The 144,179-nt window shown below is 45.3% G+C and overlaps 1 protein-coding gene and 1 long non-coding RNA gene across 5 annotated transcripts; both read right to left on the bottom strand.

Annotated features, from left to right (window-relative positions):
• Positions 1 to 47,706: 47,706 nt before the first annotated feature.
• LOC144132429 (uncharacterized) lies at positions 47,707 to 127,276 on the bottom strand. Of its 4 annotated transcripts, XM_077664835.1 has the most exons (10): positions 109,066 to 109,322; positions 90,043 to 90,089; positions 88,408 to 88,443; positions 88,238 to 88,273; positions 86,306 to 86,402; positions 81,428 to 81,534; positions 80,154 to 80,201; positions 79,953 to 79,988; positions 79,196 to 79,349; positions 75,111 to 75,241 (listed from the first exon to the last, which is right to left on the bottom strand). In XM_077664835.1, exons 1-10 carry the CDS (start codon positions 109,136 to 109,138, stop codon positions 75,237 to 75,239), a joined length of 639 nt encoding a protein of 212 aa, XP_077520961.1. In that variant the 5' UTR covers positions 109,139 to 109,322; the 3' UTR covers positions 75,111 to 75,236. The 4 variants fall into 4 exon arrangements, with proteins under 4 accessions (XP_077520960.1, XP_077520959.1, XP_077520961.1 ...); XM_077664834.1 differs by lacking the exons at positions 75,111 to 75,241; positions 79,196 to 79,349; positions 109,066 to 109,322 and adding exons at positions 47,707 to 50,319; positions 127,165 to 127,276; XM_077664833.1 differs by lacking the exons at positions 75,111 to 75,241; positions 79,196 to 79,349 and adding an exon at positions 49,964 to 50,319 and having other exon boundaries at positions 109,066 to 109,347.
• Positions 127,277 to 133,731: 6,455 nt separating this feature from the next.
• On the bottom strand, positions 133,732 to 140,403 carry LOC144134686 (uncharacterized). The gene is made up of 4 exons (XR_013315214.1): positions 140,351 to 140,403; positions 137,521 to 137,607; positions 135,296 to 135,375; positions 133,732 to 133,936 (listed from the first exon to the last, which is right to left on the bottom strand). It is a non-coding gene; the product is annotated as an uncharacterized LOC144134686 (long non-coding RNA).
• Between the last annotated feature and the right edge of the window lie 3,776 nt (positions 140,404 to 144,179).

Raw genomic sequence — 144,179 nt, 5'->3', positions numbered from 1 at the left:
AGGAGGTTAACGATATTGGCCTAAGGTTCTCAAGTTTGAGTTCTTTTCCAGGTTTGGGGATGAGAACTAGATTTGCTATTTTCCACTCCCCGGGTATCTCCCCCTGTTTCCAACACTTTTTAATGAATGCTGTTAGTTGTCGGAAGGAGTCGTCATCGAGATTTCTAAGCATCTTATTGCTGATCCCATCTGGGCCAGCCGCAGTTTTTCCGCGGAGCTTGTTTAAGGCCGCTTGGACCTCTCTTATGGAGATTGGTTGGTCTAGCTCCTCGTTGTTTTCGCCGCTATAGTCGGGCAATGTGTCGGTGTTTGTTTCCCCTATGTACCTCTCTTTTATCTGGTTGATCATCTCCTCCTCCGATCCCTGGAAATTGTGGGTTAGTCTTTGCATTTTTCTCCTGGTCTCAGCTTTGGTGCTGCCTGGGTCCAGGAGGTGTCGCAATAGTTTCCAGGTGGGGACGGAGCTTAATTGGCCGTCTAGTCTATCGCAGATGTCGTTCCAGTGTTGTCTATTTAGTGTTTGGGCATGGCTCTCAATTTCCTTGTTGAGAGCAGCTATTCTCCTTCTCAGGTTAAGGTTGCCCCTTTTTTGGGCGAGCTCGGTTTCTGCCTCTTTTTTCTTTTGCCACAGCTGTCTCATGTGGCTGTCAACCCAGTTTTGTTCCTCATCTAATTCTACTTCCTCCTCAGCTGCTTTGCACGCCTGCTTGATGCCATTGGACCATTCAGCTATGTCGGTGATCTCCCCGCATCCCCCTCCGTTGGTGCGGAAGGACTGCCAATTGATGGATTTGAGGGTTTTCCTTTCCCGTTTGATGTTGACCCCGTTTTGGATAACGATCTCTATGATTCTGCCCCGCCGCGGTGGCTCAGTGGTTAGGGCGCTCGACTACTGAACCGAAGTTCCCGTGTTCGAACCCGAACGCGGCGGCTGCGTTTTTATGGAGGAAAAACGGTAAGGCGCCCGTGTGCTGTGCGATGTCAGTGCACGTTAAAGATCCCCAGGTGGTCGAAATTATTCTGGAGCCCTCCACTACGGCACCTCTCTCTTCCTTTCATCTTTCACTCCCTCCTTTATCCCATCCCTTACGGCGCGGTTCAGGTGTCCAACGATATATGAGACAGATACTGCGCCATTTCCTTTCCCCCAAAAAACCAATTATTATTATTATTATCTCTATGATTCTGTGATCACTGCCTAGGTTCTCTCTCGTGTTGTGCCATGTAGCCTCAACGTCTACTCCTATCATGGCCAGGTCGGGGGAGGTGTCGTATGAAACGCTGTTCCCTTGCCTCGTCGGTGCGAGCGGATCGTTAAGGAGGGTTAAATTGCACTGTGTCATGGCGTCCCATACTTCCCTCCCTTTTATCTGGGAGTGGTTGTATCCCCATGCTTGGTGTGGCGCATTAAAATCTCCTACTATTACGAGACGCTGCTGACCTTGTGCCAGTGCTTGCGCTTTGGCAAAGACCTCCCTGAAGCCGCAGCCTTTCCTAAATTTAGGAGAGCTGTAGACGTTCAAGACTAGCAGGCTGCGTTCTTTCCGCCTCTGTGGTATAATCTCCGTTAACAGATAGTCAATCTGCGTGCATCCTACCTCATGCTGCATGACAGTGATATTTCTCTTCACCAGGGTAGCAGTCTGCGTGTTTGGCGACTGGCCTGGGTACGTTTTGTATCCGCTCAGTTTAGTGTTTTTCCCACATTCTTGCAGCGCGATGATGTCGGGACCATCGCGTCCCGCAAGGTAGGCTTGGAGAACGTTTCTTTTTTTTTGTAAAGCCCCTACAGTTCCATTGCCATATTGTGTTTGCCCTAGTGTTGAGTCTCTCCATGATTCAACCGCAGAAGGATTTGTTTTTGCTGTTCTGCCAGTTGGTCAATTCTAGTTCCTATTGGAATAACTAGTTGGCTGAGCTGGACGGAAAGTTGATCTATCCTCTCCGCGTTACGCTGGGTAGCTATGGCCGCCTGTTGTACTACTTCTTTTAGTTGCTGCATGTCTGCCTCAAGTTTGTCTGCCCTGCCCTCGGTCTTCGTAAGGCCCGAATCGGTCTTTTTAACTCGTTTTTTTCTTTGGCGGTGCAGGTACCTCTGGCTCGGATTCGGACGACTTATCTTCCATGGCCTCCTGATGCGCTCCCGGTTGTCTGAGTTGAGCTTTGAGCTCAATGTTCTCCCTTTGCAACTCGATAATGTGATTACGGAGCTCCTGCATCTGAGCCTGTGTTTGCTCCTGGTAAAGTTTCCATTGCTCATGTTGCTGTTTTATCATTTCGTGTTGTTTCATTTGCACTTTGAGCTCCCTCACTATGTCGGAGTCATGGGAATTCCCCGCTTCCCAGTCTACCTTTTTGGTGGGTGGTGCCCCTTGCTTCATGGGCGGGGTTGGGGTGGCCTGCTGCGGTAGCCTCGGAAAGGATGTAGACCGGCGTCGCTCCTTGCTCGTGGCCCGCGTCTTGCTCGCGTCCCGCCTGCTGCGATGCTCTGGTAGTTTCTTCTCCTCCTCCTCCTGCTGCTGGAGCTTCTCCCATTGTCGTTTCTTAACGATGTACGGGGTTCTGAAGATCTCCTTGCAGATTCTGTCACCGGTGGGGTGTGGCTGGCCACACAGCTTGCAGGTGGGGTTGCAGTCGTGTCCCTTGGTTGGGTTGGGGATGCCGCAGCATCTGTACTTCTCCTCGTTGCTCTCGCATACGTCGGATCGGTGTCCCAGGTCTCCGCACTTATAACATACGTCGGACTTTTTCTTGTACAAATAACAGTTCAAGATGGCACCTAGACACTTGATTTTCCTCGGTACCTCCTTGGTGGTGAAGGCGAGCATGATAGTCTTGCTCTGTCCTAGTCGTCTGATCTCCAGCACCTGGGGGTTCTCCTCATGTTCTGCTATCCCCTGCTTGATCTTTTGCAGTGAGGTCGTGAGTCCTATTCCGTGGATGACTCCTCTCGAGAAATCGTCGGGTACTGCCAGGTGAACGGTCACCTCGTGCATTTTCCCTTCAATGTCCAGATGTGTGAGGCGTACGAGCTTGTCTCTTGCCTCCGTGCTGGGCGTGAAGAAGACCAAAATGCCTTCCTTCTCGTTCTTGAGCTGGCACGCTTTGTTCCATTCAATCTTCGAACTTACATGTATGGCTTCGGTCAGGGTTGGTTCATCGTACTCTTTGACTATCATGCCTCCCTTGGGGCGCAAAATGATTCTCAACCCATTCTCGGGAAGCTTGACTTGGTTCGAGGCGATCGATTTCTCCGCTTGCTGTTTGACGTTGCGTTTCGCTCATGGTGGTGGGGTGTCTATCAATTTCATTTCTTCTGAGACGAGCTTGGTTTTCCGTGCATTTTTCTCCTCAAGGTTGCATTTGTTGAGTACAGTGATCCAATCGGGGGCGTCGAGCTCGCCCTTTTCGGCGCTGCGACCTTCCACGGCGATATTCGTACCTCCTGTTGGCTGCCGCACAGCTGACGCGGCGGCACCGGGGGCCTCGGTAAGCCTTAGCCCTCGTTAGGCCTAGTGGCCAGCGTTCGGGTTAGCGCGTCGGCACACGGCTGGCAGACGTTTGGTTCTAAAATGGCGAAAAATCCACTTACGGAAAAAACGCTGGTGTCCGCAGAGTCCCTTCAACTTTCGATGGGCGATTTTAACCAGCTCTGGTCGATCCAACAAAATTTGATGCTAGAAATCACTACAGGAAGACAGAGCCGACGTGACATACGTCCGCTCGCCAGGGCACCCTAGCGGCCGATCCTGGAACAACAGAGCACAAGTGTGCAATGTAACGGCTAAAATCGTAGTTTTTCATTTATGAAATAGCCGGTACACAACGCCTTTGTAAATGTCGTATCTCTGCTCGAGCGCCCAGTGCACCAGCTTGTGCCGTATGTTGCCTTTGGAGCGGTGCCCGTATATGAGGGGATGAGGGCGGTGCCGTCGACGGCTTTCTTGCTCTTGGAGTCGCCTGCCGGGGTCTTGGAAAACACTTGAGTCAGGTGCCGTCGCACCGGCTACTGCCGAAACCGCCGCGTAACTTGGAGTAAAGGCGGGAGCGGCTGGATTCAGCGATGCGCACTGAAAATAAAGCCGTTTTTTATAACTCTTCAAGCTATCATCCCAATGCACTGCATAAAAAACACGCACAATGCTACGTCATTTCAACCTCTAGCGTTCTTAATCGTGGACTGACAGTAAACAACACAAGGGACTTTTTTGCATGTCATCTAAATCACAACACTCGACCTCACGAGACGATAGCTCAGACCACTGAGCGTCTTCGGCCGGTGAGTCGTTGTAATGAGCAGCAAAACAGGAATCTATTTTAGAGACGAAGGATGTCTGACGTACGTGGAGCAGAACATAGCCTTCCTGACACAAGCGAAAAAACAACGCAATTTTCACCTAATACTCGACAAGTTCATCTTTAAATTGTCGGCACTTTATATTTTTGCATTCTATCTGCCTGCCGGACTGGGAACATCAGAGACTGCGTAAAGAGTGACGGGTAAGTTAAGCATTAGACAAGAGGTAAGTATGAGGGTGTACTTACGAAATCACCAGGAGCAACATCCCCAGGCACAAAGTAGGCGTGATGCTTTCCGTAGCAGACATAGCACCTCTTGTCCTCCGGGCACGTTCTACACTGGAAACCAGAAACAAGCAAATTTGTTTAGCATATCTCAGGTGTCTATATATCTTCTTTGTTTTATACACATCTGTTACGTCAAGAGCGCGTAGGGTCACTATTTTACTTAAGCGTTACCAAGGCTAAGATGTCCTCAGCCTGCATATTAGATACAGACTAATCACTTTTAGATTCTAAACGCCCCACACCAGCAAACTATAGGCTGAAAAAATGAAATACCTGAACTCACCTTTACAAAAACGCGCATTATGATAGGTATTTTCATCTCCGGAGGCGTTAGGGGTGACTTCTTAGAGAGATGCCTACGACAGTCGACCTCAAACCTTGTATACCTATCACAGCGCTGCCCGCCATGCTTAGCGAGGAGTCTTCCCGAAGGTGACGCATCAAACACGGACGTGTGGATGCGGGTCCCAATAGATAGCAACCAGTTTTCGTTGGTGTTCGGCAATTTGTCAGCTTTTCTGGCCATTATGACAGCCCTTGGGCAGATAAAAAAGTGTCACCCCAGGAGGGATTAGTGGTTTAGCATAGTGTATAACCACTATGGCTATAGGGACTCACTCTATCAGTTCCTGCAAGCATTTGATAAAGGCAGACATCCAGATCATTGCTTAGTGTTCCTTTTTTCAGATTGATTTGTGTTTCTTCCAAAGATCTTATGACCGCTGTAGGCCTGGTGGTGTGGGTGGGGTAGAAAGGAATATTCCAGGACTCGTTTTTGATAACAGAATGTGTGTCACATGGTGACTCACCTACGGTCCCCGCTTGGCCTGGATCATTTTCAGAGTGATGGCCGAGTAGCATGGGGAAAGGCCCTACTTATGAGGGGTTTGGTAGTCAGGGCCTGCTCCCTTCTCGACCTCTGCAGGGGATGCTAATCAGATTAGGCATGGGGGGGGGGGGGGGGTAAGGAAAGGCAAAATTTTCTTTATCTTCACAAGCTGGCTGATGTGAAACATGACACGACATTTAAGTAGATAAGAAAACCAGCTTTGTAGGTTGGTCTTTATGGGGTTCTTGATGCCTGTAAAGCACAACAAGCATATCTCTTTAGCTATGAAATGACTGCCGTATTTTGGACACCCCGGGCAACCTGAACAGTGCACTCTTGAGTCTGCGGTTCTAAGCAGAAGGGCAATTCGTCTTTTCCATCGTTTCCGTGTTTGTTAAAATTTCTGCTGCAACCTGTGGATTCATCCAGCGCGGCTTCCATGATGGTTCATTATATCGCCCTATGCAGCGCAATTCCGCTGGATCACCCGCAATAAAAACCACCCGAAAATGTGTTTGGTCATGCGACGTTCGGCCGGGCCGAGCTGGGACTCGGGTTTTGAGCAGACAGTTCCAATAGCTTCAGTTGGATGCTGGCCTCATGTTGCAAGCGGATGAGAAAATTGTTCGTGCATTTTCTCACCCCCCAACACGCGCAGTCATCGCCGAAGGCAAAGTAAAAATTGTGCCGTTCACATAATACAAGGGTTGTATTAATTTTTGGTTTAGGAATCGCCGGTCTTCAATGTAGCAGTGCCCCAGGTCAACGTTACACTTCTCGTATTCAGCTGGTGTTGTAGTTTTAGAGCTGCTGCTTTTGCGAAGTGGACAGTTTCCGGCGGTGAAAACACATCGTATCAAAACAATTCGCATTTTGCAGCATTTTGATTATCCATCAGTTTCGCTCGATTCATTGCATTTTCATTGCAGGATAAACTATGTTGAGGTGAAACGCAGTCACGCGATGACCGATGTCTTGTTTGTATGAACGTGATAGCAGGGCATCGCATTACCTTTAGTTAGCGCGCCGCCACTACGACACCGCCGACCGAGCCTTGATAACGCCTGTGCCAATGCGTACGCCTTTAGGGGTGTTGCAAAACTGTTCGTGGGAGATACATATGTCCCCGAAAAAAAATTCTCTGAGGAAGCACCCATTCGTAGAAAGGTCCCCTGGTGAAACATTGCCAAAAGAATGAATTCTTGGGGACAGCACGTGAGAAAAATTTACTTCCGTTTATTGTACTCTCCTCGAGTTAGAGAATATATGTAAGCGCATAGTTTTTTGCAGTACCAGATCACACTCGGTTCATTTAGCGCAGGTGATACCAAGAAAAGACACACCGAAAATCACTTCCGCCGGTGATTTCGCTGAAACGCCGAAGGGGCCAGGGACGCACGTGTCATGGGCCGCTGCCATTCCGCCATCATATATTTTTTTTTTTACTGACGCCCCACGGTGGGTGGTAAGTAAAACGCCTGAGCCACTGGTTTAAATGATTCTGGCTTTACAACTGCTCCAGAAGGCCAGTGTCGGCTAAAAACCTTAAGATTTATTATTTATTTTATTTATTTATTACAACCTCAAAGGCCCCATTGATGTGGTATTACGTGAGGGAGTGGAATACAGGGCACATGGTTGATTCGATGGATTTTTTGAATGATAATGGGTCGGAGTGAAGTACGACGGTGTTGGGCAAGTCATTCCAGTCCTTTGCAGTGCGGACAAAAAATGATGACAGGTGAGCACTAGTCCGGGCAGGGGGGGGGGGGGGGGGGGTAAACGGTCTTCTGGTGGTTCGTGCGGCTGGAGATGCGGTGGGCAGGGCTGATAATAGACTTGATCATGGGGTGATAGTAAAATTTATGAAAAAGGCATAGTCTTGCAATAGTATGGCGGTCTGCCAAGTTAGTAAGATGAGAATTACGTTTTAGTTCAGTGACACTTACATGATAGGAATAGGCCGAGTGGATGAATCTTGCTGCGCGGTTTTGTATTGCTTCCAGTAAGTTGGAAAGGTTACTGTGATAGGGGTCCCAAACCGCGCATGCGTATTCAAGTTTGAGACGAAAGAATGTTAAATCAGCTAACAACCTTACTGATGGAGGAGCTAGGCGAAGGGTTCGGCGAAAATAACCGAGAACACGATTAGCATTGTTAATAATCTGCGTTACGTGATGTGACCAATTGAGATCGCGGGTTAAATGAACACCCAAGTATTTATACTCCACTACAGCAGTGATTTCGGAATTGGAGATTGAGTAGCTTGAAGTAGGTTGGGAGCGACGTCGATGAAAGGATAGGAGAGATGTTTTCTTCGCGTTTAAAGACATAAGCCATTCGTTACACCAGGTTATTACACAGTCAATGTCGGATTGTAGGAGTTGGATGTCAGTACTGTTGGTTATTGGGCGGTAATTAACGCAGTCGTCTGCAAACATGCGCACGTTAGAACAAAAGTTAGCTAGTAAGTCATTAATATAAATAAGGAAGAGAAGGGGCCCCAGGACGGTGCCTTGTGGCAACCCAGACAGAACAGAAGCATAACAAGATGTACGCTTATTAGCTAACACAAACTGCTGTCGGTTAGTAAGGAAGTTCCGAATCCATTCCAAAACAAAGCAATTAAGATTTATGAGTGAAAGTTTTAGAAAGAGCCGCTAATGAGGAACTTTGTCGAAGGCCTTTTCAAAATCAAGGAACAGAGCGTCAACTGGAATGTTAAGGTGAAGGTTAGAGCTTAAGTCGTTAACAAACAATCCTAGTTCAGTGTCGCATGATAAACCTTTTAGAAAGCCATGTTAAGCAGGCTGAAAAAAATTAACTGAAACTAGGAATTTCATAATATGCGAGTATATTACATGCTCCATTAACTTTGAAGGAATGCTAGTGATGGATATCGGCCGGTAATTATGACGAGAAGACGATGGGCTCTTTTTTGGGACTGGAATGACTTTGCCCACTTTCTAGTCATGTGGTACGACACTTGATGAAAGACACTGGCGAAAAATATGGGACAGTATGACGCTAGTAGTATGCTTTGTTCTTTTGAGTATTTTTGCGTTAATGCCGTCGATACCTTCAGAGGACGTTAGTTTCAATGAGTTTATAAGTTTTACAATACCATTAGGGTCAAAAGTAATATCAGGCATGGACGGGAAATCAAAGGACGGGAAAACAGGAAGGTCACCATCTGGTTCGCGAGTGAAAACAGAGCTAAAGGTTAAATTTTAGATTTCTGCAACGGCTTGCTCCGCGATTGGGTTATTATCATCGTCGCAAAGGGTTATCGTATCGCACGACTTAGGATTGATGTACTTCCAGAATTGACGAGTGCTGGTGCGTAGCATATTGGGCAGTGTAGATGAAAAAAAAAATGAATGCTTGGCTTTGAGATCTTCTGAGGCATAAGATTTTTTAGCTTCATAATATTTATTCCATGTGTTCGGGTTCTTAGAACGTGTAGCGGATCGAAAAAGCCTTTTTTTTCTTGTTGTTAAGGCGCTTTAGTGAATTATTAAACCAAGGTGATGTAAAACGTTCAGTTACGGTAATTGTAGGAATGTATCTTTTAATGAGGCTGTGCATTTTGCTTTTAAAGAGTGCCCAGTTAGTCACAGGAGTGCCTTGTTCAACGTGGATTAGGAACCAACTACAGAAAGCTTCGAGTTCTTGGTTAATGCTAGTGTAATCGCCTTTATCGTAAAGTGTGATTATTTTGGTTACTTTCTTTGGTTTGGGCAGGTGACTGAAAAATGTGGCATGGATTATTGAATGTTCTCTAAGTCCTGGCAAATAAAAAAGTGAAGACAGGGTTTCTGGGTGCGACGTTAGAATTATATCAAGTATGCTAGATGATTGAACAGTTTCTCTTGCTGGAGAGGATATCAGCTGGGTTAAAGCGAAGGTTTGACATGTGTTGACGAAATCGCACTCAGGGGAATTTGATGACGTCTCAGACGGGTTAGACCAATCTATTGCGGGGAAGTTAGTCACCCAGTACGAAAATAGTAGCATGTGGAAGCTTCGTGGTTACCGTGTGAAGGGCGTTGTGAAATAGAGGGATGAAGGAAACGTCGCTATCGGGGGGACGGTAACAAGCACAGATTACGGAGGGAGGAAATGAGGCGCTAGAGCAGATGAATAATATTTCTAAAGGTGACTCTACTTTTAAGCTGCAGCATTGAAGATTGCGATGAGTGGCTATCAAGACGCCGCCCCCTCGTTTGCCTATGCGGTCACGGCGAAAAACATCGTAGTTAGGAAATATGGCCTGCATTTCGTTGTTATGTACGGATTCATTTAGCCAGGTTTCAGTTAATATGACTGTGTTAGGGGGATACCCCTAAATATTTGACCGCACAGTTCCCACTTCGAGTTATTGATCAATGGGCTGTCGCCCTACCATAACCATGCCATACTGGTCAGCTCTGTTGTTAGAGCGACTGCTCTGATTCAGTGGCTGTCGCAGGTTCGAGCTCCGCACCACGACGAAAGTTTCTTTCTCTATGAAGTTGGTGAGAAAGCTATTAAGCTCGCCTTTGTAGCCGTATGGCTGCGCTTGGGTGGGTGGAAATTGGTATAATTACGCCCTTATTACATTGCCTCACCTTCTTTGCGACACTTGCAAGTACACCATTGCGCAAACAAGGTACGTGCGCTCCATTAATTATTGTAAACATTTTTGGCACGTTATGAAATGCCAGTTTTAACGCATTGAATCGAATGCGTTAAAATGTTTTTCGCTCCCCTGATAGAGTCTGGTGCATCTGTGGCGCACTTTTCGTCCACAAAATTGTTTCAGGGCTGTTATTTTTCAAAAGCATAAATCACCCCTTCCGAACAGCTATGCTTTATTAGCGACCAAGTTCTCATCTGTCTTTTCTGATCATGGTCCTGACAATTTTTTTGCTGCTAGATTTGGTTTCCTGACTCCTTGCTACTCGCTTGAAGATTTGCACAGCCTCTCCAAGGGGATAAGAGAACGATTATGTTTGGCTATAAATTTCTCTGCCCATATACCTGCAGCCCTAGTAGCCATTCTGACAGCTGTTTTTTTTTTAAAGCCGCTGAGTATCTTCTAAGAAGAGGACATAAACTCGATCAATTCCTGCATCCTGTTGTCATGAGCACCAGAGCCAAATAATACGATTCCAAACGCAGCAGAGGACCGAATATTGCGTGCGAAAGTCAGCGAGTCCATTCACTGTTGCGCTGTCCTCCGTTTCACGCTCCTGCGTATCTCTGTTAAGAGACGTCTATTCGCTGGATTCTTTCAACGTCACACGGCAGCTGTGGCCGCGCCAGCCAGCCGCGTCGTTCCAGCGGGTCAAGAAGCTTCTCTCACCGGGCAATCTGCCTTTTTCATTTTACTGTGTTGCCACCTCGCGTGCAACGTTGGAAGCTCACTGATAGGGTACTGCGCGCCCAACCCGGCCGGACTGATAGCCGCTCCGGAGCATGTTTTGTTGGAATCTGTCGACGATGGCGTGTCCTGGGCAGCACCTGGTACCTGGAGGATTTCTAGGATTGACTGATGGCTGGGTGCGAAGTCCGAGGCAGGCTGCAGTGCCCACAGAAGAACAAATTCTTCAGAATCTCCGATCATCGGGCAAGCGATGCGAACACCAGCTGAGCAAGGGCCGCCGCTTCAGAGATGAAGGCTACATTAGGAACATAATGTTCAATGAAATATCCCCGATCAGTGAGGCTGGCGTTTTCCGCTGTATATGCCTGCCATTCATGAAAGGTGCATACCACATCGTGCACGCCGTAGTACAGAAAACGGCTGGGGACAATAGTTTTCAGAAGCAATCGTTGTGCTCAAGCCCTGCAGAATAGCTACACGAGCTATAAAAGCACAGGCGTACTCGCAACAAAGCAGCTCTGCTAGCATTTCACTGTATTTTCCCACAGCACACCGCTGCATAGGTTAAACAAGCTTGCACGTCCATAAAGACGAGCGCGAGAGGCGCACATTGATCCATTCCGGCGATACCACGCTGAGCTGTTGTTTCCCTCACAAAATGGCACATACCCACAAGGGGGATTGGTTATAACCAGGCGGTGACTATTTAAATTACAGATTGCATATGACAAGAGTGGGATGATCTAACAAAAATTGTGTTACTCTGTTTCCATAGCAGCGGAGGTTGTAGGAGGTTGCAGAGCTGTTCATCATGGATAAGATTCGAACACACGCATAACGCACCTTCTTCTTCTTCTGCCTCCTAATACATGGCTCATACCCACACGGGGGGATTGGCCAGGGTGTTGTGGCATAAACAAGGTAATTTGTAAAGGAGATTATGACAAAATTTTAGCACCATGCGTGAATGCTCTCGTAGCTTTTTTTTCGTTGTCCGCTCCATCGCGCGTTGAAAGCGGCTCACAGCACTTGCCCATTTGGCCTTCTTGCTTGAGAAAGCAAAAAGCATCGGAATGAAGTCTGGGTGCCGCGGTGACATTCGAGGCCTTCCTGCCCATGAATAAAGCATTGTGTAATAGATTGCACACGCATTTAACCACAGTACCTCTACCGTACCTGTCAGAAAGTGATTTCCGCACAGTCTTGACGTGCTCGACGGTGCCCAAGGGCGGCCACGATCGTCGAGCCGGCGAACTGCTTTTATCCACGCTTCGCGTCGAAGGCGGTCCCGGGAAGCGTTCGGAAAGCGAAAAAATCCGAGTTTGCATCCCTTTACGTATTGGGGATTTCAGCCGTATGCAACACATGCCGTAGGCATCGCCAAATGCGTCGCGCTGAACGCCCGACGGCTGCAGCAACGCACCCCACGTAGGAAGCCGGTTTGTTTACCTTCCACGGCCGGTCTCGAGTGGAGTGCGCGACACTTCCAATATGTTTCGCGACACCGCCGCCAGGGGATGGGCGCATGACCAGTCGCGTCGTGAAAAGGCGGATTCCCGCTCATATCAGAGCCGGCGGTGGCACGGAGTGGCAAGGGCAAGCGAGACCGGCTCATGAGCGCCGACCTTTCTGCATGAAAGAAATGCCGAGAGGAAACGGAAATACAATCCTCCGTGTTGTACATTGTGTATCTTGCCGCCCTACCCCTATCCTTCCAGCCGGCGCGGTGGGTTCAGTGGCTATGGCGCTCGGCTGCTAACTCGAAATACGCGGGTTCGACCCCGGCCGCAGCTGTCGGATTCCGATGGAGGCGAAATTCTAGAGGCGCGTGTACTGTGCGACGTCAGTGCACGTTAAAGAACCCCAGGTGGTCGAAATTTCCGGAGCCCTTCACTGCGGCGTCCCTCATAGCCTCGGTCGCTTTGGGCGATAAGCGCCCGTAAAACCTAAAAACGAAACCTATCCTTCCGCGGCCCGTGCATTGCGTGTTGACACGTCACAAAAAAAATGTGCTGTGTTGTGTTTTATGGCACAAAGGCAACTCAGGCCATCATGCGCCAAACTCAAGTTAAAAGAAATTATCGATGGTGTAGGCGGCGTAAAATATTCTTTTGCATTACCTAATTAAAAGCAAAAAGAATTTTTGTGAGCTTTAAAGAAGGTCGGATAGTCTCAGCAGGCATCCTTGGCAGGGCCAGGATGTTCAGCCTCCGAACCAGTAAAGCAAGCCCTCAGCATTCCTCTTATGAATGAGAATGTGGCTGAGGTGCATCATTAAATTAAGTGAATCAGTGGGTAAAAATTTAAAGTTTGCTGAGGAAACCTGCTTTCCTTAAAAAGCAAAAAAACACAAATTGTGTCAACAATTTCATCTTCACTAAAAAGCAATACTGGCGTAAAGCGATGTGTTCATTATAAAACTGAGTAAAATATTTTTTTTCTAACTTCATCGAGTTCTGTGAATCAGCATAAAATATGATTAATTGTTAGGTCATCTCCGCTATTTGCACAGACCGGTTTCTCTTCTTTTGTTTTCTCAAGTTGTGTTGCACTAACTTCATGCAGTCCTTGAAGGGTATATTTACTCTTTTAGTTCCTTGCCATGAGCTTGAGCAGCGCACGAATCTGCTCTCTCTCTGCCTTTTATCCCCACATGACTCGGGACCCAGCGCAGTTATATATTTTGTCTTTGAGCTACGGCAGTTACTATGTTGTGTATGGTGCAGCCAAGCAAAGGGGTGCTTGCATTTTTAAAATGGAGAGCTGTAAGTACACTTAAGGAGTCTGTGTAAATAATACCATATTTTAGGTTCTCGCTTGGTACATTTTCTATGGCCACAGATACTGCGTAGCACTAGTTGAGTTTCCCCTTCCGGTGGCGATGAGAGGAAACTACTTGATGATGAAATCGGGGTTTCTTGATGACCCGGTGGTTCTACTCGCAAACATTCACATTACTCAAGGAAAGGAGAAGGTTAACTATTTATTTACAACATAGGTAAAAAAACGAGAAGAAACAAAGCAAGGAGAAAACTATTTACATGACTAAATCGTGGATCAGACGAATTCAGCCCCCGCTCACCCCAGAGCGCTTGGTTTTAAGCCCTCTGTCTCCACCCTTAGCGGAATAGCAACCAATAAGATAACAAACGACCCATCTCGCCAGTCAGTGGTGAGGGAAAGGAAAATAAGGTCCGCCCACTGATCAGAGATTGGGGAAAAAGTTCTGATTAAAACATTTGGGAAGGAGGTTTCAAATAACCACACAAACAACACAAATGCGACTTCCGTTCCCCACGCCACCCACGGCACCCAGATGCTAGAAACATGTGCCGACGAGGCGATGACTCAGGTTGTTGACAGCAACAAAGAGAACACAGTCGTTAAGGGAACAGTCCGTTTCCTGGTCACCCAGCTGTATCTCTCCCGCATCGCCGAAGTCTCTTCACCCCTTGACGACGCACACATGTCGACAGCTGTATCTGGTTAGGCTTTTTCAAAGCGGATTATGCCCGAGGCGACTCGGGTAAACAAGGACGTCCGCTGCTAGACGGAGGAAGTAGGGACCAGACGGCTCCCTTTGATGCGGCACGCGGCGTCGACACTGGCGCGGCCTTTCTCAGTCTTCGTTCGAAGAACGGTGAGCGAATTCCACAGCACTCCTCAGTGAAGATTGGTGAACACTTAGGTAGTCGTGCTATTTCCTCCGAATTATCTCGCACCACTGCGCTTCCTACGTAACTATCTGTTTTTGATCCATCAGTATAAAATTTAAAAAATATATATTTCATTTCAAGGGTAAGGAATTCTTGTATTATATGCTGTTGTGGAGTTTGTTTTTGCAGAACTGTGTAAGAGTGAAGTCACAGATTGTAGGAAAATTGTACCATGGAGGCAGAGTATCTCGTCTTCGAGCAATGCCAGGTAATGTATCTAGTACTCCGAGGTTTTGGCACATCGCTTAAAAACGCAGGAGGACTGGCCTAATATCTAACGGTTTGTTGTTAAACAGAATTCTGGATGTACACTTCGAATGTTAGGCTATACCCAAACATGGAATAACGATTAAACAACGACGACGCTGTTTGTATCGAAAGTTCTCGGAGCCAATGACACGGGACTAGAACAAGCTGGGTTAGTAGTGCATATTTAGTCGTTAGAAATTGCTACCGGGAAATTAACATAGCTATGAGCAGGTACAGGTTGAATAATTAGTTATTCTAACTATCACATAGCAGTCTTTTTGCATGCGTTTAATTGCCTTTATTTTGTAGCTTTATCGTGCATCTATGCACAGTATAGCTTTCATCTATGAATGTTGGTTGTCACAGCGATGTAAACAGGCTTCCTTGCTGTCTCCATATACTGAAGAGTTACTGCAAAATGCTTTTATCTATTCATTGATATAAGAAGTGTGCCTGAATTACGCATTCATTAAAAATTCCACATTTTAGCACACTGCTATCGAATGAGAAACCAAACACACCAGATAAGTTTGACATTTCCAATAATTTGGAATATGCAAGATCAGTTGTAACACCAGCAGTTCTGCATTTCACAAAAGAGTGACCGTGCAACAATACTGACTTTTTCTGTCACGTTTTCCATTCCATCAGAAAAGCCAAAATTGAAATAGCACAGTGTGGTGACATTTAAATGGCCCAAGCCACTTATCACTGTGCTGGAATGCACGGCTTTGTTTTTTTCCCAGTGACAGCGGGCCACCAGTTTTATTTTAGTAGTCGTTCCTGAGCTCATTTTGCAGAGAGATTTGCACAAACCGGAAGGCAGGAGTGCAAACAAGCCTGGGAGTTATTCTGAGAGCCAGTCGATGTTGACACATGCAGAAACAAGCTGACATGTTGACCATGCTACTCCAAAAAGTTCTAAAAGTGTCCATGTGAATGAAAACAAAGCAGTTGGTAAGTTCGGAGTAAAAGGACATACGGGCCACCTTCGCTGTAAACATAACATGATGTGGGAGTAGGTAAACAGGTCAATAAGTCCTGGACGGCTCCTGGTTGAGGTTGAGAAAGAATACATTGTATATTGAGGGAAATAGAATACATTGACCATGTACAGTGGTTATCTCAAGCAGAATTTGTAGGAATATATTTACGACGTGAAAGCTCTTCGACACTAATAAAGCCGAGTTGTAGAGCAGCTGGGCAAGAGCACTGTAGTGACAGCAAAAACAAATATCGGATCGGATCCTGATTCAACACGTACAGTTTCTATCGAGCCTGTCATGGCTCACGAAACACTTCAAAATCGCTGCATTTTACCAATGGCCATGGCAACCACGACAATAAACTTAATATTGCCAACCATTTGTGTAAAATCCAACTTCACTCCATACTCCTCAGGAAAAAATAAATTTCAATCACTGCAATTTACTGAAAATTAGTTTAGATTTAATAACATTTTGCTATTACGGAAAATTCTGTGTAGTGTTGTGATTCGGAATCAAAGTGTTCATATTATTAAGGCACAACTGTGTATGAGCTGCTTGCTTTGAGAAGAGTAAGCACCTGCCGTGGTCTTTTTTTTTTTGCGTCACGCCAGATGATATGCTCATAAAAAAAGACCTGCACTAGTCTGCACATACTAGAGATTTGTGCATTGCGAAACACCTTGGAATGAGTTGCGACTACGGAGTATGTTCGTAATTAATGGTTTCTGATTTGGTGATAACATATCAGAAAGCAAAATTAACACTACTGCTTTGGCTGAGCCTATGCTCACAGGCAGGGGAAGTTGAACTTATTGGAAATACAGGCCCGCATAGCTCAGGCGTTGCACTTACACCCACCGTGGGGCGTCAGTAAAAAAAAAAAAATATATGATGCCGGAATGGGAGCGGCCCAGGACACGTGCGTCCCTGGAAGTGCTTTTTGTTGTGTCTTTTCTTGGTATCACCTGCGCTAAATGAACAGAGTGTGATCTGATACTGCAAAAAACTGGAAACTGGGTGCTTACATATATTCTCTAAGTCGAGGAGAGTGCAATAAAGGAGGTAAATTTTTCACAAGTGCGGTCCTAAGAATTCATTTTTTTTTGGCAATGTTTCACTAGGGGACTTTTTTACGAATGGGTGATTCCTCAGAGAATTTTTTTTTCTGGGGACATATGTATCTCCCATGAACAATTCTGCAACACACCTAAAGACATACGCATTGGCAGAGGCGATATCAAAGCTCGGTCCCCGGTGTCGTAGCGGCGGCGCGCTACCGAAAGGTAATGCAATGCTCTGTTGTCACATTCATACAAACAAGACATCGGTCATCGCGTGAATGCTGCGTTCATCTCAATATAGTTTAGCCCCCGAAAATGCGATGAATCGAGCGAAACAGATGGCTAATAAAAATGCTGCAAAATGCTAATTGTTTTGATACGATGTGTTTGCACCGCCGGAAACTGTCCACTTTGCAAAATAAGCAGCTCTAAAAATACAACACAAGCTGAAACCGAAAAGTGTATCGTTGACTTGGGACACTCTTACATAGAAGACCGGCAATTCCTAAGCCAAATATTAATACAAACCTTGTATTATGTTAACGGTACAATTTTTACCTCGCCTTCGGCGATGACTGCGCGTGCTGGGGGTGAGAAAATGCACGAACAATATTCTCAAGCGCTAACAACATGAGGCCACCATCAAACTGAAGCTATTGGAGCTGCCTGCTCAAAACCTGACTCCCAGCTCCACCCGGCCGCACGTCGCATGACCAAACACACTTTCGGGTGGTTTTTATTGCGGATGATCCGGCGGAATTGCGCTGCGTAGGGCGATATAATTAACCATCATGCAAGCCGCGCTGAATGAATCCCCAGGCTGCAGCAAAAATTTTAATAAACACGGAAACGATTGAAAAGACGAATTGAATTTCTGCTTGCAACCGCGGACTCAAGAGTGCACTGTTCAGGTTGCCCGGGGTGTGCAAAATACGGCAGTCACTTCACAGCTAAAGAGATAAGCTGCTTGTTCTTTACAGCCACCAAGAACCCCATAAAAACCTACCCAGGAAGCTGGTTTTCTTATCTATTAAAATGTCTTGTCATGTGTCACATCAGCCATCTTGTGAAGATGAAGGAATTTTTTCCATTCCCTCCCCCCCTCCCTCATGCCTAATCTGATTAACATTCCCTGCAGAGGTCGAGAAGGGAGCAAGCCCTGACTATGAAACCCCTCATAACAAGCCCCTTTCCCCATGCTACTCGGCCACCACCCTGAAAATGATCCAGGCCAAGCGGGGGCCGTAGGTGAGTCACCATTTGACACAAATTCTGTTAGCAAAAACGAGACCTGGAATATTTCTTTGAACCCCACCCAAACCACCAGGCCCACAGCGGTGATGAGATTTTTCGAAGGAGCACAAACAAATCTGAAAAAAGGAACACTAAGCAATGGTCTGCATGTCTGCCTTTATCAAATGCCGACACGAACTGATAGAGAGAGCACCCATAGCCATAGTGGTTATACACTATGCTAAACCACTAATCCCTCCTGGGGTGACACTTTTTTATCTGCCCAAGGGCCTGTCACAATGGCCAGGAAAACTGACAAATTGCCGAACCAAAGAAAACGGGTTGCTATCTATTGGGACCCGCATCCACAAGTCCGTGTTTGATGCGTCACTTTATGAACACTCCTCGCTAAGCCTTGTGGGCAGCGCTGTGTTAGGTATATAAGGGCTCGCATTTTGAGGTCGGCACTCGCAGGCATCTCTCTAAGAAGTCACCCCTAAACGCCTCTGGAGGTGAAAATACCTATCATAATGCGTGTTTTTATAAAGGTGAGTTCAGGTATTTCATTTTTTCAGCCTATAGTTTGCTGGTGTGGGGCGTTTAGAATCTAAAAGTTATTAGTCCGTATCTAATATGCAGGCTGAGGACATCTTATCCTTGGTAAGGCTTAAGTAAAATAGTGACTCTACGCGCTCTTGACATGAAAGAAGTGTATAAAACAAAGAATAATATATATGGACACCTTAGATATGCTAAACAAATTTGCTTGTTTCTGGTTTCCAGTGTAGAAGGTGCCCGAAGGATAAGAGGTGCTATGTCTGCTACGGAAAGCATCACACCTACTTTGTGCCTGGGGATTTTGCTCCTGGTGATATAGTATGTACACCCTCATACTTACTTCTTGTCCAATGCATAACTTACCCGTCACTATTTACGCAGTCTCTGATGTTTGCAGTCCGGCAGGCCGATAGAATGCAAAAGTTAAAGAAAAAGCAGACAATTTTAAGATGAAGTTCTCAAGTATAACTGAAAATAGCGTTTTGTTTTTGCTTGTGTCAGGAAGGTTATGATCTGCTCCGTGTGCACCGGACATCTTTCGTCTCTAAAAAGATTCCTGTTTGGCTGCTCACCACAACGACTCACAGGCCAAAGACGCTCAGTGGTCTGAGCTATCGTCTCGTGAGGTCAAGGACGCGCAGTCAATTACGAATGTTGTGACTTAGATGACATTCAAACATGTTCCTTGTGTTGTGCAGTGTCAGTCCACGTTTAAGAACGCTAGAGTTTGAAATGACGGACCACTGTGCATGTTTTTCATCCAGTGCTTTTTAATGATAGCTTGCAAAGTTATAAAAACGGGTTTATTTTCAGTGCTCATCGCTGAATCCGGCCGCTCTCGCCTTTACTCCAAGTGTTGCGGCGGTTTCAGCGGTAGCCGGTGCGACGTCGCCTGACTCGAGTGTTTTCCAAGACCCCGGCAGGCGACTCCGGGAGCAAGCAAGCCGTCGACGGCGCCGCCCTCAACCCCACATATACGGGCACCGCTCCAAAGGCAACATACGGCCAACAGCTGATGCACTGGCCGCTCGAGCAGAGATACGACATTTACAAAGGCCTAGTGTACCGGCTTTTTCATAAATAAGAAACTACGTTTTTAGCCGTTACATTGCACACTAGTGCTCTGTTGTTCCATACTTGTTCATACCTTGTTTCTCCTCCTATCTTTCAGTTGGTTGCTTTTGCATATATTAGCGCGCCTTCAATATATCGCGATATGGCAACAAAATGAATAGGGTATTTGCGAAACCATCCACATCGCTCGATGACTGGCATTGTTTCGCGTCGCTAGAGCTTCACTGAAGCGCCACGCATTGGATAAAGCCATGTAAAAGTTCGGCCACACACAGAAAAGCGGGGGATGTACTTCATAAGCTGGATTTGCCAGAACATGGCTATACTGACCTCTTTTCCCCAGGAAGCACCTGCCATCTCGGCCGACTTTCTTTCCCTGAACAGCTTCCTGCTCCCGTCAATAGCACACAATGCACGAAACAAATCTCATTTGTCCTGATATCTGAGGCACAGAAAAACATCATGGATTCATCACACAACCACGGCATGGGTCATTCATATGGATTATAACCGCAGTATTTTAAGCTGAGACTTTTGGTAAAAAGATTTAATTGTACCCTGTTCTGCCGTTCCTGAAGCCACTATATTGGCGCACCATGAGATTGCGACGGGAAGAACCCGCAAATGTTTGGTTTATCTGCTTTAGAATAAACCATGAACGCGCTGCGGGATACACCACACGACACTCACAGGCGTGCGATCTCCTGTCATGCTCAGGTAGAAAGAACGGGGGCATGTAGAACGTGTTGGTTTTTATTTAGGGCATGTGACGTGCGTTAGCATTTTTATGTTTTGCTGCATTTATTCAGTCCATTACTAATAGTTCATCAGTAACAAATTTAATATTGCAGTTCGCAGTAACTTGTTTTGTTAGCTATTAATTTCCGGAGTGCTTCTGTTTTGTCACTGTTTTGCCCATATTCATATATTGTGTTACACAGACCACATTTTTATGATGTGGGAACACGGGTCGGAGTCTTTAAAAGGATTAATTTCGCACCGTAATTCACTCCACTGTAGCATTAAATTTAGCTTCCATTATTCTGCCGCGCCGATGGCTCAGTGGTTATGGCGCTCGGCTGCTGACTCGAAAGACGCGGGTTCGATACCGGCCGCGGCGGCCGAATTTCGATGGAGGTGAAATTCTAGGGGCCCGTGTACGGTTCGATTTCAGTGCGCGGGAAAGAAACCCAGGTGATCGAAATTTCTGAATTCTTTCACTACGGCGTCCCTCGTAGCCTGAGTCGCTTTGGGCCGTTAAATCCCAATAAACCAAAACCAAGCCAAGCTTCCACTACACTAAAACGCAAGTCAATTTTCTCGACACTGCCGTCCGTTCAGAAAAACATCACCGCTATCTGTGCGACTATACCCGCTGCCAAAACACAGACAGAAATACTCTCACTACACATCATCGAATGCACTGTAAGCAAAAAGTATCGGTAGGACACGCAACGCGCCTGAGCAAAATATGTACCGACCACGACGATTATTCGAAACACCTGCACTCACTAAAAGACAGCCGAGTTGATAGGCAGCACCCTAGAACTCCCATAATATTGCTTTGCATCGAGCAACGCCATAAAAACGAGGCCAAGTACTAACAAAATAAACAAAAGCTAACAATGAGCTGCCTCCTCCACTTGTACTGAAATACCCTAACGCCCTTCCGAACAGAAGGCAGTGCTGGAACATTTCAATCAACGCGGTCTCAACGTCGAAGAACTTAAAGTGTTGATTCTTCAGTCAGGCTTCGAATCTGCAAGGGACAGAAAATACACAGAGCCATTCCTGATCCACAAATCCAACAACTTACAACCAGCACGGAACAACATATCCACAGGAAGCTTAGAATCTCTCAGATACATTCTGGCACTGGGCTAACTCTATAAAAAGGTGTTGAACAAGGTCAGAGCATTTCCCAGTACTTCATGACGCCCCGCTATCGTTTCTTTTACCCTACCCTTCCGCCCTGACCTGTTCTTTCCCCCTCAATTATTTTTCCACCACCTCTTTTTCGCTCCCTCTCTCTCTCTGTTCAATCTATACTTCGTTCATCGTTTCTCAGCAACCCTTGGCTTCCGCTTACCTTGCTCGACTCCTGTCTTGCTTTCCCATAAACCGCCCCTATTTTTTCTCTTTCTACTCTACATTTTCGGTATTTCGTTCTCGTATTCTGCCTACTTCTTTTATGAAAGCTTCTATTTTCACAGAGCCAGTCATCCCCACCCACCCATCCCAGTCAGACACAGAGCCTTCGAAGCCCCTGCTCGTATCTCCCCCCAACCTCGGATTCTTTTCCCGTGAGCTGGCCGTTTTCTTCTCACAGTTTTGTTCGCTATCTGTTTAACCATCTTTAGCAGCCAGCTTGCCTGGACAAGTTTCGATCTTCCCATTCTAACACCCCGTCTCTCCACATACTCCTCCCGTCCACGGGGTTTTGATCCTCGGAGTGAAGACCCTATTCCAACCTCGCTAATGATTAACGCTTTTCGAGACTAAGGCAAGTCCCCTTGTCGAAACGTTGGCAAGCACCTTGAGTCTTTCCTCTCCCTTGCTCACCATCTATCCACCTTATCTCCACCATGAACTCCACATTCATTTACCTTCTTAAGCTTCAACGTTTTATTAATGGGAAAACATTGCTAGTCTTTTTAGGCAGCTGACGTGTCGGCAGAAAGTGGAGGCAAAATGATTACCGACAGCCATTTTCCCACCCTCTGTCTACCACGATCTCCATGTTCAACTAGTTTTATTTCATGGCGAAACATCTTATTCCAACTTTGCGGAGTTACACAATCTACTTACTAAGTAACTATTACTTGTAATTAATTATTTGTAAATAACTACATTGTTGTGTAACAGATTAGTTTTTTCAGGCGGTAAAGTTTCGGGTAATTCTGTTATTGTTTTTCTGGAATCGATTACCGGTAATAATTACTTCTTTGCAAAAAAGGCTACTTGGCCGAAGCGTCCATGACGATGTGATTGCGACAAATAGTTCGCCCACGCACGAGGTGCGCGTGGCTGCCTGACGCGTTGCGCTCTCCGCGCTATTCGTTCCTGATGTAGCTGGTGCCATCTAAGTATGCTTCTTGCAGTATGCCGTGCCTTGCTAATTCGTTGTAATAAAAAAAATGGCACTGGCTTAGCTCGGCTATGCCAGGATTTACGTAGCGAGAAGTACGTGCGTTTCCCTGGCTGAAGTTGTTGTAGTCGCTGTATGTTTAGCAATGAGAGACATAGCCTCCATCTCGGAGGCTATGCGCCGTCTGTTACGCTTGACAGTCTAGCATCTCCGTTTGGTAAGCCGTTCTTCTCTCTGTTCGCGCGTCTCTGCTGCTCCCCTCGCCTTCTTACGCTCATTATATCTTTTTTTAGCAGCCAAGTGACAGGCGACAATCTCAGGATCGGAGGATTTAATGTTCTCTTGTCTATACCGCTGCTTAGCAGCGGCTGGACTTTCCTTCTCTGCATCCATGTCAAACGCTGTGATACAGCCGCCCATTACATCTCCGCTTTTTATACGCAATGATGCGCATGCGACGCGCGGTTCGGGTGATAGACCGGCGTGCGGCGAGGCGGCGACGAAGCGCGCTGCGCGTTTCGTTCCGACGGTGGAGCGGGCGCGCGGCCGCAGCGACGGCGAAGCGCACGCCGCGCCTCGTGCTCCTCTCCGGTTGCCATGGCAACGGCGCATGCGCACACTTGGCCTCTCAAATGCACCGCGAAATTCTCGTCTAGTAGCCCAGTGTAGCTCTCGCTGCAAAAATAGCCTTTTCCTCGAACTGCTATGCAGCGAAAGCTACGTGCGCACGCCGCCAGTTTAAACGCCCCTCTCCCTCGGGAGAGCGTGATAAGAGCACGCTTGTGAAAGCCTTGCGCCTAGCCCTCGTAGCTTTCTCTGCATAGCCACAAGAAGCTGTCCGCGAGTATAGCAACAGCGCAGAGACAGTGAGGGCGCTGAGAAGGAATACATACAAGACGGGCGCTGACTACCAAGTGATTCATTCAGCTGCAAATGACATTTTATACGTACAACCGTCGCCCATGCACCTCTATCTCACGATCAAACAAAAATCTAATTTCATAGCTTACTCAGTACACGAAACAGTGCTACGCAACAAAGAAATACAAAACAACAAGAAAATATATGCTCAAGAACTACTTTGGTTTGGGCTAGTAGGATCATAGCTGTAGTTGCTGTCAGGACGGTGCGAAAGGGACAAGGACAAGAGAGGCACCTGTCCTGTTGTATTCGTGCGCCTCTGTTGTCCTTGTCCCTTTCGCGCCGTCCTGACCTCAACTACAACAAAATCGATATAAAAGCAACCTACAATCTGGATATTGTGCCACAGCCAGTAGAAATACGGTGTAACCTGAGTTTCCTTCGTGATTCGCTTTCGGTCTCCAATGTGTTGTTGAGCAGGCCTTCAATAATGCTGGAAATAAATGAACTTGGGGTTGTGTTGAGTGTAATGGCACATAAGCAGCTAAGGCCACCATGCGCCATGCATAAGTTATATAAACGTTTTCTGCATAATTTTATAAAAATCGTAAAAAGTGATCGCAGTTGTATACGGCCCAATATGTGTTTTACAACATAGTAATGCCACAGAAAAAACATTTTCAAAATGGACATAAGCAAAAGCTTTAAAGAAAGTAGGGTAACCACTGCAACCATCCTAGCCTGTGCAAGGATGATTAGACTCCCAACCAATTGCATAAAGATATCGGCCTTCTTCTCGAGAATAAGAAATTGGCTGAGGTGTGGTTGAAAAGTCTCTTGTTAAATTTACTCAATAGCTTCAAATCTACTGTTTGTTTAAGATATTTGATCCCTTTAAAAACTTAAAAACCTGTGAAATGTGAACAAGCGCATCTTCACCCAAGAGTAACGTGGGGTGGAAAGATATGTGTTCATTGTAAAAAACCGCAAATTGCTTTTTCCTCAGCGTTTCAAGTTTTCTATATAAAAACGAAGCATAGCTTATTGATAGCTCATCTTCGCATAGTTCACATCGTGGCTTCTCTTGTTTAGTCAGTAGGAAATTATGTGTAAGGTGCATGTGTCCTGTACGAAGAGGGCAGATAATCAATTCCTTGAAATGTTCTTGGTGTGTGCAGGACTTCCAATATACTAAATCTGGTTTCACAAAGTGTAGTTTGTTCTTTGCTTCCTTGTCCCAAGCGGACTACTATTTTTTTCTTATTTTACAATGTACCAAGGTTATTCCATGCTTAAGGAAAGTTACTTTCTTATTTGGTTGCCACGAGCCTGTGCAGAGCACAGGTCCACTTTCTCGTTGCCTTTAATTCCGACATGACTCGGCTCCCAGCAAAGTTTTACATTTTTTCCTTGAGCTTTGACAGTTGTTATGTCGCGTATGACATCACCGAGCATCGGAGAGATTGCATTTCTAGAGTGGAGAGCTGTAAGTAAACTGAGGGAGTCTGTGTAAATAATAATGCTTCTGAGGTTCTCATTTAGTATTTTTCTTACGGCTAGGCATACAGCGTAACACTTCTCTGTGAAAATAGATGCACGCTGTGGAAGTCTTATTACTTCCCTTTCATGCCCTCGTACTACTGTGCTCCCTACGTAGGCACCCGTTTTTGAACCATCAGTATAAAAGTCCATGAAACCATTGTATTTTTCCTCGACTACTAGAAATTCATTCAGCATATCTTGTTGCGGAGTATGCTTTTTGTGAAACTGTCTAAGAGTAAAATCGCATATCACAGGAAAATTGTAGCATGGAGGCAGTGGCTCTCGTCTGGGCGCAATGCTAGGTAATGTATTGAGTACGCCGAGATTCTGGCAAATCTCTTAGAAACACTGCAGGAGCGGCCTGTGTAAAGAACTGGCGCCACACTGCGGCTGGCGAAGACGCACGAGACGAAAAGAAGAGGAGAAGCGGAAGTGGGAGTTAAACATTGTGTAGAGTGCGTGCGGGACCTGTGTAAGGAACTGGCGCAACACTGCGGCTGGCTAGGACCCTCGAGACGAAAAGAAGAGGAGGAGAAGAAGTGCAAGTTAAAAATGATGTAGGGTGCTTGCGGAGGGAGAACAGGGCGAACGCAGCCGGCGACGGACGTGGACTAGACCTGCTGGCTCCCCGGGATCCCAGGCTTGGGCGTGAGCCGCAGAAGTTCGGGCTATCAGACCTGCACAGGCTGCCGTCGACAGCCTGAGCCACCAGTCCCGGGCGCCGCACCTTCCTGCCTTTCCCGTGGCCGGGCTACCCTGAACGCGGGCTGCCTCCATTGCCGCGCTGCTTATCCGGGGAACCTGACCTGGGGGCCGTGGCCGGGGTCTGCGGGCCGTGCTGCAGGAGCCCGTCACACCTGTTCCACTGGTGTGACGGGTTCCTGCAGCAGTGTTGAGGCCTGCCGTGAAGACTGCCTTCCAACCGACGCTTCTATCAGGTCATCGACCGGAGCCCACGGACTGCGCCGACGCCTCGCCACGCCTCCTCGCCTTACGCACCATCTGTCGACCAAGCTCATACATAGAACGTTGAATCTTTCGCCGAACGTTGGACGCTGAGTGAACCTTTCCTTTTTTTCCTCAAATTCTCCTTTGCCTTCCACGAGTGTTTTATTTGTTTGTTTGTTTTCCTGTTCTTGTGTGCGTGAACCCTTTTCCTCCCAAAGCTTATAGTTTTTTTTCACATGCCACCTGGTCTATTTCTTCTGCCGTTTAACGTGCGGTAATCTGAACATGACGCGTTTACCCTCAAAGCGTGATGATTCGCGGTTTGTTTTTAAAGAGTGTCTTAAAAGGGCACTTTGGAACTATTTCGTAACAGAAATGTTTCGGTAGGGAACGGATTTTCAGAATGTATGAGCATGTGAGCATGCTTCTTCTGTCTGTGAGTGATGGTTCGTTAGTTCCAACACAAAAGACTGTTTATGGGCGACGTCCTGTAAGCACCAGTTGAAAGACGTAAACCTAAATTATGCACTGGGTCGAGCCGTTTTTAGTGCCATAGCTTTGCTGAACCATACACTATGCACCCTTAGTCTAAAATGGAAAGTACTACACGGCGATCAATCTGGAAAAGGCATACCCGATCAGAACCCCAGTGTTTGCTTTAAAGGAATTTTAGCACGTTCAAAGGCTGCGACCTTTCTTTGTCGGCGCGTTTATGTGAGGCAGGAAATTAGTTTCTTTGTCGAATGTCATTCCTAGGAATTTGAGCTGATTTTTTACAGGTTGTTCAGTTTCGTTTGGGTCCAACGTGGGATCCATATGTGAGCTACTTTTTAGTGAGAAAATAAAGCCACTGATTTATGTGGAGAAAAACGGAAGTCATTTGTGTCTGCCCATGTTGCCAGTTCATTTATTGTAAGCTGTATTTGTCTTTCGCGTGCATATATATTCGAAGATGTGCATGCTATCTGAAGATCATCAACATAGACAGAATACATAAAGGACTTTGCAATTTTTTCCCGAATAAAATTCATTTTTACAACGAACAGTGTTTTACTTAAAGTACACCCTTGAGGAACTCCATTCTCCTGAATAAAATTTTTTGAAACGGTTGTGCCTAGGCGTATTTAACAAGCGGTTAGACAGGAAGTCTTTTACGCAGCTCAACATCCTACCGCGGATGCCAGGCTCGGAAAAGTCTTGAAGAATCTCGAACTTCCAGGTTGTGTCATATGACTTTTCTAAATCAAAAAAGAATACAAGACAGTGTTGTTTGTGTATGAAAGCTTCGCTAACAGTATTTTCCAGACGAATCAAATGATCTGTATTGGGGCACCCCTTTTTAAAACCACACTGATTGATATAAATAAGTTCACAAGATTGCAGGACAAAGGTTAATCTGAACTTGAGGACACCTTTAAAAGGTTTGGCTAGGCAACTGGTAAGAGCTATGGATCTATAATTGCTGGGAGAGGTTGGTTCTTTCCCGGGTTTAAGAAACGGTGCAATATGAGCTTTTTTCCAGACTGCGGGTAGTTCCTCTGATATCGAAATTTTGTTAATCTTAGAGTGCCTCAACGGCAGACTCGGAAAGGTGGGCCAGCATTTCATATTAAATTTGGTCGGGTCCTGCAGCAGTTTTTTTGCGGCCAGAGAGTCCAGTATTCATTCCTGGAGGGTAAATAATGAATTGTAATCTTCATTAGCACCTCCACTTGTTGGGAGTCTGTTTTTCGACCATGTTTTTGTATTTTATAAAAGATTGGGTGTCATGTGACGAGCTATAAACTGCCGCGAAGTGCTCCCCTAAGATATCTGCCTGTTCCCTTATATTTGTTTGCGTACCAGGTGCTGTCAAAAGCGTAGTTGTGTACGGTGAGAAGCTGCCATTTATTTTCTACCTGTTCCCACATTTTTTTTGTGATTTCACTGTTTATAGATGACAAGTAGCTCTGCTACTATGGCGCACGCTTGGAACAAGTAATTCAGTGCCTCCGCTAAATATGACGCCAGAATAGATAAAGCTAAGGCTAACTTCTTTTCTTAAACCTTGCCTAATAAGCTGCATAAAAACCCAAAGCGCTTCTGGAAAACTATTACTACCTCTAAGTCTAGCGCAATTTCACTAACTGATCATTCTGGACTTACATATCCTGACTTAGATGTTCCAAATATTCTAAATGATCAGTTTTGCTCCATAATCACTGATGAGCCTCTCGATAACCTCCCTGAAGTCAATTCTATTAATGATTGTCCTATGGAAAACATTATCTTTGAGCAGAGAGGAAAATTAAAAATCATAGAAACATTACCAAATTCATCATCTGCCGGTGTTGACGGAATCAACCCGTAAATCATAAAAAATACTAAATTTCTGTATAGTGTCAAATTATCTCTAATTTTTCAGCAGTCGCCTTCTTCGTCCTCACTACCACGCGATTGGCGGATCGGGAAGGTCATTGCAGTCTACAAAAAAGGAAACAGATAATCACCACTTAATTACAGACCTATCTCTTTAAAAAAGTTTTGCTGTAAAATCATGGAACATGTATTATATTCCCGTACTGCCAAGTTTCTATCATCGCATAATTTTTTTCATCCTAATCAGCATAGATCCCGCAAAGGTCCTTCCTGTGATACACAACTGGCTGTCTTCTTTAATGACACGCATGCATGCCTTGATCATAGAAGGTCCGGACAGGCCGCCATTGGAATCTGAACCTGGCAACGTTTAACGCTAGAACTTTAGCTAGTGAGGCTAGCCTAGCAGTACTGTTCGAGGAACTAGCGGGAATTAAATGGGATGCGATAGGGCTTAGCGAAGTTAGGAGGACAGGTGAGGCGTATACAGCACTAAAGGACGGACACATACTGTGCTATCGCGGGTTAGAGGGTAGACGAGAACTAGGTGTGGGCTTCCTCATTAATAAGGATATAGCTGGCAACGTAGAGGAGTTCTACAGTATTAACGAGAGGGTAGCAGCTATAGTAATTAGGCTGAATAGGAGGTACAAGCTGAAAGTGGTGCAGGCCTACGCACCCACATCCAGCCATGATGACCAGACCGTTGAAAGCTTCTATGAGGACGTAGAATCAGCAATGAATAGAGTAAAATCGCAGTACACTGTACTGATGGGCGACTTCAATGCGAAGGTGGGCAAGAAGCAGGCTGACGACCACGCGGTAGGTGACTATGGGATAGGCTCTAGAAATAGCAGGGGAGAGTTATTAGTCGAATTCGCGGATAGAAATAATTTACGGATCATGAATACCTTCTTCCGCAAACGAGAAAACAGGAAGTGGACCTGGAAGAGCCCCAATGGTGAGATTAAAAATGAAATAGACCTCATACTATGCGCTAAACCTGGCATAATTCAGGATGTAACCGTCCTCGGAAGGGTGCGTTGCAGCGACCATAGAATGGTAAGGTCTAGAATTAGCCTACACTTGAAGAGGGAACGGAAGAGGCTAGCGAAGAAGAAGACCATTAACGAGTTAGCCGTAAGAGGGAAAGCACAGGAGGTTAGGATAGCGCTGCAAAACAGATACTCGGATTTAACTGAGGAAGATGATCTTGATGTTCATTCAATGCATGATAACCTGACATCAATAATTACGGAGTGCGCAGTAGAAGTAGGCGGTAGGACAGTTCGAAAAGATACCGGGAAGCTATCTCAGGTGACGAAAGATCTGATTAAGAAGCGCCAAAACATGAAGGCATCTAACACTACCGATAGAATAGAACTAACGGAGCTATCAAAGTTAATAAATAAGCACAAGGTAGCCGACATACGGAAGTTTAATATGGAGAGAATCGAGCATGCTCTAAAGAACGGAGGTAGCCTAAAAACAGTGAAGAGGAAACTAGGCATAGATAAAAACCAGATGTATGCATTAAGAGACAAGCAGGGCAATGTCATTAGCAATATGGATAAGATAGTCAACGTAGCCGAAGAGTTCTACACAGACCTGTACAGTAGCCAATGTAATCAGAACGCTAATGAGAAAGACAGCAGTGCACAGCAATGCGTCATCCCGCCAGTAACGAAAGATGAAGTAAAGAAAGCCTTAGAAGCAATGAAAAGGGGAAAAGCAGCTGGGGAGGATCAGGTAACAGCAGATCTGTTGAAGGATGGAGGGGACATCGTGCTAGAAAAACTAGCCACCCTGTATACGCAATGCCTTATGACCTCGACTGTACCAGAAGCTTGGAAGAATGCAAACATTATCTTAATTCATTAGAAGGGAGACGCCAAGGACTTGAAAAATTACAGGCCGATCAGCTTACTATCCGTTGCCTACAAAGTATTTACTAAGGTAATCGCTAATAGAGTCAGGGCAACGTTAGACTTTAATCAACCAAATGATCAGGCAGGCTTTCGTAAAGGATATTCTACAATAGATCATATTCACACCATCAATCAGGTGATAGAGAAATGCGCAGAATATAACCAACCTCTATATATAGCTTTCATTGATTACGAGAAAGCATTCGACTCAGTGGAAACCTCAGCAGTCATACAGGCATTGCGTAATCAGGGGGTAGAAGAGCCTTATGTCAAAATACTGGAAGATATATATAGCAACTGCACAGCTACTATAGTCCTCCATAAAGTCAGCAATAAAATTCCAATAAGGAAGGGCGTCAGGCAAGGAGACACGATCTCGCCAATGCTGTTCACCGCATGTTTGCAGGAGGTATTTCGAGGCCTGAATTGGGAACAGTTGGGAATAAGAATAAATGGAGAATACCTAAATAATCTGAGATTTGCTGATGACATTTCCTTGCTGAGTCACTCAGGAGGTGAACTGCAAATCATGATCAACGAGTTAGACAGGCAGAGCGGATCGATGGGTCTAAAAATTAACATGCAGAAAACCAAGGTAATGTTCAACAGCCTAGCAAGGGAACAACAGTTCACAATTGGCAGCGAGAGCCTAGAAATTGTGCCGGAATACGTCTACTTAGGGCAGGTAGTGACCGCTGATCCGGATCATGAGAGGGAGATAACTAGAAGGATAAGAATGGGGTGGAGCGCATATGGCAAATTCTCGCGGATCATGAGTGGCAGTTTACCAATTTCCCTCAAGAGGAAAGTGTACAACAGCATAATCTTACCGGTACTCACCTACGGGGCAGAAACGTGGAGGCTAACGAAAAGAGTTCAGCTTAAGTTAAGGACAACGCAGCGAGCCATGGAAAGAAAAATGATAGGTGTAACGTTATGAGATCGGAAGCGGGCAGAATGGGTGAGGGAACAAACACGGGTTAATGACATCCTAGTAGAAATCAAGAGAAAGAAATGGGCTTGGGCAGGGCATGTAATGCGAAGGCAAGATAACCGCTGGTCTTTAAGGGTAACGGAGTGGGTTCCAAGAGAAAGTAAGCGTAGCAGGGGGCGGCAGAAGGTTAGATGGGCGGATGAGATTAAGAAGTTTGCAGGCAAAGGGTGGATGCAGCTGGCAAAGGATAGGGTTAATTGGAGAGACATGGGAGAGGCCTTTGCCCTGCAGTGGGTGTAGTAGGGCTGATGATGATGATGATGATGATGCATGCCTTGATCATAGTGTTCCTACGGATGCCATATTCATAGATATTGAAAAAGCCGGTGATAAAGTCCCTCATGCACATCTCATTATTAAACTTTCACGCCTAAACCTTCATCCTTTGGTTGTGGAATAGATCCGTGTTTTCGTAATGAATTAATGGAGCGTTATCAATTCGTTCACGCTAATTCTAATTCGTCATCACTTTCCCCTGTTCTGTCTGGCGTTCCGCAAAGACCTGTCTTAGGCTCCTTCAATTTCTTGTTTATATAAATGATTTGCGCGCTAACATCACTTCTAACATACGGCACTTGCTGGCGATTCTGTCAACTATCTCACAATAGTCAAACAGCCCGACATTACGATCCTCCAAGAAGACCTGCTACGCGTCCAAGAGTGGTGTAAAACATGGCTAATGTCATTAAATTCTGCTAAAGCTTCCCTTCTTTCATTCCACCGGCGGCGCAACCACAAGAATGCAATTCAAAATATTGACAACCTTCCCAATAAATAGGTAGATTCCTATAAATATCTTGGCATCCATTTAAGTAAATATTTAACCTGGGCACAACACGTTCATCATGTAACTAACTATATATTATTATAATTGGTTTTTGGGGAAAGGAAATGGCGCAGTATCCGTCTGATATATCGTAGGACACCTGAACCGCGCCGTAGGGGAAGGGATAAAGGAGGGAGTGAAAGGAGAAAGAGGTGCCGTAGTGGAGGGCTCCGGAATAATTTCGACCACCTGGGGATCTTTAACGTGCACTGCCATCGCACAGCACACGGGCGCCTTAGCATTTTTCCTCCATAAAAACGCAGCCGCCGCGGTCGGGTTCGCACCAGGGAACTAATTCATCTAATCAAGTTTTAGATTACCTGCGCCGTAACCTTGCCTTAGCACCGCGTTCCATAAAATTTCTTGCTTACATAACATTTGTATGGTGGAAATTAGAGTTTGTATGCGCCGCCTATGATCCTAACTTTGCTAACCTCATTGACACGCTCAAATCTGTCCAGAATCGCGCTGCAAGATTCATTTGTTCTAATTTTTCATATCACACTAGCGTTCCCGCAATAAAGATTTAGCTTAATCTTCCCACATTGCGTGTCGTCGCAAGATCGCTCGTCTTTCCTTATATCATAAATTTTATCATACCTTTAATCTCGAAGTTATTCCTATCACACGCGCTCATCGTATTTCCCGTAATTGTCACCCTAACGCCGTCTACCCTGTGAAAGCGCGCACCAAACCGTGTCACCTGTCTTTTTTCCTGAAAACAGCCCGAGACTGGAATGACCTTCCATCCGAAGTGGCAGCCATCATCGAGTTCAGCAAATTGAAAACCGCCATCGAAGATCATCTGTAATCATGTTAATTGCCTTTTCAGCCCACACCTCAAATAATATCCTTTTTGGACCTTTTAGGAAAAAATAAATAAATAACCCGCAAGAGACACTCAAGTTTATGTGTTTTACAAGTGAAGAAAACGTTTAAAACTCCTTTTTTGGCCGAATTTACCAGCTTCCGACAGATTCTATACTGAGATTCTCTAATAATGCTAAAGCAACCTGTTTCTGCTTCTTAGGACGACATTTGATTCGTTAAATTTTTTTTTCAATACCTTGCTCTGATTTTGTTAGCATAAGGCTGTTCGGGATAACAAAGCCTCCTTCTTTTATCAGCTTCAATAACAGACAGATCGGCTTCTCTTAAAGTATGTACAACGCGCTTCAACGGCGGATTACTACAAGGACTTTTAGTCACACGGCGGATAAGGGCGTCCACTCCGTTACCTAATGCTCTCTCGATGTTGTACACTGGCTCGTGTGGCGGCATTCCGTAGCATAACAAGGAGTTGAGGTCTGGAGGCTGCTGGCTGAAAGCAGTACTTTGAACCGGTTGTGGACCGGCGCTTGAAGAGGCAAAGTTTATCGGCAAAGGCAGAGAGCGAGTTGAAAGATAAGTTATCGAAGCATTTCATATACAGAAAGGTGGGCCTACGTGCGTAAACACTTCCTCGGACAAACTCAGTGGCCGGCAAATGCATTTTTTACATGGTCATATAGAGATCTTATCATTCAATTTTGTTATCGTGTCCGTAAATTTTTCATGCCTTGTTCTGTGAGTGGCAATTCTCTGGCTTTTATAAATAAATGTAATCTTTTTCTGTACATATATTTTTTCTTGTTAGCTTGTCCTGGCTATGATAACGCACTGATGCTGATAATGTACCGGGGTATAAAGGTGGTGTTTTCCGCAATAAACTAAGTTGGCAGTAGGCGCTCTTTCTGTGCTTGTGTCTTCGTGTGTTTGTCCATTTGCGCCATTAAACTTTATGATGAACCATCTAGCCCCAAAGCAAGTACTTCAGCAACGCATTTCTTCTACTATGGGCTCTTTTCTCTGTTAACCTCTTTTACATACGCCTGTGATCTCTTGCATGAACCTTATCGCAGCTTCCACTTGTCATGCTAGGATCTTTACCTACTGCATAAAGCATCGGATCATTTTACCTGAGCTTCAAGGCATTTTGGGTGGTGTGCAACCTTCATGGGGCCCCGCCCAACGGATCTACAAGATCTCCAAGTCAGAAAAGTGGAGACAAGTCCGTATTTTACAATACTGGTTGCTTGTCCTAGTGCATGACGCCCGTAACCGTCAAAGCACCGAGGAAAAGATACAGGTTTTGAAGAAACAAGCGGCCATCATAACGGAGTTCATCTGGCAGCAGGCAAGACTTCACCTTCCCAAGAGACCAAAGAAAAATACTGCACCCTGTCTGGTCACCAAGCTGGGCAACGTTGCACTTCCCTCCAATGTACTGGACACTTTGCAGCTAGGCCCAAAGTACACCTTTCAGCCAGCAGCCTCCAGACCTCAACTCCTTGGGATGGTACGGAATGCAACAGCACGAGCCAGTGTACAAAACCGAGAGAGAGCATTACGTGACATAGTGGACGCCGTTATCCGCTGTGTGAGTGAAAGTCCTTCTAGTAATCCGCCGTTGAAGCGCGTTGTAAAAACTTTAAGAGAAGCCGATCTTTCTGTTATTGAAACTGGTAAAGAAGGAGGCTTTGTTGTTATTCCCAACAGCCTTATGCGAACGAAATCAAAGCAAGGTATTGAAAAGATCTTTAAACTGATCAAATCTCGTCCTAGCAAGCAGAAACAGGTTGCTTTAAAATTATTAGATGATTTTAATATAGAATCTGTGCGGAAGCTGGTAAACTCGGCCAAAAAAGGAGTTTTGAACGTTTTATTCACTTGTAAAACCCATAAACCTGAGTATCCCTTGCGGGCTATTGTATCCGAAAAGTTAGCTCACGTGGTGTGTACTTAGTATTGTCCGTGTTACCGAACGATGCAATCTTCATAATGAACAATCAACTTGCACCGTCAGGTCTCCCTCATGAAAACATCTTGTATAAAGAAGTTTTGCGTTTTTTTTATATATCGATGTCACAGAGAGAGGTAAACAGCAAAGCAAGGTTAATAAAACGCACCTATGTTCACATATTTTCTTGGTCGTGGACCGGTCTGAACCAATTTTAAACGGTTTTATCCGGTGCGAGCCGATGCTGTCCGGAACGCGAAGCCGCTCCGGAGCCGAATTCAGAACTGAACCTGAAAGGCATGAACCCCAACCAGAACTCATCCAAAAGAGTCCATAAATAACAGTTAAATAACAGTTAACACTGCAATAACTAAATATATTGTATTATGTGCCACGACAGCTACGTTCCTTCTCCGACACTAACCTTAAGGAAATCGAAAGAAAGTCAAACTCTTGGTCAAACAACTTAGTACTTGACGCGGTGTATACATATTTTAGCTAAATGCGATGAAAACAACATTTATTCTTTTCCGCGCGAAAAATGAGCTTCCTGACGTTTGTGTTACTCCCTTCCACGCTTGGAAAATGCTGAAAGAGTTGAAATACTTCCATTTCTAGGTGTTACGTTTTAAAACTTTTGCAGGTCTGTCCACATAACAAATCCCCGTATCAGAGCAGCACGTTCTGTACGCACCGTACCTATAGACATCGTTACCTTCTACACATCTGGTTCAAGAAACAAAAAAAATTTACAGCAGCCTCAGAAGACTAGCACTTGCTAGCACGAATGCTCCACTTTCCTATCAGTATATCCATGATTTTATTTATTTATTTATTTATTTATTTATTTATTTATTTATTTATTTATTTATTTATTTATTTATTTATTTATTTATTTATTCAGATACCTAAGCGCCCTGCGACGGGCATTATTGTAGGGGGGGGGGGGGAGATAGAAAAATGGTACAGGTAGCACATTTCAACATCAAAAAATATGACGATATGTTCAAAAGATAACGAAAGATACACAACGTATTGAAACAAGAAAGGGGATACAAATTCTATGTTGAAATATTGCACCGCGGTTCACTGAAGACCGTTTGTCGTGGAGATGACTCATCGATATTATATATTTTGTTACTTTCTTGCTTTTACCACCTGTGCTTAGCTGTTTTATGTTTTTGTCACATGTAAATTTTCTTGCAATGGTCTTCCCTGCAATAATGCCCTTGTGGTGCTGCAGGTACTTGTATCAATAAATAAATAAATGAACAAAATAAACAAATAAATAAATGACCAAAGTAAACAAATAAATAAAAAATATAATGCTCAAAACAACGTATATACAAGAACTGGATACAAAAACTACAGTTGTATATACAAAGCGCAAGAGGAAAATGTTACACGACATATTAACAAAAATTCAGCAAGAGCACCGTCAAATCTAGAGGACGACGCTGACACAATATATGCTCCGGCACATCATTCCAATCGTGAACTGTTTTTAGGAAAAACACATATTTGTGCATGTTGATTCGAGACTTGTATTCACGAAGCTTTATTCATTGATCTATTCTGGCGGATAGGATAGGTAGGTAGGATGAAGTATATGTGTTTCTTTCCTTAAACCTGTTGCACCTGAAAAAAATTTTATGGAATAGCTTTTTGTGGATGTATTTCCTTCTTTCTTGCAGCAGGGGCCAGCTCAGATTGATTCTTGTGTTTCAGATGAGCTTTGGGTGAAATTATAATTTGAGATGACAAATCGTGCTGCACGCTTTTGTATGAGCTCTAATTCGGCAATACATATTTTTGTGGCAGGGTCCTATTCCAGTGCTGTGCGCACGTTTTAAAAGTAGTGTTTGTTTTATTCTAGCAGGGGCTTGCTTGAAATTTCATTTTGAGAAGTTAAGGACACAGCCAGCCTTAGCTGCAATGTAGTCAGTACGTTCGGTCTAGGATAAGTCATTTTTTAACAAAACACCTAAATACTTGTATTTTGATTCGATCAACAGATTTTCGCGCTCGAGAGAGTATGCACTATGCAGAACCTGACGTTTGTTAGTAAACTGAAGAACTTTGCATTTGGAAAAATTTGGTGTCATATTCTACGTTCTGCACCACAGTAATTTTGAGCCACGGTCACTTTCTAATTGTTCACTATCATGTGGGCCATTAATTTCACGGTAAAGACAACAATCATCAGCATTCACTCTGACACGACACGATACCTGTTCACATATATAATTAATAAATATAAAAAAGGCGCCCCTGGACAGATCACTGAGAGACACCTGAAAGGACTGTTTATGCGATGAACACGTTCCGTTAAGCACTACACACTCTTTTCGGTAAGCTAGATAGACCTCAATTCAACCTAAAAGAGGAACAGGAATATTCAGCGCGGACAGTTTTACCATTAAGAAATTATGTGCTACAGAGTCGAATGCCTTTTGGAAATCGAAAATGAAAAATCATAGGTTTACCATTATTAATTGATAGAACTATATCAAGAAAAAACTCAATCAATTGGGTGTCGCATTGAAAGTGCCCTTCTGAAACCATGCTGTGTTTAGCAGAAAAAATTATTTTCTTGAAATAGAGCCATCAAATTCGAAAGAGTAATGTGTTCTAGTGCTTTGCATGAAAAACTGGTGAGGGATATTGGTCTATAAAATTTGGATTTTGTTTTGTCCCCAGTTTTGAAAACAGGAACCACAATTGCAGTTTTCCAATCATTTTAATACTCCGCGGCGTTGCGGTCTTTACGCCCTGTACCCCTCAGTAGTAGTTTCTTCACTGACTGCTCCGGTCAAAGTTCTTTATGCAACTCCTAAGCCTTACGAGAAAACGGACGTCATGTCATTATTTGGTTAGATGTATCTAATAACAACTTCTTTAATGCTTCGAAATATTTGCACAAGAACTTTGTTTACGGTGTGGTCTGTCTCGAAGCACTCTTCTCGGTGAAGGCCTCGCTTCTGGTTCGTCTTGCATTAAAATACTGTCTCCCTTCTGATGCCTTTTTGTGTTTTTATGTCACTGAAGAGGGCACGTAGTTTTCTTCGTCGCCCATGTCGTCTTAACTTTCTAGGAAATTATTTGACAGCTTTTTGTAAAAATTGGAGGGGGACACTTAAGATCCGCCTCAAGGATATAACGCGATAGCGTGATGGGCTAATGCCCATATATGTAAAAAGCCATTTTATATTTTGCATTCACAGATCACTGGGAGTCTTCATACCCCTCCTGGAGCAGTGATGCTGGGGTTAAGCTATGCGTCACTGCCCTGCGATGCTCCCAGAGGTCAGCCTTGTGCGGCCGAGGTTGCTCTTCCCGAGCGACCAATCATAACTGCCGCCTTCCACGGTGGGTAGCTTGTTATGACGCCGCAAAGTCACGTGACCTCGGTGGAACATCTGGCTCCTAGCTTGCTCTCTGGGCACCACCTGCCAGAAAGCTCGTGATTTTTAACTCACAACGCCGACAACAAATTTTTGTACAACGAGGCCTTTAACGATATCGCGTTAAAGCACGGCTGAGGGAATAAAGCCATGCTGCGAAGTATTCGCACCGTTTCAGGGCTTCCAAGAGCCAGTGGTCAAACAATATATCGTCACCGATAAACGGTCGAAGCACACAGACCAGGTTTAATGAGACGTGCTGGGCGTGCGAGAAGGTAGGGAGCTCGAGCGAGGAAGATGACAGTTCTGTAGCCGCTCAAATGCGCAAGGCATGGCAGGTCCCAGCTAAAACAGTTCGGCCGCGTTAAGGCGCCACTGGATGGATTGGTACTTTGGAAATATCTACACCACTATGATGTTGCCATACCTCGGGAAATGACGTCAACATTGAGACTAAAATAATTGCAATCAGATGGCACGACTTCTGAACGGCCGGCAAAATGTAGTGTGGGGAAATGCCCGGCAGGTGAACCGGTGCGCACTTTTCTGCTGGCACGAAATCCCCGGCAGCGGTTTTCTGTCGGGCACTGCCCGACAGTTGACCGCTGTCGACAGATGAAAGATTGCCCGACAGATCACCGGAAGGGTGTAAGGATTGATGTCGTCTTTAACATAGCACTGCGCTTTCTGTTGACCGTTTTATTTCTGTTTTTGACAGCCTTGTTGCAGTAATCATTTCAAATTACGAGTATATAAAGTGAGATACATCATTATGTTGCTTTATGCACATCTGGTTAAATAGAAACATTATTTATATATGCGGCCCTTGCACCTCGGTCAGAAAATAGAACTTTGAATGTTTTGAAGAGGAAATTTGTTTCTGTTGGCAACCGTAAGTATTCCATATTTTTAGTCATAAAAAGCTACCTTAGGGCATACGCAGGATACCTTGCTCCTTAATGAAAGTGTTGTTGAGGACAACTTCATCCATTTTGCCGCCTTTTGTGTTGAGTGTGTGCCAGCAGTCAATCATCCAATAAAGTAGCCTTATAGCGCGCACTCTTAGCGAGGAGGAGGTTGATCTAGGTGTGCTTGGTGCTGTCACCCTCTCCATACTCTTACTGGTAACAAGGCGGAAATTGTCCACACGTTTTGAAGCGAAAGCTCCACTTGTAGCGTACAAGGCTTCAAAGTCTTGTGTCGGCGCGCATATGAACTTCATGCGGATTCAATAAAAAAAAAAAACAGAAGAAAATTGTTGTGTATGAGGGAATCGAACCTGGACATCCGGCACTCGACACCTGGACGCTTCCACTCCGCCACGACTGTTCTTTTGTTTGTTCATTGCATAAAAATAGTGCCAAAAAGAAAAGCTTAATAATGCTTGCGCCGCAAAACACCAGGCCCCCATACCCCTGCACCTCTCCACCTTCCCAAACATCAAACGTTTGGGAGGTGCACACATGCATCTGGATAGGGGAGCTAGCTAGGAGGCACTTCCAGGGCAGCATATACTCCCGGCACCTAAGCACATTGCTGACGAAACAAACATTTCGACGACCATGGTGATTCGGCGTGGCGGTCCATCATGCGGCTCTTCCACAGATTAAATTGTCCCAGCAACATAAATAGATCATATGGCACAACACAATTTTTCTCCACAGGCAAAATACGGATACTCTAGGGTATGATATCAATGTCCTTCTTAATTGCTCGTTGTAATATATCTCAGAACATAGCATCATTGCACTGACTAAAATAATGGTCAATGGTATACGGTGTATATCATAGGCGACAATTTAACGTCCATGGCACAAAGGTTTCCTTAACATAAAGCCATGCTTTCAGAGGCAGCGTCGATGTCCGCAGTTTAAAGAAAGTTTTTGGCAGCGAAAGAAATGCACATTTACTTAACACGTCTTAACAGGCTTGTGTCAAGGAACTCGAGGAAAGGTTGCCGATACAACGGTACTGGAAAGAAATAATGTGTAAGTGCCTTAATCATCTGCCTTCTGACGAGACTATACAGGTACTCTAAAGAAAAGCGCACAATTAGTACACTGAAGGGCACAGCAACTTCCTTCATGAATCCCCATAAAGGCCCCTTACCAGTGTCTGCAGTCGGGGCGAATAGGAGAGGCAAATGACCACTAAGACGCCTAATAAGCGAAGCTGAAAAAAAGATGGTTTGCCGATTTGGAAAAGAAAACACGCGAAACAATCTGATGCACTTATAAGTGAACAAGGCCAATTCCGTCTGACTTTAGAAAAATAAATAGGTTATCTCGACGCATCGGTTTCTATTGGGAGCACAATAGGAAGGTAGCTCATATTCTGTGCATTGCCTGTACTTTTTTCCTCGCGCAGTGGAGAACCTGAAGCACATAGGCAAGTTTTGTAAATAAAAAAAAATGTTGCAGACTTGAGCGCTAGCGAACACTGACAGGTCCCTACCAATTCAAGCCTGGGTTTGTCGCCTCATGCAGATTACCTGTGAATGCCAGTTGGATCCACTGTTGCAATTTTCGTGTAGAGGAACCCCTACGTACTGAAAGGTCCCGCAGGGCCCAGCTTATGCCATGAAAATGACTTGACCTTGCACTCGAATGTCCTCACCGAAACCCCTTAATTTTATCTAAATTAAGAGCCGCACCAGATACCTCACAATACTGGTACGTCAAATATAATTTCTCAAGCACACTTTTTTTGTCACAACAAATGAGAACATCATCAGCATAGACTAAAATCTTACTTTTACATTGCGCCGTGGCAAACAAATAATTTCAATGCAATAGGTTTGGTTAGCTCTTGGTTAACAGTTAATCTTGTATAGGACTCATTAATGCAGTTTTATGTCCATAAGCAAAACATCCTCAATATTTGCATGTTCCAAGACCGCAAAGAAGAAATCGTGACGATCTTTATGAAATGCCTTGGCAAGGTCAGTTTGAATAAGAGCTACTTGTTCGGTCTCATCTGACACTGTATCAAATACTGAACGTGCAATATGAATATGGGTTTGGATGCTGCAGCCTATGATACCGTAGACCCGATGCGTGCCTATTAAGTTAGCGACAACTTGCTGCAGACGATTGCAAAGAACATTTGGAAAACATTCGTAATCTACAATAGACGATACCCCTCAACTGTTTGCAGCCAATTTGTATGTGTGCTTTTTGAAATTAACATACTACGCCCAGAATAGAAAGTGGTGTCCAAAAAAACAACATAAGAGGAAGCCTTTAAAACCTGCATCAAAACAGGCGTTAGGCAAGTGGAAAATGTTTTATAGAGCTTGCTAGTCTCTGGCCCAGGAGATTTTTGAGGTGTTAGGTCAAAAATGGCGGATTTATTTTCGTCCAAAGTCATAGGCCCCTCCACGACAGCACTCTGCTCATCGTCAAGTCGAGGAAAAGTCTTGAACAAGCGACTGTAATCGTATCTCATATTGATGCCCACACAACACCCAAAGAGCTTCCGATAATAGTAAAGGCATCAATAATACAAAGACCACCGCTGTGTACGACCACAATACTGAATTTTCGATATTTCTTAAGCAAGAGCACACTGCCTGTCATCACTCAGGGCCCGACGAGGTAGTTGCTCCTCTAGAAACCAACGGGACCTCGACCTTATCTAATAATCTTTATTTTGCCATCGTACATTTGGATGGGAGGACGGCGGGAAAAAAGCTGCTCGCAGGCAGCTTGACCAGCCCACAGCCCCTGTTTTTTTTGTTTTCCTTTTTGGCAGAAGAAGCACAACAATACATCAAATCTGTACACAATTTGGCACAGTAAATTAGCATTCGCTACAGTAATCGCGTCTTGATCAAAAAAAAATTCCAGTCACAGTAGAAACAACAGAATAACATGAAATCAAAGAAAATGAAAGTATCCGAAATCATGAACTATACATAAGGCGGAGATTTCTGCAAGGACATGAAAATAAATCAAACCCATCTAATTTGTAGGTGTTCAAAAGAGAGGGTAACGTGAAAGATAGGCGCTGTTTCCCGGTGTTCAGACGAGGAGTAGGAACTAACCACCGTTCTGCATATCTAGTGGGGTATCGTGGCAAATTGGTTTGCAAGTTTGCAAGACCCTGTAAGCTATTCAGATTGTGTCTTAATTCTGTTTTGATCTTCACGCTGAGTCGGTATTTATATAAGTTGTATATACTAATTACCTTGGCATTGTGAAAAAGGTCTGCAGTGTGGGATCGGTGTGATGTATTATAAACATGACGTATGTATTTTTTCTGTAAAAGATGTATGCGCTGTAAAATAGACGGTGCTGAGGTTCCCCATACGAGTTGACAATAGTTAAGGTGCGAGTAAAAAAGTGAGTTATATAAGAGCAATTTGGTTCTCGTTGATAGCTGATATTTTAAACTGCCTACCAAGCCGGTGATTTGAGCTAACTTTGTTATGAGATAGTTTATGTGATCATTCCAAGACATATGGGAGGAGAAAATTACTCCAAGACACTTGAAACTCTCCACAATTTCTGCGTTACGGAAGTTTAGTACTATGGCATGATGTGGCGGGATGATTTTGTTTATTGGCCGAAAAAAGATTGCTTTGGTTTTCTGTTCATTTATACGCATGGAATTATTTGTTGCCCATTTTCCCAACGCTATCATTGTGTCGTTACATGCGGATATTATTTCTGAGATATTTTTTCCGGAGAAGAAGATGCTCGCATCATCCGCGTACATAATAAATGTTACTTCAGGGTTTATGTTTTTAATATCATTAATTTATAGATTAAACAGCAGTGGTCCTAGTATACTACCTTGAGGTACACCAGCGTGGATAAATTTAATTGCAGAACGGGCATTATTTAGCTGAACCACTTGCTTTCTCTGAGATAAGTACGACCTTATTAGTTGTAAGGCAGTTCCGCGGATGCCATATCGCTCTAGTTTTAGCAACAGAATATTGTAATCCACCAAATCGAAGGCCTTTGAAAAATCGACAAATACACCAAGTGCCAGAAAGTTTTGTTCAAACTGTTCAAGAATAAATTCTTTTTGTGCAAGAAGTGCCCGTTCGGTTGATTTGTTTTTAGTAAAGCCATACTGATGTGAAGTAAGAAGATTGTATTTGTCAATGAATTTGGATAAGCGTATGTGCAAAAGTTTTTCAAAGACCTTCGAAAACACAGGTAATATGGACACCGGTCTATAGTTGCTCAGATCATTTCGGTCACCTTTTTTATATATTACAGTTAGTTTCCCTATCGACATTTTGGCCGGAAAGACTGCTGTTGTTAAACATGTATTAAATATGTTGGCAAGACCTGGAGCAATGATGTCGGCTACGTGTTTCACAGGCCGCACCTGAAGGTCATCGATATCTCGGGATGTACTATTTTTTAGGTTCTGGATTACAGATATTATTTCCTGGTCAGTTGCAGGTTGCATAAATATAGAGTCACTGTTCGGAGTACTCATGTACTCTAAAGCGTCGGACGAGCCGCTGCTCGTGGCAGTCCTACAAAAGAAAGTATTAAATGCATCGGCTAAATCGTTTCCAGGTAACTCTTGACCATTGACTTGTAGTTCCGAGGGTGCGGCATGAATCTTGCGACGGTGTAGAAGCGTGTTTAGCCGAGACCAAAGTAAATCATGTCTGTCACGATCAACGTTCAGATAAGAAAGGAGGTAGTCCTTTCTTGCGAACCTCAGTTTTTTGGTCAATTTATTTCTGTGTTGTTTAAAAGTGACCAAGTCAACTTGGGCTCGTGTACTTAGAAACCGTTGATACAGTTGGTCCCTAATTTTCATTTCATGTTTTAATTCTTGTGTTATCCATGGCTTCCGTATTTTACGACTTCTTCGACGAGACTTCAACGGAAAATGAGCTGAATACAAGTTCTTAAATTGATCAAGAAATAAATTGTACGCTTCATTTGCATCACTTAATTGGCATTCATTTGTCCAGTCAAATTTTTGCACCTCCTCGCGGAACCCCTCAAGCGTAGCGTCTGTTATTATTTGGTGGTATATTTCCTCATTTATTTTCCTCTCTAGTCGACTACCGTTGAGACCGAGGAAAACAGGCAGGTGGTCGCTGATGTCATACGATATTACACCAGCTTTCGCAGCGTGTACTTGCGCGTTTGTAATAAAAAGATCCAAAACAGAACTTGATTCAGTAGTGACTCTAGTCGGTTCAGTGATTACATTTACGAAACCATTTGAAGTGATAACTGTACTAAAATCTCTTGCATGTTGGGTATTAGAGCCCATATCAATATTGAAGTCTCCACCAGCAATTAGAACAAAATTATTTTCAATGGCAAAAGCTAGAAAAGAGTCATAGAATTCTAAGAACTTAGAAAAGCTGCCGTTCGGTGGGCGGTACCAGAAAGAAAGTAATGTTTTGTCCGTATACAGTGTAAGCACTTCAAAGTCTACAGTCATCACACAATAACGATCAACAAGCTGGAATTCACACCTATCCTGAACCAGTATAGAAACACCGCCCCGTCGGGCATCAATTCTATTCAGGTAAAATGTGTTGTACTGTTGCAGCCTGAAAACATCTTGATCATCTGTGCACCAGGTTTCGGTCAGCATGATTGTCGAAAATAAGAAATTAAACTCAGCAAACATCTGTTCTAAGGAAAACACCTTGTTCTTAACCGACCTGGCATTCAGATGTATGCATTTTACAGAAGTAGGTAATAACCGTGACACAACCGTGCTTAGCTCATGTGGCAAGTAAAATTGCATGGTCATTTCAGCCGATCAAACTCCTCGGTACTCTTGACATGTATGGCTCCGGCACCATCAGTTTTTCGCACCAGAATCTTGCCATTCACATGCCAGACATAGCGATAGTCCTTTTCTTTGGCCGCAGCCTTTATCGATCGAAGTAGTTCCCTATCGTGTCGAGTCATGTTTTCTTGAATGTACACACGTGGTGTACTGTCCTTCAGCTTACTTTTATTTGCCAACCACGCGTTCCTCGTCGTCTGCCTTGCAAATCGAGCTATTATACCGGGAACACTATCTGGTTTAGAAGGCAGCCGGTGGACGGAAACAACATCACATGGCGTGATGTGTGGGACCTCAAGTTTATCTGCAACGGTATTTAATGAAGCAATTAGATCCTCATTCGGTACCGCTGCAATTCCATGCACTTCCAGGTTTTGACGTCGACTTCTGAACTCGAGCTCACGCAGTTCTTGCTGGAGTTGCGCTTGTACGACTCCATTACTATCATCCACCTGTTCTAGCTCTGCGACTCTCGATTTCAGTGCCTTTATCTCGGTGTCTTGCTGGTCTATTTTCTTTTCAAATTCATCGAACTTACCAGACATAAAAGTGATGGCTTGTTCCATTTTCTGAACCGTTTCTTTCAGGGCAGGTAGGCATTCAAGACTTTGTTTGATGGACATAAGAATAACCCTCATATCAGTGTCAGAAGCACCTTCTTCACCAGAACCAGAACCAGAACGCTGCTCAGCGCGGCATGCCTGACAACGCCAAGCTTTTCTAGCAGCATCATTTTTGCCTTTGTAGGATTTTTCTGTTAATCCGGCGCATTTACCGAAGTGGTATCTGTGTTCACATTCAGCGCACTTCACATTCGTTTCTTTAGCGGCAATGTCCTTTTCACACGAAGGGCATTTGTCAGACATTGCACTAGCAGCGTCCTGGTTTCACATTACAGGTTCGCAAAGCACATATGGAACTAGTATGAACAATTGCATCTGGGGCAGCAGCAGCAGCGGAAACCGTGTAAATCAAGAATAATTAAGGAAAATGAATTAGAGCATTTACCTGCAAATACGTAGCGGTACGGTTACGATGTGTACACGGCGCTGCCGCTGCTGCCAAATGGCTTCCTGGACAAGCGACGGGGTTTATCTGCTGTTCGTTCTGCTGTGGCGCCTGCGCAGTCACAGTCCACCGCTGGGTCGGGCGAAGAAGGACGATGAATCTTGGAGGCGCTTGACAGCTGCACGGCTGTAGTTCGGCAGTTGCAGACGTTCGCCACGAGCAGGAAAGGGAATCCGAGTGGGAGGGCAGCCGTGCGGCTGAGTAGCAACTGCAAATACGTAGCGGTACGGTTACGATGTGTGCACGGCGCTGCCGCTGCTGCCAAATGGCTTCCTGGACAAGCGACGGGGTTTATCTGCTGTTCGTTCTGCTGTGGCGCCTGCGCAGTCACAGTCCACCGCTGGGTCGGGCGAAGAAGGACGATGAATCTTGGAGGCGCTTGACAGCTGCACGGCTGTAGTTCGGCAGTTGCAGACGTTCGCCACGAGCAGGAAAGGGAATCCGAGTGGGAGGGCAGCCGTGCGGCTGAGTAGCAACTGCAAATACGTAGCGGTACGGTTACGATGTGTGCACGGCGCTGCCGCTGCTGCCAAATGGCTTCCTGGACAAGCGATGGGGTTTATCTGCTGTTCGTTCTGCTGTGGCTCCTGCGCCGTCACAGTCCACCGCTGGGTCGGGCGAAGAAGGACGATGAATCTTGGAGGCGCTTGACAGCAGCACGGCTGTAGTTCGGCAGTTGCAGACGTTCGCCACGAGCAGGAACGGGAATCCGAGCGGGAGGGCAGCCGTGCGGCTGAGTAGCAACTGCAAATACGTAGCGGTACGGTTACGATGTGTACACGGCGCTGCCAAATCAATACCCCCTTGCGTCTTTCGGTTTAAAACTGTTGAAGTTCTGCTTTTACAATATGATATCTTCTTCATAGGCACCTGGGCTAATCCTATATAACTCATGTAGTTTAACAAGAATACGGACGAGCTCTCGAAGGAGATGTCTCTTGGAAAACGCGATTCTTGCAGAGGCTTCAATAGGCAAGTTTTTTGTATAAATAAGTTCCATTCTTCCAAAACTAAGATATCACCGCGTGATCATGTGTCCTTCAAGGAAGTAGATACAGCATGTTTGAAGATTTCATCTGAGATCAGGCAGCTATTCAACTTACACAGCGCCCATCAAGGATGAAATATGCGCCGACTGTACCTCAATATCTGATGATGCACCATGCAGTGATCACTGAAGAATATAAGCCGCAAACAGTAACCAAAGACGCTAGCCAACATGTCTGCTAAACCGCAAAATCCTGACAAGCCCAGCATAGACGAGCACTGAAAATGAGTAAAATGAATGTTTTGTCCTTTATCTTGTCCAATATCAAGCAGGTTGTATTCGCATGTAAAATCAGTAAGTAAAGCAGCACTAGGGTAGAAAAAAGGTTATTACTCCGCGAATTAGAGACGACAGGAGAACAGGAACAAACACGACGACACAGGCGCAGACTTTCAACTGTTTATTCGAGACCGAAAAGCAAACGCTATATAAGGAGTGAACCTTGGCGTATAACCATCATTGTCATTCACACAAGTCCTGATTAAAATCTAGACCACATTGATCAAATTGTTAAGTTGCATAAGGGCCGATAAGTCACAGAGCACTCAGCATGTCCCAAGACGATCCATGTCAAGAAAATTAAAAAAGTAAAAACCTAACCATCAGCCTGAGCAAAGAGGGTGAAAAATACGCGAAATGAAAATGCATGTGATCCAAGAGACAACAAGAGTAAAAAACTATGAAAACGAGACAAAATCATGGTGTGACATTTGTAAAAGCCGGCATGAGAGCATGGCAACAACAAAAAACACGAGTAAAGGTGAAAATTAAAACCGGGTAAAAGAGTGGAATGAGGAACGGAAAACAAGCATGACATGGACGGCAACAAAAAACAATTGTAAAGGTGAGCATAAAACCTAATAAATATAAATTTCCAGCCTTGAGGTACATACATCCATAAACAAATTTAGGACAGAAATGAAACAATTATATGTGGCCTTATAAAAACGCAATTTCAATCAGTCAAAGCAAAATACACGGCGTGCTGACACATTTTTAACCATTTTTTACGATGTGATAGGCTTAAACCACCTCCCTTTGTGTCTTATCTCTCGATTTAAACAAAACTTAGTGTTGCGCTTAACTGGCTTGCAAGGTACTTTATTCTTGCCTTTACCCTTCCCTTTACAGTTCTTACAATGATGTGCCAGATGACCTCCCATATTGTTCTTCACTGCCAAGTTATGTTCTCGTGCCCGTTCATTGAAACACCTACCAGTCCGCCACATGTAATCTCTACCGCATGTAAGGGAAATTTTGTAAACCACCCGAATCGCACTTTGTGAACTTCTTTCAGTGATTGATAGAGCATTGCGGCCTGGTTCTCTTTTCTGTCGACAGCAAAGGGCAGACGCTGCTCAGCTTGATCGGTGCCGAAAAAACCATCCTGAGACCATATCGATCCGCCACTTTTTGATGCTGTGGGATTCCCTGTGTATGTAAGGCATCACCTGCCGGGCCGTTAAGCTTCTATAACAGGCTTTCACACGCTGCGGTGATGAGGTGGGGCGGAGGTGGTGGGGAGGTGAGGAGCTGCGCGAAAACGTTGAACTTGCTGGCTGAAGCTTTCTTCTAATTTGTGGTTGCATGATTTTTCTAGCGCAGACTGGCAGGCTAAGATTACGTTGCCACGTTTTACGTGTTTAGAAAGTGCGCTTCCAAAAGGTAGTGCGTTCGTTTTGGTTCTCGGAATGTAACACCAGCATATGTGTTGAGAGGCAAATTCGAGAGTAAGATCAGGGTATTTCATTCTGTTGTCGTTAGCTAACTCGTGGTTGAAGATTAAGCCCTGGGAGGAGCTCTCAAATATTCCTAAAATGTCTGTCACCATCTCATGAACGTTATCTTTTTGGGACAAGTTAAGTATAACTAGGTAATCATCAACATACTGGAAAACACGTAAAACTTTGTCATTGGACAATCCTTCTTGAATGCGATGGTCAACCGCTGACAAGTAAATATCACATAGGACAGAGGCTACAGACGACCCTATGCAAATTCCGGCTTTCTGCAGAAAATGTTTGCCTTTAAATTCAATGATAGTGGAGCTAAAGTAAAATTTTAACAGCTAAAGAAAATGTTCTGTGCTGGCCCCTGCCTTATTCTGAAAGCCTATTTCCCCACTTTCTTGTACTTTTTGGCGGATTGCATCAAACAGGCCATCAAGTGGTAAAGAATAAAAAAGGTCTTGAATGTCAACAGAGAAACCAGTAGAGGCTTTCAGCAAGCTTTGGTCCAAGTACGCCACTACTTCACTTGAGCTTCGAACGAGAAACGGGTCTTTTCCAACTATCACTTCCAGACTACGCTGTAGATAGTCCCCTGTCGTCCTTTGCCAAATTTTTTTTTCGGAAACGATGGCTCGTAGAGGACTCTCCAGTTTCTGGTTTTCCCTCTGAAGAATACATGCAGACTACCAGTTTCTTTCTTCTTTACTTTCTTGGCTAAAGTTTCAAGGTTCATGCTCTGCAGAAGCTTGAGTGCAAACCCTTTCTGTTTCTTTGGAATGAATTTTGCTGGCTTCGAGCTTTTTGTTATTGCTTCCATGGCCTCTTTGTCAAACGCACCGATAGGTGAGACGACAAAACCGCCTTCTTTGTCAGACTGGATGATGGTCAGGTCATTTTCGTTCCAATAGTTGAATGCTTTTTTGATAGGTGTTTTTTTTAGCAGGTAGGTGACTTACATAGCGCTGAAGGCAGTCCGTTCCGTCGCCGATGGCTCGTTCCCGATGACTTTCAGGAAGACGCTGCCAGACTTGTCGCACGACAGCAACCAGGTGACAGCGCTTGATGGGAGGCTAGTAGAAATTGGGGCCTTTTTGTAGGATCTTCTGTACATCTCTAGGTAGCACAACACCATCAAGGGCGGTGACCGTGTTAGCAGCCTGAGAGCCGCTAGGCCTTTGTGGAAGGACCAGTCTCGCTTGCTGCCAGAGGAATTCTGTGGCATACGCTACCAGCCTTCTGTAGTCCGCATACCTGGTAGCTGCGACGATAGCTTCAAACTCCTGTTGAAGTGAAGCCTGCAGCTAGTCAGAATAGAGCCTCGCATGTTTCCAGTACTCTGATTTCCGCACCTTGCACATTCCCTTTAGGTGGCCCTATGATGGTTCTAGTTGTCCGAAGAAGACTCGTATTTGCTGCGGCACTATCTTGCGTTTCAAGCAGTACGCCAGGACACGGGACTGACTGGTGGTCACAGCGATGAGGTTCACGCATGTCAACACAGCATCGCACTTCGTCTGCGCACACAGAACAGAGCCGAGGGTAGAAGAAATATGACGAATTAGAACGTTCTTGCGGGCTAGTTGGTTCATTGCATAAAAAAGGTTAGTAATGCAGGAATTAGACACGAAAGGAGAACAGGAACAAACACGACAACACAGGCAACACATTGTTAACTTGTAAAACATGAAAACGTAATCTTAGTCTGGCAGTGTGCCCTAGAAAAAGCATGCAACTACAAATTAGAAGAAAGCTTTAGTGAGCAAGTTCAACGTTTTCGCGCAGCTCGTTATCCACCCCACCTCATCACAGCAGCGTGTGAAAGCCTATTACAGAAGGTTAAAGGCCGTAAAAAGAATGAAAAAGACAAGGAAAAGCCACTGCAGGCGATGCCTTACATACACCGGGTATCCCACAACATCAAACAAGCGGCGAACCGATATGATGTCAGTGTAGTTTTCTCGACACCTATCAAGCTGAGCAGCGTCTGCCCTTTGCTATCGACAGAAAAGAGAACCAGGGCAAAATGCTACATCAATCACGAAAAGAAGTTCACAATGTGCGATTCAGGCCTATTTACAAAATTCTCCTCACATGTGGTAGAGTTTACATTGGGCAGACTGGTAGGTGTTTTAATGAACGGGCACACGAACATAACTTGGCAGTGAAGAACAATATGGGAGGTCATCTGGCACTTCATTGTAACAATTTAAAGGGAAGGGTAACGGCAAGAATAAAGTACCTTGCAAGCCAGTTTTGCGCAACACTAACGTTTATTTTAAATCGAGATATAAGACAAAAAGAGAGGTGGTGGAAGCCTATAACATCGTAAGAAATGGTGCAAAATGTGTCCGCTCTCCGTCTATATGGCTTTCACTGAGTGAAATTACGTTTTTAGAAGGCCACATATAATTGATGCATTTCTGTCCTAATTTTGTTCTTGGATATATGTACCTCAAGGCCGGAAATTTGTTTTCTCAGGTTTTTTGCTGAGCTTTACACATGTTCTTTGTTGCCGTCCATGTTAGGCTTGTTTTCCGTACCTCATTCCACTCTTTTACCTGGTTTTAATTTTCACGTTCACTCGTGTTCTTTGCTGTTTCAAAAATCTCATGCAAGGTTTTTATTCCATATGTAACACAATGATTTTGTCTCGTTTAAATACTTTTTTTTTACTCTTGTCTCTTGGATCACCTGCATTGTCATTTCGCGTTATTTTTCACCCCCTTTACTCAGGTTGTTTGTTAGGTTCCTTACTTTTTGTCATTTTCATGACATGGAGCGTCTGGGGGCATGCGGACTGAGTGCTCTGTGGTTTATCGGCCCTTCTGCAACGTAGCAATGTGATCATTGTGGTCTAGATTTTAATCAGGACATGTGTGAATGACAATGATGGTTATGCGCTGAGGTTAATCCTTTATATAGCGTTTGCCTTTCGATCTCAAATAAACATTTGGAAGTCTGCGCCTGTGCTGTCGTGTTTGTTCCTGTTCTCCTGTCGTGTCTAATCCGCGCAGTACGAACCTTTTTCTGCAATGAACCAACTTGCCCGCAAAAACGTTCTACTTGATCACCAGGGTCATAATGCTTAACTAGCACTGCTTGACATTCATTCGTAGAAACACAGTTGCAATCGCCACAACACATAAATTTACGATTCGTGCACAAATGGTCGACTAGAAACCGGAAAAATAGCCTTCTGTCACGCTGCTTTACAGGAGCATAAACACAAATAATTCGCCACTGTTCAGTCCAGTTGTTCAAACTAGGCAACCTAGACAAATAAAGGCAAGGTGGAACAAAGGTTGTCCCCAAAGTTCGAGAAAATATTCATAGGGGGCACTTTGTTGACTTAAAGTACGCTGAGGCGAAAGCCTTAGGCACGGTGTTGCTGCTTGTGTCACTGATGTGTGGTTAAGATGTTAATTAAGTACACAATTGTTTTGTGAATCTTAAATGCTGGAGACACTGGAGGACGTTTGGGAGGCATCCGTCTTATTCGACGTCTTTCCACATAGACTCTCAAGCGTCCTAGACAAGGAGAAATACATATGCGTTGGCAGTAAGTAGCTTAGTCGTTAGCCCCTTCGGCTGCTGAACGGAAGGATTGTGGTTTGAGTCCAATCGTGCAGAAAGATTTTTTTTCCTACCGAGTTGAAGAGCGTAACGGACGGTTGGGCATTATTTAGTCATCGATTTGGGCCAAAATCGGCTAAAGACAAATTTCGAGGGTTGCCCGTGAAAATTTTTCGGAAATGACACTGGCCACATTTGGAGGTTGTCATCGTGTCAGAAACGCTGAATTATGGCTGGACATCAGTTTTAGTCCAAATCAGCGAAAATTAGATTTGGGAGCTGGCCCGGGTCAAATTTTCGATATTGCCAAGGTCAAAGTCACATGTCATGCCACTATGGTGGAAAGGCCACTATGGTGAACCGTCGCGGCCATCCATGGTATACCCCCTGTTATGCGTAGTTTTAAGGGATGCTGTTGCTACGCCGGTTTATCAAGGTTAGTCAAGGACAAGGATCGCACCGACACGGAGATTGACGTCTGCATATGGTAGAGCTTTCGTTTTAAAGGTAGTTCTCAAAAGCCATAGCAAGCAAACGAAAGAGAACCACGCACTGTAGCAGACGGCGGCGCTGACGGTATCCTCGGCCCGCCTCCGGTGATAGCGTCCGCCAACGCCGCCTATGTGGGCGATCAGGGTGCTAGTCGTCTGCTACTGTAAGCAATTCGTTTAAGGTGCTGTTTGAGGATGGTCCTAAATGGAAACCTTGCTATCGTTTGAAGGGAAGCATTCGCGAGGGAATGTAGCCTGCGCGGCAAGAGAACACACATTTACAGGGGCGTTTTCAAAACATAGCTTCTACATGATGTGGCATACTTTCTTACTCTTCTTCAAAAAAATCGCCAACTGTTAGCAATCAGCCGGCTCTATGGGTACTCTGCAAAACGAAAAATAATATTTCTGAATGTTTTATTTACAGGTGTTCCTATAGCCGCCCCGTACCCCTCGCAAGGAATCAGCCTCAAGTGCGCTCAACGCGGTGTTTTATGAAGATGCATTGCTTTCGATATTATGTTTCGCACTTTCACAACCTGTTCTAGGATTAACTTGGTTATTCTTCATGACGGAACAGCATCATAGTTGTACTGCGAAATCAGAAAACTGCTGTGAAAGCTATTTCTTCCACCTATTCCTATGGGTGCTAAGCCTACTTTTCACCTCCAGTCGGATCCGCCTGCCGCGAATCCCCGCTTTGTTTCTAAACACGTTGTTGGTATATACCCTAGTTACTCAATGCTTGAATGACTGCTGAGGTATCCAGGGAGTAAAGGCTCTTCCAATTATCTATCAAGGCTATACAGAACAGACACAAAGTAAACAAGGGAAGGAAAAGCATACAAGAGGAATTATTTTCATCAAGGCAAAGCATTCATTTTTGACAGGGTTTAAACATGGCCTTAACTCTGTGGTGGAAGGCCCGGTGAAGGGGAGCAGGCATGAAGTTGGGAGGGCGTTGGGATGGCGAGAGTGAGTCGTGTCCAGGCATAATGGCAGTCAAAAATAACCATTTGACCTTGAAAAAACAGAACAGTGAAAGAGATATGCAGCTCACTAGAAAGGAATACACACATGGGGAGCTGCGACAGGTGACATGGTAAGACTGGGTGGGCGGACCTAGTTAAACTCCCTTGTTCGTTAGGCAAAGGCACAGCGTGACTGAGGCCGGGGGAAGAAAGCAGACAGACACAGCGCTATTCCCTTCGTCCCGTCTCAGTCACGCTGGGCTTTTACCTGATGAACGTGTACCGACTAGCTCAACAAAGCACCATTCTTCAATACATCCCTTGTTCATTCTGTCTGTTTTAAGATATCATCTGGCCTTGCGTCTTCAAGAAATGAAAACTCTCCCAGACGAAGACAAGTCCTCTTGTCTTAACGTTTACGAGGACCCTGGGGCTTTCAGGTCACCTGCTCACTTTTGGAGTGTCAAGAAGAATAACAAAACCAGTTGTTGGGCGAGTTGGTGCTGACGATGATCCATAACAGCGCGACAGACGGGACAAAGAAGAGGAGACAACACACAGCGCTGACTCACAACTAAAACGTTTATTGGCTGCCAGCCAGTATAAATACTGGCCTGGTGGCTGGGAAAAAAATACAAGCACGCTTGACTTGCGTGATATCAAAACATCGCCAGTTCATCAGGCACGTGTCAACATACAAGAGTCATCAATGCAAAATATCATCCCTACAGCAGGCACGAGTTTTCATTCACAATCAAGGTAGCGGTTTTCCTTATCCTACAAGTAGGAAGGGAACACGCAGCTGCTTTATAAGGCACGCGAAACAATTCGTGCCTTGCCGGGAAGGGGTCATCTACTCTCTACCTCTGTCATGTGGCAAATGTTACATCGGCCAAACTGGCCGATGTGTTAACGAAAGATTAAAGGAGCACCAATATAATGTCTCTCGTGTCGCTATCACAGGCCACGTGGCAAAACATTGCAGAGACTGCAAAGACAACGAAGATGACGATGACGAGGAAGACAACGACGACTCAAAAACTTGTTTTCCCCTTTACAAGGAATGCTCTGTATTAGGTAAGAACCGCGACTCGCTAACTAGGGAAATAATAGAAGCCCACCTGATAGCTAGGACTTCAGATCAGTGTATCAGCACTCCTAGGACTTCAGATCAGTGTATCAGCACTCCCTCTGTAGCCTTGTCGGATAAGGAAAACCGCTACTTTGATTGTGAATGAAAACTCGTGCCTGCTGTAGGGGTGATATTTTGCACTGATGAATCTTGTATGTTGACACGTGCCTGATGAACTGGCGATGTTTTGATATCACGCAAGTCAAGCGTGCTTGTATTTTTTTCCCGGCCACCAGGCCAGTATTTATACTGGCTGGCAGCCAATAAACGTTTTAGTTGTGAGTCAGCGCTGTGTGTTGTGTCTCCTCTTCTTTGTCCCGTCTGTCGCGGTGTTATGGATCATCGTCAAGAAGAAATCTGCCTACCCTCTCTCCGCCAGAGTAAGTACATAGTGTTTTATCTAAGACAGCATTTTTTTAAATTGTGGCTTTTGAGGTAGATGAGCGCTTTCTCCGGCATAGCATTGTGACTAGAAGTGTACATCACAAAACAGCTAAGCCTTGTTAACTAGCTGGGTAACTTACCAATATTAAATATTTGCCCATTTACCTGTTACATTTGGGTCCCACATTTACTGAAAGGTTTGCAGCTCAACGTAAGCATTATCTTATCAGCTTTTAGAATATCTAAAATTCCATTGTTGTCGCCGGCGCATCCCAAAAACATTTAGAGCCGTACATCGGCGAAACGAAAACCAGGGCGCCGGAGTGCCTGGCGATCGTTTCACGTGCTCTCCACCCGCTCTGGCTTGCGCACTGTTAAGAGAGCCAGTGACCAGGCGCCGGTATGTGACCCGCATTGGTAGGCACTGCTAGCACTCTTTCCCGCCGCGCAGTTTTGGTTTTGCTCGTGTGCAGCCCACATTTGCTAGTGCTGCACCTGCGATGACAAAATAGTTTTAAGGGGCTTAACAGTCGAAAGCGACTCAGGCTTCGCGACGCCGCAGTGGAGTGCTCCGTATAATTCGACCCCCTGGGATGCTTCAATGTACACCGACATTGAACAGTACGCAGGCCTCTTGTATTTTGCCTGCATAGAAAATGCAACCGTCACGGCCGGGATTGAAACCACGTCTTTCGGGGCAGCAGCCGAGCGCCATAACCACTGGTGTACCACGGTGGCTTGATAGCAATATTAATAGAGACATGAAGCCTACTTTTCACCCCCCCCCCCCCCCGTCGCATCCGCCTGCCGCGAAACACACCGCGTTGTTTTAAACACGATTTCGGCCTGTACACTGGTTACGTAATGCTTGCATGACTGCTGAGTTTTTTTTTCCTTTTTTTACGACGAAGCGCGTCCATGTGGAACGCAACAGGACTCTTTTTTTTCGGTGCTTTTGAGTGTGTACTGCAGGGACGCCGCTTTCCGTCATACTGTGATAGATCTGGATATTCCTTGGGAATTTGACGAGCTTTGAAAGTTTCCTCTTCGACCTCGTTGACGAACCGGTACAGCCTTCCCAGCGGACCGGCAGCGAAGACACCGTTCAGTACTTCAGCGTAGCCACTAGTGAAGATAGCTTTGAGACTTACCTCGGCCGGAAGACCAGGGGAAGACTATTAAGAGCAGGGCCGTCTTAAATTGAGTGCACTGTGAAAAGAAGTGGCCACACACCGGCACGCATCATCCTCGTTTATCCTGTGCACACAGCCGACATCATGAGGCGGCTTAGCAGGCAAGCAGTCTTTTTTTTTTATTCGAGAAGTGTGCCATGAGGCATAAGTTGAAAAAGGAAAGGGGGAAGGAATGCACGGGATTGAAAGTTAAAAGAAGGAGTGAAGAACCGTTGCGCTGAGGTAGTCGCAGAGGTTGTTAATGAAACGGTTGTCCATTGTCCACTTCACGAAGTCACTTTCGCGGTTCCACCGCAGGCCCACCTCCCTGAGGAGCCGTTTTCTGATAGCAGCCGTCGCTGGGCACGTCCACAACAAGTGCCGCACATCACATATGTCCGGTGCAGCGCCACAGTGAGGGCACCTGTCAGGTAGTGGCAGATCTTTGGCATGCCCCCGATGGCGGACAGATGGTGTCAGAGCCTCCCCTGCCCGAATCCGGCGCACGGATACCTCCTCCTGCCGAGTAAGACTACGGGGGAGAGGGTGCGAACACGGAGGAATTAGAGCGCGTGTTCGCTGGCGCAGAACTTCGGAATCGGAAACGTGGGACAGGAACGGATCTGGGGGAAGAGGGGAAGGTGACGGATCATCTAATGTATGATGATGAGTCATAGCATCCGCTTGAATGTTATGTGGATCCTGGGCATGGCCGCGAATCCAGTGTATGCGCACAGGACACGGATACTTTGCGCAGAGCACATGAATAGATTGTGAAATCTGGAAAGTTCGTCTAACAGCCTTCAGCTGTTTAAGGGCGGCGCGGGAGTCGGTGTAAATGTGAACTGTATTGAATGTTGGAACGAGCGGAAGGGAAGCATTGGCATTGTAAATGGCTTGAAGTTCCAATGCCAGGGGAGTGCACGTATCCGCAGTATACGTCGCGCGAGAGTTGAGATGCGGATGAGATGGACTATACACAGCAGTAACTCCCCTCTCTGAAGAATGAGATGCATCCGTGTATAATATGCACCCTTCAGGCAGATACGCTGCTGATACCGACGGGGAAACAGTGGGGTGATTGTCAGTGAGCTGGCAATAGGACCACGGTGGAAGTGTCTTTAAACGATGAAGTTTGAGAGACTGTTTTCGAGCTCTATTTGCCACCCGTTGGTCGATGATTTCACTGAGTGTATTAAGTTGGGCGAACTCCTGTAGCACAGGTATGGGTGTTAAACGAGGCAGATATGTTATGACGCGCATAGCCGCACGATTGATAGCTTCAAGGGAGTCCCACTGTCTGCGGGTGAGACGTTGAAATTGAGCCTGATATACTATCCGTGGCTGAAGGATAGAGCGCACAAGCTGGCGGGCCGTATGAGCACGTGCGCCACCAGAGCGCATAGCTATACAACGAATCAGACCTAGAGTAGCGTGAGCCGATTCACGGGTGGCTGTCAGCCTCGGGGTGCCAGTCCCAGATGTATGGAGGAGAAGACCAAGATTACGAACAGTTTCTACGTGATGAATCAGACAATTATGTAGCGTAAAATTTAAAGGGGGAGCTTTCCGTAAGACGGCTTTATTTCCAATTCGAATGAAACATGATTTAGTAGGAGAGAGTGTTAGACCCAGAGGTGGGAGGCGAGATGTCAATACATCCAACGCGTGTTGAAGGACCGACTGATGAATAGACGCATCTGGATGACAGCACCACAAGGTGATATCATCGGCATATGCAAGCACGCGGATAGAAGGGATGGTCTCTAGGGCTCGAACAAGAGGAATTAAAGCCACATTAAATAATGTGGGGGCGAGAACGGAGCCCTGCGGCACTCCTCTATTGGAAGTGAAATTACCAAAGGGCTTTCCGTGGACACGCACGCTGAAGGTTCGATTTGAGGCGTGAATGGAGAGGAGGAACCGGTGAGGGAGACCAAGAGTTTGAAGGGAGGCAAGAATGGCAGAGTGAAGGATGTTATCATATGCCTTTGTTATGTCTGTAGCGATTACGGTTCGTACAAGGTGACTCTGTGGAGAGTGGTCAAGCACGTCAGCAGCCAAAGTAGCAAGGCCGTCCTCCGTTCTAATTTGTGCGCGGAAACCAATTTGGGAATCTGGGTAACAATCATGGGATTCCAGCCACCATGATAAGCGTGCGGCTAGAATGTTTTCATAAAGCTTGCAGATGTTAGGGGTAAGGGAAATCGGACGAAGGGCCGAGAGAGGTACTGGAGGCTGACCTGACTTGGGTATTGGTACCACAATAGAATGCTTCCAGTCTCCCGGCATGACGCCAGAAAGCCACACTTCGTTAAAAGTATCAAGTAGCGTTTCCAAAGCCCTCCCTTCCAAGTTACGGAATAAGGAGTTAGGTATGCCGTCGTGCCCGGGAGTAGTAGAAGTTTTTAAACGGTCAATGGAGGCCAGCAGCTCTGCCATGCTGAGGTCAGAAGTAATCCCATCGGGGGGCTCTGTTACCGATAAGTCAGGTGGAGACGTAGCGGTGCAGTCATGGTTTGGAAAAAATTGACGGGCCGCTTGTTGTGCAAATGTGTCCTCATCCACATTTAGTGCGAGGCGAATGCTCTCTGTGTAATTTGCAACCTGAGAAGGGCGCTCCATGGCGTGAAACACTCTCCAAAGATGTCGATTGCCCTGCGTAGAGGACAGGCGGGCACACCATGCAGCCCAGCGTTGCCTGCCTAGCCGCTTTGCATAGCGCCGCGCCCGTGCGGTAGCGCGGTGAAGAGTAGGAAGAGCCGAAGGGTCATCGGGGTAGGCAAGCAGTCTCTGTGGCGCTTGGTGCCTCGTGCCTAACTTTGAAGAGACTTTAAAGACTGGCAGTACCGACGCCACGCTCAAAATACGGGAAACAGCGCCTTAAGTACACAATGCCAACATATTTAAATTATTGTAGTTAGATCCGACTTGGTCCTTTAGCATCAGAGTAAAAGGAAGTCCAGTTGATGTATGCCATTTGAATGTAATAGTCTTTGCGTGCGTTATATCTGTTTTTACATTTGTTTGATATATGCTCTAAGGAATATGGGAGTTATCAACATGTGAATAACGTGTAAGGATAGCCCTATACATATATGTAAAATGTGCTTATGCATGCATGTATGCATATGTGAGGCTGTCACGGCGCCGACATAAGGGATCATGGACCCGTCAAACTGTCCACGGACACGTTTAGAAGCGAAAGCTTCACTACGTTAGGCAAAGCCGATGCCGCCGTGAGTGATCCTGAGGTCAAATATGGCTATAGGCCTTACCATATGTGGTCCACCATGGTGTCGCACTACTTGACCTTTGACCTTTCGATCCTCCGGTAGTGGGCGGTATAACAGGCCGCAGCGTTCTTTGGGTGACCAACAGCTCGCGATGAACCATTAATTTAACTGCCGCCTTCCAGGATGGGCGCACTGCCTATCCGGTGCGCGGAACGCGTTCAAAGTTACAGACGTCAAGCCGCGTCTACTTGCCAGATAAGCCACAGCTTTCGTTGTCCACCTAGGTTCAGGAGTAGTTAAATCGCAGCGAATTTTTTTTCTACGGTCCACCTATCTGTAACATTTTCCCAACAAGGTCAGAAATAAACAATTCAATTTTTTAAAATTCCACCACCCACCACATATACTTTGGGGTGTCCTAGAATCAAAGCCAGAGGAAGGAACCCGGCATTGTTTGCATCAGATAACGAACTTGAAGGTAGCCGTATGATTGAAGGTAGCCGAGTAACCTCCGAGGCTGGTCCTACAGCAGTTGCATAGACCTTTCACGGTCTCTTGTCCGGTGTGTTCGGTAGTTTTCAGATGTGGAGACCGATGCAAGTGACCATATACCCACTGACCTCAAAATTCAAGGACTTGGGTCGACAGGTGCACAAGGAGTGGACGGCACTGAAAACACATATTCAAGACGCATGCAATGAAGCCCCCATTTCTAGTTTAGAGGACACTACAGCAACAGCAGCCAAGGCTGCTAGAGGCCAAGGCTGCTAGAGACGTCACCTAGAATGCTGACTGAAAATGGTACGCAATTAGACCGCCTGAGCATTGTTCAGCGGTGTGCAGAAATACGGTACAGACAGACCAAATGCTTAACAGATCTCAGAGACGTGCGACGTATGCAGAGGTAAATCAAGCGACGAATGGACATGCTGGCAGACCAGCGCTGGAAGTCCCTCTGTCAGTTTCTGGATTATCGAAACCCTATGCCCTGCATCTGGCGTAAGGTACGGGGGCTTTGTACGCTTCTACGGCAAAGAGAGCCTTCGTATGCGTAAGCTGTACGCCAAGATCATCAGCAGCTTTAAGTAGCAACTGACTTCTGCGGAACATTTGAGGGCGAAATGACTGTCTCAAGTTCCTAGCGTGTTAATTCTGGAACAGGGAAATCGGTGATTGATGCTCTCGTTCCTTGTGAGGAACTCGACGCTTCCCTTGCGGAGTGTAAGCGTTCTTCTTTACTTGGGCCAAATGGCCTCACATATACTTGGCTGCGTGAGAGGTACTGCGCCATTGGTTTTCCTAAAAAAAAGAAACTTGTGAAGACTGAAAACTGCTTTTCCGGGAAAAAATGGCGCCGTAATTGTGTGACACCTAGGTGTGCACCGGAATCACGCCGTAACGGAAGATATGAAGGTGGCAGTGAAAGAAAGAAGGAAAGAGGTGCCGTAGTGGAGGGCTTTGTAAAAGTTATAGGATTGCACTTAAGTCTGCTTAAGAGCGGACATGCGAAAGCCTTTCCCTTCCCTCTCTTTCTCTCTCCACTGTTCATTTTTTATTATTTTGAAATTTTGTTGCTTTAATTTATGTATTTTTGATTATCTTTATTCTTCCATTTTCATCATATTTAATTCTATTTTCCTTTATTTTTTATTTCATCTTCTATAATAAGTAAACCTTCTCGTGCATTTACACCGTTTTTCAAAGAATCAGTTATAAAAACCTGCTTCAAAGACAGCATTTATTTTCATTAATTCAGTTTTTAATGAACTAATTACAATTAGTCCACCAAGCTTTTCCTATTTAAAGATCTACTCATTAATTCAGTTTTGAATGAACTAATTACAATTAGTCCATCAAGCTTTTCCTATTTAAAGATCTACTCACGCGCTACCTTACACAATCAAACTTTCGCACATTTATCTCCACAGAACGACATAATCGTGCTGAGACTTTTTGCTGACGCGACATAACCATATATTGCTTTCGCATTAATAATTTCGACCAGCTGGGGATCTTTAACATCCACTGATATAACACAGCACAGGGGCACCTGCGCGCTTCGCCTCCATCTGAATGCGGCCGCCGCGATCGGGTTCGAACTCGGGAACTATCTTTTTTTTTGTTTTTTGAGGTTGGTGTTACTCTGTTAGCGAATAGTTTAGTAAACGCCTTGTTGGCCACGGACAGTAAGCTGGTCTGACTGTAGCTTCTCCTGTCCTTGGCGTCCCCTTTTTTATGCATTAGAATAACACGATCATTCATCCAAGTTTCTGGTGCCCTCGACGTCGTGAGGCATTGCGTAAAGAGGGTGGCCAATTTTTGCAAACGCAGTGTGCCCCCGTCGTTCAGCAGATCTGCATCATCCTCACCGGCTGCTTCTATCTTTGCACTGCTTGTAAAGCATCCTTTACTCTCTCATTGTTTGCCCAGAGAATGTAAAATTGCTATCGCCCTAATTTTGTCGGCTGCTTTACAGGTGTGGGTATAAAACTCCCAACAGCCGTACCTTATCGACATTTGTGAAGGCACTGCCCTCCTTGTGTCTTAGGGCGCGCTTGTGAGTTTTGTCAAAGTTCCTCCTGACAGCCTTTAGGCTACCGCTGCTCTTTAGAGCATGCTTAAAGCGTTGCATTTTATGCATATCGTTCTTTCGTCGATTACTTGACGCCTATTGCTTTATGGTTTATCCAGGTTCGAAGTCCCAAAGCGACTCAGGCTATGAGAGACGCTACAGTGAAGGGCTCCGAAAATTTCGGCCTGCTGGGGTTCTTCAACGTGCACTGACATCGCACAGTACACGGATGTTTGGAATTTCGCCTCCATCGAAATTCGACCCCCGCGGCCGGGACCGAACTAGCGTTTTTCGGGCCAGCAGCCGAGCGCCATAACCACTGAGCCACCGCGGCGGCCCTTACGCCTATTAATGCAAACAGCATTAGAGGGGCCATGGCGAGAAAACATGGTGAAAGCTTGGTGTATGACGCATAGGCATGCTGCATGGAAAACAGGAAAGCACAAGAACGACAGAAGGAGGGAAGACAAACAGCCTAAATGTAGAAGGTGAGCACGGGTGCGTGCTCTCCGTAAGCAGCCGATACGAGGACGTGCATCGTAGAACTGGAGCGGACAAAGAGGAGACGAGAGGGAAAATGAAAATAACCAGCCACAAAAGACAAAGGGCAGGAGAAGGAGTGTTCACGCCGGAACGACTGGACTATCAACTGAGATTTATTAGCGGTCCCTGGGGTCCGGTGACGGTGCAACTTTGTCACGCCATTGCAATGAATGTTGGTGTTATCCATTGTTTAGCAATGTAACGATTCTTGGTAGAGGCAAGGGAAAAAAAGAGCGAGAAAATTTGGAAGCGCAGCATATCATTTTGTCATGCCATGATTTCATTAGCGCAACCTCGGTGCGCTTAATCGAGAAAGAATTAAGTTTCGTAGCGATAGCTACATTACAGTAGCATTTCAAGCCTTCAACGTGATGCCACCTTGTGGCTGCGCAGCCACCACCATCTGATCACGTGGTGCGCAGCAGCTGCCGGCGGCGCAGCGCCGTGGCCGGTCATGTGGATCGTCACGTTGTTGGGCACGTGACCAGCCACGTGGCTGGTGGCTGGTGGCTGGTCACTTGGTGCTGAGCAGTTGCTGCTGCCGGCGGCGCGGCGCGCCGGCGAAACCGAGCTGCAACACCTGTGCGCATGCGCCGTGTCAAATGGGACGAAGATGAAGAAGGAACGCCAGAGAGGCTCAGCCTGAGGACGACATCATCATCAACGGAGCGGCGAAAGACTGACTGCAAGTCAACTGAGCAAGTTCCACTCAGCCAGCTGTGCTATCGCGTCACTCCAGGTTTAACTAGAGCTAAAAAACCGCCAATGTTTTTTAAGTCGGCCACTGTAGAACGTTGTGTCGTGAACACTCCTTCCCTTCTCCCTTGTCTTTTGTGGCTGGTTATTTTGAATTTCACAATGTACCAACTGGCTCGCAATTCAAACTTTCTGCGTACGAGATGGAAGCGGAAACTAGGAGAAGGCGAGCGCCGGGATTTAAAGTTTATTTCGGGCGGGGAGTGAAATAGAGAAAAGCGTAGCTGTGGCCTATCTCGTCCAAGATGGAACGAATTCGTCGAGGCTGAGGTTGGAAACGAGAGCCGTGAGCGGAACTCGTCCGTGGAGCCCGCATTTGAATAGCTCCTTAAACACGTTGTGCGATGTTCTGTAAGACTGTGCAGTGCGATATAAGCGATTTCACCGCAGAGTAGGGTAAGGGGTGGACGTACGCATGCTACCGACAACGTGATGGCTGTCGTTCCTTCAAGGGCCAGAACTAGACTCGGTGAAAAAAACGACGCCGGAGAAAACGGACAGCGGCGTCCAGAAAAGAAAGCAAGGAGAAGAAGCAAGCAGCAACAGCAACGATCTGAAGTTGAATGAAATACGAAAAAGTGTAGGCAAGGTTGCCTCTGAATTGCAAAGCTAAATCAAAAAAGCTTAACATTGCTACCACAGCGTCGCATTGCCGTCGTATCCACAATCGATTGCGGTGTCATTTTTGTTAGCTTGACAGTTCAGGCAGTTTTGTTTTAACGGTTGGGCTAGAGGCTTTCATGCTTTTCCATTTGTTGTATCTAAGTGTCGCATTGCCATCGGATCGACAATCCATTGCCGTGTCACTTTCTAGCGATAGCAACATTACGGTAGCATTTCGAGCCTTTAGCGTGGCGGTGTCGTGGCGGCACCGCCACCCTGTGGCTGCGCCACCACGCTGTCAGGTGGTTGTTCACGTGGTGCGGACCAGCTGCCGGCTGCGCGGCGCCGTGGCTGATCACGACATTCGTCACGTGGTTGGTCACGTGACCAGCCAAGTGGTTCGGAGCAGCTGCTGCTGCCGGCGGCGCGGCGCGCCGGCGAAACCGAGCTGCAACAGCTGTGCGCATGCGCCGTGTCAAGCGGTACGAAGATGAAGGAACGCCTAGCGAAATGAAGCAGTGAAACACTGGCTTTGCAATTCAGCTGAGCAAGTTCCACTCGGCCAGCTGTAGCTATCGGGTCACTCCAGGTTTAACCGGAGCTAAGCCACCGCCAATTTATTACCTTGACAGTTCAGCCAGTTTTGTTTTGACTGTTGTGCCAGAGGCTTTCATGTTTTGTTGTTTCTTATTTATTTTCCCTTCAGATAGAGCTTAGCAGCATCTTGTCTATCTTCCTCAGTCCTTGCTTCTACTGTGCACCCTATAATTATTTTTATCAGATAATCATACATTTCTTCAATACTAACGTTGTCTTCCTCGTTTATGGCGCCATTTAATTTCTGAAACAATATCTTCAATTCCGCTGCTCTGCCTCGTTCAGCTAACTTGTTTATCGGCTTCAAATTCATTAATAGTTTGCTTCTTTGGCAGTTTAAAGGTCGACTAATTGCCGACCCTAGCACCCAATTATCACTACATGTCACCCTGCCGAGCCCCCACACATCCCCACAATGCCAGAATGCGCGAGTACATAAAGTCTATTTCAATTTGAGTCTCGCCATTCGGGTTCTTCCAGGCCCACTTCTGGTTTGGCCGCCGCGGTTGCTGAGTGGTTATAGCCCTCGGCTGCTGGCACGAAAGACGCGGCTTCGATGCCGGCTGTGGGGGTCGAATTTCGATGGAGGTGAAACTAGACGCCCGCGTACTGTGCTATGTCAGTGCACGTTAAAGAACCCCAGGCTGTTGAAATTTCCTGAGCCCTTCACTACGGCGTCCCTTATAGCCTGAGATGCTTTGGGACGTCAAACACCCATAAACCAAACCAAACTTCAGCTTTGCTCGTTTCTGGGAAAAATATTATTGATTCCTAAACTCTGTCATTGTGCGCAATGTGCTCGTAATTGCCCCCCCCCCCCCCTCTATTTTAGAACCTGTGCCATTTCTACCACTCTCTGTCTTCTGCCTGTCTCTTGCCTACATTGGGAATAAAATCGCTCACCAGTACAAAGTTTTGCACGTTCGCTTTAGTGCTGATTCTTTACAGAAACTCTGGACCATTTCGGCAAAATGATTCCATGTAGGTGAGTAAATCTGTACCTCCTACAATTTGAAATTCTTGTGAAGCATATTTACAAGTGCCAGCCTCTTAATTATAGTTTAGTTTTCCTTTATATTTCCACCTATATACTTATTGCCAGGAATGCCAAACCTACCTGTTGTCTGTCCGCTAAACCAGTAACAGGTTACGTTCGTACCATTTACCTTTGGGTAAGGTTCATCAGTTCTAACCTCTCAAGGTAACTGCGACATCGCATTTATACACGCTTGTTGCTTAAACACCACTGCTATGGAAGACTAACAAGAAAATGTTCTAGAGAAAAACGTTTCCACGTGCAGTTTCCCACATCGACCTGTCCGGAGCCAGACATGATTAGCACCTGTGCTGCGTCGCTGGTCTCACCGCCTCTTTGGCTAAGTGCTTCCTAGCAGGTGATGACTGCAAGTCGGGGTTAATTGGAGTATCCTTATAAGAGATGTCAAACATCACATGTGGGAGCCCAAATTCTGTTTTGGTGAGAGGATGCGCTGTCAGGCCTCGTTGCTGGGATCAGGCCGCATCCCAGGCCTGGTTATTCAATTTCACCAACCTTTGGATTGTTTTTTTTATGACCTGTGGAGAATTTCGACAGTCTCTGTGAATCCACTCGCGGTCCAATTGCACATGAGGCATATGCTCTCCGTCTACGCCGTCGCTGCACCCAAGGTAGAATCTGATTCCTCCGATAGCTTTCCTGACATGAAGGCTCCGCAAAACGCCATAGTATGAGAGAACTTTGTGAGCTGGCAGGAGTGGGTGCGCCACCTCTATAGAGGTGGCTTGGTAACCAGCGGGGAAGGCGCCCGCATTGGGAGTGATGTGACGCGTTGCCATCGTGAACAACTGTCCTCATAATTTCTCCGGTTCATTCTTTGTATCGCATCTCATTTGCGATGTCTTCGCCCATATTGTCAATCTGGTCTTGAAATCGGGCACTTTCCCTACTGCATCGAAAAAGGCTAAGCTAATTCCAGTCTTCAAAAAGGAAGATAAACAATTCATTTCTAATTACCGCCCAATCGCTATTTTATCGTTTTTCAGTAAAATTATTGAAAAAGCCATTGTTATCCGAATAAACAATTACTTAACAAAATTTGACATTCTCTCACCTAACCAGTCTGGTTCCAGAATGGGATTTTCCACCGAATTAGCTGTGATCGCTCTCACCGATAAAATTAAATCCTACATCGACGCAGGTAACTTTGCAGGTGCATTATTTATTGACCTTTCCAAAGCTTTTGATTCTCTCAACCATGCTATTTTATTCAATAAGCTTGACGCTGTCGGCATAACTGGGCCTGCACTTTCGCTAATCAGAAGCTATATATTCAATAGAAAACAAGCCGTGTTCATCTCGGGAACATACTCAAAATTCAAGACTACTAACGTTGGAGTTCCGCAAGGTTCCCTTCTTTGCCCTCTTCTATTTTTATTATATATCAATGACCTCCCTCTGTGTCTTTATAATTCCAACTGTTTTCTTTATGCTGACGACACAACAATCTTAACCTCAGATTCACATATAAATAAAGTGGTCGATAAACTTAACATTGATGCACATAATGTATTCGATTGGTGCCGAAATAATTTGCAGTTCATTAATGCATCAAAATCCAGCTTTATAATTTTTAGGTCACCTCAAAAAGTTCTTTTCGAAAACCCGTCTGTTAGCATAAGCTCAAACTCAATCCTTTCAGCTGATCACGTATCCTTTTTAGGCGCAGTACTGGACAAACATCTTAAATTTCACACCCGCGTCTCATCTATTTCCCAAAAATGGCGTATGGTATTACATTATTAATCAATGTTCGCCCGTATTTTCATGTTCCTTTTCTCATTTCCCTTTATTACTCATTCATCCACTCCTATATTCAGTATTGCATTTCATCTTGGGGAGACACGTATCATTCGCATTTATCTTCTCTACAAACTATTCAAAATCAAGCAATTCGAATTATCACTTATAGTCACAACTCTGCTAATGCCCCTCGTCTGCTCCTATCATACAATATTTTATTAATGCCCAAAATAATCGACTACAAACTATGTACCCTTATGTACAAATCTGTTAGAAATCTACTTCCTTTTTCGTTAACTAGCAGTGATCAAAGTCCGAGTCGCAACGACATGCGTTTTGCTAAAAAAATTAACTTTTTACTCCCTAAACCTAACACTAATTATGGAAAGCAAACAGTTCGTTTCACTGCCACTGCAATATGGGGCTCATTACCAGTTAGCATTAAGCAATCACTTAATATCTGTGCCTTTAAATCCGCTCGTAGTCAGTTTTTACAATCCCCCTAATTGTATTTTACTTGGTATATGGTACTAGTTTTGTCATTTATATTATTCAATGAGTTGCCTTTTGTATTGGTCTGTATGATATTAGGTGTGTAATGATTTTTCATTCAAATAAGGGTTTGCATTATTTGTCGTATTTCACTCACTGCTCATTTATGATGCCAACAACTTTAATTTTTTTTGCGTCTGCTGTCTGTAATTCATTTTTACAACTGTTCTTACAGGAGGTCCCGTCCACAGTATCTGACTTTGGGACATCCTTCTGTATTCCAATGTTTTTCTCTAACCTTGTACCATAAACATGTAATAAACGAACCTTGAGTGCGCAACGCTGCGCGAAATCAATACGACGAATGTCGAAAATGTGCTGTGCGTCGCCGCACTACCGGTTCGATTGCAGCGGAACGCACTAAGATGCGTCGTCGTCTGCCTCGGCGTGTAGCTGCGAACGACGGTCATTTCTTTAGATTCTACAACCTCTTCACAAACTATTTTGACGTCAGTGATGCCACTCGTGAAAGGCAGGCTGCCGTCTGTCGCAGATAGAGAGCAGGTGAAACTGACTGCTCCCGCTAAGAAAACAGACCGGACGGAAGCTGTCCTGACTGCTATTAAGGAGGCGCCTCCCGGTGCACGTGCTTGTCGAAGTCGGGACTGATATCTCGACTATTGCAATTCCCGCGAAGAATGCGTCTAGATGCGTCACCTGATGGGGACATAGCGTAAAGTGGTTGCCTATCCCTTGCTGGAACCTATCCAGCGCAGCTAACATGAAACACGACTAGTAGGTAATAAGGCAGTACCAACTGGGCGATGCGTTTCCTGCTTGATTATTAATTACTAGGTACGCGCTTTGCAGAGAAGAGCTGAATTTGCTGGACCTTTGCTTTTTATTGCTGCAAAAAGTACACGTTAGTACAAACGGGCGCGATGTCCCTCGGCACTGTATAAACGAGGAATGCTGCTCTACTACGTAAGCAGAATTTTTTCCTCTCTGAAGTGTAGTGCTGTTCTCAATAAATATGCACGGCGGGTACACGGGAAAATGGCACACGTATAGCTGTCATTTCCTCCCAATGGTGGAAGAAGGACCCTTGTGGAAATTTTTATAGACATTATGAGTGCTGGTGACAATAAATGGTCCACTGGCATTTGGAGCATGGGTGCTTCTTGGTTTCACCCCTTCTCAGTGTATTTTGACCGCTTGTGTGCTTCACGGATAGTTAAACATTTGTAGTTTCATATAAACTCGCTTGCCCCACGTATGCTCTGAATATTCGCCTTCGAACGGTTTTATTTATTTATTTATTTATTTATTTATTTATTTATTTATTTATTTATTTATTTATTTATTTATTTATTTTTAGCATACTGTAAGCCTAGTTAGGCTCTTACAGGAGTGGGCAAAATAATGGGACAATTATACAAACAATAACATATCCAGTATAACATACACGAGATACAAAACATGCGCCTGCAGTAGAAAAGATCATAGCAAGTAGGCTGAGACCATCAACGGTCAAAGGTCAACACGATAGTCAACGGTCAACACGATAGTCAAAAAGGCACAACTAAGAGAAAGAAGAAATGATATTAAACGGAACACTCGCTTTGAGTACCCCAAGACATAGTAGGAGGTTTCTTTTTTTTCCCCTCCTTTTGCTCTTTTTATTGTAAATTCTGTTTTTCAAAAACTACTCTACGTTTTTCAAAAAGATATCAAGAGAGACGTCGTCCATGAATTCGTGAGGCAGATTATTCCATTCTTCAATGGCTAACGGAAAAAATGAGAATTTATATGTGGTACATCGCGTTGGGATGGGTCTGATGCACTTTTCATGGTTTAATCGCTTCGAACGATGATAAGGTGCCTTGATGTACTAATTTTTACCAAGTCTTATGCGATCATTGTAAAGAATAAAAAGAAACTTCATCGAAGCAACGCGTCGCCGACAAGCAAGGGTAGGAATACGCGCTTTAGCTCGCAGGGAAGATACGCTGTCATGACGTGAGTAGCAGGAATAAATAAACAGGAAGGCCTTATTTTGAATTTTTTTTAGTTGATCGCTGAGGTAAGATTGATGGGGGCTCTAAATGATGGAGCCGTAATCAAGGGTGGGGCTTATGAGGGTATTATAGGCTGTTAGCTTTACATGAGGAGGAGCTGCTGACAGTTTTCTACGGAGGAACCCGAGCTGTTTGAATGCTTTTGCACACGTGTTAGATATATGCGTGTTCCAGCTTAGCTTATGGGTAAATGTAACGCCTAAATATTTCACCGTATCCACCCTCATTATGCTAGATCCTGATAAATTGTAAGAATATACAAGAGGCTCTTTTTTACGGGTAAATGAGATGCAAGACGTTTTGTTGATATTAATTTCCATTCCCCATGTTTCGCACCAACTGGCAATGTTATTTACAGAAGAATTTAATTTTAACTGGTCGTCCGGTCTACGTACCGTAGTGTACAGAACGCAGTCGTCAGCGAAAAGCCTTATTGTTATTCCAGGTTCAGCGCAGGCATAGATATCGTTGATATATATTAGGAAAAGGATCGGTCCCAAGACGGATCTCTGTGGGACCCCGGAGAAAACGTTCAGTGGTTCGGATTGTGAATTATTCATTTCAACATATTGCGTGCGACCTGTGAGGTAAGATTTTATCCAGGTTATTACTTTTGAGTTAATGCCAATATTACGGAGCTTGTCGATTAATTTAGAATGTAGAACACGATCAAATGCCTTCCTAAAGTCGACTAGAATGGCATCTGCTTGAAGCTGGGAATCGATCACTTGTACAAAATCATTTCTTATTTCTTATAGCTCAGTGATTGTTGACAGTCCTTTTCTAAAGCCGTGTTGTCTGCTGTGAATTAAGTTATTTTCTTCCAAAAACGTTGTTATGGATTTGTTGATTATATGCTATAATAGGTTGCAGCTGCAGCTAGTTAATGAAATTGGTCTATACATATCTACAGATAGTCTGCTGCCGCTTTTGTGAATTGGAATAACCTTTGCACATAGCCAGTCGGACGGAAGGGCGCCCGTTTCTAGGGGAAATGTGAAAATGTTGTGCGAGAACGGGGCCAGTTGTTCCGCGTATCGCTTCAAAAATGCATTTGATATGTTGTCTGCACCAGGACACTTTTTGACATCAATCTGCAAAAGCAAGTTCACTATACCTGTCTCGGTAATCACAATATCCGGCATCAGTGATTGTGGCTCACTTATGGTAGCGCTTGTAGCAAACTCACGAGTAAATACAGACTGGAAATGTTGATTGCAATAAGCTTCTATAATATGAGGGTCTGTAACTACTCTACCGTCTATTTCCATTTGTGATACACGGGGCTCAGGGCTCAATAAATACCGCCAGAACTTTCCTGGATCTCGAGTAATAAAATTAGATAAAGTTGTTGAGAAGAACAGTTCCCGCGCGTTCTTAATTTCCAGTTTTAGTTTGCTCGCAAGTTCACTTATCTGAAAACTATTTCCTTTTCTTCTGCGCATACGCTGTAGTCTTCGGTTCAGATGAATGATGTTACGTGTAGTCCACGGGGTTTTCCTTTTTGTTCGTTTTATCCTTGTAGGTACAAATTTTGCCTCACACTGTGTTATCGCTGCTTTTACTTGTAGCCATAGGTTATTTACACAGCGGGAATCTGCGCAAGAAAAACTGTCGAGGATTGATTCTAGATAACCTATATTGCCTACATCATCTGCCCTGCTGTAGTATTTAATAGTGACGAAAGAGTTACTGTGATTACGATCAGCGTGGTGGCGCAGGTGAGTAAAAGTGAGAAAGAGCAATTTATGGAACGAAATCTTGTTTTCCACACTAATTTCAGGACAGAGAAAACTAGACCCAAAGGCTAGATCTAGTACGGAAATTGTGGTTCCTTGGACACGCGTTGGCTCATTTACCACTTGAGATAGCGAAAAACAACATTATATCCAAAAGCTTTCCGCAGTTATATATTTCGTTTTTTTCCGATTGCTAAGTTCGTCCAGTCGATACCTGGCAAATTGAAATCGCCCGTGACGATGAATTTTGCGCAAGCGTTGAATTTGCTATGAAGGAAGTCGTGCATTTGAAGAAGGTAATCAATTGGTGGGCATTCGGTCATCTGTGTATACCACCCACTAGTACCAAGGTGTCTTTAATGTTGACAGTGCACCAGACACTTTCATGTTTTGGTATGCCACATTCTTTGTGGAAAACGAGGTTCTCTTTTATTGCAATGGCTACGCCGTCTCCTCGCCCATCGCGGTCTGAGCGGATCAAGGCGTAGGAGCTGGGAACTATTTCTGAGTCGTGTATATCGGAATGTAGCCAGGTTTCTGTTATTAAAGCTACATCCGGCGAGTACACCTGAAGCAGTTCTTCAAATTTATCGGTTTTGTTAACGATACTTCTGGCATTAAAACATAGTAGTGTAAATGGTGCTGAAGCCTGTGGTCAGTCGCTGCTACCTGCGGCACTTTTGGCTGGTGCACACTCGGCATGCTTTAGCAGCACTCGCTTGTTTCCGCTTTTGTCCCACATGTACAGGTCATCGTTTACCTTTAGTTTATTCAATCTCAGAGCCACCTTATCACCGTTGTCTCGATTTATCTTGGATGATTGCCATAGCCTCTTGCGTACTTCACGAACCGGTACGGAATAGTCCTCGGTGATTGACCAGTCGCTACCTTTCAGTTTGAGGCAGTTTTGAAGGATTTTTAGTTTTTCGGAGACGTCGTGTAATCTGTGTATGACAGGCCATGCCCGATCTGCGTTACTTTTTCCTAGCCGGTGGATACGTTCGATAGATCTAACATCAATGCCTAGAGTGCCTTTGAATATGTCATTCTTGACTCGTTTTCCAAGTTCCTCAGTATTTTCCCCTTCGTGTACTTCTATGCCAAAAATGATTATATCGTTCTTGTGACTTCTGTTTTCAAAATAATGAAGTTTGCTGTTCATTTGTTCTGTTTGCCCATTACACTCAAGGCTTCCTCGCATTTTTGTACCTTTTCATTGTACAGCTGAAGGGAGGCAAGACTAGTTTCTATTTCGGAAAGCCGGCTTTGCACACTTTGAAGACCTGTTTCTAAGAGATTCTGGGAAGCCTTTATGGATGTGACAGTAAGAAGAATTTGTTCTATTTTATCGGCATTTGGACCAGGGTTTTCCTCAACCTCACCACTGAGTTTTAACAGGAAACAAATAACGCGCAACGATTCTGTCACGCATTGACTAACAAGGCCAGGGCTCGGCAGCACCACCAGAAAAACAATTGCTTCTGAGAGAATCATGAGAAGGTCGTTTTTCACCAACCTGTAGGAAGCAAAGGACGAAGTTTAGCATTGTGCTCCGGGTGATGCTGCCAAGCCCACTGGAAGGCGCCGAGGGTCGGACCGGGATTTTATAGGGCTCAGATGATGTCACTGTGGTCGCTGTAGTGCCGAACGGACGCTCCACTGTGCACGTCACAGCGCAGTTCTCCACGTACAGTAGTCTTGTCAGATGCAGCGCGTCTGTCGAAAAATCAGTCAGGTGCTGCAGCGGTATTGCTGATGTCACCCTGCAGGCATAACCGTCGATGGGTGAAGGATTGCCGCCGGTGTTTCCGAGCATTCCCAGCAAAACCTGTACGAAGCAAAGCCAGAAATTTAGCATCGTGCTCCGGGCGATGCTGCCAAGCCCACTGGAAGGCGCCGAGGGACGGACCGGGATTTTATAAGGCTCAGATGATGTCGCTGGGGTCGCTGTAGTGCCGAACGGACGCTCCAATGTGCACGTCACAGCGCAGTTCTCCACGTGCGGTAGTCTTGTAAGATGCAGCGCGTCTGTCGAGCAATCAGGCAGGTGCTGCAGCGGTATTGCTGATGTCACCCTGCAGGCATAACCGTCGATGGGTGAAGGATTGCCGCCGGTGTTTCCGAGCAGTCGCAGCAAAACCTGTACGAAGCAAAGCGCGAAGTTTAGCATCGTTCTCCGGGTGATGCTGCCAAGCCCTGAATATTTTGTTTGCCTGGAGTATTTTGATGATGTGACAGAGAAATTCAAACCTATGTGGGAAGGTTTCCGACTTCTTGCTGGGGTTCAGACAGATTCTGCGCAACTTTTTCTTCCTTCGAAACACTGCTTAAAGATTAAAGGTTGGCCAAGTAGTGACCGCGTCACTTCGGAGCAGCACTGAATATGAAAAGCGGCTATACTTTTCTGGAGGGGGTATTCGTCTCCTGTATTTATTTTCTGTGCAAAGCAGAATGAAATCTTTGTTCTGAAGACGTGGTTTACCTCTATTTACAAGATATAAGCCTAAGAAAAAGTTTAAAATAAATACAAGCACGTTTTATAGCAGTAGCTTGCGGCATAGCCCTGCCGCAGCGACGCTGATCCTTACTTCTTTAATAGCTGCAGCACACCTAGCAGCAGCTACTGTCCCTATATCAAACTCCCTCAGAAGCTTCATGGCCAGTAAGAAAGTTCTTGAACTATTCTGGTAGAATACTTCAAATTATACTTCTATGTCGTCGCTGCATCCTATGAAGATTTATACACATTTGTCGCAAAGTGTCTCGACATGGAAGCAGAGCGCAGAGCACATCTGTAACTTGAAACTCTCTCACCTCCATGCCCAGCGTCCTTATAGGCAGCAGCTAAGGCCAGAAAAATGCAGCTAATGCAGAATCGGTAACAAGTAAATATAAATTGTTATAGTGTTGCAAGAAAATACCTTGATATCAAACGGTAGTTGATGCATGGATACGCAAGGTGGTGAGCAAAAACCAATGGTTTATTTCACAACATATGCTTGTGCATGCGTCCGATCCGAAGATGCTCCACACCATTTAGCCGGTCATTCGACTCCAAGAATGGACATTCCTTCTAACCTGAATGATTTTGAGGGAGAAATATAGGAGAATAAACGTCCAGAGTACCTCGGATGTATTGTTCAAAATATCGGTTAGAAAAAAAAAACATGTAAACTTACAGACGATATTTGAAAAAAATATCGAGGGCGCTTAAGCTTCACATTTAGGACTAGAACGCGATAGGTGTATCGGACCGCCGGCGCTCATCGGCAGCCTGTATCTGCAGCGGCGCGGAGGGGTGTTCCTCTTTCTCTGGAGAAGAATACGACGAAATAGGGTACTGTTTAGTACCTAGAGTTGCGCTTTTGTTTTCGCGGCGCAGCTCGAGCGTCTATTGGCTAAACGTGATCACATGGTTGAGAAGCATTCATGCATTACGGAGAGGCCAACTCGTTTGCATCTTTTAACACTAGACCTTTGCTGACAGTGCATTCTCACACCCAATGTTCTCGTGCTTTGCGGCATTTTATTTTCCCCGAATGCGCATGTTCTCTCAAAACAACCTTTTCTTGTGAAAAACACGCAGTTTAATCACAAACGTTCGCAATTTTTTAAAAAGAGGACGTTTGTGATTTGTGGCGTTCACAAGAGATGGCGCCACCCATCCACAACAAGACCATTTTTTTCGTAACTCATTGAGATAGGCTATGTGCATGCAACGCATTACTAGGAAGATATGTCATTCAATGCAAAAGTAATCTGCTTAGAATAAAGCATGTTCGGCAGCCAGAATCAAGCAGATAGAGCCTGCACTCGCTCTAACCACCGCACCAGTCCGCTTCCTGCGTGCAAGAGTTGCTTTTGATGCTTGGCGGAGCAATATGGCGGACCGACGCGCAACTATACATACTATAAAGTAACCTAAGGTAGCGCGAACTGCTACTCTCTTCGCTGTTTTCTCCTCGCCCCTCCCTCTCGGCCGCAATTACTGAGCGAAGCGCGCGGCGTTATTCGTCACGTGTGAAGCTTCGTCCAATGGGAGAGCAGAAAACGACGAAGAAGTCGGGAGAGGGGTAGAGGGCGGGAGGAAATTCTCCTTTCCTATTTGAACAATGGTGAACCTACAGTGGCCTTAGGACGAACGGGATCGGAGCGCCCCTCGCCGGACTCCGCGACGGATGGAAACTTTCCGCCAAACAGGCAAAGCCTAATGTCAAAGTAGTACCGCGACACCACGTGGCGCACACTCGGTGGCCCCGTGGCCGATGTGTACCTCTCTCTTTCACCGATTAGTAATGCCCGTATCAAACCTTGCAAATCGATACATCACACATACACACATATGAAACCATTTAAGTACAATAAGCATCTCAAAAACAGAATTCATCTGGTTAAATCACCTAATCACGAATTAGCATTGTCATAATTACCTATGAATACATCAGTACATGTCCTTAAGACAGCACACCAAAGCAAAGACGACAACGCATTCACCATGTGCACCTCTATTTCGCTCAAAGCGAAGAGCGTTTGTGGTTAAAAGGTAGCGTGCCTGTGTCGCGATCCAAGGGCAGTGTTCAATATCCACCTAATTCACCTAATTTACTTTAGACCGCAATTACTTCATTTTGAATATATACGTAGACGTCCTTAAGACATTTGCGAACAATCCGAGCGGGCTAGCACCAGTTTATAGAGAGTCACAGCATAGCGCGATCCGCGATCTGCTACCGTAATCAGTTTCCGCGAGGCACCACTGCGCGTGCGCAGAATGCCCTTAGGGCGCCAGATGGCGGCACGTGCCTGTCAGCAGGTCAGCAGCAGTAAGCTGCGTGCGTGAGCGCCGCTTCGTGACCAATCAGCTCGCACGCAGTGGTGTACCGCGTAAGCGGATCATGGTAGCAGATATCGGATCGCGCTATGCTGTATTACTCATGCCTTTCACCGTGCCGTTTCCGCACGTTGACGGAGCAGCATATAGATACGGGAACCAAAAGTGCCATCGCACTGGGGTGTTCGAATTACACGCACTAGGTTATGTTGTTTTCACGTGACGACTCTCTGGATTAGGCCTATTTCGGCTACGTCACTGGCAATGCCGAAACTGTTTTTCTTATGACAGGGGCCTTCAAAACTGGCGCGCTAGAACCACTTATATTGGCTTATGAATGAATATTTTCGCACAGGTCGGCATCCGTGGCGCACTCTTGTCCTAAACGTATGCATTTTCGTGTTATCTTTTGAAATGGGGAAAAAGTGGCAGTGAAACATGCATTTTCATGGCTCCGTATTCTGCATAGCGTTCTAACGTGCACGCTGTCAAAAATTTACAATTTAAAGACTATTTAGGCTTATTCCTGGAGTGATATTTTACGGCCAATCGGAAGCATTTAAGTTAGTGACGTCATGCCATACGTGATTCACCTGGGAATCAATTACAGTATCAGAGAAACAGCAGATTCATTTCTTCGCAGGTACGCCTTTTGCAGTTCTAAACGAGCTGAAATGACCTGAATGAGCCGCGGGCAGAAAATACACCGATAGGTACCGTCTGTGCCTAAAGTAACCAGGCTGCCCGGTTTGCTCCTCAGTTGTTTAGCGAAACTCTTCCCGCACCCATGAAGATACAAATAACTGTGAGGTATGGAGAACCCTTTTCATCACCCTCCAATACCTTTTGTCTTTTAGGGAAGCAGTAGGGGCTGACTATATGAGGGAGACGCAAACCATGCAGCCTGGTTGCTTTTCGAAAAGACTACGCTGGTGAGAGAGGGAACATTAGCGTGATAAAGTCAGCATAATATACAAAACACATCACACCAACTGAAAATGGCTGAAAGGAAAATTCATGAACATTATAGTCAGCTTAAGTTCACTGCTGGACAATGGCCTGCCAGATATGTCTTGATTAGGTACACTGCGGCCACATTATTGGCGCAACCCATCCAATCTAAAACGCCCACCTTATTTGTTAGCCACCCATTGTGGCTGTCGCCTTCTCCTGGAATACACTGCCTTGTCCTTAACGACCATCGGATGTCTTTTCTTTGCCTTATATGACCTGACCACGCACAATGCTTCTTAAGTTCGGCCAGTATGTAACTAGACGACCTTTGTGCCCTGATGCCAACTGTTCTCTTCCTGCCGTTTAATGTTAAATTTATCACTTTTCTTTCCGTACCTCGCTTTGTTGCCCTCAATTTAAGTGCAACCCTTTTCTTCAGCCTCGAGGATTTCGCCCTGCAGTCCAGTACGGTTAAGTTAAAGCTGTTATATACTATGCTCTTTAGAAATATTGGCAAAATAATATTCATTACTTTATACTGCCTGCCAAGTAAACTTTACCTCATTCTCATTCTCCTAGTTACCTCACTATCGTCGGTGGGGATGTGGTCGGCGCAGAACTACCCACCTTTCAGCGTGCAAAAAATGGCGAAAGAAAGGTGCGAAAACGATTAAAATGAGATTTTGTCAACAGATAACTCAGCTTCTTACAAATTCATTGAACAAATAAAATTTTTGCTGGAGGATATTGGTGAAGCGACGTCCTTTGACATCTCAAGCATACCACAAATTTGTGGGAAGCCCCTTTCAGAGCCCCTTTTAATTTTTAGTCAAGGCCGCCCTTCAATGATCGCATTTTAAGGGGGATGCCGATAACGCCCTTTTATTCTTGCTTGCTGCTGCCGCTGGTTCGGGTTGCGTCCCTGTCTCTCCGGGTTCTCCGTTCGTGAAGCTGGGTGGGTGGCGGCGCGATCGCTAAGGCTGCTGCGTTCGCGGTTTGACTTTCGCAAAGAACGCTCTCAAGAGCCTACTTAAAACAGATGTGGTCGTAAAAGTGATTACAACAGTTGTAATCATATGGCATTGAAGAACACAGAAAAAAATCACGTGAGATAACATGGTGCCTGAGATTTATAAAGCTTGAGGACCCATGAGGCACAGCCACTGCTTACAGTTCTATTTTCTCTGTTTCAGACACTATATAGAAAGTATGAGTGAAAAAAAAAAGATGACAAGCTGTGAACTTACAAGTGATGCCTGCTACCACACTTGATAAAAAACGATCCAGAAAGGTCAAGATGTCTATGCCAACGTTGACCTTTTGAAACAGTTGTGCAAGACTGCAAATTTGTCCCAAGGCGATAGTGACCAGGTCTTGCTTCGAAAGCGCAAGCAAAAAGCACTGCAAGAGTTGTTACTTGTCAACAGTGTTATTTTAGCACTTCTTTTTTTCCCAACAGTTTCTTATCTGGACATCACGACGTGGCGCTTTCTTAGCGTTTTCCGCATAGCTAATATTGTTCTGACGATGCAATTGGGTATTTATATTTAAGATGATCCAGGAAAAAGTATAAGGACAGAAGCTTTCACTGATTGGCACATTCGGGGCTAGCCAACGTCACGAGCGTATTTATTGAACAGTCATGCGAAATGAGCCCCCGGAATTACATCCCGCCCAGGCTAAACAAAATGCTTTTTCTGGCAATCATTCCCATTTGTACCGAAAATTCATAAACTGTATCCATAGCGAGATATATACTCAGATTTAACGGAGTGCAGTAAATATTGTTTTCAAAGATTTTTGCTAGGCGTTCAAAACTATTCTGCCGGTTGGGTGTTACGCGCTGTAGAACGTTTAATGTGTGACAGATTACATTTTATTCCTGGTTTTACGACCCGCGAGCAACTAAGGGGGTAAAATATCACTGCGCTCACAGTACATCATCTGTCATCAAGCCCGTCCAGGGGCGCTTTAAAATGGGGCAGAAGTTGCTAGATCACTCACCTTCAGTGTGTCAAACAGTTTCTCGAAAACTGTGTCCTGCAGAGTAAGGGTTGAAAACAAAAGAAAGCATGATTACTTTTGACTGGATTCAACAGTGCAAAGAAATCGAGGAAAATAATGTGCAGGGTTTTTTTCTTGATCAACATAAAGCACAGGCAAAACATAATTCCATTATTAGGAAAGTAACAGTGAAAATTTTACCTGGGCAACGGTACCAGCTGGACAGAGGTCAGCGAAGTTGGCAACGCACTGGAAGGAAGCAATGATTGGACGAATTGTATAGCTTCTCAAAAATTTATGGGTAAGCTTGCTGCAAAAGTGCAGCAAGCTTATTTGTTTTCGCATTGGTCCTAGCGCGTTGGCTCTACAATACGTGAACATGTCGCCAGTTGCCGCATAGCAATCGTCAAAGTTATTGCAGGAATTGTAAAATTCGTTTATAACCAGTACAATTTAGAACAGAGCACACTGCGATCCAGTCTTAGGAAGCCTCGGGTCCCTTCTTGTGGCCGCAAGGTACATTTAAGTTAACGCCCAAGAATGCCTAAACACGTGCAGATGCACAACCCTGCCCTCGTCGTACCTGAATTCTAGTGCACGTCGGTGAAGAAGCTGAAGACTTTGGGCGGATTCCTCCCATACGCGTCGTCAAGGTTATTTCGCTGCGACGTTGCGTTGCGCAAAAACTGTTTACTTATGCATTATGCATGAACGAGAATATGGCGCCTAAGCTTAATATGTGCAGTCAGATTATGTCAGCGGCAGGACAAGTGCATTTCTCTAATGTGTTTGAAAGTACGATTACGCTTGCTTTGATGTCGGTAGCGTTAATAGAATTTCGCACAGTGGAAGCCAATATAGAATTTTGCTGTTATTTCGTGCCGCAAGTGTTACCAAGGATCTGCTGCCACGGATGGTGATGTCCAGTAAGCAGTTTACAGATATCCCCGGAGTCGCTTCGAAGACATTTAATTTAATGATTTGATGCAGTGCGACATGAAAAGTAGGCCCTACAGGCAGAAGGCTAGGGCAGTTGAATGTCGCTTTTATGAGTTTTCCTGTCATCTACGTGGCTTGGCTGAACATGGCCTGCTCCATATGCACCAGCCTAAATATGTTCAGCGCAAGACGACGAACTCTACCGCTGACTTGCAGTTAATCGCATTCTTGAACAAACTCCTATAACGTATCGACCCACCTGATTTCTGGAGTTTCTTGCCAATTTTTCCGTCTCAGAATACGCTTCTTTAGCGTCAAGAGCCATCGATGTTAATGATTTCGCATTCCATGCATTGCCCATGGCCAATATTCCTGATTTTAGCCAGAATATCGCGCACTAGCATCTCTTCTCTTATGTCCTCTGCTGTATCCCCATCTCTGAGAGCTATATTAATTACTCTCCTGCACAATGCCAGATAATAATGAGTAATGGCTATCGGTTTGGTCAGTTTTTCCGAAGTGTTCTTTTCTCCTACCTTGCCAAGCAGTCCGATGTCGGCAGTGGTAAGGCGAATAGGATCCTTACACGTTTGGCTGGTGGCAACCCAGTGGCCACTCGCTGGCACATTCGTAACGACATTTCCTGGATTTAAATGTAGTGAATTAGTTAAACGGCATAATGAAACCGCATAAACTCATCGAAATTGCAAAAAAATGCTTGAAAGTGATGTTGACATTTTTAGAGAGACGTTTTATCCAGTTTGCTGCTAATAAGAACCGCATTCATTTAACTAAATATGACCGCATCATTTGCTCTGAAGGCATTTTTATGCTCATCGAGCAATGAATTTTTACACAACTTTTTTTTGGCCAACCTAAGACCTAAAACTGCTTCACAAATGGTACAGGATCTAGTGCGACTGGCAGATACATGCTTGGCATGGATTGACAAAAAGATATCGACCATCAAATACGCTGCTCGGTTCTGTTAAATAGGGCGCAACTTAGTGCCGGGGCTCCACCGTGGTTGAAGGTGAAAACAACTGATACCCTCGCCACCTAAAAATTCAGGTTGTTCTTTTGTGATTACCCAGGTTTGAAGTACGAGATCTGCCAGAAAGACATATTATCTTTGAATATATAATGAGCGTTGCGTACAGAAAAGTTACTGACCAGAGGATTTGCACTTCTTTTTAAGCGAAAATTGACTTAAAAATAGAAAGAAAAGGAGAAAAGTGTAACCATGTTCTGCGGTATGAAAGTGCGGGAGGTATAAACAATGCATAAACTTCTTGCTTATCGTGCGGTATTCTCTTGAGCGCAGTTTTGAGCATGACGACCTGTTGAGTGGAAGTTTTGAACTAAAATACAACTTTTGTCCGTAAAGTTTCGAGACTGAGTCCATTAAAAAAAAAATGCATTTTACATTGATGTCATTTGTGCAGCACCGCTTTGAAACAGTCTCCCTTGCAATCTATACGCAGCTTCCAACGCTTCTTGAAGTCTTTGAAACAGTTGGAAAACGTTTCTTTTGGCAGGGCTGTGAGCTCCTTTGTCGTGGCGTCTTCAATGGCCTCCACGCTCCGCATCGAGCAACCTCTTAGAGCTCTCTTCAGGCGAGGAAACGGAAAGAAATCGCATGGGGAGAGGTCAGGCGAGTATGGCGGATGTGGAAGTACAGTAAAGCTGTGCTTGGCTAGAAATTTTGTCACGCTGAAAGTAGTGTGCGGCCTTGCGTTATCATGAAGAAGGCTCCATTGTCCAGATGCCCATAAGTCAGGGTGACGGCGTTGCAGTGCATCGCGAATTTGTTGGAGAACGTGGATATAAAACTCACGATTCACCGTCTGCCGTTGTGGGACGAACTCGTGGTGTATGACACCTTTGGCATCGAAAAAAACTACCAGCAGCGTCTTTGTTTTGGTCTTCGGTCACCGCTCCTTCCTCGACGCCGGAGAGCTTGTTAACCGCCATTCGGCGCTCTGCCACTTTGTTTGAGGATCGTATTGAAAACACCATGCTTCGTCTTCAGGAATGATGCTGTCGACGAATGCAGCATTCTTCACTGCCTCGGAGAGCATATCAGCGCTCACTGATGTCTGCGTGTCCTTCTGGTCCTCTGTGAGGGAGTGCGGCACAAGTCTGGCATTCAGCTTTCGTTTCCCCAAGTTCTCACGCAAAATTTGGTGGCATGTTGTCTTACTAAATTCGAGAGCATCTGATAGCATGCGGACTGTATTGTTGCGGTGTTGCTGTACAATTTTCCTGATCCTAGCCGCGTTGTTTTCATTCCGTGAGGTTGAAGGACGCCCTTTCCTAGTGTTGTCTTCCATAGACGTTCTCCCCGAAATGAACCTCTTGTGCACTCCAAAACTCGCGTCCACGATAATGTCTCGTTGCCGTAAGCGTCACGAAGGAGCTCATACGCCTGTGTGGCTGTCTTGCCAAGCTTCACATATAACTTTATTTTTACACGCTGTTCGAGGTGGACGTCCATCTAGCTCATATGCCTGTGTGGCTGTCTTGCCAAGCTTCACATATAATTTTATTTTTACACGCTGTTCGAGGTGGACGTCCATCTCTTCACATTCACTTACAGTACAATGCTCACACGACAGGTGAAAACGTATTTTTGTACATGTAGTGCCATCTAGCGGTTGCCACAGCAATTAACATAAATAACTCTGGTTAGTCCGAAAAAATGGCGCTACACATACACACCAACCTTTGTTTTGGAAAATCATTTCTAGAGAATAAAATAAATCAGTCTCTAAACTTTGCGGACAAAGGTTGTAGTTCGTCACGTTTCCAAAACACGCTCTGCAAAGCGCTGCTTCCGACTTCACAGGCTGAAAAAAGATAAAGCTGGCTGCTGCCACCTCCCCTAGCGAGGCTTGAACTGCTTCCTTTAAAAAGCATTCATACACTGAAGAAATTGGGTTCATTTAGAATTCATACTAGGTACTGTGCGCTCTGACGTTATAAATTCGGTGATGTTTGCAAGTCCGAAGGAAAACAGGTTGGGAGGTTCCGTCGCTGAGATAACCTGAGTTGGACCTGAGCCCTTTCCTGATTTCACGAAATGAAAAACATGAATATTCACAATAGGGCGCTTGTACTTTCTCTGTACTTCCTCGCTTGCTTTGATGAGAATCTCACCATAATTGTTGTAAAAATATTTCATTGTTTTCTTGAATTGTTTTGCTTTGATATGCATATTTTAGGTATCTAAATTAGTCGATGAAAATTGCGTAAAATATCAGCTTCTTACCGTTCGCTCTCTTTGTTTTATGTCTAAGATTTTTCTATCTATTGTATACATGCATGAAAGCATTATCTCTTTGCGTCAAGCTGTAAGAGAAACTTCCCGTTTCTCAAAATGAGTTTTTTAAGGGGCCCCTCCACATTCTTGTCGATTTCTCGCATTTTTTTAGCCTTACGTTTATGTTGAAGGTATGCAATTTGAACTTGAATTAAATAATGGTTTGGTTTATGTGTTTAACGTCCCAAAGTGACTAAGGCTATGAGGGACGCCGTAGTGAAGGGCTCCGGAAATTTCGACCACCTGGGGTTCTTTAACGTACACTGACATCGCACCGTACACGGGCTGCTAGGATTTCGCCTCTATCGGACTGTGACCGTGGCGGCCGGGATGGAATCCGCGCCTTTCGGTACAGCAGCCGAGCGCCGTAACCACTCAGCCACCGCGGCGGCTTTGAATTAAATAATCTCCCGTAAGTTGCTTGTCCACGTCACGAACGCGCTGAGCGAGGAGTCTTGCGGTATCAAAAATTGCATTTAATTTCGCTTCAAACGTTTCCTATCTGTGCTTACATGCGAGAACCTAATATTCGATGCATACTGATTACAAGTATAGAATATAAGTGCACTAAAGAGGCTGTCATTGGGCCACGATCTTTAGAATGAATAAAATGACATTCAGTATTCATTACAGTGTAGTTTGAACTAAAAACCATGTCAGTTAGTTCAAATTATTTGGGTGCTGGTTCACTTGGAGGTGTCGTATGAAGATTACTAGGTGCTGGTTGTCCTCACTGCACCTGCCATTGTGCCCAATGACGCATGCCGCAATGCCGCAATGGCGATACTGCAGAGATACCCTCTGAGGGGCGAGGTACACTACTGCTTGTAATCTTTGCGAGAATCAGTCACTTTAGAACATTTTTGAGCGTCCGGTTACAATGAAGCAGCTGCAAATAATGAGCAGAATCTTAAACCGGAAACAACATACAGAGTTTGAGGAACAATAATAACACGCTGCATCAAATCGCGACATTCACAGCCGTTTATTTCTTGATTTCACGCCGTATTATCAAAAGAAAGCGAGATAAAATTAACCACGACCGTGAGCGGTCCCCCGCTTCAGCTGCACGTAGTATTTAAGCTAGAGGAGACATGATTTTAAATGATTCACCAATGAATAGCTTGCGGGAATTTTACTATGTGCGATTTATATATTTCCGTGTCTCTAACGCTTTGTTTTCTTTTCTGAAAATGAGCTACCAGCACGCACACTAAGACGCTATTCTGGCGGTTCCGGCCAATATACTCAAGAGAGTGCGTCACAATCAGCAATTTGCAACTCAGATATATGATGCGGATTCAACTTTCGCGTTGCTTGTTTTTACGTTCAGCCCTTCGACCCATCACATCGAGAACCTTCCAAAAGCGTGCTGTAGGAGTGACATGAGAGGACAAATGAAATTATGTAGACTTCAGAAATTAAAGGCACATAATAGGAGCGCTTTGCGATAAATGTAAGCAAAATCTAAGTTGAAGTTCTAGGTCCCTATCGCATGAATTTGGAACCTTGTCTTTGCGGCCGGTTTCTAGTATAGACATTTTCGTGCATTACACGCAGTGGTAGTAATATTGTATTATAAAACAAGCAGCGGTAGTAATATTGTATTATAAAATAAATTAGCGATATATGCTACAGAGGGCAAAATTAAAAGACCCCGTCCAAGTATTGAACCCTGTCTCACTGCATGCTGTCGCCATTTGACAACGCACTTGTGACGTCGGGAGCAGCACATGACGCCAGAACAACTAAGCTTTTATACGTGCCTTTCATTTTCAGTGTCTGTGCAAATGGCTGATGACGACCAAATACCCGTTAACATTTTCGGCGCAAAGAAATTTAAGGTAAAGACGTGGGCACATTCGAAGAATGGACCTCAGAAAAAGAAAAAAAAAGCGAAGAAGGCTGTAGTTGCTCCAGGCGAACGGCACCAGATCGTGCACTCGTTAGAAAAGACGCTTTTCTGGATGGTCTAATTCAACGAAATCAGCACATAAAAAAATTATCTATGCATTTATGCGGCACGAATTTTTTGAACAGAAAGTCAAAAACCAAAACAATTCAGAGAGAGAATAAACACTATGACACTTACCAATACCGAGGCTGTTGAGGAGAATTTGGCCGAGTCCTGAGAGTGCCCAAAGAATGCCTTCTGTTGATCCGTACTTAAGGATACCTTGCAATGTGCACTGGAGCAAAATGACATCAAATCAGGGTACAAAATGTTTACTTTGATTCTGCAAAGGTTGTACTTTCCAGCCATAGTTTTACCCTCATGCTTTTTTTTGGCAACTTAGAAGACTAAGAATTAAGCCTCATTAGGCATTATAGTGTAGCAAAGGGAATAACTCAAATTCGGTCGTTTTTTACATTTTAGTCGCAAGGAAAACACGCTCGTGTCTTCCCTAGTGTTATCTAAACATAGATATTCCTAGTAGTATCTATACATAGATATTACTAACAGCTCATCATTAGATGCGTTTAGTGCCCTGGTTAGAGATCACCTGTTCGTTTCCTAGTAGTTATTCTCATTTTCCACACTTTCCTATTCTGCCCTGTTTATTTTTACCGTTTTTTCGTGCCTAGACTGAAATTACAGCGCTAACTACATTCTATTTTTCCTTTTTTTGCTTGTCACAATGTTTGCAGCCTATTATTTGTACCTCAACTTGAATTCTAACCGATTTTGTAACAGTTGGCGCCATATGTTATTGTTCAAGTTGCTTTACTTACCATATGTGCACTACACCTGGTTGTATTATTCACCGCCCTTCCTGTTACAGTCCCTGATGGGACTTACAGTATCAATAAATAAACAAACAGATAAATAAATAAATAAATAAATAAATAAATAAATAAATAAATAAATAAATAAATAAATAAAAGCATCGAAGCAAGAAATACAACCTAATATGTTGGCGCTAACATGCAGGCATAATCAGGGTATAAAAAAAGTTTAATTTGCTTCTGCAAAGGTTGTACTTTCCAGCCATAGTTTTACCAACTTGCTTTTTCTGGCAACTTAGCAGACTAAGAATAAAGCCTGAATACGCATTTTAGTGTAGCAAAGCGAATATCTCGAATTGGGCAGTTTTTAACATTTTAGTCACAAGGAAAACACGCTCGTGTCTTTCCTAGTGTTAAAAGCATCGAAGCAAGAAATACAACGTAATATGTTTGCACTAACATGCAGGCATCATGAGTCACCAGCTAGCAGATCACAAGTTTGGCCTGACCCCACTTTGAATTGTCGCGGGCGACGCTGAACCAGGTGATTATGACAAATTGGGCAAAATTGTAATATTTATTTATAAGAAACTTACACACAGCTGGAAATCCGCCCTATATATTGACTAAGCAGGAAAATACAACCCAAACTTGAAAAATTGCTTGCATAATTTTAGATCTTCGGGAGAAAAGAAGTTTGGATGCCGTTGGAGACGTCTTATAACGGATGGCACATAGTTTATAGTGATGATTTGTATCAAAGCAATACAAGGTTAGTTGAAAGACGAGTTTGTTACGAACTTGGACATATCGCTTTCTAATTGTTACCTTTATTATCTTTCATATGAACACCAAACATTGATTATTTCGATACGGCACTTGGTGAATTTGAAGTTCTGCAATCCCGAGAAAGCTCTCCATGCCAGAAGTACTAGAATTACTGTTGACAGCATATTGAAATAGTAAGCAGATGATCGATGTCATCAAAGGTGCATTGAAAAAACAGAAAATCTTTTTTTAAATCTAAGGAAAAGAAAAATTGAAAAATTGAACATATTTTGTCTAATAAACCGCAGGAAAACAGTCTGAGATAATCAAAGGAAATAAGGATGTTCGCTTTCCCAGGTTCAAGCCTAGTATTTATTAATCACGATAATACTGAATAAATACAAAATTGAAATTTTACATCTCAGGATAGAGTTTATAAGTATAACGACTCCACTTACTATTTACTGCGGAATGTATTCCAGGGAAACGAGGCTTTTACAAGAAAACTGCAAAATGTTTGTGCACTTACGGTAATTAACTTCGTAAGAAACTTGGTTACTGGTGTCTGCAACATGAAAAAACATATAATTCGTGTGGTGTGCTTATGAGATCGAGAACACAAAAATAGGTTTGAGGGGTTACCTCTATATTCCCAATACATCAAAGCTAGGTATTGCCAGCACAGGACAGAAAACTTACCGTTGTGGTGCAGTAATCTGTGTTTGTGCCCAGACACTGAAAGTTTAACAAAGTTTTTATTAGAGTAGAATACTCCAGGAGACCAACTGCAACGTATATTCGAAGGGAAACGTTTCTCTAACGGTCCGTCTGGTATATATATATATATATATATATACATTACATATGTTACTTCTGATTCTATATGTGGCCTCTGATGTAAAGAGACAATTTTGTGCATTTCTCTAATATTTTGATTATTTCATACAATTTGATGCGTGTATTCTGCTTTTCATGTGTGTATATAGGTTCAAAATGTTTATAAGTGAACATTAAGTGCGTCTTTGAGATTCTATTACATGTGCATTTCTTAATTACGTATTATTTTTGCACTAGATGAGCCTAGAAGTTGCAGTTTTAACCATACAATTGCATGTAAAAGTGTATTCATTGTTTGTATTTGATGGTGTGTATATTTGTTCTCCTTTGTTGTATCTTTCTTATGTTCATTTCCATCAGCTGGTATGTCGAATCCACTGCTATGTAAATGTTTTCCGGGCCCAGTCAAGTTGAAAAAGCAGCTTTTTGCCCGGAAATCCTTCCAGTTGTTCTGGAGAAATAAATTCAATTCAATTCAATTCCTGAAATTCGTTTCGCGCAATTATGAAGTTCACTTTGCAGTGGTTTATTATAAAAGAGATTCACCACAGTAAAGTATATGCCAAGTTTGCTTGCGGTTCGGTCGGCCGTAAGCTCAGACCCAATTTGTACCCACTTGTGGTGCTATATTTACCAACTTAGAGCCACTAATGAAAGCATGTGCCACTCTGTTCAGAATTTCTCCAACTAGAATAACAAGAAATTTTTGCTGAAATTAGTGTTTTTTGATATAGCATCTGAAACAGTCGATCAACGGAGAACAAGTAGTTAAGTGAAAGGCTGGTATGGTTTTCCTACAAGAATTTAGGGGTTGTGCACGAGACAACCAGAAGCATTTGAACGGTAACTTTTCTGAATCACGAATGGAATGAATGGTTCCTACAAAAGACATTATATAATCTGTGCTTTTCATTCACTGTAGTTAATAGCATAACTCAGCCGAAGCTAAAACACGAACAGAGAGGCAAAATTAAGGAATACAATGAATAAAAATTAACAACGGGATATTGATACTTCATCTGAAACAAAATGACAATCTATGGAAATGCACATACTAAGAAAACACAGTTTACTAAAATCGAAGCGTTGACTTTGCGGTACAGCATCCACCTCGCATTCAGGAGGTGCTGGGTTCGACCCCAGTGCCGAAGGGTGCCCACGCGTTTTGTAATTGGTACAAGAGTTCCCCCGGCCTGGTGCTCAGCTTTTCTTCCTTGGGAAAAGTGTCGTGGATCAAACTGTTGTGTTGACTGGCCAGCGATTCATTTCGCCGTCAAACAAATTAAATCCGCCTCGTGTGATAACCCCTTTAATAGCCCTTTTTATTGTTTTAGACAAGGTAGGGCCAAATGCCCATTTTCAAAGCATTTCATTCGAAACAAGCCGAGCAACAGGCCAAGGTATATCTTCTACCCATCGCATATCCTGTGATATATCTCCACCCCAATTATTTTATTGTCTTTATGAAAGAAATACGAAGCACAAAGTTGTACTCACATCTCCTATGTCAAGTACGTTGTTCAAGGTTATGTTGATGCATTTGGCTGCGGAAGAAATTTTTGATTAGCATTCTTTTATGTGATTTCATATATATGAAATAGTATTTTACTTAAGATCAAACACCAAACCAAGCGAAACACAAAACTTCCTAGTATGTGCTTAACCAAAGCGAGACAATTTTTTCTATGTAGACCTCAGTATCCATACAGGTTTCTCATTCGGCGCCCAAAGAGATCTCTTGTTTTTGTTTTAAGTTAGCTCCTGCACCGATGACAAGCTGTTTTTTCGTTGTCTCCGTTTCTTGTCCCCCAGTGTGCTTCTTGTTGTTCTTGTAGTGGACCCGTTGGGGCGCGCATTTTGAGCATCATCATCACCATCAGCCTGACTGCGTCCACTGCAGAGATGATGTCTTTCCTATGTCACTCTAATTAACCCTGCCCTTTCCCGGCTGCACCCACCATATGCCTGCAAATTTTTTAATCTCATCCGCCCACCTAACTTTCTGCCGCCCCCTCCCCTGCTATGCTTGCATTCTCTTGGAATCCACTCCGTTACCCTGAAGGACCAGCGGTTATCTTGCCTTCACGTTACAATGCCCTGCCCAAGCCAATTTCTTCCTCTTGACTTCGACTAGGATGTCATTGACACGCGTTTGTTCCCTCACCCGCTTCGCGCCCTTCCGGCCTCTTAACGTTACACCTGTCATTTTTCTTACTATATCTCGCTGCGTTGTCCTTAATTTAAGCGTAATCCTTTTCGTTAGCCGCCATGTTTCTGCCACATAGGTTAGTACTGGCAAGACACAAACGTTGTGGAACCAACTTTCTGATTGCTGTTTTCTTTGTATTTTTTGCTTGGTGTTTGCTGTCGTACAAACATTAATGAGGATGTGTTAGCATCAGCCTAAAGGACGGAAGTATGACAGGAGGAGTTGCCTTGCGTGATTTTTTTAGCATTCGTCCTTCACACTGGAGCTAAGCTTTAAAGACGTTGCCTCCCTTTACTCCTTTTACTCTCTGCCTTTCTCGTGCAGTGCATGTTTTCATTGTCAGTCGTTATGCCCACTGGATGATAGAGAACCTAGTGTATCTTTCAATGGTGGCTTTGCCGCTCGTTAGCATTAAAGTTCCTTCGTCCTCCTACTTCTCTACAATAGAACTGAAGTGCCTGAAAGGTTCTGCAATTCGTATTGAAAGGCATGTTTTTCTACTTGATGATATAAACATGCACACAATTCTTATTCTAAAAGGAATGCAGCTGGATGCACCATGAAAGATTTTTTAAATAATTTTTTTAGCAATACGTTTGTAATCCGCTATTTTCTTTGTTTCACTAGCAAGATGTCTTCTTCTGATAAGTAGGAGGAAGGGTCATACTTTTTATTCTCATTTTTTTGAGCAAACGTTCACAACACGAAAATATTTATAATTTCCATCTCTGGATCAGTTTTCTTTTATTTACCATTTTAAGGTGCTTTTGAGACGAAATTCTGTTGAAATCAATCCCTATGAATGTATTTTCAACCCATCTTTTTTTTTTTTTTGCGCGCAATCCAAGTAATCCGCTGCGGATGTGAGCCACCTTTTAGGTTACATTTTTGAATATTTTGAATCAAATTTTTTAGTTTAAAAAGCTTTCACACCGGTCGGAAGGCGAAAACGAAAATTGCTGCACAGCACAGTTGCGCATGCGCAGAACACAAGGCCTTGCTTCGACGAATGTCAGGTTGCACGGAGTCTACCTTACGTTTAAAAGGAGGCGGAATTTGGAGTGAATAATGATTGCTCCAGCACAGTCAAGAAAAAAGTTTGTAATGTTTCCTTTCTAAAGAACACAGAAACCAAGCGTGACGTTGCATTAGCAGGAGCATACTTTAAAAAAAAGAAATTGTTGAGTAAATGCTCGATTCAAGACAGGGCAAATTCAGTCAAACTACGGAATGCTTTATATATGGAGACCGTCTGAAAATATTCTCAATGTCTTAATCCTATTTGTCGGCCCAAATGACGCCGCAAACCAATCTGAGTGAGACTTTGAAACAATTTTTAGTCTGTCTTCAGACTCAGAGCGTTCCATAATTTGACACCTGGATGAACACTTCTAGTTTGCCCTGCTGTGACCACGTGGGTGATGTGTTGAACACTCAAATCCATCGCAGGAGTTTCGAATGATCGGTAGAGCTCGTTGATTTTTTTTAAGATCTCCAATGGGTTGTTTGAATGCAGGAAGTATTTTGTTTTATAGGTGACATTTTGCTGCGAAGCCCATAGTAAGCCATTAGTAATCGTCATGTTCGCGCGGAGCCCTCCGGAATTCTCTAGTTTTTCTTAAAACGACAAGTTTAAAATGCTCCCTTCTTTTACGGTGTATTTACTACTGCAGAGCAACAGATGGAGCTATCTGCAAAATGTCCGGGGAACAAGGTCAGTGGGGCTCTAAATGGTTTATTAGGCGACCCAATGAAGAACATCTGTCCAGCGATGCCAAGACGAGCGAAATGCGACTGATGACTAGGTAGCTCTTTATTTAACCACTTACTTTTAAAGCCACTCTTCCAAGAGTGATTTTAACGCGCTACATCAGCGACATCATTCATTAGTTTTTCAAATGCCGCTACGTCACACTGAGAGGCTACATTGCCCTGATAGGCTGACAACTGTGATGAAAGAATTTTCTATATTCAGTTTGTGTCTTCAGATTAGAATGCGTGTTCAAGAGTAGGTATGCCTTTCTTTCACCTGGTCTGTTTCTGAATATTCTTTGCAAATGGATATGTAATGGGACCGACAGGCGCAGCACAGCGAAGAAGCGGACGAGTTCAAGCGGGACAACGAAGAAGCAGACGAAGTGCAGCTGGGTTTTTTCGAACGACGCCTGTGAGTGTGCCCGTCGTGTCGCCGGTCAACCAAGACCAACCGACCTGTACTTCAAATAAACGCCTTGACACTTGGTGGAGGTGCCTCGGTTCCCGTCCCGGTCCTCATCCTGGAACTTCGAAGTGGAACGCTCCTCGTCTCCGCCACCATGCCGGAAGGTCCGAGTGAACCATCGCAGCCCATCCCTGCCACCGTACTCTGTCACGGGGTGCAGCGCCAGCGTGACCCTTCTCCTTTTAGTGGCACCGATGACCAAGACGTCGACGATTGGCTGGCCTCCTATGAGCGCATCAGCACTTACAATCGGTGGGACGATTCCGTGAAACTCAGCAACGTCCTGTTCTACCTGACGGACGTTGCCAACCTATGGTTTCGCAACCATGAGGCCGACCTTCCCACCTGGTCGTCCTTTAAAACGAGCTTCGCCGACGTTTTCGGCCGCCCCGCCGTCCGGAAGCTTCGCGCCGAGCAACGTCTTCGTGCTCGATCTCAGCTCCCTTCCGAGACTTTCACAAGCTACATCGAGGACATCGTTGACCTGTGCAAGCGTGTCAACCCCTCCATGTCCGAAGGGGATAAAGTCAACCACATACTTAAAGGCATAGCCGATGACGCTTTCCAGATGCTACTGGCGAAGAACCCCACCTCCGTCGCTACCGTCATCCAGCTGTGCCAAAGCTTCGACGAACTCCGCAAGCAACGCGCATCTACGCGGCAGTCCGGCGCGCCTGCGGGGGGTCTTGCTGGCTTGGCCCTTGGTGGCTCGTCTGCTGAGCAGTCCCTGTTCATGCAGCAGGTTAAAGACTTCATCCGCGAAGAGATCGCTCGCCAGCTTTCTCTGCTGCATCACATTCCCGACCCCGTCTGCCCTCCGCACGACCTGCCGCCATCTCTCACGCCCACTATCCGTCGTGCTATTCAGGAGCAGGTCGCTGCAGTTCTGCCATCCAGTCCCCCACCTCCTCCTGTGGCAGCGCCACTCACCTATGCTGAAGCAGTCACCGGTACACGGCGCTCGCCCCCCTCTGCCGCCTACCCTAGCAGCCCGGCCTTTTATGCTCCACCGCCATCTATACCCCCGCCGCAGGTCCCGGTTCGTCGACCCCACCGAAACCCTACGAACCCCTGGCGTACGGAGGCCACTGCGCCATCTATGTCACCAACCCATCTTCTTGCCCGTCGTTTGTTCTTCGCGGCGAATGCCTCGGCTCTATTGAAGAACTGGACCCTGCTCTTGCTTCCGAGTTCTCCGATGCCCGTGCCTGTTCCCCAGTTACTGCCTTAGCCTGTTGTGCGACAGCGCCCGATCCGATTTCCATCGACGTCTTTCGTCGTAACATCGCTCCCGACCTTCCGTCTGCTTACCGTGACCAAATCTTGGAACTTCTCTGCCGCTTCCGCAACTCTTTCGACCTTTCCCAGCCCTCCTTGGGGCGCGCATTGGCCGTCTCTCACACAATTGACACTGGTACCCACGCTCCCTTGCGTCAGCGACCGTACCGAGTCTCGCCGAGCGAGCGCCGCGTCATCCGTGACAATGTTGACGACATGCTTCGGCGCGGCATAATACAGCCTTCTCACAGCCCTTGGGCCTCTCCTGTTGTCTTGGTGACGAAAAAAGATGGCTCCATCAGGTTCTGTGTGGACTACCGCCGTCTCAACAAGATCACACGCAAGGATGTTTATCCTCTACCCCGAATCGACGACGCACTGGATTGCTTGCAGGGAGCGGAGTATTTTTCATCCCTCGACTTACGCTCCGGCTACTGGCAGGTCCCGATGGCAGCGAACGACAGGCCGAAAACCGCTTTCGTCACCCCAGACGGCTTGTATGAGTTCAATGTGATGCCATTCGGCCTCTGCAATGCTCCAGCCACATTCGAAAGGATGATGGACACTATTCTCAGTGGCCTCAAATGGGAAACTTGTCTGTGTTACCTAGATGACATCGTCGTTTTTTCCAAAGATTTTCCTTCCCATCTGCACCGCCTTCAGCGCGTACTCACTAGCCTTACTGACGCCGGCCTCCAACTAAACTTGAAAAAATGTTACTTCGGTGCAACGCAGCTCACAATATTAGGCCATGTCATCTCCAAAGACGGCGTTCTTCCTGACCCTGCCAAACTTCGCGCCGTCGCTGACTTCCCCAAACCAACCACCTTAAAAGAACTTCGCAGTTTTATAGGCTTATGCTCATATTTTCGCCGCTTCATCCGAAATTTCGCCAGTATCATCGCCCCTTTAACGCAGCTTCTTGCCGGCAGCCCGAACCTTTCGTCTTGGTCCCCCGCCTGCGATACCGCGTTCAGCACTTTACGCCGCCTGCTGGTCTCTCCCCCCATCCTTCGCCATTTTGATCCCGCCTATCCGACAGAAATTCACACTGACGCGAGCGGTGTGGGCTTGGGCGCAGTTCTTGCCCAGCAAAGGCCTGGGTATCCGGAATACGTCGTCGCTTACGCCAGCCGCGCCCTCACCAAGGCGGAATCAAACTATTCTGTCACAGAAAAAGAATGTCTCGCCATCATTTGGGCAATTACCAAGTTCCGCCCTTACATTTACGGCCGGCCCTTCTATGTCGTCACAGACCACCACGCCCTATGCTGGCTATCCTCCCTCAAAGATCCTTCTGGCCGACTCGCCCGCTGGGCTTTACGTCTCCAGGAGTTTGATATACACGTCATTTATCGCTCCGGCCGCAAGCACTCGGACGCCGACGCCCTTTCTCGTTCACCACTCCCATGCGAGTCAACCTCTGCCCTCGTCTGTGCCTACGAATTCTCTTCGTTCAACATCCCTGATATGCTCTCCGAACAACTGAAGGATCCTTGGATCACCTCGCTGCTAAACTTCCTGAACACTCCTTCGCCGCATCATTCGACCCGGACCCTTCGCCGCCAAGCCCACCACTTCGCCGTTCGTGATGGCCTCTTATACCGCCGTAATTACCTCCCCGACGGCCGGAAGTGGCTGTTGGTCATCCCTCGACACCTCCGTGCTACAATCTGTGCCTCTTTTCACGCCGCTCCACAATGCGGCCACTTTGGTGTACTGAAAACATATGCTCGCCTTCGTCAGCGATTCTACTGGCGAGGTATGTACCGCTACATACGTCAGCACATTCGGTCATGCACCGCCTGCCAACGTCGCAAGAAACCTCCCCACTCCGCCGCCGCTCCTTTGCAGCCGTTACCTTGCCCTGGCCGTCCCTTTGACCGCGTCGGCATTGATCTTTATGGCCCGCTTCCAACTACTTCGGCTAATAATCGGTGGATCATCGTTGCCGTTGACCATCTCACCCGTTACGTCGAAACGTCGGCTCTCAAATCTGCTACCGCAAACGATGTCGCTCACTTCATTCTACAAAGTCTTGTTCTTCGTCACGGCGCCCCCAAAGAACTTCTAAGTGACCGCGGCCGTGTTTTTCTCTCGGACGCCGTCGAGGCCCTGCTCAAGCAATGCCAAGTCGTCCATCGCTACACCAGCGCCTATCACCCCCAGACCAACGGCATGACTGAGCGGTTCAACCGCACTCTGAGTGACATGCTCGCCATGTACGTTGACACCGCCCACTCCAACTGGGATCAAGTGCTCCCGTTCGTCACGTACGCGTATAACACAGCTACTCAGACAACAACGGGGTTTTCTCCTTTCTTCCTCTTATATGGCCGGGAGCCTACATCCACCATGGACACCATCCTTCCTTATCACCCTGACCCTTCCGAGACCACCTTACTCTCCGAAGCTCACCTGTACGCCGAAGAATGCCGGCAACTTGCCCGCTCTTTCACCACACAGCAACAATGGGATCAGAAGCACCGTCGGGATTCCCCGGACCCTCCAGCGTCATACCCATCTGGCGCCCTCGTTTGGCTCTGGGTGCCTTCCTCCACTCCCGGCCTCGCCACGAAACTACTGTCTCGCTTTCACGGACCTTACCGGGTTGTCCACCAAACTTCTCCGGTGACTTATATCGTTGAGCCGCTCGTTCCTTCTTCGGACCACCGTCGCCGGGGGCGCGAAACTGTGCACGTTGATCGCCTCAAGCCTTACTATGACCCACCCATCCTCTCCTCTCCGTAAGTCGCCAGGATGGCTCCTTTTTCGGAGGGAGAGTAATTGTAATGGGACCGACAGGCGCAGCACAGCGAAGAAGCGGACGAGTTCAAGCGGGACAACGAAGAAGCAGACGAAGTGCAGCTGGGTTTTTTCGAACGACGCCTGTGAGTGTGCCCGTCGTGTCGCCGGTCAACCAAGACCAACCGACCTGTACTTCAAATAAACGCCTTGACAGATAATTTATTCCGAATGATACGCTTTACCATACGGCACAATACATAGAGAACAGTAGCAAACGTTCTTGAAAACATTCTTGCCATAATAATGCACTTGTTTCTATAAGAAGGTTTTCAAAAGAGAGAAGACGCCGACCATAAAAAAAAAATCGGTGTTGACGTTCCGGCTTTCAGCATGGAAGACTTGTTCAGGATGAACACACCACCGGAATTGGTTCGTTTGAATAGTCTTGAATAATCGCCGCAAGGAGCGTGCTATTATCGGGTTTAGACTTCTGTCGTTTCGGTTCACTGTGCATGATGTGATCTGTATGATGTAACAGACGTAAGGGATTCAAGATCGAGCCGTGATCCTGTCAATTTTTCAATTGCGACGATTCTTGACTTGTCTATGTCAATCTTGTGGTCATTCACGATGGCGTGCTCTGCTAAAGCGTTATTACGAATGCTTTTGTTCTTTACGTCCCGAGGGTGCTGCTGTAATCGCTTCGTTGAACTTGCTGATTCCGTGACGTAAACACTGCTGCAGTCTGCTCAGGAGACCTCGTAAACTACTCCGGTAGAGTCTTTCCTTTGGCAACTTGCCCTCGACGCTTACACGCTGATGGCGCATCTTGTTCAACCTTGAAATGTGCCACCTATACGTCCGACTCTCGTTAGAGATGCGCGAATCTCTCACTTGTTCCTGGAATATACAAAACTGAAGTCCGCTCATTGAGGGGAAAGGGGTGCGTCCGTCTGTTGCGTATGAAGTGCTGAGGGTATCCGCAGTGTGGGAGGCCGTCCCGTACCTTTGCCGCATCCAAAGCTGAAATCTCGGGTTTCCAGCAGAATCTTTTGGCACGCTGCTATAACGTGCTAACAGCAGCCATCTCGTGCGTGGCGGGCTGCACCCAGCTGGAATCCAGGTAGCGAACTATGTGCTTCTCATTTCGGTATACGTTGAAGATAGCATCTGGCCTTGCTGTGAAACAAAGACATCAAGGAAAGATAGTTTGCCATCGAACTGTTCTTCTAGAGTAAATTCAAAGGCACTTTCCAAGCTGCCCAGGCAGGTCAGATACTTGCTCACTGCGTAATTTCAGATGACGCAGAAGCAGTCATTTATATATCGAATAAGCACTTTCAGGGGAGGAACAAGGTATTATAACGCCCACTGTTCCAGCACTTCCATTGTGAGATTTAAGGCCGTAGCCGAAACAGATGCATCCATGGGGCTCCCATGTACATGTTTTTTTTTTTAAAATAGTCCATGAATACGACGTACGTGTTGCTTAGAACACTTCTGTATGCCAATGTGTGCTTGCTTCCATACGGCCCTGTCAATTTGACCTGTAGGAGAAGCGAGACTGGCCGCTGTGAAACGACCACGGCCACAGGCGACAGCTTCTGTGAGGCCTAAAATTGCTAAAGATGCGCTGGGTATCTTATCTGGAAAGCTCCCCGTCCTCGCTACCCACAGACACGCTAGAGCCATGGACTTTCAGGTATCGAGGACTACTGACCCCATTCCACTATCGCAGCGGCCGAGATATGATTGCGAGCACTTGTAGGCTTTGTGCGCCCAATCGGGCATAACCAGTTCCAATTCAATGCCGACCTGTTGATTTGTTTCTGTGACTACGCCCGTGCTTCAGCACAATCACACATCATTAGTACGGATGGACTAAAACAGCAGCACGAAAAGCAAGAAGACAGGCGCAGGAAATGAGAGACTGACAAGAGCGCTGGTTTATCACTGGTAATATCTAAACCGCAGTAGCAATAAATATAGAGTGCTTAAAATGAAAAGGAAACACCAGTTCTGCTGGAATAACTCTTATCTGTATGTGCGCATGTAAAAACAATATGTACTTATCGGAAGTGCACAGCGCACAGGTGTACTAGGCTTCTAAATTTGTTGTTAATCATGAAGACTGCAGTACTGTCACCCTTGCGCTGATCGCTATATGTACAAAGACGGATACGTTCGCTGTATGTGATGGCTCTGAGTTCTTGATATAAAGGTGTTTCACCTGACTTGAAACAATCTTTAAAAAGAGGATTTTTGAGCTAGAAGAGAGCTTTTTCGGCATAGCATCGTCATTGGGGTAGTATATCAGAATACTGCTAAGACGTGCTAACTAGCAGGCTGCGGAGTTGCCCTCACTCCTGCCGTAATTCGGACGTGGCCTCAGTTTCGCCACATATATCCCTGCCTACGATGTCCAGTCTGCAACTGAAAAGACACTGAGGCTGACATTCACCACTTGTTGTGGGATTGCCCGGCACTGAAGCCAACTAGAATTCGCTGCAATCCGGCACTGAAGCCAACTAGAATTCGCTACCTGGCAGCAGTGGGTCTCCACCCAGACAACCCGTCCTCATATATTGATTGGACGCAGGGGCCACATCACCGCTCCCTCCTCGCCTTCATTAGATCGGCACATCTTTCCTGCTTTATTTAACACCCACCCCCTCTTTCCTTTTCTCTTTTCTTCCTAACTCCCCTTATGCCCTGAGGCAATAAACAATGGTATCAAAAAAAAAAGAAACTAGCAGGCTGGTTAACCAATATTGAATAGTTTTTTTTTAACTACTACTATCAAGTATCCTAATTTTTGAGAGGCTTGTAGCCCACCGTAAGTAATATCTATATCTGTCTATACCCAACAATTTTTGGCTATTTCGACGAGGTAGTGCACTGGAGAAGTTGCTTTGCCTGCAAGCTTCTCGAAAGGGCGTGTTTGGGCCCGATGTAGCAAAAATTCGGTGGGCAACAGCGCCGAGGACAACCACGTTTTCGCAATTCTAAAAGCTGGTATGGATATTACTCGACGCCTCTCAATAATCATGGAGCCTAACAGTACTTCTTAAAGAGTTAAATGTTGAATATCAGTTAACCAGTCTACTACTTAGCTGTATTCTGATGTACTACACAACTGACCACGCTAAGCCGAGAAAAGCGCTGCTCTAATAAAGCCTATACTTAAATAGTGTGTAAAAGTTTACGTGAAACATCCTGTATACTACGATCACCGTAGTGACTAACTTTAGGAGCCATGTTTATTCAGCAAAAAAAATAGTCCCGTGCGTCAGCTCTCCGTTAACTGGCACAATCAAAAAGAAAAGCGTTTTATGCATGCACGACAAGAAGCTTTCACTTTGAAGGGGTTACATTTTTTTAGCTGCTGTTACATTAAATACAAAAACTACAAGTACTTGTAAATCAATGCTGCTATCTGCCGTTTTCGTTTTGTTTTGTGTTGCTGCTCGTGCTTCTTTTGTAGTATGCGATATGGTATGGTATACGGGGTTTAACGTCAAGAAGCGACACATGAGGTATGAGGGTGGCTGAACTGGCAGACTCCGGATATTTCGCCCAACTGGAGATACTTAGCGTGCACTGACCTCGGTTTGAACATGGGCGCGTTTAGAATTTCGCCTACGTTAAAATGCGGCCGTCTGGGCCTGGATTGAACCAGGGTATGCCGGTTGAATAGCCAAACGTGCCAACCATTGAGCCTCATTCCACAGGAGAGCATTTCTCTACCAGTATTCATGAAAAGATTGCCCAGGTGCTTGCTTATTGAAGTCGTATAAGTGATGGTGCTACGCTTTTTTGGCGCAAGGGCATCTAAAGCCAAAGATCGCAAAAAAAGGTTTTTTTTAGGCTCAGGTTAAAATATGGCAATGTTAATATCATCACCGGGCGTATAGGGCCTAAGAGTAATGAGTAGGTGCTTGATTAAAGTGTGTCAAGAGGGTGTACAAATTGGGTGAAATAGCCTAAAGTGGTGCATAACGCCTAAAAATTGTGTAAGAGTCGTTGCATATAAAAGACAAAGCCAGGCAGCCTAAACCAAAGTCCTTGCTTCAAACAAGAATGGTGAGGCATCTATCCGGTAGCCACGGCTAAGCTCAGCCTTCTCCTCAGAAAAAAGGGTCTGTTACATGGAATAAGAGATTTCTTGTAAAAACTTACACCAGTTAAAAATAAAAGAGACCCTATCTGACGAAAAAATGCGGTCATCGCTTAAAAATGAAGAGTGCACTGGTAATTATTTGTGTAGAGTTCTGGGAAGTGCCGTCGTCTCTCTGTCTCTAATCTCGGGCACATGATTAATATGTGAAACTGAGGTGTGGGCTCCACATCTCGTGCATTGCGGGACTGGTGTATCCTTTAAAAGATGTGAATGTGTGATGTATGCATGTCCTATCCTCAGTCTGCAGAAATGCAACTTCTTTAAATCTGTTTTGTTTTTCTGTGGCATACCCTCCAATCCTTGACTTCATTGTGTGCAGCTCCCTATTCGTCCCAATCCTACTGCCATTCATTGCGGAATGCAGTCCTAATAAGTGACTTGAGGCCCTAGTTTAGAAGCTGTTTTGCATCGATACGAAACAGTTCGGCCGCCGACGCAGCAAGACTATCAGCTTCCTCATTTCCACCTATGCCACAGTGACCTGGTACCCAGCATATAGTATTGTTAAGGTTCAATGTGCGTGCACACATCAGAGGGAATTTATTAGAAGGTTTTTTAGGGTTTCCCAGAGGACAGGGCCATAATGCCAATTAAAGAATCTGAGAAAATAGCACACGTAAGGATTTTTTTTTTGCAGGATAGATCTAACAGCCAACAGGATGCCATGACATTCTGCAGTAAATATACCTGGATGGCTATTGGTTGTTTTTGTTTCGTATAATTGACAGTTATGAAATGCACATGAAACCAAGGAAGTTTTGGAGGTATCAGTGTAAAGCTCTGTGCACTGATACTTTCATGTAAGGACATGAAGTGCTGTTTTATGCCAATTGGCGACCCATACTTGCCAACGTCAAGAAAAGGCGTGCCACAGTCGACTGGATGTACTTCTCGGGGAGCAATTATGTCTTTAGAAGTCACCACAATATTGGAGACGGGTATGTTCATGTCTTGGACAAGTGTGGCGACTATGATGATTAAAGGTGGGGTTTCAGAGTTGGTTTGAAAACATCATGGGTGATCAGCATGATGTAGTACGTTCCTAGCGTATGTTGTACTTGTAAACTTCCGCCTTCGTTCAAGTGACTATCGGTCCGCCTCAGCGTAAAAAACTGACAATTAGGCCTGTACGGAAAGCACCAGTAGCCAACTGCAGACCCTGACGATACACTGCGTCGAGCATTTTTATGGTGCTTTTTCGTGCTGACTCGTACACTACTGAGCCGTAGTCTATAGGGGAGTGATAAAACTACAATATTTAGAAGACTCAGCAGGCAGTCTTGATTTGTACGCTAAGACTGGTGTGAGAGGATCTTTAGAAGGTTCAATGATTTCATGCATTTAAGTCTTAACTGTTTAACGTGTGTGTGATGAATGTAAGCTTTTCGTCGACTATGGCGGCAAGAAATTTGTGGGCTTTTTGGACCGTTAAGTGTGATGTTGGGTTTCGGCCTAATACCACGTTGTTTTGTGAAGAGTACACTGACTGTTTTTTCTGTGTTTAGTTCAAATCCATTTTCGCCTGACCAAATTGATACTATTTTTTCTCCTAGCTGAATTTTCCGCTTACAGATGGACAGATTACATCACTTGTAGCTAATATTTATATCGTCAACAAAAACGGAGTAGGATATACACTAGGTAGGCCGCTCTTCAATGAAATCATTTTCACTGTGAAAAACGTGCAGCTAAGAATGCCGCCTTGAGGGACACCATTCTCTTGTGTAAACTGCTTAGATAAGGAATTTCCTACGCGGACCTTGAATATCCGTTCATACAGATAACTATTAATGGTTGTCAGCATATTCCCTGAGATTCCAAAGACCAACAGGTCACGGACGGTACCTTAGCGCCATGTGGCAACGTATGCTTTCTCTACATCAAAGACAACAGATTAACAGTGCTCTTTATGCACAAAAGCTTCCGTTATATAAGATTCGAAGGGAACGAGCTGGTCAGTGGTAGACCGTTTAGCCCAAAATCCAGCTTGATGCTGGTCTACAAGGACCTAGTCGAGTAATTCAAGGAAATGCAGAAGGCGACGATTTATCATTTTTTTTCAAACAGCTTAGATAAGCAGCTCCTTAGGGCAGTTGGCCCATAATGGGCTGGACGTGTGTAGTTTGTACCTTGCTTTCGTACAGGAATAAAAATAGCTTCTTTCCTAGCTTTGTGAAAACATCCAGCGGGCCATATCTTATTCAACAGGCACAGGACAGTTTCAAGGGCTTCTTCATGCAGGTGGCTCAGCATTCCGTATTGGACCCTGTCAGGGCATGCTGCTTATGAGTAACCACATGTGCCTAAGGCAACTCTCCACTCTTGTAATCTAAATGGGCTATCGTATCCTCCTACAGATTGCCTTTTATTCTTGATAGGCTTAAACTCCTCAGCTAGCTTGTATCCCAAGAAGCAATCTGTATAATGCGCTGTGATAAAAGTTTATTCGAAGCGTTTGCCTAGTCTATCTGCTTGGTGCTCTAATGCATTGCCAGCAGTGCTAGCAATAGAAATTGGATGTGCACTATGCGCCTTAAGTGGTTTTAGTCTACTGGACACTTAAAGCATGTCTGTGCAAGAATTTACGCACAAGATAAAGGACTGCTAACTTTTCCGTTTGAATAACGCCGATCAGGAGAAAAAAATCAGCGACAAAAAGACGCAGGACGAAGAGAAGACACACACAGACTGTCGCCGGACTTTCAACTGATTTAATATTGGTTCCACCACGTATTTAATGCCACTGCTTGCGCAAGCGCGCATGCATTCCAGATCCATCAAAGTCCGGACGTCATTACAAACCAGATAAAAAATGCCGCTCTTTGTCAGTGAGAATAACAGACGGGTAGCTGATGCAAACACGTGCGTCCTTTTTGATTAGAAACGCTTCTAACAGCTGGCGCTCATGGCTGGACTTCCCACGGCCGATAATGGTACTGCTGTTCAGCAAAGCTGATCAGTTTTGGCACTCCTTCACATGTATGGCCTGGTTGCTGCCTGTACCAAAACGCAGCGTTCTGCCGTGTTCCGAGTCGCTCGTTCAAGCACTCACCGTCTGCCCTATGTAAATTTTTTCCCACGAAGTAGGGATAGAATATACCACCCCCACACCACACTTCGTTAACTTTGGTGCTTTGTTTCGCAGGAATGTTCTCACTGACATCCGTAGATGCAGACGCAATGATTGGAATGCTTTGGGGGGCCGAAAACACCAAATTCAATCCAAATTTTGGAAAACTTTTTTCAGTTCATGCGAAATTCCATGGTAGTAGGGAATCACCTAAAAGTTTCTGTCCTATATGTTGGGTGCTCGGTATTGGCCCAACAAGCTTCATTTTTTTTTCGCCAAAGTTCCAGCGACCGTCAACGGCCACGAGGAAGGAAAACCAGAGGCCTCTAGCCGAACCACCTTTTCTTCGTCTTTTTTTTTTTTCGCTGGTTTTTTTTCTCTTGAACATGAACGAACTCGCCCAGCAATTCACGCTTCTGGATATATGTCGAGTGCGCCTGCCAAGTGCTTTAGCACGCTTAAAGTTTATTCAATTGTCAACCATAGGATAACGGTGGAATTTGAACCATGCATTATTTTGGTTCTCACGAGCTTTCTTGCAATGTGCTCTCCACCATGGTCTTCATTTGTTTTCTATTTTACTTGATATCTGTGGGATGAATTTCTGGCTGACTGTGTAATATGAAACGTGATCAAGAATTGACAATCATCTACAGCTATGTCTATGATTGATGAACAGGGAAATGCTGAGAGCTATCGGAAAAACCTCTAGTCTGCAGTCTGTTCTTTAAACTTCCTTGGATTATTTATCCTAGGATTTATATTTCTGTGTATTTTGAAGAAATGAGAAACTGATGATATCTATAGAGGTTAACTATAGCAGCCCACTCAGTAGCTGCCAGGACCAATGGAGAGCCAGTACCAAGGTCTATCGCTGTGCATTAGTTGTGTGCTTCATTAAAGCATGTCGGTTCTATTCTATTGAATATGCATGACTCAGACGACACTAAGAATTTTTCGACTAGCGCACCTCCAGAATCGGTTATATTACATCCCCATAATAGGTGGTGTGCGTTAAAATCGCCACACAACAGGAACGGCTCCGGAAGCTGGGCAACTAGTTTTTCAAGTTTGTCGATGAATAATTACAATCTGGTGGCATATATAGGGAGCATATGTTTATTACTCTGTCAATACTTAGAGCTTGTGCATTACTTTCATTGCCTCTAAATCAGTTGCTAGTGTAAAACACTCAGAGGGAATTTAATACTGGACCACAATAAAAACGCCACCTCATGAGTGGGCACTGCCTCGCCTATCCTTCCGGTATCCGACATATCTTTTAGAAAGTTTCGGTGTTGGATTTAAGTGCGTTTCTTGCACGCAAAGTATGTTTGGTTGATATTGCGAGAATATTTCATATATGTCATCGAGGTTCTTAAGTAGCCCTCGGCAGTTCCAGTGGATAATGCTCTCGACAGCCGTGGTTGTAGGGAGGAAACGAAGACTAGCGGGAGTTATTCAGATATAGCCGCCTTTATCAGACGGCTTGACTGGAAGATGTCTTTTCGCTTTAAGCCGGTCTAGAAAACTCCGCCTCTCTTTGCGGGACTCCCTCAGCGCCTCAGACGATGAAAATCCCGGTGTCACCTCGATTGCTTCCGCTGGAGACGCGGAAGCAGATGCGGACACTCCCTCTCACTTTATTGTGTCGTCCCAGAGATCTGTGAGAAGTAGACCCTTGGGACATGGAAGTTCGGTGCAGCCGGCAGCTGCCTGCTGGATGGCCAAGAAGGGCGCGCATCAGCGATGCTGTATTACGTACCCACCGTGACGAAACGCCGCCCCCCCCCCCCCCCCCCGGCGCACTGCGTTGTCGTAGGAGTTCTTCCGGGCTTCAGAGAATGTTATGGGTTCTATTATCTTTATCTGAATTACTTTCTTCTTGTTCTTGAATGCCTGATATATTCGTGAGTACGCGGCGCGTGGCTTGTGAGAATTGAGACATTTTGCTTGAACAGCGCTGCAGTTATCAGTCGGGTGCTCATGGGCACCGCACTTTGCGCAGGGGAGTATTCCACTCAACGCTCTATCACGTTACATGGGTCTCTCATAAAACGCAGGCACTGCCAAAAAACAACCCACCAACACCGGAGCAGTGGGAGGCTGTGCTGCCCTGCTCCAAACATGAAGGAAAGCTGAAGCTGATCGACAGGGCTCGCAAGACTGAAAAGGCCACTGGGGTCCTGGACTGAGGGACCCACCTATGCCAAGAGAATCCTCCTTGACAAGAAAGTTTTTCATTCATTCATTCATTCATTCATTCATTCATTCATTCATTCATTCATTCATTCATTCATTCATTCATTCATTCATTCATTCATTCATTCATTCCACGGCATGTAGCAGATCCAAGTCTGTAGTTGTTGTTGTTGTTAGCCTATCAAAAGATGGCACATACCACTTTTGGCAGTTGAAGCAGCTTCTCGAGTTTTGAATATAGGGACGGACTTTACAGTGGATGAATTCTGGTTTCACAGCATCTGGTAGACTGGACCCAAAAATGTTAGGACGATATCGGCTGTCACCACCTCTTCATCTTTTCACTTTATGGGGATGCGGCTAAGGGCAATGACACCTTGATCTTGGAAGCCTTCCAGGAGACCAGACTCAGTTTCGCGGATCAGATCGCTGCTTTTTCTTGAGAAGGGTGTCAGAGTGGTCTTTCTGCGAAACTTCAACATTAAGGTCACCGAAAGAAAGTTTCTTGCTTTGCAATTTTTTTCCAATAAATTTCTCAAGGGTCCTAGAAATCACAAAAATTAACATTGCAGCAAGTGGGTTGCTATGTTCTAGAGAGTGAATAACCGGGAAATTAGGAAAGTGCTCACAGTCAGGTCGGGTTCTGGTGAACTTCTCTTCGGTGCGGTTCCTTTTCGAGGACCGATCAGGTTTTTAGGAGGAAAAAGCAGTCATGCAATATGGGTATGCTGACGGTTCCTAAAATGTCCCCTGTGTTTCACCGTCTTATTCACAGGATGGTCTAAGGAGCCCCTTGACTGGTAAACAGACGGGAAGCTCGTCGGCCGGAGCTTGACAATGGTCGCGACCGCTACCGTTCATGCTTTCTACCCTTCACCTTAAAATTTATCGCCAAGGTGCGGACAACAGCTTCCGTATGGGGGGTAGGGGTCCAGGGTCACGCCAACCACCATCCCCTCGATGCTCAAGGTGTCCTTGGGGGCCCGTGAAAAATTAGCCAGGAGATTAAAGCTATGGCTCAGTCCTACTTATGACGTGAAACTGTTAAAAGCCCGGTTAACCTGGAAAATTTGGTGTCGGCGTTGTGAGCAAAAAATCACGGTCACAGCTCTGGCAGGTGGTTCACAGAGAGCAACCTGGGATGCTGGTGGGCCACCCAGGTCACGTGACTTTGCGTCGCGGTCACAACCTGCACACCAGATAGTGAGCAACCCGCCCGCCCAGCAGTTTGCTTTTGTATTTTCAGTGAGATTAATGCACAGAATCTTTATATACATTACTGTACTTTCATCTTTATCCAAAACTAGGAACAATACAACGAACATCCAGAATTTAAGTACAAAAAATTTGCTCTCTATCAGCACGAAAGCAAGTAATGGACAGTCCCGACACGTCGACTGAAGTTTGGAAAACAATGCCTCCATTACTATACCTTTTTAAGATGTATATTATTTATTGGGATAGTTTTTCTGTTCTTGTGCAGAAATTCCCAGAGTGTATTTAATGACCTGGATGCCGTTTACGTATGTGTAGCTATTCCGCTTTAATTTATCATCGGATATAATTTGTCCAGCACGTAAAACGGCAGAGGTTTTACGTGCTGCCTCTCTGCTGAACATTAAGTTTGTACACTCGTTAAGGTGCCCATGGACACATTTTTTGTAACAATATTTGTATTGCAAGATGGGAAATAAATAAATTCAGATTTAAACGCAGAATCAGAAAGGCCTAGGGCGGGAGCTGGATTAAATCACTGGAAAAACACTCTGTATATGTCTTGAAAATGAAAAGGCAGAAAAAGTAGTATCCCTTCTGTTTGAATCTACTCCGGGCGTTTGAAGCAGAACACACGAAAATATAGCTAAATAGGACGATGAGATATGGACAGTGTGCGGTAAATATGTGGACTCAATTAAGCAGATTTTTCTTCATTGTGGCAGTATCCCACCAGATGGCGACCCAGGTGCAGTCACTATCACCGAAGCCCTATAGGGCTCAGAAATGACGAAGGTAATTTGAATGCATCTGCAGAAACAGTTGGTAAAAGAAAACGATTGGAAGACGGTGGGAATAGATAGGAGCAGTGGGCTAAAGATGCAGTTCCAAGATTCATTATTGATAGGAAGTAGACGCAAATAAAATTTCCATTTAAACGAGGATAATTCATTGATACCACCCTTTACTTTAACAGAATGAGCAGAGGAATATAAAGCAAACAAAATATGCGTACGGGGCTACCACCGCCAAGCTATTTGAAACACAGCGGTTCTAACTCGCATTCAGCAACCATCAATCAATTACAAGGACGCAAAGATGGGCGACTTGGAGTTGTTGCATGTCGGAAAAATTTCACAAAGGAGAGGACGATTAAAGTGTGCGTCGTGAGTATCCCCCTCTTTTTCGTTGCCGTCTGGTATTCGCATTTTTGCAACATGCACGGTGCCTGTCATAGTATAGGAATACCCCGCTTTATTCGGCTTTTTTGTTAAAGTGAAACCTGTCGTAGTTCAATCAAAATCAAAAGAATCAAATAGGGCTTATGTGCAACCAGAAGAAGCATCTTAGAATTTCTGAGGAGCCAAAGGAGCGGCATAATTTCTTTATCGTCTTACTTGACGTTGAAGAGACGATCGGAGCAAATGCCAGGCAAAGTAGAGTGGCAGCGGAGGTCACAGGAAGCGCCATCACCGATATTAGGGCACGTATGGTGTTTTCGGCTCCTGAAGAAAATGGCTGTGGTGCGTGAAGTACGCGATTCGGCAAAACATCGTTGTGGTCGCCCTTTTTACGATGGGCTTTTTCTGCGCTGAACGCGTTGACGAGGCGAACTGCAGCTGGTGGCACGAGCAGCACGTGTCAAGGTTTCCTGGGTCGTTGAGCCAAAGCAGGCCCTTCTGTACGCAGAGGAAAATGTATTTAACAGACATTTTTTTTATCTCTCTTTATTTTTAACAGACATTTTTTTATCTCTCTTTATTTTAAATCCGACTTCAAAAATAGGCAGCACAGAATCACGAGCTTTGCCTCCTCTGGACGATAACATGTTTTTATGTCCTTTCACAAGGCCAACGCTTTTTGTTCCATACCGAAGCTGCGTTGGCTTTGTGCGTAGTAACGGCAAAAAGGCGGCTTTGCCGCCATGGTGGCTGTGTGGTTATGGTGCTCGGCTGCTGGCCCGAAAGGCTCGGGTTCGATCCCGGCCGCGGCGGTAGAATTTCGATGGAGGCGAAATTCTAGAGGCCCGTGTGCTGTGCAATGTCAGTGCACGTTAAAGAACCCCAGGTGGTCGAAGTTTCCGGAGCCCTTCACTACGGCGTCCTTCATAGCCTGAGTCGCTTTGGGACGTTAAACCCCCATAAACCAACCAAAAGGCGGCTTTCTATTCGGCAGAGACACCCTTACACTTAATTTTTAACCGCCTAATGGCGGAGTATGTTCGGCCACGTGTCAGGCTAAATCAAGTCGGCAGCGCGCCCTCTATAAGCTTGCCGACTGAGCTGGTGTCAGAGGGTATGTAGAAAATTGTGTCATCCTCAGAGGCAAACTCAGTTCCACTAATAGCTATGCACAAGTTCAGCACCTTTATACACCTTCGGCACAACGTTTCAGGCTTGAGCGGCGTCACGGCAGGCGTCGTAACCGAAAGAAAGTGTTGTATCCCGTACCGTTGGGGAACTGCCCGGTCCGACTGCCCGGAGCAGCCGGAGCACCACCACGTCAAGCACCCGCCACGTACATACTTCGACCAACCCCTTTTATTCCAGTTCAATGATGAATATATATACAGATGTGCGAGTCAGCTGACCAGATAGGGCGCATGCCTAGCGCCACCTAGTTTATACAAACATAACTACAGAATACAATACCACATTATTCCCCCTCAAAAGAGTTAGCAACTAACACTGGAAAAACACAATAAACACTCAATGTCTTTCATAGTCTTTAAACCACACTGGTGGTCTTCTTTGTCTCGTCGAATGCCTCAGTCCTGGAACGTCCCTTTCAACTGGCGTCTGAACAGATGGCTGCTGGGGTGGGTCGTGGTTCTCCTGCTGTGGTTCGCCAAGTGGTTTTGCTGATTCAGGCGAACAACTTTTCGGAACTGTAGGTGGTGGAACTGGTTGGGGGCAAGGTACCAGCCGACTCCGATTCCATGTGCGGCCATCATTGAGCTTGTAGGTATCTTGACCACATTGGTCCACAATGGTGAATGGACTCGAGTAGCTCAGAGCGGCCTTAGGCACGTGACCAGGCAACTTGACTCTCACCGGTTGACCTGTTGTTAATGGAGAGTACTTTGCAGCTCGTCGACGGTCAGTGTAAGTCTTACTTGCTTGTTGCCTTTGTGCTACTCTGCTGTGGATGGACTTCATCGCTGCCTGCGGATCTTGAAAAAACTCTTTACCTGGCGCTCCTACAAGATCAAGTTTTGTTCTGGGATGACGGCCGTGAAGAAGGACGGAAGGCTTCACTCCTGTGGTCGCATGCGGTGTGAAACGGTAGACTCCCAGGTATTCGGTGATAGCTTCCTTCAAAGGCCGATGTTCTTGTGCGCAGACTTGAACGTACTCTTTGAGTACTCGATTAAACCTCTCTACCTGCCCGTTAGCTTGCGGATGATAGACTGCCGAATACGTATGAGCGATGCCACGTTCTTTGAGGAAACTGTCAAACTCCAAGGCTGTAAACTGAGCACCATGATCACTCACAATCTCGTCTGGATATCCTTCCCTGCTGAAGATGCTTCGCAGAAAGGAGATGACTGTTGCAGTTGTCACCCTTGCTGAGAAACAAACCTCAGGCCACTTGCTGTAGTAATCGATGGCTGTAATGGCAAAACGGCAATCTGCCGGCACTTCGGAAAAAGGGCCCACAATATCGATGCCTAGCTTCTGCCATGGTGCAGATGGGAATGCAACTGGCTGCAGAGGTGGTGTCACGGGTTTTGCAGACTTGTCAACAGATTGGCATACCGCGCAGGATGCAATGAATTGTTCTACTTGCTTGCACATAGCAGGCCACCAGTATTGCTCACGTAGTCGCTGCTTTGTCCTCGTTATTCCCGGATGAGACTCGTGGGCTGCGTCAAGAAGCCGTGCTACGAGGGACGAAGGTACTACAAATTTGTCACCACGAAGCAGGAGGTCTCCAACGACTGAGAGCTCAGTTTGCACCCGGTAGAACGGAACTGCTTCGGCAGGCAACATCTTCACTGCGGGCCATGCCGATGTCACCCACTTTATAACCTGCTGCAGCAACGGGTCCTGCATCGTTTCAATGACAAACTCTTCATGAGTAATGCATGTTGAGACAACACAAACAGTCTCTTCTTCCTCTTCCTCCACACGACCTGGAAGGGGCATCCTTGAAAGAGCATCAGCAACAGTATTCTTGTCACCCTTGTGAAATTCAATCGTGAAGTTGTATGCCAACAGCCTGGCGTGCCACCTCGCAATCCGGAACGGTCGGCGACCTACTCCCTTTGTACTAAGGAGTGTGACCAGAGCCTGGTGATCGGTGCGTAATATGAATGAACGACCCCAAAGGTACACTTTCCAATATTCGCATGCCCACAAGCAAGCAAGGGCTTCCAATTCCCCTACAGAATACTTCTGTTCCTGTGAAGTAAGCCTGCGAGAAGCAAAAGCAATCGTCACCAGTTCATCATTCCTTGTCTGTTGCAACACTGCTCCCAAGCCAATGGATGAGGCATCCGTAGTGACAATAATGTCACCCGCAGGATCAAATAGCTGTAAACATCTTGTGGCCAGGGAACATTTCAGTTGCTCGAAACAAGCTTGTCTTGCAGGGTTCCATGTGAATGTGGCATTCTTACGTAGCAACTCTCGAAGAGGCTCGACAACCACCGCATAGTCAGGTATAAATTTGGCGTAGTAGCCTACCATGCCCAAGAATGAGCGCAGAGTACCGACATTTGTTGGGGCTGGCACAGCCTTGATGGCATAAATGTTACTTTGTAAAGGGCGTATTCCCTTGTGACTGATCCTGTGACCAAGGAAGTCGACTTCTTGCACATTAAAAATGCATTTGTCATTCAACTTCAATCCAGCCTTTGCAATCAAGTGCAAAACTTGTTTCAAATTCTTGAAGTGCTCTTCACGTGTGCTTCCGTACACAATGACATCATCTATGTAGCACAAAGTGTTTTTGCAGTTCTGCAAAATAGTGGCCATCATTTTCTGAAACGCAGACGGTGCTGATGCAAGACCGAAACAGACGCGCTTGAATCTGTACAGTCCACTATCGGTTATGAAGGTAGTCAGTTCCCTGCTTTCAGGGCTTAGCAGAACTTGGTGATATGCAGCTGCTAAATCAATCTTTGAAAAGTAATTTGCGCCATGAAGTTTGTGCAATATTTCTTCCGTGTGCGGCAGTGGAAATTTGTCAACGACAATCGCTTTGTTTGGTTCGCGCAGATCGACACAAATTCTTATCTTGCCGTTTTTCTTTGCTACTACTACGATTGGAGACACCCATTCAGACGTGTCAATCTTTTCTATGACATCTTCTTGCTCAAGGCGCTGCAGCTCTTCGCGTACTCGGTCTCGCATTGAAAATGGCAAACGCCGCAACTTAGCAACAACAGGCGTGATTCCTTCTCTTATCTTGACCTTATGGACAAAATTTGTTGCAAGCCCTAACTTGCCATCAAACAAGTGCGGAAACTGGCAAAACAGTTCACGGTCAAGGCCTTCTGGCGCTTGCGTAATATGGGTGCATTGCAATGACGTACCGTTGATTTGCAGACGCAGCGTTTCGACAGCGTCGATGCCGAGAATGTCAGTACCGTCCTTGACGACGTAGAAGAGAATGTCGGCCTGCCGATCCTGGAAGATGACTGGCGCCGTGAAACACCCCTCGATGGTTATTCTGCGGCGAGAGAAATCGTAGAGTGACGCTGATGTTGGCTGCAAAGGGAAGCGTTTCAACCTTGAATACGTGGCGTTCGACAGAATGGAGACAGCAGAACCCGTGTCTACGAGGAAACGTATAGGAACATCTTGTACGAAGACTTCTGTGTGTATCCCTCCTTTGCACTGCCGGTCGAGAAGCAACACGTTGAGATCGCCGGATGCACTGCAGGTGTCGACTTCTCGGACAGCAAGGGCCCTTTCGTCAGGCATGCCGCTTCTACAGACACGCTGAAAATGTCCTCGTTTGCCACATTTGCTGCAAGTTTTACCCCGCGCCTTGCATGTCTTGGAATCTGCAAGATGCCCTGAAGACCCGCAACGGAAACAGGACTTCGGCTGCTGCGAACGCGGTAACTGCGTTTCTGAGCGGCATGGCATCCGATGTTTTTCGACCTTTTGAACGCTCGCAGCCGATGACTGCAGCTCAAGTGAGTATTTCGTGGCTTCTTCGATACTGTTTGCAATAGCCAGTGCGCGTTCAAGAGTGAGCGAAGTGCCTTCAAGCAGTAAGCGTTCCCGAAGAACAGGGTTGCACGTTTTCGCTACAAGTTGGTCACGAATAAAATCGTCAGCCTGCTTACCGAAGTCGCAACTTAATGCCAGCTCACGCAACGCCGTGACGAACGCTGTTGCAGTCTCCCCGGGCAGTTGGGTGCGTTGTCCGAACCGATGCCGCTCCACGACGACGTTCGTTTTAGAAGTGAAGTAAGCGTCCAACGTAGCCACCGCTGCATCGTACTCGTCGCTCGTACCGCTTCCTTCCTTTCCTTCTGTAGGCGGCGTCGACGATTTCTCCTCCGGCAACGCGTAGTACAAGCGTTGGCCTTCCACACCCAAACAGTGTAGCAGCAAAGCTTTACGGCGCGCAGGTGGGTGAGCGTCGCTCCCGGACGCCAGGAGATAGTTCTTGAAAAGGCGGTGCCACTGCGTCCAAGGAATGGCGGGCTTCCCGGGCGTCGGCAGGAACTCGGGCGGTTGATGCAGGCTCATTGTTTCCGCGTTCGGTTACTTCACCACTCGTCGCCAACTGTTGTATCCCGTACCGTTGGGGAACTGCCCGGTCCGACTGCCCGGAGCAGCCGGAGCACCACCACGTCAAGCACCCGCCACGTACATACTTCGACCAACCCCTTTTATTCCAGTTCAATGATGAATATATATACAGATGTGCGAGTCAGCTGACCAGATAGGGCGCATGCCTAGCGCCACCTAGTTTATACAAACATAACTACAGAATACAATACCACAGAAAGAACGAGCGCAGCGGAAAATGAGACAGCGAACCAGGAGCAATGCCGAGGATGAAAGTGTACAGAGATAGTAAAGAGCGCGCGAGGAGGAAAACGAAGGAGGAGTGCACAGGCGGCTGCACGAGAAGAAGAAAAGGGATGGTGCGGCAGGCCGACAGGTGAAGTACCGCGCGCCTTCTGCGCATAAAGAGCGCGACTGCCCAGTTCGGCATCAGTTCGGCGGCGGCTGCAACAGACATCGTGTTAAGCATACTTTTGCTATTGCAGGTGAGGCTTTTGCTCCTTATTATGCAATTCAGAAAACTGTCTGTGCGCCGCTGCCGAACACAGCATTGAGTGTCGAACTGCTTCATCTGCTTTGTGTACGTACATTGTCTGAATTTGGTGTTAATCTCTGTCACGCACTACACTGTTCGCCATGAGCAAAGACGTCAAAGAAATCAGTAAGGCGTTAGAAGATCTGAAGCGGGAACTGCGGGCTGATCTTAGAACATTGAAAGACAGCGTGAAAAACTGCAATGACACGTGTGATGGCGTAAATGAAATCAAGAATGAGTTAAAAGAGCTGCGAAAAGAAGTTCAGGTACTGACGAAGAAGAACGATGAGCTGACAGCAGAAAATAAACGGCTGAGTGAAAGGATAGAAGAGTTGGAACAGTACCAGAGAGCTAATAGTCTTGAGATCAAAGGAGTACCAGATGCCGGCGACCCATGCGACGCTGTCAAGAGAATTGGAGCCTTTCTAGATGAACCAATAGTTGACTCCGACATTGATGTATGCCACCGCGTCCCAACATTCAAGCAAACAGAAAAAAACATTGTTGTCCGTTTTGTACAGCGCACTAAACGCGACAAGGTTCTGCAGAAATTCCGCAAAAAGGGGCTAACAACTAAAGATCTTGACTTCGGCGGGGAAAGCTGTTCTGTGTACGTAAATGAGCACTTAACTGCCTCGAACAAAAAGCTCTTGGGTGCTGCGGTTGCCCGCAAGAAAGTGGTGGGATGGAAGTTCGTGTGGACCTCCCATGGAAAAATTTATGCGCGCAGGGATGAAACTGCAGATGTCATTAGAATTGCCAGTGCATCTGATCTGGAAAAAATAGGAACCTAAGCGAATCCTACAGGAATGTTTCAAACGCTCACTGAACGCTTGCAATGGAGATGGCCGAGTGTTGCAATTATGACCCTGAAGCTTTCAACAAAGCATATAAAACAAGAGAACGAGAGCTTACAAGTAATAGTTTTAACTGAAACCTGGTTAACAAAGGACGACATTCCGCCCTACTTGCCAGGTTATACGTGCGAAAGCGTATGCAGGGAGGAAAAAAGGGGAGGTGGAGTAGCTGTTTATATCGAGGAAAGTATGCGGTATGAAGTTCTAGATAACTTGACCAGGAGTGACCAAAACACAGAAAGCTTGTTTGTTAAAATATCTGATACGGCCATTGGAGCCATATACAGACCGCCATCTGGTATCATGTCCGATTTTTGTGACTATTTAGAAAGTGCACTGAGTTATGTTGGAGCCATTACAAAGTCGTTTGTTATTCTCGGAGATGTGAATATTGATACAATATCGGACAGCACGAATGCAAACGAATTCCGCGACATTATGCACCTGTACGCTTGTACTAATGTTGTGACAATACCTACAAGGGTGACTATTGATACCGCAACGTCCCTGGATATCTGTGTTACCAACATGAGTTGTGAGGATATTTCTGCTGGTGTCATGATATGCGACCTCAGTGATCACCTTCCAGTATTCTGCTTGGGACCCCCTGTGACTGGTAAATATAAAAGTAGCAAAGAAGGTACCTGGTATCGCACAATTAATGACCAAAGCCTGCGACATTTTTGCAGCCTAATCGAGAAAGAAAGCTGGGACGACGTTTACAAGGAAACTAATGCTACAGTCACCTACAAAATGTTCCTGAGTAGGCTGCTACAGTGCTACGATGCAGCTTTTCCCTTGCGCGAGCATAAAACAAAACGAAAAAGAATGCGGAAACCCTGGCTGACTGTTGACTTGTTTAAACGAATAAGAGAAAAAAACAAGAAGTTTCATGCTTTTCTTAAATGTCGTGATCTGCAGTTACTGAAAGAATTTAAATCCTACAGAAACAAATTGATCTCAGACCTGAAAAAAGCAAAGATCGAGTACTTTCAGGCTCAAATTCTTCGTGCTCGCAACGACTATAAAAGGTTATGGGAGATGGTTAACGACCTAATGAACAAAAGGTGCTCAAGCCATTGTGTAACAGATATCACAGTCGATGGCGAACGTCTGTCTGATGATCAGCTTGCTGAAGAAATGAATCTTAGGTTCATTAGCACAGGGAAATATACAGGCCAACTTGCTAGCATGTCCTACTATACACATGCAAACAGTCCAATGAGCTCTATCTCGCTTTTTCCGTGCAATCCAACTGAAATTTGCAAAATATTCGGAAGCTTGAAAAGTGACGTAGCGCCTGGAGATGACGGTATAAAGGCTTTGCCAATTAAACATGTTGCAAATCATATTAGTCATGTGTTGTCCTATATAATCAACTTAATGCTTCTTACTGGGGAGTTTCCGGATGACCTGAAGATAGCTAAAGTAGTACCCGTGTATAAAGGCGGCGGTGCAACAAATATGAATAACTACCGGCCAATCTCTGTTCTAACTGTATTCTCAAAAATATTTGAGCGCGTCATTAAAGATAGACTTAACAGCTTTTTTCAGAAACATAAAATAATAGCTGATGCACAGTATGGTTTTCAAGCAAATAAGTCTACGGAACAAGCTCTTATACATATAAAAGACAAAATTATTGAAAACATAGAGAAGAAACTCTTAACCCTTGGTCTATTTATAGATCTTCGGAAAGCGTTCGATACTGTGCAACATGACATATTGATAAAAAAGCTAGAGATCTGCGGGATTCGGGGCGTTGCGCTGAGGCTGTTGCAAACGTACCTGAAAGACAGATTACAGTATGTAGTCATAAACGATCGCACTTCGAGTAAAATGAAGATAGAACACGGCGTCCCTCAAGGATCAATTTTGGGGCCTTTACTCTTTCTTATATATGTGAATGATATAACTATGATACCAGGATCCCCCCAGTTAATCATGTATGCTGACGACACGAATATATTTTTTACAGGAACAACAAAAACATGCCTTGAAAAATCTGTCAATGATTACTTATTAAAACTTTCCAGGTGGCTACAAGCCAATCGCATTACTCTAAACACAACAAAATCTAAATACGTAATTTTTAAACCAACAAGCGTTAGGGATCAGAACCCTATTAGCATCAGATATGAAGGTAGCCTATTGGAGGAGGTCACTGAGCAAAAATTCTTGGGTGTATGGTTCAGCAGTGATCTGTCCTGGAACGCCCATGTTAGTTGCCTTAAGTCTGATTTATCACGGATCATTGGTTGTCTTTACAGAATCCAGCACTTGATTCCATCTTGGATGAAGCAGACATTATATTATTCTCTATTCTATTCTAGAATTAGTTATGGTATTTTAGTCTGGGGTACGACAACTGAAACTAATTACAAAAAATTAATTACTTTACAGAAGAAAGTGTTACGCATATGCGAAAATTATCATGGCGAAAATAGGGAACTAAGAACGCATCCACTTTTTTTAAAGTACAATATGCTGAGGGCAGACAAGGTATACTACTTTAAGTTGCTACAATGGATACATAAAAATCGCTTGTATGTCACATCCACAGACAGAATAAACTTGTACGCTATCAGAGACCCGAAAATAGAGATGCCGAGGTTAAGGACAAATTATGGTCGTCAAGCACTTTCTTTTCAAGTTATCAGAATTCTCAATAGAAGAGATATAAATATTAATTACAGTAAACCCTTCTCCACTTTCAAAAACGAATGTAAGGGAGCTCTTCTCTGCAGCGATGTCACCTATAGCAATCGCTAAAATTTCTTATGCGAGCAAGTTGTGGTCTATTTTTTCTTTTTTTTTTACTGATTCTGTGTTCGCCTCTCTGTACTCTTTTTTTGTGTTTATATGTACATAATGTCTTGTTTTTCAGTAGGCTAGAACAAGCCTTAAGTAGAACTTTGTTATTTGATGTAGTGTTTCATGTATGTCTTGGTCCTTGTTTCTTATTTATATACTCATCGTACATTTATTATGCAAATTTTTTGTTACGCGCTTCTGTCTTTTTTTTTTCCGTATGTATTTTCCTCTGTATAACGCTTACATCTGGCCTACTTTTTTTTACCGGCCCGCCGGACTGTTATAATTTGTAATTTGTATGTTTTTTTGTCATGTAGTAGGGGGCTGAGGCCCTGTCAGGCAACATTGTGCCTTTAGCCTCAGCCCCTTCTTAGGCAAACGTCTAAGCAACAAATAAAAAAAAAAACGCCCCAGCTGAGGAGCAGCAAGGGCGCCCTGCAGAAGCCGAGGAAATGCGCCGCAGTAGTTCGTTGTTTTTCGTGAGTGGTAGGCAATGGTTCAAACTCCTCAACCATCAACATCACCTCCTCCGATAATCATCAACTGATCATCTAATTGATCATCTAATAGAACTAATTGAAAAGAGAGAGGCAATTACAAGAACTCTGAATTGAAAATGCCTTATGCCCATAGCATCCTGTGTTTTATTTACATGAACAATAAAGGAAAGGTTGGTTCCGCATAGCGCGGCTCCGTCTTCTCCTTTTTACCAATTCATAGAAACCACTTGGTCCGACGATATAAAGTTAAACATAACACAAACACCAACACTGCAGTACATATAAAACAAAATTACAAGCCTCAGGAGACGTAACATTGTTCAGCAAACATAAACGCTGTGAATGTTAACAGAACAGTACACAACCGCAGACAATACAATATACGTAAGAGATATGAATAAACAATACAAAAGAACAAAAATAAGCCTATTCGATGTAAGCACAGCGATAGTAAGCAACAACGCTAATAATGCACTCACAAAAAACGCTTGTTTGCAGGCAAACACAACAAAAGCAAATAAGAAAGATATTGCAGTACTCACTCACAGAGATCTATAAGCTGTAACATTGACTAAACCAATTTTTCTAAACTAGTAGTTCCCAAGGATGCCGCTGTCCTCAAGGAATGATTTCAACTCCGCAAGTGCTCGCTTTTTTCAGTGCACAGTTCGGCCACGGGTCTAATTGCTTTTATAAACTTAAGGGTCTCTTGTACAGAGCGCTCAAGTCTCTTTTCAACGGCAACCTGGAGTTGTCATGCACTCGGAAATCTAATAACAGGTGAGTCACAACCTCACTTTCTTGGCCACACGCGCACTGTGGGCTATCTGCGCGGCCAATTCTATGAAGACAGTTCTTCGTGTAGGTCGTTCCTAAACGCAAGCGGTGAAGGAGCGTTTCTAAAGTTCTGGTAGATAATTGAGTATTAGACCACAGCAACGGATCGATCAAATGTTGATGTGAGCTTTTATGGTCTGGCTGAAACCGCATCTTTTCGTTCATTTTATTACGCATGGTCTTCAAGAAACGGCGCAATGCGCCTTGCGGTAACGGAAGGCCAGAAGCGAGGTCATTGGAGTGTGCCTGCCTTGCCGCTGCATCCGCGTCGGTATTTCCAGGATTAAAGCTATGCCCGGGTAGCCATTAGAAGACTAACTTGTTGCTTTCTGGTAGCCCTGGAAAGTTCTTTACTTAATTCGTATACCCGTCTAGCTGAACATGGTATGGATCAGGGCCAGTATTCTGGCTCATGCGCATCTAGTTCACAGATTTCCTACCACGCGCCGCATAAAGTTTAGCTCTTCTTTCTCCCCTTACATTCCTCCTTCGCGGTTTGGGAGGGAGACGCCAGTAATTTTCGCCCATTGTCCCCTCCGCTCACACTCAGCATCTCTGGCCCCCGCTGCTGTTCTCCCTTTCCTTCTTTCCTCATCCAGTGTGTACAAGGCGTGATGACTGTGCGACTCCCCTACTCGCTTCCTTCTTTGCGGGGGTGAAAGAAAAGAAGCCGGACGGCGGCTAGCTCTGTGTACACGCGTCGTCTTCGCCGGAAAAATGGGTGGTGTTTTTAGCACGACATATTGTGCGAAAGCGGGTTTCTGCAGGTGGATACCAACGCCACGCACCTGTAAGCTCGATGGAACGCGCGTTTCCTTTCTTTTCGTGATTTGCGCAGAGATGGAAGCTGACGAAGACGACGCCGTGCAATGCACGGCGCGAGAGTGCGTTGCAGTTTAACGCGAGGCGTAATCGGCGGCGGCGATAGCATACTGCTCTCGTGTCCTGGCTAGCGAAGCTAGCCTTTTCGTGCCACCGCTGGTTGCAAACATAATCACGGCAATATTTATTTTATTTATTTGTTTGTTAGTTCTTATAATTATGTTACAGCGTTGCTATGTCGCCGCTGGTATGTCGCTGTTGCTATGCGTTTGGCACAAACATACATAGCAAGACTTTAATCTGGAAGCAGACCCACATAAAATGCATGATCTTGCTCGGGGCTCACCCATCAGAACAGTGCTCTCGCATTAATATTGCAGGTCTGCATACCAGCTAAGAAATGGCTAAACATTCGAAACGCCACTCAAAACTTCCAGACAATGAGAATGCCGAAGCGGCTAAAAGAGACAAGCTTGTTGCTACGATAACCAGACAGTGGCGCCGTAGGAGCCTTGAAGTTGCTGTCATTAACATAATCGGTGACTTCTCTAAAATGTGTGAAGAACAAGGTAAATGCGCATACACACGACGAAAGAAGCTGTATCACGAACAATTAAGAGCCTGGAGAGCCGTTTGGTGGAGAGTGAGTCGAACGGAAAATAGACATTAAGCAAATTGACAGCCATGCAAGCACATTACTTAAAGTCGTAGGAAACTGAGATAGCCTAAACGACCAGTTGAAGCGTCCCCATTTGCGTTCAGCACACGTTCTTAGTATTACGAATTAGTTTTTGTATTTACATACATTTTTTCCTGATAAGAATTTTTTCTTTCTGGAAATAAGTTCTGCAGATCATAAATGGTTTCATAAGCAGCTGGAGCATTGTCATATTGAATGATCAGAAACAAATGTAAGCTTAAAGCTCAGCTACCGCATTAAAACCTCAAGATACATATATTATTGTGGGAAGCAGGCACCTAGCCAGGGATTTTTTTCTGGAGGGGCCCGCGGTAATTTTTGAAATGCGGAGGATACATGCCTGGTGGTAAGTTAAGAAAAAATTAAAAATAATGCTGCCCAGGCGGCACCGCCTAAAACACAACGGGCTTACCTCAACATGCAGAGAAAAGTCTGATTAGAGCAGGTCAGATGTTACATGTTATCCCCGCCATTCAAAGGGTGACTAACATAAATAGCGGCCGTATAAGCATTAGATACAACATTGCGTTGCAGATTTGTTTTCACGTTGTTTTTATTTTTGCTCAAAGGCGCTGCAGTCACATGGGTCCGTAAAGTATTGGCTGATGTCGAATGCTGGCTTGATACATACAACAGTACATGCGGAAAATTTACGGTATTTCACATCTACGTAAAACCTCAGTTGCCACGTTCGTCCGATTTTTCCACAACTGGTAAAAAAGAAAACATGCATCGCGCCATTACGAGCGGCAGTTTAATGCTCTTCCTGTTACCTGGACTGCTGGCACACAGCAGTTGTTTCCTGCATCGATACAGTATTATAAGGATAGCTTGCTCGGCGTATAAATAATAGAATGATACTATTAAACGTCCATCCATTTTCATTGCACTTTCTGTCGCATATAGCTAGTCCGATGCGATTACATAGAAATTGGGCTGGCACTGGTGTGACTTTCCGTTGACACTCTTCGCTCTATTTGTGTGTGTGTGTGCGTGCGTGCGTGTGTGTTTGGTTTGGTTTGGTTTATGGGGGTTTAACGTCCCAAAGCGACTCAGGCTATGAGAGACGCCGTAGTGAAGGGCTCCGGAGATTTCGACCACCTGGCGTTCTTTAACGTGCACTGACATCGCACAGTACACGGACCTCTAGAGTTTCGCCTCTGTCGAAATTCGAACGCCGCGGCCGGGATCGAACCCGCGTCTTTCGGGCCTGCAGCCGAGCGCCGTGACCACTCAGCCACCGCGGTGACTCCGCGCGCGCGCGCGTGTGTGTGTGTGTGTGTGTGTGTGTGTGTGTGTGTGTGTGTGTGTGTGTGTGTGTGTGTGTGTGTGTGTGTGTGTGTGTGTGTGTGTGTGTGTGTGCGTGCGTGCGTGTGCGTGCGTGCGTGCGTGTGCGTGCGTGCGTGCGTGCGTGCGTGCGTGTGTGCGTGCGTGCGTGCGTGCGTGCGTGCGTGCGTGCGTGCGTGTGTGTGTGTGTGTGTGTGTGTGTGTGTGTGTGTGTGTGTGTGTGTGTGTGTGTGTGTGTGTGTGTGTGTGTGTGTGTGTGTGTGTGTGTGTGTGTGTGTGTGTGTGTGTGTGTGTGTGTGTGTGTGTGTGTGTGTGTGTGTGTGTGTGTGTGTGTGTGTGTGTGTGTGTGTGTGTGTGTGTGTTTATAAATATCTTGAAATCCTAATACCTCCCTGGCCTATTAATGCAGCGGTTAAGCAATGCGCGGCTACACTGCCACGGCAGGTGCTCACAGTGGTGGGTGTTGTATTGCCGAGGTGGCTCTTCCCGAGCGACCAATCATTAACTGCCACCCGCCACAATGGGCAGCTTGCTCGTTATCCGGTGGGCAGGCTGTAATGACGCCGCAAGGTCACGTGGTCTAGATGGCTCTCCCGCCTGCTTCGTTGCTTCCTGGGCACCACCTGGTAGAGCCATTTAGTAAAACGAGCTTTTGGGCAAGTTGGTTACTTTGCTTCCACATAACTGCAGCGTAAAAAATTACGAGCACAAGAAAGGGGAGAAACACATACGACACGGACAAAAGCTGCACTCAGCTGATTTTATTTCGCCAGGAATGGGAAATATAAAGGTTCCGACGCGGATGCGCGCGCAGCAAGTACACGTACCTCGATCACAAAAACCAAAAAACCAAAAAATAAAAAAAACAAAAAACCAAATTCAAAAAACTAAAAACAAAACTTTATCACACCTTGAAACCCATCTTATCGCCTGGCAGAGAAAAGGTCACATTCCGCTTTATACAGATGAACAGAAGTATCGCTTACGCAAAAAACGCCCTTTTTCTTTATATGGGAAGCTTCCAGTAGTTCACGTGCAGTTTGATCTTTGCTTTTGCCTAGAATCCTTGCACCTTCAAAATGCGGCGAGCAATCCTGACAAGACCTGCAATGTTCAACTAAATTAACATCTTCATCTCTCTCTAAATTTCTTTCATGCTCCCTCAATCGATCGTTGACACATCTGCCAGGCTGGCCGACATAGGCTTTTCCGCATGAGAGCGGAATTTCATAGTCCACTCCTGCCTGGCACTCTACATGGGGCTCAGTATGCTTTTTCCCGCCGCCAGTTTTTGTTGCCTCCTTACCGGAGATGCGAGGGCAGAGTTGGCCGATCTTTTTCGGAGCTGAAAAAACCAGCGGCACCCCAAACCTGTTCGCTACTTTCTTCAAGTTATGCGAGACTGTGTGCAGGTAGGGGGCTACTTCCGGACGCACAGTGCGCTCAACTTCCCTTGTCTTCGAGGACGTCGCCTTCTTCTTCACCTTTTTCAGGAGGGTTTCCGCAACAGCCGTCACGATCGACTGAGGGTAGCCCGAGTCCAATACTCTTGCCAATTGGCCGTCAAAGCTGGTCTGCATTTCATGTTCGCACGATTTATCTAGTGCAGATTCTAGGCATAAGTTTACAATGCTTCTTTTAATTATTTTAGAGTGTGCACAATCATATGGCAAAAGACGTTTCTGCACACGTGGAGAGTACCGCCAACGCACGTGATCCCCCCCGAACTTTAAACGAATATCCAAACACTGTAGAAAATTATCGTTTCGCACTTCGCAAGTGAAGGTCAGTCCCTTTCCATGGTGTTTAAAAACGTCTAAAATCTTATCAACAATAGCGCAGTAGTGTAAAGGGCTCTGCTTGTCCAATAAGATAAAAAAATCGTCAACATATCGGTACACCTTTGTGACCTCGTCTGGTTTAAAAACAGTTGCTAACAACTGGTCAATACTAGCTAAAAAAATATCACTTAACACGGGTGCTACGCTGGACCCAATGCATATTCCTTTCGTTTGTAAGTAGTGCTGGTTGTTAAAAGCGATAAAAGTTCCTTGAAGGTAAAATTGTAAAAGTGTTAGAAAATTGTCAACAGACATACCAGCTGAATTCTGGAAGGGGATGACGCCACTCTTGTCTATGCACTGTTTCAGTGAAGCGAACAATTCCTGGTGGGGTATCATGCTCATGATTTTTCACTGACAATGCTGACGCCGGATTTTCTGGAGAACGGGGCCTTCAACGCTACCGCGTTTTGTTTATTTATTTATTTGCGAATACTGCAGGCCCTTCTCGGGCTCATGCAGGAGTGGATACAAGGTACAAAAAATTACAATGGCCGATTCAACAAGGGAGACAGGTATATGCACAAATAAATACACAATACAGTTTCATCATTACAGAAGCATCACGGTGAGAATGTTGGATCAAGGTGACTAACATGTTGTAAGAAAGATTCTACAGTGCTGCAGTTCACAACAGTAGATGGTAGTTTATTCCAGTAATGGATAGCTGAAGGAAACAAGGAATATTTGTTAACATTATTGTGGCTTATGGGTTGACGAAGTGCTGTCGTATTGTTAGTCCTTGAGGAGTGGTAGAATGGTTCCTGAAGATATGTTTCTTTTTTTATGTTGAAGTGTCCGTGATAAAGTAGGTACAAGAACTTCAGTCTTGATACCACTCTACGCTAAGCTAGGCTGTGTAGATTTGCTTTCTTTAGTAGGTTAGAGATGCTGGAGTGCCTGGAATAGTTCGAGTATACAAAGCGTACTGCAAGGTTCTGAATTCGTTCTAATCTGCCTATGAAATATTTCTGGTGGCGACTCTAAATAATATCAGCGTACTCTAAGGAAGGTCTCACGAGGGTTTTGTATGCTTTAAGTTTTACAGAACTATCGTTATTTATGGAAAATTGGTTTCAGGAAGATGCGGAATGCCTACTCAACCCTGTGTGGTTTAGGTTAGAGGACGAAACTGCCGTATCAACATCAGCACAAAACTCTGAAGCCGTCTAAGAACAACTTTACAAAAGACCTGAACTGGCTTATGCACGGCCATTTTATGTGTACGCCCAAGAATGTATAGGAGAGCTCGTAAATTGTAATAAAATGCACCAAAAACTTTTTAATCGATTATAGGACATCTGTTGGAACGTTAATAAGCAGGAGTGTTAGGAGTAAGGAGGAATATCAACTAGAAACGCCAATGACATCCATTTGGCGGCAGCGCAGTGCTTCTAGCAGGAAGTTACGCCCCTAAAATAACACTTCTGTTGGGCCTAGTTGTTGCATGGTGATACAGATGAACGATGTGCGCAAACTACTCGATAAACCACATACACGGGAGAAACACAAGGACTGGCGCAACACTAACAACTATTTTATTCTTCTCACACCAACGCATAGATATACATTTTTACACACTTGCGGAAGCTAACAAAAATTCCAGTCATGCAAGATTACTAGCAATGATGCGAGCACAAAAACTTCAAATCGGCGGAGTAAAGTGATAAGGAAGTATCGCTAACACAACCTTCAGCCCTTTTCTTAATATGGAATGCTTGGAGAGCCAGCCGCGCGTGTTGTTTCTGCTGCTGCCAAGAATCGCCGTCTCTTCGAATCGCGGTGCCAAATTGCTGCAGTTAATATTGCGTGACACAAGATGTGCACCTTTGTCACTTTTGTTCCTCATATTTACCGCATGCTCCCTGAGTCGCTCATGTACGCAGCGCCCTGTTTGCCCTGTGTACATCTTTACACACGAGAGTGGGAAAGCATACACGACTCCGGTGGAGCAAGGGACAAAGGCTGTCCCATGCCTGATTTGGCAGCCATGCCTTCCATCGCCGCACGTGCGGGAGCACAGCTTAGAAAGCTTGTTCGGCGCAGAAAACGCCAGAGGGATTCCATGCCTGCTAGCCATTCTCTTGAGTTGCTGGGAGACTTTATGTATGTAAGGCATCACCACAGGCCTGTAAGTTTCATATTCGGCCACCATCTTTTTTGGCGCTCTGATTTTGTTTCCGGATCAGGGCCTCAGCCACCGCTGTCAAAAGCGAAACAGGGTAACCTGCTGCCAAAAGCCGGCGCACCTCCGTTTATGTGGTTCGTCGAATAGTTTGCACACATCGTTAATCTGTATTACGCCCCTAGGCAGCTGGCGATCTGATTACACTGAAACCTACAACTTTCAGAGTTTAGTTCGTTTTCTCACGTTTTGTAGCAGCCTGGTAGGAGAAAGGAATGATTGGACGGATAAAAGTTGCATGAAATTGCAGCCGTTAGTGATTGCTCCAGTAATACTTAAATTTCCCGCCAATTGCTCGAGTGCAAAAACCTGAGACCAGCAGCGCGATGCAAGATCACCCGCGTTTGACGAAACTCGGGATCTCACCGAGCTCTGCCGACGCCCTCAGAAGAATAAAGTTGTGGTTTGAAGGCATAAAATCAAGCGCTTGGCACACCTGAAATTTCACTCAGCTATCCAGGGTCACGCTCACTCCTCTTCTGTTGGTCGTTACTATAGAGGCAGCGGGATGAAACTTCGTGTACCTCCCAGCGACCACGAATTGCAGACGGTAGCGCCAATTCCTCCTTCAGTAAGGTTCATAGCGTTTGCTGTAGGAGTTATCTCCATGACAACGGACGACCGAAACACACGGGCGCGGGGGTGCTCGCACGGCATCTGCTTCTCGCCCGGACTGGTCCACAATAGGGCTCGCGGGGGGGAGGTGGGTGGATGTATCGTCGTCCGCCTGCTGCGCGCGGCCGCGCGCCGCGCTTCACTTAAGTTTTCGTACGCCCTTTCTTTTCTGTTGTGGCATATTAAAATTAGTCGCGCTGCTCAACAATGTTAAGAGCACCGCTGGGCCAATCTATGAAGAAGAGAGAACATTTTTCATGGCTTTATTGACACATATATCCTCCACATTACTTTCGGTCAAAATAAATATTTCTCAAAATACACTCATGTCAACGTTACAGCACTGCGTACAGTACAGATGATGTGTGCCGACACATCAGAGGAGTCAAGTTTATCTCAAACGGCGCAACTGACTTTTCAGTACCTCCTTTCGTGCGTCATCCGCTCAACGGATATGCATCATTCATTCAATATTTTCACGCAATACTGAAGATCAGTGTGTGCACAGTGAATTACGCAATCTAATGCATGCGTGGTGTTGCTTACAGTCATAGACAATTGAACAATTTTGTAACATTTACATAAACGCGTAAAAGCCAACCCCTATCAAATAATAGCCTTCACTCTCAGTGCTGATATATGCGACATAAACAATATTCAGTTAACATACATTTGCATAATCGGTTCCCACGATGTGCCGACTCTTGCGGACGAAACACGATGACTGATTTGTCAACAGCAGTGACTAAATCATTGTTCATAATGCACGGTGCCGAAATGAGCGGTGGATCCCGAGAAAGCAACCGCAGGTAAACGTGCGGGTTTCGCTTCACTCTTCGGAGTTTCGAAGGTCACGAGCACAAAACGAAACACCATCTTAGTTATTGCAGAACCGATATCACTAACACACAAAGGAACACGCTGCCAAAGTGTCTGTTACCGGCGCCGCAATGCGGGCGGCAGCGCCCGAGATAACGTGCGACTGACGGAGTTCGCGAAACATGCCAAGGATACGTGGCGGTTGCAGCGGCTGCGCGGTTCAGGAATTCAAAATGTATACAGAGTGAGAGTAAGCGAGAGAGCTTTTCTCTTTTCGGAACCTTCTTGCGGTTAAATCTTGTCCTCTAGTAGATACGCTAGCGCCAATTCATACGCCAGTTACTGTCACAACGGATGGTGCACGGAGCTACGGCTTCAGCGGAGGTTTTTCAATTAGCCGAGACGGAAGTGCCTCGAGCTGTTCTCCCCCTGATAGAGGGGTCATGAGCGGTCGATAAAGTCAGACTGATCTGATCACACCGACGGAGCTTTTTTCATTTCTTTATAGTTCGAGCTATAAGGCATTACCTGAGGAAATAAGCTGTAGAAAAATGAAAAAGTTTTTATTGAATTTTACTTGCGAGTGTTTTGTAATGCGGAAGATTGCACTGAATGCGCTTTATAATAATTTGTAATTTATGACATTTTGCGTTGTACAGCGAGGAAACGCTACGGTGCCATCACCAGCTGCACAGGCTTCGGCTGCAAGAAAAACATTCCACGGGAGGCGAAGCTTCCTCGTGCCATGTGACCCGGCAGATACCGCGCGTAATTTGAATGGTGCGGTGGTTCTGCAAGTTAGCTTTGCGCAGTCATGTGTGAAAACCTTTGAAGCAGCGTCTACAGCTGCGGTGAAGGAGCGGTGAAAACTTTCCTGCTCCTGTGCAGATTGTTCCAGCTACTTTCTTTTTAGGTGTAGCTGCACTCAAGTTCAGTGGTTTACGACAACGGTCACTTAGCACCTAGCATCGTGCGAATGAAGCATTGCGAGAAAGATTGGAGATCCAGCATAGTGTAGCAGGCATCAAGTTATTAATTTCTCCATTCCGATTCCAGACGTCATAATACGTCCGTTAGCCTATGAACTACTGTCTCGCTCATTTGATTAGCTTTTGGACTCCCTCACGGGGTAGCGAAGTGGTGGCCTAGTGGTTCGAGCACGCACCTCGCATGCGGAAAGTGCGGGGTTCGATTCCCTATGCCACTGGGTACTCACTGGTGATACATAAGGTACAATCATTACCCTAGCCTGGTTCTCAGCTTATTTGGAGTGACATGATGGGAAATGAGTCTCACCCAACCTTATGTAATGAAAGATACCTTGAGCTATGACCCTCTTTTGCCACAGCTGCTCTTGCACCATCAATATACGTTTTCATTACCACTACGTGTGGAGGAATATGGGTACTTAAAAATAATGAAAGCCTTTGCAAAGCCCATTTTGCAATGTGGTTTTGGTAGTCATTATGGTTAAGGGCGAACTCGCTTCCGAACACATTTTGACACATTTCTGCTGTGACGCTGACCTAAGTTTTAGCATTACGCATAAGAGCGACACGCATAATGACATTCGTTAGGTTGGGACAACCTGAAAAGAATGAAAAATATTAAGCCCCTGCTTGCACCAATAACATACAACAGGTTTAATCCAATGTGAAGATAAATGAGAAGGCGAAAAGGCAATGATATAATTTTACGGCGTGTAGGCGGGGAATATGAAAAAAAAATGAGGGGGGTAAAAAGCTACATATCGACCGACAGCCGGTGGAGCGCGCCCGGGGAGACTCCCCTCCCTGATCTCCCCTGGGACGAAGCGGAACGGCTTGGATGAACGGGTTTTGGGAATTGGGACGGGAATGGGGACAGCGAGTTGTTGCTCTGATCCTTCGTTATCTCTACTCCATTACTGGCCTGCCTGGCCTGTACAGGGAGAGCGTCAAGATTTCCCAATGGTGCGGCCCCGCTCACGGGATGCCGGACAACAAGGAAACGCAACGGGCTTCGACCGCTGGAGACATGAAAACCTAACACGGGGTCGGCTACCTCGGGCTCGTCCACGGCTTTGAGGGTTTGTTTCGGACATGCCCGCTACTTGCCTTCGAGTGCTTTGCGCGGATTTTCAGACACCGGAAGTATGTGGGGTGTGATCCAGCCAGTAGAGGCTTAGGTCATCAGCATATCGGCCCTCCGGCCCTCGGCACCATGACCTAACACTTCCGAGGGGACCCACCTGTGCTTCCAACTTCCAACCACGAACTTATTTGTAAAGGAGCCTTCAAATCCCGTCCTTGTTGGTTTGACAGTGTTCAACGCTGTGCTGACAGGGCCACAAACCAAGAACGTGGCTCAGGGTTAGATGACACGAGCCTACTCCGCCGGTACTCCACAACATCAACGGTTTTCGCACTGGTCGTACTACGCACCCCTACCTCGGCGCCCCGCACTGACCCCAATGGACCCGCGGTCGGCGGTCAGGGTGCCTCCCCGAGGACATCGATTCCCAGCAGCCTGGCTGCTGTGAACCCCCGCGCGGACTTGGCCTCTCCGTAGCCGGAAACGGGCGCGTAGGCCGCCAGACACGCACGCCCGCGCGTGCGGACGCGAGTTGCATGTATTTGAAAACCTTTTGAACTTTGGCACATGTCTTCCGTGCCGGATTTCGTGGGTACAGCCTGGGTGTGCCCTAGGCCTGGCTCCGCTCAGTCATCCGGCCACACAAGCGCGACTGGCCCTCATAGTCGCCCGGGAGTCACTGCCACTCCCATGGGGTTTCGCATTGCCAGACGATGCACCGGAACAAAGCCTAGTAGCCGAAACGCATAATTACAGTACACTTGAGAAATTAACCGGTCACAAAATTAGGCGGACATTCCGAATGCCGGCGTGGCGCGGAAGCAATCTCGCCAGCGAGCGCCGCGTACAAATCTCGAAGATAGCAGGAACGAACCCCGTGAGAGCGCGTGACGTCGTGTATCGATGCGCTCTCCGCTTCTTTCGCCGGCGCGGCGCGAGACGTCGGCGGTTCCAGAAAGTTGGAGAGCATATCACTTCTTGCCAATGGATAGCGCGTAACCGAGGGCGTGTTGAGGGACGCCCTCTCCAGTTTGCTCGTGCGCCGGCGGCGGAGGGGTTGGAAACAAGGGACTCGAATTCTCTGGAAAAATGTCCCCACTCATGACCAGTGGCGCCGGGCGCGAGGATGAGAGTGCAAGCGTACAGTCAATACTGTGTGTGTATGTGTGCACATGCCTTGCCGCGAAGAAACGAATACACGCGTCGCGCGCCTACATATGAAGGACGTTGAGCGCTGTCAGTCGGCCCGTGCCGCCGTTTAAGCTTGCGCGAAGCGCGCCTGGATGACTCCCGGGTTCGACACCACTCGTTCAACGACGTATACCAGCGAGGCAGCGTGCACCAGTCTTCAGGACGGCTTCGTTAGATCCTCTGGTCATCGGACTGTCGCATTGTTCGGCGAACTATCTGTTCTTTGTTTGTCTGTCTCCTCTATTAGTGCATTTAGGTGCAAGGCGTTTCGCTGTATTGTAATCTCTCTCGAGTGTGGCTTTGCATGAGTTGCATTGTACTGTAAATCACTTTGCATGTGCTCGTACGAATGATTAGAAATTACTCTGTATCGTCTCTTTGCTGTATAAACTTTCTTTTGTTTTGTGAACCTTTGGCTTCGACCCATTCTCTGGCTTGCGACTGGTGAAAACTGGGCCCCAAACGACCACCCCTCTTGTCACTTCGTAGGTGGTCTCCGGCTGAGCTTGCCACGCTGAGTTGAAGGTAATTCCTTAGAGAAGGATACTGCTACCACCACACGGTATAAGGGTGTCAGGGAGTGCACGATACGGGTGTGCGAAGCTAAAAACCTCAAAAAAGATCATTTCATACAGGTCTCAGCTGTCTTCCAGATGCCTATCTTCGTGAAGCCTTTTTTGGGTCGTAAATTTGTTACATAACAGTGATGAAACCTTATCCTACATGCCCCCCAATCCCAGAATGAAGAACCTCGAGAGAAAAACTATCAAGCTTAGGTGCCGTAAACAAATTGATGTTTTATGTCTATACTCACATTCAATAACGCACGGCTTTCGGTATAACAGAGCTTTCATTCGTAACACTCATCTGTGTGTCTAGTACAATCAATCAAGCCCACTGAAGACATGCGATTCTCTTTCACAGGCCTGTCGTATTCGCTTTATGACCGCATTTACTGCGGGACGCGTCTTCAGAAATAAACAGCTCCATGCGTTTACATGACGCGGGACAAAAGACGAGGCCATGCGACAACGATGGAGACAGAAGCTCAGATAAGATGGCTATAGATTATATTAGTTCAATGCTGTCACTTTTAAGTTCATTTGACTGTCAAAATTCGCGTGAACTTAAATCACCTATACTAAGTCCGTATTTCTCGATTTCTTCGAAGAAAGTACTGTCTGCGTCATTGTTGGCATAATCTCTTGTGAAAACAAAATTTAAAATCCACGTCAAATACGTTATTGAGATGTGTAGAGGTTTTATTTATTTATTTACTTAGGACGTCATTGCACCGTATTCCTGAGGTGGCGCCTCAAAACTTGTGCCTCGCTTAGTCGTCACGCTGGCAGCTTTGAAAATTTATCTTCCAGTTCATCTGCCTTGGTTTGACGAACGAAATTTCGCTTCACATATGCCCAAGGACTGACGCGAGTAACCGCGAAACACACTCCTGGGAAACGGTTTGAACCCCAGATAACCGACATCAGAGGCGAAGATTGCATATTTCCGCGGTCAGACACACCAAGCTACGAACAGTGCCAGGCGATGCCGGTAGGTAACGCACGATATTTTCGTGCCATGGACGGGACCTTAAAGACTAGCATGATTTGTTTGCGTGGTCAAGCAATTGAAAGTTCCCTTTGTGGAAAGAGTTTTATTGTTTGTTTGGTTTTGGTTTAAGGCGGTTTAACGTCCGAAAGCGACCCCCGTAAATATTAGATTTCACTTTTTCGTGTGGTGTGTCCAACGGGAGAGTCCAGGCCCGATAGCTTTCTGAAACCAGTCGTAGTCTTCATACCAGAAACAGCCAGGCATTTATCAGTTATTAACTGTTATATAGTGATCAGGATAAATGTAAGACAGCGCGAAAAACTAGGTACCAGAGGAAGAAAGACATAGTACAAGCCCTCCCTGTGTCTTTGTCTCTGGTCCCTCGTTTTCTTGCGCTGTTTTGCAACAAACCTGTAACAACTAGCGCAACTGAAAGTTCTAATAAACAGTATCATTTCGCTGCTCTGAATAAAGCACATTTTTCTTCCATTTTTTTTCACGGCAAAAACTTTCGCTCGTGTATTTTGTGGCAATTAACCGGACTACATGCGGAATTCTATCAGGTAGAGGTACTCATGAAGGCCTGAAAAGGCTTCGAGTGAAAATTAGGTTTATATCACGTGGAACGGTTGATTTTAGTTTATTAGGACATTAAAATATATTCCATTAAAACGGGCCCGGGATAACATTGGCTGCACAACTAATCTTCATAATTCGGGCGCGTACCGTACGTTAACGCGTCTTCCTTTACATAAATCAAAGAAATCTATCCGGACTGTAAGTTCCAAAGCATCACTAAAGAGACTTGCGACGTCTTCACAGTCCTTCGCTGTCACAGTAAAAACTTGTTAAAAACGGTCTGTAGTCCTTCATGGCAAGGTTGACTCTGAAAGCGATACAGAAAAGAAAAATAGTTAGGCGCTCTATATGCACGTGTACGGCTATGTAAACAAAAAAAGCAAAAAATTACCAAGCCCAGTTTTATCCGAATCGAGGCTGGCAAGCGGAGTAACAAGATGCACAGGTAGTGCATTAAAAAAGAGAACAAAAAACGTCTGCGGAGTGGCAATAACAGGCATAAACCAATTTATTTCAGTAATGCCAAACTAAAACTTCTTTGTAAATGCACTTATGAAAATTACAGAGACCGTTTACAACATATGATTCAGAGCGAAAACATGTTTTTTTTTTTTGGCAGAGACTGTTTTCACTGATTTTACAACAATGAACGACTTGACTGAGGTACACACACGCTCACTGATTCAATTTCTATCCTTTTTAGGTGGACAGGCAAAAGATGATTTTGCTCGGCTAGAACTGCCGAATTAGTGCTGCGTAGAAGCCGACGATTAGCGGGCAGTGCCAAGGGAGCACTCGCGCAAGGCGAGCAGCGCCACGCACAAGCAAGGGACGATTTTGCAAGGATGTGACCCTTTGAATTAGCGCTTTCGAAATAAAACTGCACGTGGTATTTTTCAAAGCACTGAACACGTATGAAGTAAAGACGAGTGAGCTATACGCTGCAAAAATGGATTCGAAAATTGGTGTACGCCGTGTGTCGAATACCGCTTGGTAAACTGCGGCGTGCGTGAAGCAAAACAGGATAACACTGTGCTGCCGTTGCGGTAATGATAATGCAAGAGATTACGATAGCCACTGATATGCAATGACGATCGCAAACAAAAGGCTGCAGCCCATTCTCGAGAAAACAAGTAAGGCCACATTTTGAACGTAGAAATGCGGTGCCATGCAAACAATGGTACAGTGGGTTCGAGCGTAAGCAGTTCATCTGTCACCATATAATTTCACAGGTGCTTATACTGAGTTCAAATGCTCTTTAGGGGTATAACAACATTAAACGATGCTAACAATGTCAGAATGTTCTAGGCGAATGTAAAGCTTGGTGAAGACAGTCCGTATATTCTGGGCCGCCGCGGTGGCTCAGTGGTTACGGCGCTCGGCTGCTGACCCGAAAGGCGCGAAATCGATTCCGGCAGCAGCGGTCTAATTTCGATGGAGGCGAAATGCTAGAGGACCGTGTACTGCGCGATGTCAGTGCACGTTAAAGAACCCGATGTGGTCGAAATTTCCGGAGCCCTTCACTACGGCGTCCCTCATAGCCTGAGTCGCTTTGGGACGATAAACGCACATGAACCATAAACCAAAGTTCCTATTTTGTGTTCCTGTTTTGAAAATCACTTATGTGTACTATCGATCAGAGTCAAGCAGATAAAAGCGCTCTTACTGGGTAGATGGTGGAATTCCGTAAGTGTAAAGCACTTCCCACCATATTCCAGATATCTCCTGGTACATCCGACATTCAGCCTTCAAAGAAAAAAAAAGGATGAAAATGCAGTAGTAGTAAATATTCGTGCACAAGTTGCAGTGCTAATAAATTTGACGAAGTGATCTCACGCACAAAGGGAAGGTGCTATGCACAGCCAACATGTGGGCAGCATTTTCTTCACATAATAGATAGCCTTTTCGGCTAACCAACATCATGTTGTAATCAAATACTGAGAGTTCCCTCACCCTCGGTCATTACGATTTTTTTAAAACGCAAGTTAAGAGTGGCAGTAGTGCTAACGCTGATAGCCTAGCGCTGGATATCATCGCTAGCACCCCTAGAAAGGCGCTTCGAAAAAGGCTCACCAGCCAACGGCGGCGACTGGTTCTCATGACGTCTCAGATGATCCCATGGAATGAAATCGCAGATGACTGGCACGCGCCTCCGTGAAATGGGATGAACCGCGACATCATGATAATCAGTCGACGCCTACGCCTGAGCGGCCTCCTTTTACGGGCGTTTCCCGCTGCTTCTGATTACTATCACACTATAGTGACGGCTGTTCAGCATGTCGTAGTCAGCCGGTGTTCAGGCCAGCACATCCGCATTGCATGCAGGCATTTAACAGGTCAGCCTTCAGGGTGGCAGGGTTCTCAACAAAGTAGAATGCGTTGTGCGATGAGATCATACAGACTGCTGATTTGGCTCTACAGCGTCGTTTCTTCCTTCCTCTCAGTGAACATTTACACCTCATCCCAGTCAAGGCATCAGTCCTCATGAAAGAGTACTTTGTAATGCTAGCCTCATAGGAGACGGACACTTTTGACCGCGTATACTGTTTGTTTTCTCTAACAGTTTCTTTACATTTATATAGGCACAGACTCTAGTATCGTCAGCTGGCCCAACTCTAAAGCAGGTCCGGTTCAGCTCAGATTTTCTTCTTCACGCGCTCAGACCATCGGCCCGCACTCTAGCCAGAAATTTTCAATCTTTACCGGGCTTCTAGAGGCTTGCTTTTATCGACTAAGTTTTTATAACCGCAGTACACCGCTCTGATGGAAAACCTGTCATTATATTCCATATGGTGCCGTGTTGTTATTACATGCATTCCTGAAAACAATTTACAATAGCATAATAGCTAACATGGTTGCTTCTTTAATCAATGTGGGCCCAACTGCTTCTCCTCAAATGCTTTCCTGGGCCTTAATGAAGTTCAGGATATTTTCAATGCTTTCATTTCAGCTGGGAGTTCAACCGTTATATGCTGCAGTGCAGGCTTATAGCGGCTCCTTGCTCCTCCGCTGGTGCTCCCACTGCTGCTCCCATGATGCTCGCTCAATAAGGCGAACTTGTCCGTTGCCTTCGACTTCGTGCACTGCTTCTGGCTGCTTTAATCACCCTCCCTTCTACTCGCACTCCATTGCAAGTGATAGCGGAGGACGGTGCCTTCACAGTCGGACGGTGGGAGTTGTAGGCGGGGAAGGCGGCATTAAGAGTCAAAGTAAAAGCTAAGAAAAAAGTCCCGCAAAAGGATTTTTCGAAAAAGAATGACAGCAGTGAGGCCTGAAACTGTAATGCGCATGTACGCTTAAAAGGTTGCGACCTATATCGGCCCATCCACTCTGAGAACCTACTTGCCTTTGTGAAAGAGCTAGCCAACCCACGAAGGGTAGAAACTTATCGCCGTATTTGAAAATCACGAAGCTTTTCCAAGCTATCGCAGAAAGAATATGGTTAGTTATTGATGAAAACCCTCATTGAACTTATAAAGCAATCAGTCGTACAGTGTCTAGCGAAAAAGACTACGACATGGTCGCGCATGCAGCATGCGCACAAGCTTGGAGCCATTCCGAAGTAGAGTAAAAGCTACCGCTAGGAATGTCATGAATAACATGGGAGCCCTCCATCAATTCCTAATCCGGAGGAGGGAGAAAAATATGTGAAAAAAGGAGGCCGGCTGCACGATAAAAACTGGTACTGCCTCCTGGGTGTAGAGGGGCCTCATGGAAGTGCAGTGGATTGTGGCTCAGGCGCAAATTCTACGCAACATTAGCTGCGTAAAGTAGCCACGCTGAAAATATGTTGCGCTGTTATTTCGCTTCCCGCACGAACATATGTTATTTATTTGTTTATTTTTAACATAATTTATTTTTAGCGTAAATATTACCACGACGGTCACGCACCTCAGCGAACAAGATGTACTTCATCCAGTGGTTGTACTGCCGAGGCAGGCCACGGTCGATTTTCTCGTTTTTCAGGACACCATACTCCTGTGAAACGAGACGGCGGCGTGAATCTCAGTTTAATACCTGACCCAGTGTGACGCGCAAAAACCACCGATTTTTCACAAGTCTGTATACTCGGCGGCTAATTGCGAAGATCCGATTATAATGCCTATTATCCTAGCGGACTTTGTTGTTCGCGAAGATGATGGTGGTAGCAATTCCTCGTTTACTCCGTGTCGAAACCACGCGTGCAAGGGTAATTTGTATTGCTATTTTATTGCCGGTAGACATTTGAGCCTACAAGAATTCGCAGGAACATGGCAATAAATATGCTATGGCATTTAAAGGCAGGAAGTTTTCAGCTGCATTATATATAATTAAGCGACAATTTACCTGCTTAGGCATTTTATCATTTTTTGTGCATTTTTCGACTCAGTGGATTTGGCGATTTGCATAGATCCAAGGCCACATTGAATACTTCTCAATGAAGAAAAAAACCGAGTCACACACATTGTGTATGGCACCGTTAAAGATTTAAAAAGATGTGCTGGCAATCACACGTATATTTCTAATTACAAACTCTAGCTGTAGTAAATAAAATTTTGTACCCCACTTTGGTGCGAAATTGCAAAGTACCAATTTCACGGCTCTATACAGGTAGAGCTGTGATAAGCGTGCCCTTATATCAGACTGCGCTTTCATGAAGGCGCCAACCTTTTTGACGACATATGACACTGCACGCAAAGGGCAAACACAGCGGCTATTATCACGTAATACTTAAACTATGAAAAACGCCTTCAGTACAAGGTCGAGCACGCACATATGATTTAGAGTCTATATGATTTCACCATGACAGGGCTAAATACGAAGGTGCACGTATTTGAAATGCGAAGTTCGGATTCGAGAAATTAGAGTGGAAATTCTAAACAGTTTTATATATATTAAGATCAAAATACAACGGACACTAAATATTGCCGAATGATGATGATGCTAGGTTTTTATGGTGCAACGGCAACTAAGGCCAAAGAGCGCCGAACACGACGTTTTTTGTCGACTCGGACTAAAATGTGTACAGATGATAGCATTAAACCCAGGTGTACAGGGCCTAGGAGTAGTGAGTATGTGCATGATTATAGAGTCTTAAGAGGGTGCATAAATATCTGGTGGAATGGCTTAAAATGATTTATAGTGCCTAAAACGTGTTCTAACAGGAGTTATATATGAACGACGAAGCCAGGTAGCCTCAAACATAGTGCTTCCTTAAGCAAGAGGGGCGAGGCGTCTGGCAGCTATGGGTAAGCTCAGCACTCTCCTCAGCAATGAGGAGGTGCTGAGGTTACTTTGAATATGAAATCTCTCTTAAAAAACCGACATGAATTAAAATTTAAAAACTCTATCCAAGGAGAACATGCGGTGATCACCTAAAAATAATGAAAGGTGCAGTGGTATTTTAAATGTGTAAAGTTCAGGAAAGTGCTGTCGTCTTTGCATATCCAGTCTGGAGCATATGATTATTGTGTGGACAACTGAGATGTGGACTCCACATCTCGCGCATTGTGGTGCTGGAGTATCCTGTAAAAGATACGAGTATGTGATGTATGTATCTCCTATCCTGTCTGCAGAGAGCAACTTCTTTTAATCTATTTTGTTTTTCATTGGCATACCTCCCTATCCGTAGTTTTATTGTATGCAGTTTGTTGTCTGTTCATCCCAATCCTGCTGCCACTCTTTGCGAAGTGAAGTCCTTATATATAGCCTGAGGTCCTGGTATGTAAGTTGTTTTACGTCCACCCTACTCAGTTCAACACCTACCAAATATTGCCGAATAGCGGACATTGGTAAATTTTGACTTTCACCTAAAATGTAGTGAAAAGGTGCTACGGCAGCGGGAAGCCAATTTTGTTCTATTACATCTGGATCAATACGTTCCTGTCCAGATGTCTTCAGATGGAGTCGGGCGGAAAATGTTTATTAGCTAGCAGCTACAGGGTACTCTTTGCGCGTAACTATGCTGCCAGCGTTTTTTTTACGAAAAATGCAGGGGCCTACAAATTGCAGTTACTTGCGACGGCAGGGCTTTTCTACAAGGCAGTCCAGTGACCGACTTGCTTTGATCCAAAGCTTCCCCCCCCCCCCCCCTTTTGAACAATAAAGCCGTGAAATCTCCCGATGGCTGTTCCGGAACCTAGATATAGACGTTGTGGGGCTAATTTGTTCATTCTCAGTGTTCTTTTTTCCACACGCAAAGACCCCACAGTGAGGGCGAGGAGGACCGGATTGGGCGCAACTCGCAACTATTTGGCTGCCAACTATTTTTAAATTGTTACAAGGTGCACCCCGTTCTGCCTTCCTCGTCCTTATAGTGTTCGATTTGTGTGCGCAAAAAACTACTCGTAGATATATGAACTTTGGACAGTGAGCGGAGCCAGGGCGTCTTTCATGAAACCTAGCAAATGATGGGCTTCCGTCCGTGCGTTTCAGAGTGTTGTGAATTGTTTTAATGCAAAGCCCGCTTCCGCCGGCACGTCACTCTCATCATCCCCGTTGTTTAGAGTAGAATGCTGCATTGAATGTGTCAGGCTGCTCAAGGAACCCAGAAATTTTCTTTAAAATTTCCAAGCTAGGCCTCTCATAACTCGACAACACCGTGCATCGAAGAAGCCCTGTTGAAATTACTTGCGCTGTGTGATCTATTAGATAATCTTCCAGAATGCACGAGCTCAACTTGGGTAAAAGAATAATTTGTGACTATCTTCTTAAGTACAATGGTCGAAGATCTTGCACTTACCAGCCCAAAAATTCGGAAGAACCACCTGGTCGACAGCATGTCTGCCCACATCCACCTGTGCTCCTTGAAGAATAAAGCAAGGAATAATAAGCATAACACAGTCTTGTTCAGTGCATGCTACATAGATTTCTGACCATTTCAAGAAATAACGTTTTCACTATGTGCTCGAAACCGCCGAGTGGACGTGGCTGTTTTGTACGTATGGTATCAGCAGCTATTAACATTGAAAATATGTTCATTGCTAATATTAATATCTCATATAGCATTTCATTTCACCTTCTTGATTTACCCTCTCCCACGGCCTCCTAGATGGCAATCACGCTTTTTCTCTATCTTGGGAACGTACTCAGCTGAAATACTACAAATCGTTTTCAATGATTTAACAAACACGGCATATTGCTTATGTTTTTGGAAGTAAGAGGCTGAGAAGCTGCTTGTTATGAAGGCGCCGTTCTTGTAACTGCCACGTAGCATTTCGCTTACTGACGCCACCTTTCAGAAACAAAATAACTGTGAATAAATATCTGTTGTTTCGTTTGGGGTAAGGGGGAAAGGAATTCGAACGCCGTTCATAATCTGATTGGCTGCTAGTATAATTTTTATTGTTTTGGTTATTTATCGTTCTACGAAACTTCTACGATTCGTGGAACCTAGCATGCGCCTCTTTTCATCTTTAGATACCTCCAACTGTGTTCTAGTCGTACGCGCCATATGCCACATAACAAACAAGGGTATGCACAGCAAATATAGATGGTTTCTGTGCTACTGTTGTTAAGAACGTGGCTAGGAGCACGACGAATTCTCTTTTTTCGGCACACCGAAAGTGCGTTTCATTTATAGCATGCTCGCATCATATACTATATTTTTCATTGTGTATTTCATCTTTTTAATAAAAAAAAATAAAGCATTGGTGTGTCAGGCTTGCAAGCAATTTAGACTCTAATTTTCTTTACGATTGATCTTAGTGATCAAGCGCAGACGGCACGATTGGTTGCGCGCTTCGAAAAGCATTAAGAAGCTCCTGTCACAGACATTCTGTCGTCGCGTCGTTGACCACGTGCAAAAAATCCACGAAAAATTCCCAGATAAGCAACCCAGGAGGCAGGTGGGCCACCTAGGCCACGTGACCTTACTACGTCATCATTATCACAACCTAGCACCGGATAGTCAGCAAACTGCCCGCTGTAGCAGGTGGAAGTTGAATGAATGATTGGACGCTCGGGAAGAGCAACCTGGGCTGCACAAGGCCCGCCGCTGGGAGCAGCTCACCACATGACAGTGCATTTTATACACCACTTCCTGCGTACAGGGGACATAGGTCTTCTTGTTGCTGATAGACTGTAGTACAGGCGGGATTTCGCTTCTTGACCGGGCAACTTATCCTGCACACACTAAGCAATCTTTTAGGTGTCGTGAACACGCCTTTTCTGTGTGACCACTGGACTACGTTCTTGAGGTTGTGCGACTTTTATGCATACTGGCTGTCACCGCTAACTTTTCCGTCTCCCTATTGCTTATCTTACTCCTGTCCTCAGCTTTTTGTTCATCGCTCAAGCATGCATGTTCCGTATTTTTGCAATGCAGGCTTTTGAGCAGCTGAAGCTATCACGCGTTTCGGATAGTCCACTGCCTCCAAATGCGCCACCTGCATGTCTATAGTTTCTTCAATTACAAGCAGGCATCACTTGTCGAGTCTAATGAACAAGAACGAAGGCACAGTATGTCTCATCAGGGGCTTCGAATGCGGATTTGCACGGCAAAGGAGACTTGTTGGCTCTATGCTGTGTTGGCTCTACGTTCGTTGTAGCGGGGTTCGAATGTACACCCAACACACGCGGTCATTCTTAAACCGCACTTACATGCCTCAAACCCTAATGGTGTACTGTTCAGGCATCGCACACATGAACGTTAAAGGGTTAGAAGAGACAACAAAACAGTTTAAAATGCGCGTTACAAGAGGGTCATCAAAATAACGAAAATTACCCCTTCAGAAATGAGTCGGCGAAAATATACACATCAAAAATAATTAAAAAGTCATCCACTAATGAGAAATCTTTAAAAGTTTAATATCACTTAGTCATTCTTGAAGAGCCTTGTTACCCTGTGGTAAAAACAAGTCCGGTAGTATTGGAGCTATAAAAGGCCCTACGTAAACAGCCTGGACTTGCAGGAAAATGTTATTGTCAAAAGTTAGAAAGGTGGATGTCATGTAAACCCGTAATAGGTCCTGACATCGACTTCTTTATTCTTTATAGCAACATTTTTCTGCAAAAGCAGGATGTTTGCAACGGGTGCTGCGTAACGCCCATATTAAGTGACGTGTTTAGCGCAGTATGAGAAGTCTCTCACGAGCGAGTAACTGATATTTAAGATTTTAAATGTTTTTCTTCTGTGAATCACTTTCTAATTCTTTTATATATGTAGGTTTTAGCTCTTCATTGTCAGAATGGGTAGTTATTTTGATTGTAATGACGGTATTGTATCGCACATTTTAGACTTCGTAGAATCACAGTGCTAACAGATGAAAACAGTGCGCAAACACACACAACTACACTGAACTGTCAACTTTATTTTGGACGTGTTTTTATCTGCTCCTTATATTTTAGAGAAGAACAGTGACGCGCAAGTGCAGCTACAACATAGATATGAAAAAGACGATCGTAGGAGCCACACGCTATGAAATATACAGGAATGCTCAACCCTGACAAAAAAATGACAAAACCAGCACGAAAGCAATCGAAAGAAAAATTGGCCAAGGCTGGCTGAACAAATCTAAACAAATAACGCAGCAAACACGAAAGCAAGGCTAAAAACGCAGATAAACGCATGTGAAAAGATGGCACAGATGAGGCAACAATTAACATGGCAGAAATTCATCAAATGATGAAAAAGCCTTAAAAGGAATTGTGGCCAAGAATCAACACAGCCGAAAATTCAATGTGGCGATAAATGCAAGCGAAAGGATGACATAAGTGAGGCAACAATTAAGAGGCTAAAAGTGATAAAATGAAAACTGAAAGGGGTATGGATAGGGTTGAAGGTGGCTTGCAATGCAATACAATCATATTGACCGGGACAGGAATGTGGTGTTTTTTACCGGAAGTGCTACTGATGTCAGGCTAACGCAGCCAGCTTTCAGCTTGTCAGTGATTGCTGCTTTAATGATTTCCCGATTGAGCTGGTTCCTGTTTTTATCAAGATTCTGGTGTTTACGAAGTTTGGAGGGAAGCGCTTGCAGGGTGAGCATCCACGAAAGTAGATGGCCCAGTTCCCAGATTTTTTATCTCTGATTTTTAAATTATACACCTGCAGCATTTTGTTCACGCAACGTATTCCAACGTATTTCCAACATCTTCTTTGTGCAGGACAGAGGAAATGAATAGGCGACCGCCGTGGCCCATAAGAAATACGAGTATAGATGCTTTATTGCGCATTCTTGCCTTCATTCGGCTGGTTTGTTGACGCGTGTACACAGTGTAGAAAGGCGCTGAGAAGCGGAAAAAATAACGTCAACTTCTTTTTTCCAAATTCTTTTCGAATATTGTGAAACCAGGTGAATATAGGGTACGGCAGTCAGTTTCTGTTACGATTTCTTTTATTCGACGAAGTGCGCTTGTTGCTTTGCACGCCATGCAACATTTTCTCGGCTGTCGAGAAGAGAATTTCTGGGTACCCGAATGAAGCATTCTCTGGGCTTGATTCTGATAGCTAGTCTCTCTGTTCTCATCTGCAAGCGCTGTGATTTCATGATGTCTCACAAACACCAACTATTCCAGGAACATACCCTGCATTTTAGACGAATTTTTGACGGTTTTTCACCCTTTTGAAA

The sequence above is a fragment of the Amblyomma americanum genome, chromosome 5 (assembly GCF_052857255.1).
Source record: "Amblyomma americanum isolate KBUSLIRL-KWMA chromosome 5, ASM5285725v1, whole genome shotgun sequence".
NCBI lineage: Eukaryota > Metazoa > Arthropoda > Arachnida > Ixodida > Ixodidae > Amblyomma > Amblyomma americanum.
Note: the sequence above shows the minus strand (reverse complement) of the source record. Positions and strands in the feature narration are given on the sequence as shown.

Excerpts from the sequence above, each read along its gene's own strand:
- LOC144132429 (XM_077664833.1), bottom strand. The coding sequence starts at position 109,138 with ATGGCGCTTCCTGTGACCTCCGCTGCCACTCTACTTTGCCTGGCATTT. Across the intron at positions 88,274-88,407 it reads CAGATTACTGCACCACAACG|ACACCAGTAACCAAGTTTCT; the intron begins GTAAGTTTTCTG and ends TTCATGTTGCAG. Across the intron at positions 80,202-81,427 it reads ACATCGGACTGCTTGGCAAG|TGCGTTGCCAACTTCGCTGA; the intron begins GTAGGAGAAAAG and ends GCTTCCTTCCAG.